Below are 135,789 nucleotides of genomic sequence, written 5' to 3'. Positions count from 1 at the left end.
ACAAAGACTTTCTCACACTGCAGTGGACAAGAGTCCAGTAGTTGTCAGTCTGTGAACCTGTGTATCTCAGCAGTTCAATTCTGAATCTGCAAATCTGGAGGATTCCTGGAGAGATGCTGCTCTCCACCCTACGTTTGAACCCTGAAGAATCTGGTTTTAATGTTGGTGAAGGAATGTAGCAGCGACTGGGTAGGTGCACTTGCCAGTGAGAATGAAAGTAAGCAGGCAAAAAGCTAAGTTTCCTTCGACTACAATTAGGAGGTGTCCATGCAAACATAGGGTACTTCTTCCTGCTTCAAATAAGCTGATCAAGAAAATTCATCATAGGAGCAACCTAGCATCTTTGACTTTTGTTCATTCTGGACATAGTCAAGTTGGCACCCAAGCTTAGCTATTCATACTATGAGGAACCACAATACCCTGCAGTATATTTGCTCACTTTTTATGTCCCAGTATTTAAATTTTCTGTATTGTAAATCTGCCCACTTCTTGATAGAATTTAAAGCTTAAGTTTCATTTTGATATAATATAGATTTACATTCAATTGTCAGAAATAATATTATGAGTTGACATCTTGTAAAATTCTTATGCAATATTCCCACCAGGATAATGAAATGGATGGTCAAGACGTAGAGCAGTCCATTGGCACAATGTCCCCCCTAAGTGTCTGTCACAGTCACCCTTTGTATTCCTAATTCTGGAAGAAAACTAATTTGTTTCTCATTTCTATGGTGCCACTATTCATGCTTGCTATGGGAGGATAATCAGACCGTTATGTGAGCACACAGCTCTCATTTCTTCACTAAGCATATTTCCTAGAGATTCATTCAAGTTGCTCCGTACATCAGTAGCTTGTTTCCTTGCATTGCTGGGCAGCATTCAGTGATTTGGGTGTATCACAAAAAGCTGAACACTTTACTCACTGCAGAACACCTTGGCTGGTTAGCTGTTACAAAAGTTCCTGTGCTGTGGCCATTAGGATGGTTCAGACAGTAAAATCCCTTACTGCCAAGCCTGACAACCCAAGTTCAATCCCTGGGAACCACCCGGTAGAAGGAATACTGTCCGCTGCAAGTTGTCCTCTGACCATCACCCCAGAATATACAAATAAAAACAATAAATTTAAAAACCATGTACACAGTTTCATGTAAGAAATTGTGCACTATTCTCTGAAATAAATGCTATGGAACACAATTATTGTATCACAGCACAGCGGAATTTTAAAACTATGCATAACGCTGTATCCTGACAATCTCCTATGTATTATCCTAAAGTTTATATAAAAATGTTTTACATTGAAGCCTGTGGTTAATTTTGAGGTGACTGTTATATAAAGTGTGAGTTTCAGTTTTTCTGTCAATAGCCAATTGCCCTAAAAGTGCTGGTTGAAAGGTTAGCCTTTCTCTATTCAATTTATTCTTCACCTTTGTCAAAGGGCAGTGAAACATATTTGCTATTTCTGAGTAATCCACTATTTCTAAACTATTGAGAAATTTTTAGAACTCATGAGTGAATTCTGGGTCTTGTGAAATACTCTGTGTATAATTAATAACATATTTTCTTTAGTCTGCTATGATAGTGAATCACATCCACAGATTTTCTAAAATACTGAACTGTATTACATACCTGAAATAATTCCAAATGAGTGTAGCATATAATTCTTAGCATCAATTTTAATATTTGTTTTGTTGAGTTTTTTTGAAAAACTTTGAATCTGGGCCTTTGAAAGTTACTGCTTTATGAATTTATTTTTAGACTTGTTTGTCTTAGGTAGCAAAATAATAATGTTATTGGGGAAGTGGTTTTCCTCTTCTATTTGCCAAGAAGAGATAATATAAAATTACTGTTTGGAAGAATTCTCCAGTGAATCAATCTGGCTCTGAATAGTTCCTTTTCAGTTCAAGGTCCCTGGCTTCAGTGATCATGTGACTCTTTCAATTATTCACTTGAGTTAAGTGACTGCTCCCTTATGGCTTTTGAGAAAATGTTCCATTTCTTTGAAGTTGTTGAATTCACGGATGTGACAGTTTTGAAGTATTTCTCTACTGCTCCTTTAATAACTATGGGTTCTGTACTATTTTCTCCTTCCTCATTGGTAATTTGTGACTTTTCTCTCTTGATTGTATTTTATTGATTAATTTGAAGAAAACACTTCATTTTATTGTTCTTATTCTTCTTGTTCTTTTTGTACTTGTTGTTGTTCTTCTTCTTCTGCTGCTGCTGCTGCTTCTTGCTCTTCTTCAGTTTTTTTGAGACAGGGCTTCTTTGTGTAGCCTTGGCTGTCCTAGACTCATTTTGTAGACAAGGCTGGCCTTGAACGCACAGAGATCCACATGCCTCTGACTCCCCAGTGCTGGAATTATAGGTGTGTGCCACCAGGCCTCGCTTTCTTTTGTTTCTTGAAGTAGAAAATTACATATTGGATTCCTAGTATTTAATGCTATAAAGCTCCTGACTGCACTGGCTTGGCTGCAGCCTGTGCATTCTGATAAGCTATATTTTCATTGTGTTTTTAAAATTTTTGCTCCAAGAGCTCCTCTTTGAACCATAATTTATTTTATAATGTTTTATGTAATTTCTACCAGTTTGATTATATTTCTGTCATCTTTTTGTTATTCACATATATTTTGATTCCACTATGGTGGGAGAAGAGTTTTTTAATATTTTCAGTTTATGAAAGTCTTTTTCTCTAGTTCAGGGTGTGGCCTATGCTGGCAGATGCTCCATCAGTGCATGAAAAGCAATGTGTGTTGCCGTGTAGGGTATTCTAAACAGGTAGATTCAGTTGTATTGCTTGAGTATTCCACAGCTGGATAAGATAGCCTTTGCTCTCAAGAATTTCTGTCAGTGATTGATAGTGGGAACATTATTGGATCAACCGTGAGAGTAGATTTTTAAGTTCTTTCTTTTTCATCAAGGATTTAAGTGTTTCACCATTCAGTAGGTTCCTATTTGGGATTGGTATTCATTTATACTTTGATAACCTTATAATGTCTTTGTGTCTCTGTTTTTTTCCTTTGCTATCTAGTCTGCTGCACATGACATTTATATGCTACTTCCTTTTCTTTTATATTAACATTTCAGTGGTTTATCTTTTTTAATTTGAAGTGATTTTCTTGTAAGAACTAGGTAGTTTAATCACTTTTATTTTACTCATTATGACAATTTGTTTAGTTGTTGTATTTAAACCATTTACCCTGAAGCTAATTTTTGGCAATTTATTATTCTAATTTCTGCTTCTTTTTCTTATGTTTCCCTCTTCTTACTTGCCTATAGGTTACTTAAACATGTTTGTTGATATTCTTCTGTGCTTGGTGTGGTGTGTGTGTGTGTGTGTGTGTTGTGGTATATGTGTATGTGTGTGTATAGTATATGTGTGTATGGTATGTGCACACATGTATTTGTGAGGTAAAGAGCCTATGCATGCACAGATGCCAGAGGAAGACACCATTTTATCACTTTGCCTATTCCTTTGGGACAATATCTCATTGAACCTGGAGCTAGGCTGTCAGCCAGGAAGTCTCAGACAAATCTCCCATTTCTTCCTTTGACTCTGTAAGTGTTACAGGTGAGTTTGTGGCCTTGCCACTTTTTAATGGGCTTGTTACAAACTGGAGCTCAGATTTTCATACTTTCACAGCAAGACCTTCTATCCACCTATCCATCTCCCTAGTTTCTTATTTCTTGTATTTTGAGTACAGAATTATAGTCTTGCTGGTAACTTGGGGTATTTCAATATGCATAGATGATTTATCAAAGATTACTGGTATCAATGTTGTGTGAATTCAAGTTAAAATATTACCATTTACCCTTTGTCTTTTCAACTTTTTAAAGGATTATTTTTATTTACTTATTTATTCTTATGTGTGTATAAACACATGAGTGTGTGTGTGTGTGTGTGTGTGTGTGTGTGTGTGTATGTGTTCCGTGTGTGTAAGGACCTATAAGGGCCTGAAAAGGATGTTGTATTCCCTGGAGCTAGAGACATAGGTAGTTATGAGCCATCTATTGTGAGTACTAGGAACCCAGCTCTGCTCTGGAAGAGCCACAAATGCTCCTAAAAGCTGAACCATCTTGTAGTGATAAGGGAAGCCATAAGAGAATGTATATTGTTGACATGAGTATGACCACGTAAAGGACATAAATGCCACAGCACAGATACAAGAAGATCAAAATAATCCTTGTATCCTATCAGACCATCATGGCCTAAAACTAGACCTCAACAACAGAAATAACAAAAAGCCTACATACACATGGAAACTAAATAACTCTCTACTCCATGACAGCTTGGTCAGGGAAGAAATGTAAAAAGAAATTAGAGACTTCCTTAAACTCAATGAAAATGAAGGCACAACTTACCAAACTTAAGGGACACAATGAAAGCAGTGTTAAGAGGAAAGTTCATAGCACTAAGTGCCTCCAGAAAGAAGTTTGAGACACATCATACAAGCAACTCAATGGCATACCTTAATGCCCTAGGGGAAAAAAAAAGGAATCAGGTACACCCAAGAAGAGTAGACAATTAGAAATAATCAAACTCGGAGCTGAAATCAATGAATTAGAAACAAAGAAAACAACTTAAAGAATCAATAATACTAAGAGCTGTTTCTTTGAGAAAATCAACAAGATAGACAAACCCTTAGCCAAACTAAAAGGCAGAGAGAAACTATTCAAACCAGCAAGATCAGAAATGAAAAGTGGGACATAACAGACACTGAGGAAATCCAAAAAATCATTAGTTCCTACGACAAAAGCCTATATGCCACAAAATTTGAAAATCTAAATGAAATGGACAATTTTCTTGATAGATTCCATTTACCAAAATTAAATCAAGACCAGGTAAATAGATTAACCTATATCCCCCAAAGGGAATAGAAGCAGTCATCAAAAGTCTCCCTTCCAAAAAATTTAAAAAAGCCCAGGGCCAGATGGTTTCAGCACAGAATTCTACCAGACCTTCAAAGAAGAGCTAACTCCAATTCTCTGCAAACTATTCCACCAAATAGAAACAGAAGGAACATTACCAAACTCATTCTATGAAGCTACAGTCACCTTGATACCTAAACCACAAAGACCCAACAAAAAAAGAGAACTTCAGACTATCTCACTTAGGAATATTGATGCAAAAATACTCAATAAAATACTTGCAAACCGAGTTCAAGAAAAAAAAGATATCATCCACCATAACAAAGTAGGCTTCATCTCAGACATGCAGGGGTGATTCAATATATGGAAATCCATCAATGTAATCCACTATATAAACAAACTGAAGGAGGATAAAACCACATGATCATCTCCTTAGATACTGAAAAAACATTTGACAAAATCCAACACCTATTCATGTTTAAAGTTTTGTAGAGATCAGGGATACAAGGCACATATCTAAACATAGTAAAGGCGATATACAGCAATCCTATAGCCAACACCAAACTCAATGGAGAGAAACTTAAATCAATCCCACTGAAATCAGAGACAAGGCAAGGCTGCCCTCTCTCTCCATAGCTCTTCAACATAGTTCTGGAAGTCCTTGCTAGAGCAATAAGACAGTTGAAGGAGATCAAGGGGATACAAATTGGAAAGAAAGAAGTCAAATTATCACTATTTGCAGATGATATAATAGTATACATGAGTGACCCCAAAAATTCAACCAGAGAACTCCTTCAGCTGATAAACACCTTCAGCAAAGTGGCTGGATACAAAATTAACTGAAAAAAAAAAATCAGAAGCCCTCCTGTATACCAAAGACAAAAGGGCTGAGAAAGAAACAACACCCTTCACAATAGCCACTAATAACATGAAGTACCTTGGGGTGGCTCTAACCAAGCAAGTGAAAGATCTGTTTGAAAAAAATTTCAAGTCTCTGAAGAAAGAAAGTGAAGAAGATATCAGAAGATGGAAAGATATCCTGTGCTCATGGATCAGTAGGATTAACATAGTGAAAATGGCCATCCTGCCAAAAGCAATCTACAGATTCAATGCAATTCCCATCAAAATACCAACACAATTCTTTACAGACCTTGAAAGAAAAATCTCAAGTTTGTATGGAAAACAACAAACCCAGAATTGCTAAAACAATTCTGAAAAACAGCAGATCATCTGGAGGCCTCTCCATCCCTGATCTCAAGCTGTACTACAGAGCAATGGCAATAAAAACTGCATGGTACTGGCATAGAAACAGAATGATGGATCAATGAAATTGAATAGAAGACCCAGAAATAAAGCCACACACCTAAGGATACTTGATTTTTGACAAAGAAGCCAAAACCATACAACGGAAAAAAGACAGCATTTTCAACAAATGGTGCTGGTCTAACTGGATGTCAACATGTAGAAAATGCAAATAGTTCCATATTTATCACCCTGCACAAAACTAAAGTCCGAGTGGCTCAAAGACCTCAACGTAAAACCAGACACACTAAATCTGTGAGAAGAAAAAGTGAGGAAGAGCCTTGAAATCATTGGCATAGGAGACAGCTTCCTAAACAGAACACCAACAGTACAGGTTCGAAGAACAATGATCAGTAAATGGGACCTCATGAAACTGAAAAGCTTCTGTAAAGCAAAGGACACTGCTGTCAGAACATAACAACAGCCTACAGACTGGGAAAGGATCTTCACCAACCCTATATCTGAGAGAGGGCTAAGTTCCAGACTATATAAAGAACTCAAGAAGTTGGAGAGCAACAAATCAAGTAATCCAATTAAAAGATGGGGTATAGAGCTAAACAGAGAATTCTCTGTAGAGGAATATCGAATGGCAGAGAAACACTTAAAGAAATGCACAACATCGTGAGTCATAAGGGAAATGCAAATCAAAAAAAGCAACTCTGAGATTTCACTTTACACCCATCAGAATGGCTAAGATCAAAAACTCAAATGATAACACATGCTGGAGAGGATGTGGAGAAAGAGGAACCCTCCTCCATTGCTGGTGGGAATGTAAACTTGTACAACCACGTTGGAAATCAATCTGGCACTTTCTCAGACAATTAGGAATAGTACTGCCTCAAGATCCAGCTCTACCTCTCCTAGGCATATATGCAAAATATTCTCGAGTATACAACAAGCACGTTTGCTCAACCATGTTCATAGCAGCTTTATTCGTAATAACCAGAATCTGGAAACAACCCAAATGTCCTTCAACTGAGGAATGGATACAGAAATTGTAGTACATTTACACTATGGAACGCTACTCAGCAATTAAAAACAAGGAAATCATGACATTTGCAGGCAAATGGTGGGAACTAGAAAAGATCATCCTGAGTGAGGTAACCCAGAAGCAGAAAGACACAGGGTATCTACTCACTTATAAGTCGATATTAGAGATATAATATAGGATACACATACTAAAATCTGTACACTTAAAGAAGCTAAGCAAGAAGGAGGACCCTGGGTAAGATGATCAATCCTTACTCAGAAAGGCAAACGGGATAGACATTAGAAGAGGGAGAAAATAGGGAATAGGACAGGAGCCTACCACAGAGACCCTCTGAAAGACTATACCCAGCAGTGTATCAAAGCAGATGCTGAGATCCATAGCCAAACTTTGGGCAGAGTGCGGGGAATCTTATGAAATATGGGGGAGATAGAAAGATCTAGAAGGACTGGAGCACCACAAGGAGAGCAATAGAACCAATAAATCTGGGCCCAGGGATCTTTTCTGAGACTGATACTCCAACCAAGCATCATGCATGGAGATAACCTAGAACTTCTTCATGGATGTAGACCATGGCAGCTTAGTGTCCAAGTGGGTTCCCTAGTAATGGGAACAGGGACTGTCTCTGACATGAGCTCAGTGGCTGGCTCTTTGATCACCTGCCTCTGATGAGGGAGCAGCCTTACCATGCTATAGAGGAAGACAATGCAGCCAGTTCTGATGAGACTTGATAAGCTAGGGTCAGATGGAAGGGGAGGAGGACTTCCCCTATCAGTGGACTTGGAGAGTGGAATGGGAGGAGATGAGGGAGGAGGAAGTGTGGGATTGGGAGGGAATGAGAAAGGGCGCTAAGCTGGGATACAAAGTGAATAAATTGTAATTAATAAAAAATAAAAATATTAAAAAATTGACAAATAAAATAAAATAAATGTCACAGCCCGTAGGATTGGAAAAGACTTCCCCAGGGGAGGCTTGGAAGGCTGGCAAAGCCTTCCTTGGGTCTGCGCATGAACATGATAGTGTGTGCTTCACATGTCTACCCTAGCTTTCTTCCACTGGATGCTTACCTACTGAAGCTGCTCCCCTACAGAGAGGGTTCCTCCTGACATTAGTCAAAGCTGCCTCCTCGACCACTTCTACATGATAACCCTGCCTCTTTATCTGCATGTTCAGCTATATACGACCCATCTCCCTGCTCAGTAGTATCTAACAAACACACTGAGGTTCCAGGAACAGCAGTTCCTCTGTCAGAAAGCCCAGACACCTGGACCCAGTCTTCATTAGCTCAGCACATGTCCATCAAGCCTTAGGGCTAAGACCTGGCATGGCACTCTCTCTCCTATCTCATCTTTTCTACTTTGAGTTACCTGAACTATGAAATGATGGTGTGATGTGTGGTGTGTGTTTGTCTGCTACGGTATGTTTTTAAAGAAAACTCAGGAGGAGGAGGAGCCTCTAGTCTGTCATACCTCTTTTTCCTTTATTTTCTTCATTGTCTGTTTTCAGACACACTTCCATTTTGCATTTGCTTCTGTTTAAAGAACCCCTTTGGCTCTCATTTTGGCAGTCTTCTGGGGCTTTTAACTAGTGTATAAAGGTGCTGGTTGGTGGGATATAAGAAGCTACTGTGCTGTCATCCTCAATGAGCCTCTAGATAATGGAATAGTTTTGGGCCTGTGGACACAGATGTGGCTTCCTGGCTCAGGCCAACTCCATGGCTCTCTTGGCACTTTTGATGTTGTGCTCAGGTCTTCTGTTGGACTCCCTTCTGCTGTATCTTGAGGACGGGATGTGCCTAGGATACGCCCCTGTGTTTGACAGGAACTGCTGAGAGGTCCTGATAGTCACATGTTAACTCTTCAGTCCTGGCATCCCAAATCAGTTTGTTTTCCTCTTACAATCCCCCGATTTCTTTCTGGGTTTCTTTATGCATTATTTTCAGGCTTCATTATTGAGTTATGAAAGGGATAAGCTAGAGAAGCTGTCTATGCCAGCTTTCTTTCTTGTTATAAGTTTTTAAGAGCTAAACTATAATCTTAATTATTCTTTGGCCACTATTGAACAAGAGATATCTCACTGGCCAAGTCTTTTTACAATACTGGTCTCTTGCCTTTACTCTTATGCCTCTATACTAGCATACCCTAGAGGCTTTCTAGAGATCCACAAATTCTCAATTATGTTGAAAACTGTTCTCTCGAGCCCTTAACCTCAGTCCTGCTCTTAAGCTTCTTTGTCTGTCTCAAAGCCATGCATGGGGTAAGTTGAACAATAGAACCTTCTGCTCTTTGGGCCAGCATAAAAGCTTGGCAGAGTCCTAGGGTAAGGATCTTTCCTTTCACAGTATCCTTTGTCCTTTGAAGACATTCCCCGTTTTAAATAGCATCTTCTATCACCCCTGTGCATTACTAATGGCGACGGAACATTTGTGCTCCACCTTTTGACCAAAGCCTATGATCTCCCTAAAGGTTGGGATTGTATCCCTAGTACCAAGCAGAGTGCCAAACACAGAGAGGGACTATAATAAATGTGTGTTAAGTGGTAAGAATAAAAGGCAAGCTGTTAGACTCTTTCTTCCACCATATGAATAGGTTCAGCATGACAATAATAGGGCTGGAGGGACTCTGAAAGGTCAATTAGTTCATCTTTTGCTTCTGCCCAAGAACACATACCAGATAACTAGGTAGCTAGTGTGATTTTAAGTGCTCTAAAAGAAAAGAAAATTACAGTTTCCTCTAGTAATCTATTCCAGTGTTTAGCGACTCTCATTGTCAGAAAGATTTTCTTTATATCTAGCCTAAATGTCCCTGATCGCATTCTTAAATTATAATGGGTAGAAATGTGCAGCCAGGATTTGAATGGTTTTTATTTCTTTAATTACTTTTGAACAAGTGAGTGAACATGTAGACGGTAGATACTTTCTTTCCGTGCACTGATTCTCAATCTATCTTCTATCAGAAAGTGTCTGCACTCACCTGTCTCTCTATCACTTGGCTCTCAAAGGCCAGTGTGCCCTAGTATTGTCTCCCACTGTGGAATGCTGATTGCATTAATGCTCTTACTTAGCACCAGCATTCTTTGGTACTGCCCTTGCACACCCACTCTTGGAATTAGCCTTGCCTTACTTTGGTTAAAGGTAGTCCGGGAATTAGATAGTCCTGAGGAAGCTCCTGACTAGTCTCCTTTTCTTATACCTCACTATGTTATCACACCTCAAAAGCTCTGTGCTGTTCTTGTCTCTTTCCTTGTGTATTGCTAGGGTACTATTCCCAGGCTCAGCTGCTGCTGGGTTAAGAGAGCCACATGGAAAAAGATTGAATCTTGCAAGGCAAGGCTACCCAAAACCAGCAATGCTCCAGGTGACTAGTCAGGTGAGGAAGCTTAACCAAAACCACCTGAGGCTGACTGAGATCTGCAGAAGCAATTGCAAAAGACTCACAGACTGTTGATAAGTAGTGAGTGGTTGAGATTGTTCGTTTCTAGTATGTTTTACCTGTGGTAAACACAGATGCTCCTTCTAAGAGGAGCCCTCATCTGTGTGGAACTTGACCTCGGCAACAGGTTTGTCTTGGAGCAGAACCACAACGTGTCTCCAGTATCTGCTCCACCTCCTGCTACCTATTTTCCTTGTTGCTTTGCTGTGAGTAGTTGATCAGCTTCCATTGCTTTGGCTACTTCCTGGGTGGCTCGGCTATCTCTTGACCAGGCTTCTGATTATTTCTACACATGTTTGGCATATGCCAGTCTTTCAATATTCTTAAGTCCTGATCTTGTCTCCTTATGTCGCCTTTGAAATATCGTTAGAAAATTGCCCATTCCAGCAATATCGATATGTTATGAGATTTATGTTCTGATTTATAACTATAAATTAGATAATTCAGGATAATTATGTTCCCTTGGGAGTTAACTAAGACAGGTTGAACATGATATTAATGACTTCAAATTTGTAGGCTTAATTTCAACATTGTCAATTAGCTTTAAACACACACACACACACACACACACACACATCACTGTTTCATTTAAACTATACTCTTAACTATGTGAAAATTGCACAGATACCTGGGCTGGTTAATTTTTTGTCAACTTCACACAAACTAAGGATATTTGAAAAGAAGCTACCTCAACTGAGAAAATGCTTCTATCAGTTTGGCAGGCCTGTGGGAGTATTTTCTTGACTACTGATTGATATGGAGGGCCTGGTCCACCGTCAGTGGTGCCACCACTGGACAGGTGGTCCTAAGAAGTATAAGAAAGGTAGCTTAATGCGAGGCATGGGAAGCAAGGGGCGCGGCCTCTGCTTCAGTTCCTGTCTCCTGTTTCTTAACCTGCTTGAGTTCCTGCCTTGACTTCTCTTCATAACAGATTAAGCTGTAAGAAACCTTTTGTCCCCAAGTTGCTTTTGGTCATTGTGTTTATCTAAGCAATAGAAACCCATATAGTACAGAGACCAAGATCCTGCTATGACAGACCGAATCATGTTGGTTTGATGAGGGCTGTGGAAATACTTGTAATTACCATCACAAAGGATACTAAAAGAAAGACAATTTGGGTTGTGAAGTAAGGCTTTGCTGGATTAGGTTGAAATCTGATATCCCGGGATAACCATTATTTGAGCTTGGTTTATGAGGACAGACTGTCTTTTATCAGCAGCGTTCTAAAAGTCTCCCCTGATCTATGTGGCCCCAGGTCTTTTAAGGAGAGTCACATAGCCTTCAGGGCATATTACAGGACAGACCCTTTTTCTGAGACAAAAAAAAAAAACAAAAAAAAAAACAAAAAAAAAAACACTCCAACACAAGCATCTGGGAATTCCTGGAAATGCCCCACCCTGATAGAGATCTTAGCCTTACACAGTGAACTTTAACTGTACTCGGAGATCTTTCTCCCCACCTGTAGGATAATTAAGTATTGTATCTTGTGATACAACCATGCTACTTCATGGAAAAAGAGCACATATAAATTAAGTATCGCTGACCATCAAACACATTCACCCTCAAAATCCCTCACACTGCCCAAAGGTTTATAAATCCCTGATTTCAAATGAATGTGCTGCTGGTGGTGCATGCTGTTGACCGGCCCTGTTGTACCCTCAGCCTCCCACCATGACCTGAACTTTGCCATTTATCTTCTGCAGGGCCCCATCGTGCTAGGCCTGCCCTCTGGCCCGCTGGGCTGGGCCTTGCCAGGCCTATGCCTTGGCTGCAAGCTGGCCAGATATGGACTTCTGCCTGTACCTCTGCCATGCTCAGCACAACAGCTTAACCAAGAACTGTGATGCTTTGGTATCTCCCTAGGCTTTGGAATGTACAAGTTTTCACTACTACCAGCAATCTCATGCTAAAAGAGATAAACTGTAGTACTCCCTGGAAAACCTTTTCCACACCTGGCTTAGCACATGAGCCTTGCCCTAAAGTGCTCTAGCTGCCCCCGAGAGAAATGGAACCCTGCTCTCCATCTGGGAGCCAGTTCCAGGTCCCTGCCAAAATCTAGGATCCCGCCGAAAAGCAGGACCCTAAGGAGGGGAGAATGGCATTGCACAGTGCTTAATATAGGCAGGATTGAGACACAATATACAAACAGACATTTCTTGGTGGCATAAAGCACAGAAACCACTTCTTATGTCCATATAATATTAGTATTATTAATAACATATTATACTAATATCATTGTGTGCAGTTACGTTAAAGGCAGGCTAAGAATTGACTGTACGCTGTACTTCAATGCTGTGTTCTTCCCTACTCCAAAATTCATGTAATGAAATTTTCATACTTAAAGTGATGGTATTAGGAGCTGGAGTCATGGGGCAGAGCCCTGATAAGTGGTGTTAATGCCCACATGAAATAGCCCCAAGAAGGCTGTTACTCTGTCCCATGTATGAGGACTCAGCAGTTGGGTCCATTTATGAGCCACAAAACAGATCCTCTCTAGACACACACTCTGCTTTGATTTTGAAAGGAAAAAGTCTGATGTCCAGTCACCCTATTGGTAGTGTCTTGTTCTGGTGGCTTTGAAGCCCTTAATATACTATAGCAAGGACCCTCGGAAAGTCCATCTGGCACAAGGAGGTGTCAAAAAAACAAAACAAAACCAGGATCATTTCTGAGAGGTATTTTGGTTAGCATTTTTGAATAAATGCTTAAAACCAGGTCATATATGCCCGTGGCAAATCCTCTTCCAATCTATCATTACCAAATGATGAAAAAACTCAGCCTATTGTTACAAATCTAGCTCCTTAGGGAGATGCACTTGTGTTAGTAAACATTTGTACCTATCATTGGCTGTGTGTGTGTGTGTGTGTGTGTGTGTTCGTTTGCGTGTGTGGTTTTGTTCTTCTGATGATGGGAAGGTAATGACTTACAAGTGAATAATGATTATAATATTGCGTATTTTTGGTGAGGCAAAGAATGGACTCATTGGCTGGAACAGCTTTTCTGGGCCTCTTTCCTGACGTGTTGGCTTCCACATTTGCTGTCCAGTTCTGGTAGAACCAAGATTCATACAGTCCAATGAATGTGAGAAACCTCTTAAAAAAGGATTCTCTTCTTAAAAACTTCAAAATTACGTTTTTATTTATAAAATTACTTAGTTTGTTCAGTGTGTGCGTGTGTGTATGCGCACATGAATGCATGTGTGTGTATATAACCGTGTGGAGGTCAGAGGACAAAATGTACTTAAAAACTGTCTCCTCCCACCGTGTGTGTCAGGCGTATCTGCCTCCAGCACGAAGCGTGACGACAACTCACGATTACTCACTGAGTCATCTCACTGGCACTAGAAAGGTTATTTGTTTGTGTGTTTGTTTTCTAAATAACATTTTCTATGGATGCACTCTAATAGATGCAACTACCAAGCTAAAGGACTCAAACAGTGAACACTGTTTTTATCAAGTGAGCTAAGATGGCTTCCGTGCTAGGTTGTGCGGAATCCACATGGACTCACGTTGGAGTCGGCAGTCTCGCGAGGCCTCTTTTTGCCAGTTCCCCAGGGACCATTCAGGGAATGTGTACTCTGCATCCTAGCTCCAGTCCTACTGGCAGTATGCTCTTGGGACTATAGCTTGTCATGACCATTTCCCGCACTGCCCTTTGCTCTCTTGCATCTAATCTGCCATTATGAAGCTCCTTTGGGTCCTGGAGAGATGGCTCCGTGTTCAGAGGGCATGCTGCTCATGCAGAGGACCTGAGTTCAGTTCCCAGCACCCACCTCAGGCAGCTCACAGCTTCTTGTATACACATCTCTAGAACATTCATGGTCCTCTTCTGGCCTCCTTGGGCACTTAAATACCATTCTGCACAAGCTCAACCATCCTTGATCTGCTTCACAAAGGGCCTGGAACCAAGGAGTTCAGTCATCTTGGACTGAACTCTCAGAACGGACGAGCCAAAATGAAAAATTGTTTCCTCAGGTTGTTTCCCTTGTCATTTTGTCAGAACCAGGAGAGAAGTAACCGATACACAGTTCAACCCAAGGCAACCTGTCTACACACCCACAGCGCATTTTCCTCAATCTTCAGGCAAGTCACAGCCACTTGGCAATTACTGAATAAAGAATGAGTCCTTTTTTTTTTTTCAACTAAATGTTCAATTTGGTATGTCACAACCAAAATAATTTTGTGGAGATGCTGCCAGGCCCACAGATGACATTTTTGTTATTTAAACAAGCGTGTGGCCCTGGTGTGCAGAGGCCCATGAGTTTTCTCTTGCTTGCAGTGGGTGAATTTGCTGTTTCCGGAATGTGCCTCCTTTCCTGGGCTCACTCATCTGCTCTGAGTGCAATGGGGGAAATGACGACCTGACTTCGTTTTGATTTTTTTTTTTTTCATGCAACACAACGGGGTATTCCAGAACGCTGTGGGAAAAGCAAGACGTTAAATGAATTTTATTCAAGTTCTGAATTTTCAGCAAGCCCGAGAACTTTTTATTTGATATTTCCACCTGACTAGGCTCCTCCGCATAATCAGCTCCTTTTCTCGGGTCCCCTGTTGTTAACTGCACAGCCTCGTAGGGTGAATGCGCCCCTGGGAGAGACTGCAATGATCACAGTGGCCCAGCATGTGTCCTGGCCCTTGGTGTGTGGGGCAAGGCTGCACCAAACTGTGGGGATCCTGGAGCTCCGCTCTGCCTTCCTCGGGGCTCCACCACACTCCATCGCTCTCCAAGGCTGAGGGATGAATCCGTCCACACAAACTTCCAGGGGAGCCTTTGTTCTTCTGAGGAGTCTCAGCGGCACTCCTCCCGTCAGTCACTGGAGCCCTGAGTCTCCACAGTGCCACTGAATGTTCTGATATTTCTTTTCTTTCTCTTTTATGTCCCCTCCCCCTATAAACATATAAAAGGATTAAGAGAAAACTTAACCTGCAGCTCATGGACTCAGGCAGTGAAGCCTCGTGGCTAGACGCTTCCACTAAGCCTGAATACCAAGGGCGCAAGCTTGTGAGAGGAGGAGAACATGAATTATAGCATGCTAATAAAATGGTGATTCTGCCCCATAATTCAATCCTGGCCATATCAATAAACTAACCATGAACTGAAGAGGACTCCGGGGCATCCTACAACCACTGTTACGGAAACCATGTGGGCCGCTTCTTCCTCAACGTGTTCCTGCTGAAAGCATGGGCCAGCATCTGCACCTCCTGAGATGCGGATTCTATAGGCTTCTGTATGACTACAAGCACAACCCAGGCCTGCTGAGCAAAGCTTGCATTCAGGACTCTAACAGAATACCTTACACTTTACATTCTGAAAAATTGAATCCATTCGGCTAAATTTCACTCATTGATCTTTCGTTCTAGTAACTTCCTGTTCTGATTTTATTTTTTCTTGAAGAATAATTTAAAAAATAATCTATAACCACAATATAGATATGGTCATGTTCAGGACTTTGTGATTGTGCTTCTCTGCTTTCCATCAGAAAGAATGTTTGTAAATGATCTGAACACAAGTGAGTGTGAAGCCATTTCTTAGCTCCTTACTGACCTGCTTTGCAGTCTAGTTCTAAACAAATGTATTCTATATGTCTCTTCTGTCCATCTGTATGTGTCTGTCATGTACACACACATGAGAGGGAGGGAGAGAGAGAGAGAGAGAGAGAGAGAGAGAGAGAGAGAGAGAGAAGCATTGGACATGTAAAAGTCCTGTTCTTTAGCCTCAAGTAGAAAACTGACTAGACGGCATTCGGGCCATCTTTAAATTGAGTCAGTGATTATAGGAATCCTGGGTTCAAAGAACAGAATGGTTTTAATACAACTCTATTGTTAGACTGTATGATTTAGAAAAGTTATTTTCCTATAGGCTGTTATTCTTCTAGTGATATCTAACTCAAAGAGAGAGAGAGAGAGAGAAAGAGACATTTGATTGATCAAATTCAAAACTACAGCTCAATACACTTAACTAGCCACAACCCCAGGATAAGGCTCAAGTTAAGCTTATTGGTGAAGAAAAGGCTAATTATTGCTGACAAGAGATTGTTTCATATATCCTTGCTGTTTTCCATCTGTACAAGGGGAACCTTAGTTCAAATTGAAGATACTAAGTAATTCCTGAGCTTGCTCATCTCCTAACACTGAACCTCTCATTTTTTCTATCAACTTGGGCTTGTATCTCTGCTTTGCCAGGACTGGACTGTGGAAGGGAACATAACAGGAAAAAAAGCGAGAAAAGGCTTCTGTTTCAGCCAACAAGTCTGTTCTTTGCCTCACCAAGAGTGTAACACCACGATCATTGTTTAGCTGTTGTCCATTTGCTTCCTACTCCATTCTTCAGAGGAAGAAAAAAATACAGAAAGACCCTGGAACCCTCTGGTGTTATAGGTCATAGGTACAGATGTACCAGTCATAGGTACAGATGCTCAGGCCTTTGTCTCTAACCCAAGTACAACTTCCTGTAAAGCTAGACTCATAACAGAGACTTCAGTTTGTTCACCTTTGATCCACTTGGTAACGGGTCTGCCAAACATTATAATAACTGAAGATGAAGAGGTCAATTTGAGAAGGAGTTGGGGGCATGGGAGAAGTTTGAAGGGGAGTGGAAGATATGTAAATACAGTACTCATGTGTGAAATTCTTTAAAAAAATGAAAACTTTTAAAACCTAAAAGGATTTGTCAGTTAGATACACCATTAAATCTTAAGCATTTACTTAATATAATACAATAGAATTCTCAGATTTGATTTTGATATCTACTATAATATACACCAGCCATTAAAAGGTGCAAATCTTGTCATATACCACATTCCAGTCCCAAAAGCACAATGCTACACGATTTCACACATGAATTACCAAATGTTATTAAAGGCAAAGAAATATAAAGCTGAAAGGGTATTGTCAAAGGCGGAGCAAGTGTCAGAACATCTAGTTTCACTTGGCAAGATAAAAACATTCGAGGAGTATGTCGCTCAGCGGTGAAAGTACACTGAATGTGGCTGGACTACACACTGAAAACACATCAGTTGGTAATTTCAGTCTTACATTCTTACCACAAGAAGAAGGTTATTCCCTGATCCCTATGACTTAGAAACCTAAAAGAAGAACTCACAACATTTTTCCATCTGGTTTTAAGGTAGGGTCTGGATAAGTTATAATTGTAGTTTCTGTGCACCAAATGTTTCACTTGCAATTAAGCAATTTTTATTGCAGTGTCCAAGCTCCTTTCTTTTTTAAAATTAATTAATTTTTTTTTATTAATTACAATTTATTCACTTTGTATCCCAGCTGTTGCCCCCTTCTTTGTCCCCTCCCAATCCTACCCTTCCTCCTCTTTTCCTCTGTGCCCCTCCCCTGATCCACTGATAGGCCAAACTCCTTTCCTTTGGTGTATTATGGATTTGTTTTGATATTGGTGGAATTTTGGTGTATAAAATGAAAAGCAAAACTTCAGCTTTTAAAGGCGTTATTACTGTAGACCGTGTAGAGATATGAGTATTTCTTCATAATCTCTAACTCTCATACTTCCTATGTCAAGTGACTCTGCAAGACTGTACTCTGGCCTTCTCTCTCTCTCTCTAATAGTAATTAATAATAATATTTAAATTTAGTAATTATTTCATGTTTCTAGTATAATACCAGTCTTAAATACTACCACCAACAGTACTAAGTACTGTATTTGCACATTATATTTCATTATAATCTAATTTTAATTCTATTATAGATTTATTAAGATAGAATTTCTGGGCTTGTAGCATCAAATTGTGGTTGAGTCTCCATCCCCCTCATAGGAAATCTTTCCCTTTCATGCTATTGGCTATTGAGGCATTTCTCAAATATTTAAAAGTGGTCCCTCCAGACAGGAGAATGAATGTGAACTCTCGCAGGAGCTAGGTGAGTACCACAAATGGCCCAGTGCAGGCACTGTCCTTCTTGGTCACTTCATGTTTCATCTGCTCTGTAGCACAGCCCTCTGTTTCAGAGAAAAGATGATGATTTTAAAGTCACTTACCAGTCAAAGCGCTTGAGTTTTCTGCATCAAATCCCTGAATAAAATCAGCACTCTGGGTGTGGGTGCTGTGTTACTCTGTGGTTTTGGAGTCCTTTTGATGCTTAAGGCTAACTGGATGGAAGAGAAATTCAGAACTGAAAGTAAACTTGCTTAGCACCTTTCCCAGCCCATCACTTTTGGTGAGAAGAAACTTTGGTACAGAAGGAGCAGAATTTGCTTTTGGTCTTCAGGATTAGACGGCTTCTCACACATCTTAGGTCCCATTCTGTGGTTTCGTGTCTGTTATGGAAGTTTTGGTTTCTTTGCATGTTATGTAAATATGCTTTTGTTTTAATCCCAAGTGTGGGATTTTAGTTGGGCTACAGTTTTCCCACACCTGTTCGTTGTCTTGTATGGAGCATGGCTTTTGCCAGCTGGTAGTAGCCTTCCACAGCACAGAGAGAACGTGAGACTCTGAGAGGATAAATATGAGAGATGAGAAAGAAAAGGTGTGGCATTCAGTGTGGCACTTGGGGCGACATTCGGCGTTGGCTTGTGGTGTGTAGCATTTTGGAGAGACCAGAGACAGTGTGGTGGTTTGGAACAGACAGATGGAGAGAAACACTTTGGGGTGCAGCAGTGTGGAGGAGACTGCTGGCTGCGTCTGCAGGTGATGGAGATTGGTTTAGAGCCCTAAAAGAACCCCATGATCCTGAACAGCTGGGAGAGGTAAAGGAGTCTGGGGCTCCTCTCCCGACTAACTTTTTCTCTCTCCTACTTAAGATTGGGGGTTGATGAAAGGGAGGTAGAGGTTAAACACCCCAAATATTCAGTCACCTCCATTTCCTTATCATAATGCCACAGAGACCAACTGAAGAATATCATGTATGCACCACTGTCCTTAGAAATATGTTGAAGTCTGTCATAGTTTGAATGAGAATAGCTCCATAGGCCTATATGTTTGAATACTTGGTCCCAAGTTGGTGGAACTGTTTGGGAAGGATTGGGAGCTTTGGCCTTGTTGAAGGAAGTATGTGTCATGGGTAGAGGAGGTTGGGGTTTGAAAAGACTCTTGTTATTCTCAGTGTGTACCTCTCTGCCTCCTACTTGTGGAGCATAATGTGAGCTCTTATCTATTCCTGCTGACATGCCTTTGCTCTGCGATCATATATGTAAGCTTCAGAGACCGTAAGTCTAATTAGATGCTTTTTTAAAAAATAAGTTGCTTTAGTTATGGTAACTTGTCATAGCAGTAGAAAAGTAACTGAGAAGTCCTTGAGTTTTCATGAATCAGTGGTGTTTAGCAAAATTCACCATGGTGACATGGGTGTTATTATCTGCTCCATGACATGTTGGAAGCCCCAGGTCTGATGTACCCACTGAGAAGATGAAATGTGGCCCATACTAAAGTGAAGGCTTCTGGTTTCTTTGAAGACTCAGTTCTGTCATGTGATGTTTTGCTGCAAGCTGGGCACATGGTTTTTTTTTTTTTTTTTTTTTGCAGGAGGCTGGCTTGTGAGAGGATGTTTTGCTATAATCTCTCTTGTGCAAGAGGCATGACTTTGGCCAGCTGAAAACATCCATGGGTGGACTTTGAGGAGAGGTTTTGCTTTCTAGATCAACATCTCTGGCTGATTTTCATGCTTCGACACTTGACTTCACAGAGAGAAACATTCCAGAGAATCTCGGGGAAATCCAACTAATTCTTGTGGTTTTTGCTAACTTGTCCTGCTGATTCGTGTTCCTGCTTGGCGTTGGCCCTTGAAGAGGACTGCTGGTATCCTGATGACTGAGTTTGGTAATCCCCTAAAGACCAATGGACCCTAATCAGCAGGAAGTAAATATAAGAGGTCTATAGCCCTTCCCCCTACTAATCTCCTTAAGGTGGAAGGGAGGTAAACGTGGTTAAGAACCCTAAATAAAGTAGGTTTGGTGAAAAGTCTAAGCCTATGCCACACAACTGAATGAATAGCTGTATTTTAACTTTTATTTGATTTTAATGAATGTGAAGTAGCACATGTAGATGCTGGTAGCTGTTCTGGACAGACTGTGACAGCATAAGAAAGAGATGCACACTTGACAAATGGGATGATCAGCTTTCAAAACACAGATGTAAAGAACAGGCAGGTAATTTTCTTTTATTTGCAGTCTTTTCAGAGTTTTAGGTTAATCATTGTTAATCATATGAAGAATATCTCAGGAGAAGCCAAAAAAAAGTCTTTTTCTAAAACACACACACACACACACACACACACACACACACACACGACAGTTTAGTGACAATCATAAAATTAACTTTTTCAAAAGAAAAAGAAAAAAAATGAACACTACTGCCATCTTGTGGATCCTGGGTGCAGGGACATGTTCAGGTTCTGCTAAATGATCTGCCTGTGAGACAGGATGGGGACGGTACTCAAGGGAGACACCTGCTATGTGTACCAATGCCTCAAATGCAAGATCCCTGGAGGCCTGGAGGGACACTCACTGGCAAAACAACTCCACAAAAATTGGCTAGTTTTCACTTCTGCATAGTTGAAAGCATGGACAGGCTCTGGATTTTATTATAATGAATACTGTCTTCTTTTTAAACAGTTGACTCCTAGTTTGGTTCATTTTGACAATAATCATTTGCTATATTTTACCCAACATCCCCCTTTACTTCTTTCAAATATCACAGAACTAGAAAGGGAGATAGGATAATAGATAGTAGAATGTTAGGACAATTGAAACAAAAGGAAACTATTTTTTCAGCTCTTTCTCTCTGCCTTTTTCTCTGTCTGTGTAGGTGTGTGTGTTTCATATGTGTGTGTTATACATATGCACATGTGTGTAGAGCCATGCACACATGCAGAGGCCAAAGGGGCATGGTGGTTGTCCTGCTCAGTCATTACTTGTCTTATTTCTTTAAGACCTTGACACAAAAATCTCATGAAAGCTGCAGCTAGGCTGGAAACCAGCAAGCCCCAGAATCCCTTTGTCTCAGATTTCCACAGCATTGGAGCTAAGGGCCTGAGTGCAACAGTGAACATAGGTGCTTGAGGTTTGAACTCAGATCCTCATGCTTACAAATCAAACACTCATCCCAAACCTATATTTCCAGCTTCTGAAATGCTTTTGATTGTCGTCATGGTTCTATTTAAACACGTATCAATACAGGCACATGCATACTCACCCCCCCCAATATCCCTGATGTGATTAATTTTCCTATCTCTCATCCCATTTTCCTCTCATGAAAAGAATTGTAGGGCCCTCTAGGGCAGGAACTCTGCCTGGTGCTCGTCAAATATTAATTGTAATTTATACTTATTAATTGATTTGTCTTCTAGATCTCCTCCTGCTCATGTGCCCACAGGTACTCTCCTGGTTCAATTTAATAATATAGAAATTGCTTTCATCGAGACAATACTTATTGATAAAAATAAAAAGAGAATTCAACACTATTTTATCCACTTAAAGGCAATGAGAAAGAGTATGTTATATATATATATATGTGTGTATATGTAACACATATAATTATGATGGAAGAAAGAAAAGACATGATTAATTATACATTTATATTTGTATTGTCCTGGCTGGCTTTACAATGGTGCTAATGGATGTTATCATAGGTGTTTTTTTTAATATAAAATAAATAAATAAATTATTTTTCATACATATGAATTTAGGATAAATCATTATGTTAGGGCATTTGGTAAGTCTTAATTTGAAGGTAAAGAAAAATGGGAAAGTGTAATTGCTAGGAAACTTAACTTCAGAATTCTGGAAGTTTAGTCTAGCAAGTAATAGGTATTCAGGTGGCATATGCAAAGGTCAGAAGTTGAAATGTGAAAAGTGGGGGCATCAGGAACTTGAGTACAAAGGACTATTTCTCTCCATAAAAGAAACAACATTGACAGGTGCTGTAAAGTGGGACAGGAGAGCACACACAGACTGGGCTATAGAAAGAACTCTCAGGGTTTGGAACATTTGGAATGTCCACAAAATGCAATCTGTGCTGTAAGAGACAAAAATACCCAATCTGAGACATCAAGGCCAGTAGAAATTGATCATCCAAAGGTGCTGAAGCTGCCGCCAAAGGACTGGCTGCGTAGGTGGAACCAGGAGGGGAAAGGATCTTCCTGGTTCACTGACTTCAAAAGAGAAGAGACACTTGCCTTCCAGAGGGTTAGGCAAGAACAGAACACACTGGTATATAAGATGATAATGGAGAAATAAGAGACAAACCAAGTATAATTCCCAGTGCATAAAGCCACAGCAATGGCAAGAATATCAAAGCTTGCAATAATGAAGATTAACACATAAAATCTAGGAACAGCTCAAATGAGAGGTGACATTTCTTCCCATGCCTACTTTCCTTTTCCAAGAATAAATTTATAGACCTAATGTAGGCCAAGTAACCAAGGCAGAGCTTGAAGTGCTGTATACCAGAAACTCCAGAGGAGCATTATTCATCTTCGTCAACATTCATGAAAGAAGACTTAAGGAAAGTGTGAATAAATTCATTCTTCTGCTGCTTGAATGTAAGTAAAACTAAAAAAAGCAATGAGGAAAATTCATCTTTATCACATTTAGAAGATAAGCAAAACAAAATTAATACTTTCATTTTTGACAGTATGGCAAACTATGTCATTTGAAATCTATCCGCATCTAGCATCTATAAATAATAAAATAAAAATGAAGCATAAAAAATTATTTGACATGTAGAGAGCTAAACGAGAAAGAAACCATGGCCTAGGGACCAAGAAGGAAAATAAAATCAAATATTTGCTGTGTGAGAGTTGTCATTATACAACCAAGTAGTATTTATCATAGAGTTGCCCAAGCAGAGATAAGAGAAATCAGGACTTTGCCAGAAAGAGAGGGAAAAATATGTTACAATTACAGCTCTACACAGCCAAGACCCTTGATGGGTTCTGTGCTCAGTGAAGGGTGTCTTTGAAGAGTTCTGTTTACCAGGTCAGAAAGATGATAAAGACAGCTTCCTTGTCTTGACTACAACTGGGAAATTGTAAGTGAAGGCAGAGCCCCACCCACATTTGTTGGGAGACTGAATTCTCTTGACTAGAAACTCCGAAATGAAAGATTAATAATATAAAATAGTCAAAGTTAGTGATGCCCTAAGTCTCCAAACGGAAATATACAAGGAACACTTTCTAAATCACACCTTAATGTTTTGGTTTTTTTTTTTTTATCTAATGGCCCATTTTTCAAATAATGACGATATAATAAAATATTTCATACTTCAAAATAAAACAGTCCATCAAAAGTTAGCATATAAGCAATCATTTACCTGCTGATAATTTTAGCTGAAAGAATGACAGTATGAAATGAAATATAAAAAGAAGAGATTCAGTGTATATTGAAATGTTAAAAGTTGAGAAAATAGTTTCCTAAAATTAAAAAAATACTCTGAAAAATCTAGTTACCAACGTAAGGAGATGAACACAGAAATTACAAATTATAAAATATATCTGAGGAATTGTTCAATGTTCAGAAATAAATAAAATTGTTGAAAATATAAAAGAAAGTTAAGAAACATGGAAAACAGAACATGTTTCAATGTTATTAATTGAATAAGAAAGAGGAAATGGTGAGAGTGGGGAAAGTGCACAATTTAATGATGCCAGACAAGAGATTTTTCAATAATTAATGAAACACAGGATATTTGGATTCAGGTAGAATGATGAACTACTGAAAGGATGAAAAAAATTTCATTTTTAGAAGCAAGTGGTGTGAAAGAAAAACATCCCCAAATGAAAACAAATTAATTTACAAGGTTGTCATATTTCTAGGTTGTAACAAAAAAAGCCAGACACAAAGATATAATATTCAAAAAGCATTGAGAAATAACCTTCCATTGGATTTTTTATACCCAGCTAACCTATGGTTTGTCTGACCATTCAAGACATTTTCATAAAAAAAAAAAAAAGAAGTATTAAAACAAGCAGTACTAGAGAATTTGCAAGCTCAGAAAGTTTTTGATAAGTCAGCAACATATTTGGGAAGTAAATATGGTAATGATGGTGCTAGTTGTGAAGTGACAATAGCAATGAATTTGTTGGGTTGTAAACATGAGATTCAACTGATATTCAGGGAAATGTTAATGTAAGAAAAATAAAATAGAATTAAAGTCAAAGTTCCCTCCAGTCTTGCATTGTCCATAAGGAATATGAGAATATGATTAACCTTATTTTCTTATGTGTTAATAAATACAGAATTTATTCACGTATACATAATGTACACATAAACACAAAATAAGAACTTTATTATGCTTATTTATCTAACACATTATTGTGCATATTTAAATTTGTGGGTGATATTGTGCTAGTGATATCTTTGTTGCTGTAATAAAACATTTTGACCAAAAGCAACTTATGGAAGGAAAGGGCTTACTTCAGATTACAGGTTACAGTCAATCACTGAGGAAATTCAGGGTATAAACTTAAGCAGAAACTTGAAGTAGCAATAATGCAGGAAGACTGCTTGTTGGCTTACTCATGCTCAGCTACCTTTCATATATAGCCCAGGATCACCCTCCTGGGGAATGATGCCACCCTTGGTGGACTAAATCTTCCTAAGTCAACTAACAATCAAAACCATCGTTCACAGACATACTCAGATGCCAATTTGATCTAGAAAATTCCTCAGTTAACACTTTGCTGTCCAATGACTATAGGCTGTGGGTAGCTAACTAGAGACAAGCAATAAGAGAAAGAAACTAGATTGTGTGTGTTTATATGTTTGCATAAAAATATCTTTCTCCCCAAGGAACTGAGAACTGTTTCTATAACAGAAAAAACATACTGTAGAAAAATATATTATTGACATGACACATTTTTATATAGATGTAATTCATTTTAAGTTTTATTTTATTTTTCTGCTTTATTTGGTTCCTTGACACAGAAAACACTTTTTTCTGCACATAATGATGACAATATTGCATACAGTAACAAATACCTTATATCTCTCAATGCTTGTTATTCATTGAAACATTCTTAGTAGTTATTTAAAAAATACTGTTTTTAGGCTACTGAAATGGCTCAGTGAGTAGTGATACCTGGGAACAGCTTGATGTCCTGAGTTCACTCTCTAGGAGAGATCATAAAAACTGAGTCCTGCAAGTGGCCATCTGACTTCCACACACAGTCACGGCGTATGTGTAATCCCCACCTCTTCACACACATACAAACACAAATAAATGTGTGCAATGAAAATTAAGAAAAAAATCTTCTAGGTGGAATTCAGTTGTATGAATCAGGCCCCTGCCTCATGGTTGCATGGTGTCAGTCTGTTACTTTGGGCTGAAACAAGGCAGAACGTTATGGCTGTGGAAGCATGCCCGAGGAACTTCTTCACCGAGTGGTGGATAAGAAGTGAGAGTAAGGAAGGGGTGGGGGACAGGTAGAACCTTCAAAGCCATGACCCTTGGAACATTCTCCCTCCAGTTAGGGACTACATTTTAAAATACTCATCACCTCTCAAAGCATCTCCCTCACTGCGGCCACATATTAGTCATGTGAATCCATGGGAAACAATTTCTACTAAAACCATATCAATGTATCAGTCTTCTATGAGATATAGTTCATTTTTCTCTAGTCTCTTTCAGTTTAGAATTAATTGTTCCTTTCTCCATGGCACTGGCTTCTTCAAGAATACTTTGCAAATTTCTTTATTGCAGCCTTCTGGGTACAAATGATCTTATTCTTTTTTCCATGTACATTTACTATGAGCTATATGCAAGATAAAGATTTCATGAATTCAAGATAATCCTTTTTCTTGCCAAGATTATATCTTTGATGATGGCATGCATTTTGTTTTTATCATATCAGAAAACATGTACATTTATTCCAGTACATGGAGGTTTGGCACATCTCAACAAGGACTTTTGATGATGAAGGGTAATAGGCATACTTTCTTGCAGCTCAGTGGTATTTTTTGTGTCTATAATCTGTTTCATTAGCCATTTACTCAGTCATTCTTTATTGTGTGTCTCAAGTGGCTTTCTACTGAAGACAGTAGGATACTTTATCAACTGAAACTACTTAGTTAAAGTTCTTTCTAGAAAGGCAAAATAAATATTTCAGATCATCTCTTTATTTAATACAATTCCAAAGCTAGGCTGCAAGTAATAACAAAGACATTTCAACTTTTTTTCTAATTTAAAAATGTTTTTTGCCTCTATAAACACATAGGTGTTCATAGGTGCCAAGTGCTTCAGTTGATGGCAATACTGCAATCTTTTTTCTTTTTCAAGGTCCAAATGGACAGGGACCTGGCTACTAAGGAACTCTTCCAAGTTGACTCTTAGGTCCTTTCAAGAGACCCCATTAATCATGAAACCATTCTGCAAGCACACGGTTTCCTGCTCACACTCTACCTCCTTTACACAGATCTCACTCTGTGATTTCCCTCTAGGACTCCTTGTTCCTTTCCGTCTTGAGTTATATTAAGATCAGGAATTGAGCCAGGAGAAGGCTCTGTTTATGACATCTCCCATGGGCCTTTTGTATGCTCAAATGAACCATCATCAGACCTGACTTGTCTTTACTTTCTCTCCTTTTCCCTGACTTTTCTTCTTGTTGGGCTACTTCCCATCATCATATAAAACTTATATTCTCTAGCTGCTTGTATCACTTACCATGTTACAGTAAATGTAAAGAGACAAAACTCACCATTTAGAACACAGAGATTCTTTATAAAAGTCGCCTATGTATTATCTCCAAGAACTTTCTAGAACGTAATATTAAGGCCCAAGAGTAAAGACATGTCAAGCATGCAAGGGGAATGTCTACCAAGAAGAACACAGAGAAGGTTGATCAGGATCAGAACAAACTACACTGCAAGGCAAGGACTTCTGAGAGCTACTGTCTCTTAGTGCTATGAGGAACCATTACTGAGGAAGACAGAATAGTTTTGCATGTGTATTTATGAAATAAACCTGACCTAATCTTAAGGGGATATTTGCAAATCTGCATATTGAAATACTTTAGCCTTTACCTAAGATGTGTTCATATGTAAGACATAAACAAAATAAAACCATTGAGCTGGAACAAAACTGTGTGTAACCTTTTAAAATAATTCTGTCTGGATACATGGCAGGCTGCAGAACAAGGAATAGATGCAATGAGACACTACATTGGATTCTCAAATATCAGAGAATCAGTATCATGTGGCCTGTGTTATCTGACTAGCAGCATTAGAAATCAAACAGTGCAACATGATCTTCTGAATGACCCATACAACTGAAAAAATTATGAAACTGTTACATACCAAAACTTGGATAACGCAAGACAAGCTTTTCTTAAAAAGAAATGACTAACAACACCCCAATGTCCACAGAAGAGAAAGTCACCTGTCAAAGAGACTCGAAAAGGGAGCAGAAGGGAGAAAATAACTGGGTTACATTTTTCTCTCTTTAATGAATGAAATAGAAAATAAACCTCATGAAACCACGTGGGCAAAGGTTAAGAACTATTCCTTTTTTCAAGACTAACAAAATGGAAAAACTCTGGGCAAGGATGATTAGGGGAAAATAAAGACAAAAATCACAAATAGATCCAGGACCAGAGCCTTCAGAATGACAAAGTACCCATGTGAATGGCAGAGGTTGGGCTGTAGCCCATGGCTATGTTCATGCTGTGCTTTCTCATCCTCCTCCACCAATGACTAAAGTTAAGGTGATCAGAAATTTCTAAGGAAGTAAGTGATAGTTTCAGGGAGACTTAAGACAGATGTAAGTAGCAATGCAGAGAAATAGGCCCCAGTCTAATAGAATTAAGCTGTGTAGTTGACTCATAAAAATGACTTTTATTTATAAGAATCTCTTACTCCAAATGGGATGTTTGTAGAAACTTGAAGTTATTGTAGAGGTTAATTGTGCTTTTAAGGTACTGGCTCTATAGTATTCCTTCTAATAAAAAACTGTAGAGTTTCTATTTTTCTTTTAATAATAATAATTACTATTGTTATTGTATTGTGAGGGGGCTCACATGTGCCACGGAGCACATGAGGAGGTTAGAGAACATGTTTTTGGAGCCACTTCCCTCCTTCCACGTAAGATCTGGGAAGTGAACTCATATCATCAGGTTTTTGTGGCATGCACTATTAGATACTGAGCCATCTCACCAGCCACACAATTTTCACAGTCAACTACATTTACAACAAACAGACATGTAAATAACATTGTCATGCCCAAACTGACACACATTTCTCTGGAAATAGGGGCTTGAGGACTCTGTCTCTGCAAAGCCTGAAGGAGCCAGAGCTGTGTCACTGAATGCACTTTCAAAAAATAGTATTGAAGAATATTCCCTGAAGATAATTTTTTTTCTCTAATTGTTTGAAGCTCTGCCAAGTTCCCAGTGAACTAACACAAAGGAGAAATCCTGAGTAGCACACAGGTCCATATGTGTACTCTTTCCATTTATACACCTGTGCTAGACTCTGCCATATTAACACTCACTGTTTCTTTTTGATGTTTATTGCTGGGAATAAATATGATATTAAATGAATATTGATTCGAATATGGTTTACTATCCATTGTGAATTTCCTATTAGAAAGGCAAATGATCTTTGATTGTTCTCTGAGGAAACTGATCTCTACACCATGCTTGATTGAAACAAACCTGGTTACATGGCATTTGCCAAGTCGCCCTGCAAGGAGACCCTTGTCTGGAAAATTCCTTGATATATGTCTTAGGCCCAGGGGATGATTGGATTGGGCATTCCCATCACACATAGAAAAAAAGCAAGAAGACTCCACCATTAGACACATTTCTTCTCTTTGTGGTCTGGCATTAGCTGTCAAGCGTTTAGCTCCTGATGTTCTAGGCATAAGAACTGAGAAAAGCAAATCAAAAGTTATTGTTACATTCAACTCTCTAACAAGATGAATCTGAAAGTGGAAGTTTGCAGTGGGAGGGCCACGAGCGAAGTCCAACAATTAAAATCTCACAGACTTTCTTTCAGTTAAGTAAAATTTGCATCTTGTGCAAATTAATTGGAATTTTATAACAGATGGAGCTGCCGGATCTAGGGTCAGCAGAAAGAGAGTTTTCAGTTGATTGATGAGATGATGAAAATTTCCTCCTTCCTTGATGTAATAAAAGAACTTCGCAGAGATAATTTGGGGACATCGGTGCGGCCCGTATCTTAGCACCAGGCATGTGCACCGGAGTGGAAATATATTAGGGCCATTTCAGAGTGTGTTCTGAATCAGCACACTGACACTTCTCTCTTTGGAAGGTGTTTTTCTTCTTCTCGACTGTGTTGGCCAAGTGACAGCACAATGGCCAGGATTTTCTCAGTGTCCCAGTAAGCAAGGCTGAGCTGCTGTGTGATTTAAGGCGATTTCTTCAGCTCTGGAAGTCAGACTCAGAGTGGCATCTGCGAATAGACTTTCTCGATTTGTATTAGAGTACTCTGCGCCCACCAACAACCACATGAGGTGGTGTAAAGAGCTCATCTTTGTCAGGTAAATGACTGCAAATTGTATACAGTTTTGCTTCGAAACAGCCCAGGCACTCCAGAAAAAGAAATGTCTGGAGTTGTTTCTTTTGTAAGACTCAGATGCAAACAACTTTCCTTGCTTCCCCAAGACTGAAAAGATTGGGGGTAGAGACAATTGCAGATACCCACGGAGATACTTTTTCTAAACATTTTTTCTGACATTCCTCCTCGGTTTGCTGTCCTTTAGTGACCTGTATTGTGCACTGCTGCTCACAGCAGTGGTTGAATATACATTTGTCATTGAAGGGACTAAAAATCCCCAAAGTGTTACTGGCCTGGGTGTAATAAAACAGACAGCTGAACTCGAACTGATTGAAATGCAGTCTAGCCTACAGCTTCGGGCACAGTTAAAGATGCAGGCATGGCGGTGCTTATAAATTGACTTAGCTTTTAACACTGGCTCCACTGAGTAGCTGCCACCCGTGTATGTATGTGGCTTGCTGAACTTGATAATATGCTGAGCATGACATTCACTAGGAAGTGTTTAACAACCAAAAAGATCTTCTCCACATTGCCAACATAAACTACACGTGGATATGTAACCTGACTATGTATGTATGTGCTTGTCTATACATGCCTATACACGAAGACATATGTAATGGCTCAGGAAAGCGGAGGTTCAAGAGCAAGGCTGAGTAATTATAGTAGCTTTATTTTTGCGTGTGTTTGTGTGGGTATACATGTATGTGTACAAATGTAGAGGTCACAAGCTGGTGACAGTTGTCTTTCACAGTCTTTCTCAATCTTATGTTTTGAGATAGGATCTTAACCTTTAGCTTGCCAATTTGGCTAGACTGGCTGGCCAGAGAGCTACAAGGAATAATTTCTGTTTCCCTATTACTGGGATTACAGGCATATGCTGCCATGCCAGTCCTCCTCCTCCTTCTCTTCATCATCATCATTCTTACCACTATTATTCTTTTAGGTAGTTTCTGGGGCTTGAATTTGGATCCGCACTGTTGCAGAGTAAACATGTTATTAACAGGACCACCTCTCTCAACCCAGTAATAGCTTGAAAACAGAGAGAGAGAGAGAGAGAGAGAGAGAGAGAGAGAGAGAGGCTCGTTCAACTCATTTCATCAAGGTCCAACATGTGCAAAATTCATGTTATATGGAACAAGGGTGAAAATTGTGAAATTGGAAGTTGGGTTTTCTCAAGAACACACTGGTGATCTTCAGTTATGATCTTCAAAAAAATGCACCAGATACAGTGTTCTCTCCCAACACCATCTCTATCAGTAGCCTCAAAGCAGAGTATCACCTTGGAAACCTAAACAGGCAGTTGATGTCTTTACCGGAGATTTCTCAGGTCCGTAATCTGAACAGGCTTCTCTGGTTTCATTCTCGACGTACTCATGGAATAAAGTGCCTAATTAACAATTTGATTTCAGGAAGGTCTTCATTTTTTTCATAGGTCTTCCTGTAGCATCCTGAGGCCAGTTCTCCATCATTCCATGTTCTTTGCATTTATATCCATATAAAATAGGCACTAATGATGAAATAAGGAATGCATATATATCTAGAAGCTCAGGCAGGATTCTGTTTTTTCCTGCCCTGGCTTGGAATAGGAGGAAAGGTCAACTGAAATCAGATAGACCAGGAAAGTAAATTAATGTTTAAGAGCCTGGTGTGCTCAGCTGGCTTCTTTAATAGGCTCTTCATGGTACTTTATTGGCTAGCTTGCAAGTTGTCTTGTCCCTGTCCATAAGAATCTCAGAGGATGGAGACCATGACTGAAGTCTGAAGGGATTCATAGATGCAACAGCTTGGAAAGTGGGAAGGAGACTGCTTCCCTTTTACAAGATGAAGTGTATATGCTCATGGGATTTGGCTTGTTGAAAGAGTGTATGTTTCAAATTTAAAAAACAATTTCTTGCATATTATACACAGCCAAGGGCACGTAATTAGGAAGCCATAACTCCTCCATAGTTCTGTACTAAAACAAATCTTCTGACCCTCTGAAAAGGTTTCCTTTTTTGCTATTTGTTTTCTTGAGTTAGAGTCTAGGCTAGCCATACATTCTCTGCATAACCAAAGATGACCTTGAACTCCTGACTCTCCTGCTTCCACATCCCAGATGTAGCCATAGACATGTCTTTGCACCTTGTGACACTTTTATGAATTAGAAGAAGAAAGGAGTGGGGATTTTTCTGAACAGCATTAAGCATTGTTTACTTCCATAGTTATCCTTTTAATTAAGCATTAGCATGGTTTACATGCAAATAAAGCTATACAGGTTTGTGTGTGAATTTGCTTGCACTTGTCCCTGTAAGTGATTGCAGCTAATTTTGGTAAATAATTTATATTGCACTTGAAGGCAGAAAATAAATTTACAAATGAAAAAAAAATTAAAACAATTGCTTTGTACCCTCTGACATTTCTTCAAATCTTGAGTTTGAAGGTTTTTATCTCCCTGGTTGGCCTTAATTATCTTTGTACCGTTATGATTCCTTTAGAAAGGTTTACCGTTGGTTTTTATAATCAAATTGATGGCACTGCAAATGCTCTGACCAGTATATTTTCATATACTGCTCCACTGTCTTTGGAGATACTGACTAGCCCCCTGCTCTTTTCAATTACACCATGTGGAATGTAACAGTCTTTTGTGTATATTCATGAAAGCCTTTCTTGATTTCTTACATAGAAATCCAAACACAGCCATCATGTGTGACAACTGATTGATTGGCTCACTCATGCAATAGAGAACAGCTCACACCTCTGAGGAAACAATCATTTAATCAGATCATTTAATCTGAACCAAATATTAGTGACTATGGCCATAGAACATGGATTCACTTTGGCCTGGGTATCATGTTCCAATGTGGAAACCAGTTACATGAATTTTAGAGTCACATCCCATGAGAACATCATAAATTAGGGCAGTGTCCAAATACATTGATGGGATCATGAGTTTACAATACAGTAGGAAGCACTCTGCTATAGAACTTATCTGCTTGCTGATGACATCCTCAGCTTTTGTACTAATCTGCTAAGAATATATTCTGATAATTTTATTGGATAGGACTTTAGGTAAGAAAGAAATGAGCAGTGGTTGTTGCTTTGGGTAGATGGAATAGCTCTTTGGTTTACAGTCATTCATTTTTCATCAAAGACTGAGAGCATGCCTATCATGTATGGAGAACAAACAAGTTTTGGAAATAAACTCACGGATAGAAGCTCAACTTTTGTGGATTTCAAACTCTGGAAGTAAAGCAACATACATATATAATACATGAAGGGAAAACTGTTAAAGTAGATGTCATTGTAAGGGTTCGCACCAAAAGAAGGGAACAAAAAGTCCATAGTTAGGCATAAAAGCTGAGAGTCAGCCTGGAGCCCACTTGGCAGGATTTGAGTCCTATCCTGTGTCACTTACTAGCCCTCTAACATAGCTCCTCCCCATAAATGGTGCCCAGAAAACAACAGATTGCTTGGGAAGTCATTCTGTAAGGGAAACATGAAATGATATTTGAAAAGCACAGAGAATTAAAAGAGCAAGTGAAACACTGGCATAGAGTTTCTATCTTTAAAGTGTCTATTGACTTCCTTCTGTAAGAGAGTAGGGGTAAGTCAGGAAATTGTCACAGATGTGATGTGTTAATTGACATCTGAAGGGTGGGTGGGATTTGTCATTGTCGATAAGGGGTTGGTCCGATGGACAGCTTCAGGGGTGCCATGCCTTACAGAGTGCTGAAACATCACTAGAAAATGAAAAGATGGTGAAGTGATGTTTGTTAGAACTCCTCCCAGGGAGAGCACTGAGTATAGTTTCTAGAAATACCATGACAAGTGGATTGGGGTATGGGAAGGGGACCCCTAAGGGCTGTGCCCCTGTGACCACAGATGGCCACTAAGTGGCTTCCTGGGAGCTGGGCCTGCTTAACTCACATGGTTGTTTTGTGAGCACTTACCCCAAAACCTTGCCATCTTTTATCCAGCTTAGTATTAATTTGACAGAGTGCTGATTGCTAGATCACCTTGAAGCAAGGTTATATGGTTATTCTAGGCCGAGGGGAACTTGTGGATAGAGAAGAATTCAGGAACATCCAAGATGGAATAAATTCAATGAGGAGTTTAGAAGGTTCCGGAAGGGTAGAGGAACTGCTGGTGGGAGGATAGATAGAGTCCTGGAATGAAAGACTTAGACACAAGTTAAGGGTCCAGGCTCAGGCCTTTAGGTAATGTCCATCCACTTGGAATGTAAGTGGAGGTGGCAGACATAAGAAACTTTGTAGTACGTAAGGTGGTGTAGGATTAAGGAGTGGAGTGAGAAAGGAGGCAGGGTCACACTGTAGGGGCCTTTGGAACAGGCATGTGTCTGGAGACGAAGGGGTTGAAGTTAGTCAGTGGTTGTACCCAGGAAGAGAGAGTGAATGAAAGGATAGGACAGGTATCTATGTGAATTTAAGTGACCAAGTAGATGCAGAAATTGGTTTTCTTTACTGTCACTATTAATACCGATTTATGTTATATTTATGTTATCAAAGTATAGTAAGACAAATTTCAATATGTGAGTTGGAGCCAGGAGAGATGTGAGTCACATTCCAGTGGCCTTGGCAGTTGGTGTTCCAAGCGATGAAGTTTACATGAAAGAATATAAATCAACTATAGACTGCTAACCTTTCGTAAAGGTAAGGTAATATTAATAAGGTCACAAACCACAATATGATTTTATTAGAGGGAGTCTGCTTATATTTAAAGAATATTCGGGGGTATGCTCTTTGTCATAGCGATAAAGGGATTGAGGAGATGGCTCAGTCAGTAACGTGCTTGCTTTCTAGACATGAGGACCTGAGTCTGGTTCTGAGAACCCACACAAACATGCTGGGGGTGGCTGCGGAGGTGGCTCAGTGGCTCAGGGCGTGCAAAGTAAGTTCAGGTTTTGGTTCAGATGTCCACGACCCACAGAAAGTCCTGGTGTGTCAGGCCGCTCAGACCTATAATCCCTGGGCTGGGAAGACAGAAGCAAGCGGAAGCCTGGGGCTCACTGGCCCAAATGCTCATGCACAGTGAGCACCCTCCATCCATCCATCCTCACACGATGACAGGAAACACTCTAAACTGCTGGGAGTAGGTGGAGGCGACTGCCTGAAACCCAGTAGTGGGGAGGCAGAGTCAGCAGGATCTCTGTGGCTCACCGGCCAGGCAATCTAGACTAACTGGTTGGTCACAGGCTAACCAGAGACCCTATTGCTATGGTGGACAGCGCTCCTGAGGATGACAAATGGGGTTATCCTGTGGCCTCCACACCTGTGTGAACATATGTGCTTATGCACATACACATGGTCCCCCCCCCACACAAACACACACACATAGACACACAGAGAGATACATACAGAGAGAACGAGGCAAAAACCTATTATTCTTTTTGAGTTTTAATTATGTTAAGGCTTCATTCAAAATTTTATCCACCTCTCTCTCTCTCTCTCTCACTGTCTCTCTCTCTCTCTCTTTTGTCTTCTTCTCTGAGAAGAATTTGACAGAAGCCTACATATCCTTTGAACTCTAAAGCCCTCGGCTTTCCAGGAACTTAATTAAGGATTCCTTAGCTTTACCCACATTATCTCTATCTTTGTTCTATCCTAATTGGGCTCTGAGCAGTTCTTGACTAGCATTTCTGACAGAATTTCCATGGCACTTCTCTGTAACTCCTCCCAGCCTTCTCTCCCCCTAAAAGGAGCCTGATTCTGCCATAAATAGATTCTTCCAGGCAAAGAGGGGACTTCATTCTCACTTATGTGAGTTGCACAACCTCATATGTCACAGAAATGAGAGTAAACTTAAAACTATTAAGGTCAGCACACACATTACTGTAGTTGGCACCCTGAAGTACGGCCCAGCTAACACCCTTGTGTGAAGAGGTGCCAGGTGTTTTTGCTGGTCCAGCCCCAGCCCCCAACCCCAGCCGAGGTGTGATTCTTTTCAGTTACTGCTCCCCAAAAAGGATTTCACGGGGCAAACTTGGAAAGGCAGAAAAAAGTGTCTCAAGCAAATTTTGCGTTTCTGTAGATCCCAGAAAAGATAGCCTATTTTAGCTCGAGAACAATGAATTGATTTAAAGAGCTGAGACAGAAGGGGGGAGGGGTTGTGCACAGAACGTTTGTAGCACTCTCAAGGGTAGCACTCTGCCGGGAGTAGGTGTGCTAGGGCACATCGTTCTTGCGGGGAACCCGAGAGAGCTGTGAGTCTCCCATTTTGTCCTTTAAAATACCAGCCGGGCGAGCATGCTAATTGAAGTGAAGAGCTTTTGACATGATGTATAAGCCATATTCCTACTTAGTCACACTGTCCTGTTAATTTGCTTTCCCTCACACAACACACACACACACACACACACACACACACACACACACACACACACAGGGTCTCAGGTTGTAGCCCTGTCTGGCCTCCAGCCTGGCCTTCCTTTTGAAATTTTTCTATTTAAATCTGATTTTAAAAATGGTTCTATGCACATATGCCCATGTAATATAATACCTTCTATTTCTCAAATCCATTTATAAGTCAGTTATTTGAATGTTAAAAAAATTTTAGAAACAAAAAATATGATACAAAAAAAAAAAAAAAAGAGTCAAAGGGAAACTTGGTAATTCCTGAGTGATCTCTCCTTTAGGTCCCTGAAATTCAACTATGAGCTGGGAGAGAGCAATGCCCATGGGAGGAGAAGAAAGGATTTGCTTGATAGTTTGCTTGCTTCTCCTCTTCCTTTTCTTCTTCTTTTGTTTTTGTTTTCTAAGACAGGGTTTCTCAGTGTAGCCTTGGGTGTCATGGACTTGCCTTGTAGATCAAGCTGCCGTCGAACTCACAGAGTACTGTGATTACAGGCATGTGCCACCGCTCCTGGCTTGGGATTTGTTTCTTGAATTTGAATTTATCTTTGCAGAAGCTGTAGCCTTTAACGATGCTGGCGTTGTTATCTTCTCAGATCCTGTCTTTCAGCATTGCCCATTGCCTCAAAGTCTTATCTAAAAAGCCCCTTGTATCTATCTAGGTCCAACCAGGATATAGAAACACACAGTGATATAAAGAGTAGAAATGACATGAAATTATGAATTATGCTAACAACAACATAGAAGAAGGGAACCCCATTGAAGGTAAACTTGGAAAAGTATGTCCCTTTCCAGGGCACTTGGAACTGAATGCAAAAGGTCTTCTTGCAGCTACTGGATGGTGCAGATGCCCTCTGCATTTCCCAGGCTTAAAGCTGGTCCAGTGGTAGGAAATAAGGAGCAAGCTTCTAGGGCATAGACAAGTTAATAGGGCACGATCTGGGAGGGTTGGCAAGCCAAGGCTGTGGGCAAATGAACTGAGGAGTCACCTGAAGAGTCATCAGGCCAGGGCTATGAGCTCAGCTAAGGTCCGTGCCCCAGGGCAGAGCAGAGCTGATGGACTGATTGTTCTTATGAGGTAGCCATGTGAGAGCGACAACAACCAGCGCCAACCAAAAGGCCTGCTGCACAGCACTAGCTTGAGGGACCTCTTCCTCTCCCAGGGGGCATTGCTTCTCTCAGGGCCTTCTACTGACAGATCTTCCATCTGGATCTCCGTGAAGGAGAAATACTTACAGTTGACCCTTCATGACAGCACAGGTGCTTAGGGGGACTCAGAGCTAAGAGGCAATAATTGATAATTAGCCCACTTCTAATCAGGGACAGTTAGACCTAACTAAGCATATTCCCCAACCACCTGCTTTCCTCCTTGTCCACACAGTAATCTTCTTCTGCAGTGAAAAGAATTCTAAGAAAGCCGCACATGCAGTGGTTTTATTGAAATTATGAATGGCTGATTACATAGAGTCATTCCAGGTTGGGTCTGGGTTTTTAATTGACACTTATTAGCATATCACCTGGCTTGTGGCCGGCTTACCAATAACATTCATATAAATGTGTACTAAGCAATAATAATCATCTGTAAGTAGTTACAACTTTAAAATGTGCGAGGGAATGGGATGAGAAAGGGTCAAGACGTAAGCACACAGGTGAGAAGCGTGATGGGATAAGTGAGTAGAAGGATCAGCTCACTGAGGAGTCTGTGTCAGTATTTGGATCATTTCCCCCATGTAGCCTCAGCATTCATAGCTTCTTCCCTTCTGTTTTGAAATTACAGACCCACTAGTTGTCTTCCAAGGTGTGTCACTGAATGTTTCCAAACACAGAGACTCTTGGGGAGTGCTCTGTGGAGGTTAACAAGCAGGAGGAGGAGGAGGAGGAATGGTGGGCACATTGTTGATGGGGACTAGTTTTGTTTGGCTATTCATCTTCATTAAGTGCAGTAAATATGCTCCTTACTGAGGATGTCAGAAAAGATGACTAATATCTATATGTTTATTTTCTTTAGTAACTATGTATGATTTATATTTTCTTATTGCTGGAGGAATCAGCCAACTTCAATTTTATTATCTATTTATTAATTTATTCATGATATTTTACCTTTTTCAAAACATGATTTAAAACAAAATATTTAAAGCACATAAAAGATTAACATACAGGCCAATAAGAGTGATGAGAACATAAAAGTAGGCTCTATCGCAGAAACTGGAGTGGCATGCCAACATGGAGAATGGGGATTATTTGGGGCCATCTATTGCTGCTTAGAATATTGGTTTACTTATAGAAAGGATTGCTTTCTGTACATCTAGGACAAAACTTTTATCCCACTACATACCTACTGGATAACCTTGCTAAGAATTTTCTAGAATTGACTCACTCTCCTGTAAGAGACAGGTGATATTAGTATGTCCTGAGAATTAAAAAACTAACTTAAAAATATGTTCTTTGTTAGTTTCACATACAAATACAAAAATATTTAGAGACTGTCCAATCCCCTTCACCCTCCCCAACTCCTCCTGGGCAGCTGCATTCCTCTCCCAACATCATAATTTCTTTTTGTTGTTTGTGTTTCTCCTCCTCCTCCTCCTCCTCCTCCTCCTCCTCCTTCTTGTTTGTTATCATCATTGTCTTCTCCTCCTTCTCTTCCTCCTTTTCCTCATCCTCTTCTTTCTGTTCTTGTTCTTCTTCCTCTTCTCACTCCCCCTTCCTCTTCTTATTCTTTTTCTCCTCCTTTTCTTCTTTCTTCTCTTTTTCCTCTTCCTTACTTGTCTTCTTAATCTTCCACTTCTTCTACTATAGCCCACTGATTCCAGTTAATGCTTCCTATGTTCTATGTGGTCCCCAATGGAGTGTGGGCAAGCTACCATGGGCCACAACACTGAAGAAAATCAAACCTCCCTCCTACAGCAGCCGTAAACTGCAATCGTTCCTCAGATCAGGAGTAGGGTTTCCTGAGCCCCTTTTCTCTAGATGTTGAAATTATGAATGCCTTGATCTTGTGGAGATCTTGCGCTAGAAACTATTGCAGTGAATTCTTAGGTGTGGCAGCCCTATTATGCCTGCAAGTCATTATACCACAGCAATCTTCTGCGACCTCTGCCTCTGTCCCCTCTTCAGTGATGTTTCTGTCCCCTCTTCAGTGATGTTTCCTGATGTTTTCTTGGGGAGGTAAGGTGATACAGATGTCCCAATAGGGCTGAGCATTCTTAGTCACTTATTCTCTGTATTTTTAACAGTGTAAATCTCTATATTAACTGTTTGCTACTGAATCAAGAATATTCTCTGATCAGGATGAGTTAGTCAAGGTTCTCTAGGAAAAAAAAAACAACTTCTTATAGAATGAATCTCTCTCTCTCTCTATATATATATATGTGTGTGTGTGTGTGTGTGTGTGTGTGTGTGTATACATATATATATTAGATTTATTAGAATGACTTACAGGCTACAGTCTAGTTAATCCAAAAATGGCTCACAATGAACAGAAAGTTCAAGAATCCAGTAGTTGCTCAGTTCAAGGCTGGATATCTCAGCTAGTTTTCAGTGTGTGCTGGAATACCAAAGGAATAGGTTCTAATTCCAGTGAGTAAATGATCTTGTAGCAAGGAAAGAGCAAGCAGGCAAGAAACAAAAATCTTCTCCTTCCATGTCTTAATACAGGCTTTCAGCAGAAGGCATGGCCCAGATGAGATATGGGTTAAGGATCTGGATTACAGCTATGTCTTCCCACCTTAGGAATACACATTAAAAACAGATCTTTCCACTTAAAATTAAGTAAAAATCCTTCCCAAGTATGCCTTCTATTTTGGGGTTTTAGTTAATTCTAGATATAGTCAAGTTGACAGCCGAGAATATCCATCACAAGGGGTAGAAGTGCGCTAGTCTGTGAGTATAAGGATAAATATTTAGAAGTCAGTTTTATGTTGTGTCCCTTAAGCAAAACAATAGTAGTAGCAAGGTCTATGATCTCTCACTCCATGGTTTCTTTGCCAAGTATCCAGTGGCAGGCCAGAATCTCCCTTGAGAAGGGAACCTTAGGTTTGCATTGGTTACTTTCCTGTTGTGATAAAATGCCTTTGACAAAGGCAACTTAAGATTATCTTACCTTACTGTTGTAGAGAAATAGGACTCTATGAGGATGGAGTGGAGGCAAGGCAGCAAGTGACAGGCATGATTGCTCTCCAGCCAGCCAAGAGCCCTAATCTCAAACTGCAAACACAAAGCAGATAGAGGGAACTAAAAGTGGGACAAGGCCTTAAGCTCCCCAAACTGGCCTCCAGTCATCTACTTCCTTAAGCAAGGTCACACTCCCTATTTCTCCAAACAGTGTCACCAACCAGGACCAAGTGTTCAAATGCCCTAGACAATGGGAGACATTTCTCATCCAAACTACCACAAAGTCCAGTTAGAAAGCTACTGATTACCCCTGTAACATTCATGCCACTATTGTACCAATGAGTATAGCTTACCAGGCTAGTGATTATTGTAGCTTGCATAGTTCACAGTTGGGTAAGCGTATTCAAAGTCTTTTTCCCTTGGTAGCCAGCAAATTACCTTCTGGAAATTTTTTTCCTTTTTAGACATGTGTGATTGAGACTCTCAAGTGTAGCACCACAGGACAGAGAAGAGTTAAAGCACCCTAGAAATTTTTACTGTCAAATGTAACCAATTGATTCTGACAATGATGAAACAACCCTATAGAAGGTTAGTTACAAAATGTATCTTACAGCATGTTGCAAATGTATACCTACAACACAGGTATCTTGTTATTTAGACTACCCCTAAGAAGAACATATTGTCAGATACTTTCCCGAGTGGAATTATTCTGGAATGGGATCTCACGAAGTACCCCCATTCTCCTGCTGTAGCCTCCTGAGTCCTAGGATTACGGGCATTTGCCACTACATCTGGTTAGAACTTTTGATTTGAGATTGTGTGACTAACATATAGTTTCAGAGACATCCAATCCTGAGAGTACCACTCTGGAGGTGGATTTTTAGGGAGGGGAGTTTCTGAGCATGTTCTTAGGACCTGGTATGGTGTCTGGACCAAAAGTGAGCATGGACTGAACGCGAGGAACCCTGGCTCCATTTTCTCAGAACTGCGTGGAAGCCATGTGGTGATTTTAATGAAAAGTCTCCTCCATAAGGTCAGTTATTTAAACACTTGGTCCCCAGTTGGTGCTTCTGCTCCGAAGGTTATGGAAGATTTGGGGGTGGACTGTGTTGAAGCGGGCGTAACCACAGGGGGTTGGGAACATGTAGCCTCTTCACATTTGCGGTTTGCTGTCTGTGCTTTCTTCATGTGGTTAAAGAGGCGACCCCTCAGCTTCTTTCTTGGGCTACCTCCTGCCATGCTTCCCCTAGTTGATGGCCTTTCCCTCTGGAATCATAGTGTTTTCTTCCATCAGTTGCTTTGAGTCATCATGTTTTATCACAGCAACTAGCAACGAATCGAGAAGCCATCGGGGTGATGGACACCTGTGTAGTGTCCCCTGTCAGAAGTGCTTACTCTTTCCATTCATTTGTCCAGAGCACACATGACATTGGTAAAGACAAGCGGCCTGTGGAATTTTGTCTGAGTTCTTTTTCACGCTGGCTTTCTCTCCATGATTATAGTTTCTGTGTATGCACATGCATATGATATGTACGCTTGGGGAGGCAAGCATGCCGTGACGCACAAGTGGAAGTCAGAGAAAGGCTTTGAAGAGTCAGGTCTCTCCTACCTTCATGTTAGTTTTAGAGATAAAACCCAGGGCGGGCTTGCATGGCAAGCACCTTTACCCACTGAGCTGACATGCTGGCCCACCAGCCATATCCCTTCTTTTTCTTTCGTTTCTCTTTTCCCCTTTCTTCTCCCAAGTCCTCCTATGTAGTCCTCCTACTCTCCTTCAAATGCATGACCCTTTTTTCCATTAATTGTTATTGTATGCATATGTATGTTGCATATTCTTAAATATAACATGTGCAGTCTGTATAATGTTACTTGTATGTATGTTCTGAGGCCTGAGCATTTGGCCCAACTGGATATCCAGGTGGTATTCTGTTTCCTGGGGAAGACTACCTCTCCTGTTTCCAGCTTTCTTCAGTTGCCTATGGTTTGTTTTTTTTTTTTTTTTTTTTTGCAAGGCTGATGTCTCATGGGTTTTTCTCTGTTTACTTTTGCATGTCTGCTGGTGTCATCCTTGTTCAGTATAATCTTAATGCTCAAAATTCTGAATCTCTTCATGGAACCTCAGACCCACAACACCAACTGCTCATCATAATCCACCCAAGACAATCTCTTTCACACATGCCCTTAGCACCTCAAATTCCACATCTCTCAGACTCATCTTATTTCTCAAACTTCCTTCCAACAAAACTTAAATCTAGAAAAGTAGGGTTCCCTTTCCTCATTATCACTGTGGTCAACTTGTTCTCTCTTTTGAGAATCCCTCAGCTGAAGGCCCTTTGTTCTTACTACTGTTACCACAGTTCAAGATGCCTTTGCTCTTTTCCTTAACTGTACCTAATAAGTCACTCCGCTGTCAATCCTGCTCTCATTTCTGCTCACTGCTCACCCTGCAGAATATTCTGCAACCTACACCTGATTATGTCATTTCTCTGAAAAGAACTGTGTTGTGTCCACCTTTCAGTCTTAGCATAGTTGTCACCAACAAGAAGACTTGTCTGCTTTTTCTGTGGGTTAGATTTGAAAAAAAAAAAAAAGGTATATTATATAGAGAATTGCTTTTTAAAGAATCATGGAAATGTAAGTTGTTTGTGAGAGGAATACAAGGCAAAAGTTTATTGAATAAGAAAACCAGAATTGGTCTCAGAGTTAGTAAGTGTAATTGAACATCTTATAAAATAAATGTCCTTGAAAGTACTAGCAATCATGACATTTTTCTAGTATTGCCTTCTAAGTCCATCTGCTTTCCACTTAGAGCCATCAAATCGTCTGCCGCCATCATCGCAGCACAATCTCTTGACCACTGGTAAATTGCTACTAGATTATTCTATCTTCCCCCTTGCTTGCTTTCAGAGTCTGGTTTTTCAAGTTATTTTACACAGTGCGATAAATCTCTATTTCAGGCCTGCTGCCTTGATTATATCCCTCTGTTTCCCCCAACTCTCTCAAAGAGTCCCACTGTCTGCAACATCAAATACAATCTACTAATAATAGCCTTTGAAGTTTTCCATCAGACTGGCTCTTCCCTTGGCCCACTTTCAAGGGTTGTAAATCAGTGGTAGTGCCCACGCCATAGCTCTCCTGTTCCCACAATAAGTTCTCAACAGTCACAGTAACAATGGCGTACCATCCACAACCCCCTGCCCAGGGACAGCTTCAGTCCTACCTACTCCAAGAAGAAGCATTTTTTTTTTAATTACAACCTATAACACCCCCTAAATCCTTTCAGAACATTTTAGTGTCCATGTATATATTTGTTATAATATTTATGTTAATCATGTTTTTCATCTTTAAATCCTTCTATATATTGTTTAATCTATTCTATATGTCATGTCATCTGAAAGAGTTAGAAATGGCACTTTTACCTTTGTGGGTCATTAGCAAATTTATTTGTTGATTTAATGACTAATCAGTGGATTCCAGGTGCTCCATATGAGGGAAGTAGAACTACAGATTCGTTGCAATGTGCTAATCAATATTTAGGAACAGAGCACAAATACTAGGAAAGATTTTTGAGTATACCTAAATCTATGGAAAGTTTTTATTTAATAAACGCTAATGGAGAGGAAATGCATAGAAGAGCTACAGCCACTGTGAGCTTTGCCTACACATGTTTGTCTGAGCTCTTGAAGAAGTTCCTTATGCATTAGACATGAAACAAAACACCAGCTCCATCACTTGGCCATGCTGATTTCTGATATAGCCAGGAACTTGAAAATAGGACAGTTTCATGAGGAAAAATAGGAAAGTTTCATAGGCTTTGGAAATCATCACGATTTGGGGCCATTTCTGGTTATGTTTCATGAACCAATCATTCTGAATTACTTTTAATATTTGGTAGCAATGTAATGGTTTCTAAAGTTCTAATTTTTAGAACCCCTAGTCACTCCCTAAAGACTGTTCTATGACCAGTAGAATTCTAAAGGACACCCCAAGACTCGCAAGATTCCTGTTCCTTGGCAAACTTTGCAGATAAAAATCAAGGTTGCGAATTAATTGATTTTAAAGTAGAGTAAGTTGGATTCTGCAATGGGCCCAGTGTAATCAATCATATGGGGCTTTAAAACAGAAGAGAGAAGCAGAAGAGAGCTTGAGCCAGGCAAGTATGGTGGAGAAGAAAACTAGAGCTTCCAGACAGACAGGTCTAGAGACAATTGCTGCCTCTGGGAAACAGAAGGGTGTGCAAGGCTGGAGAGAGGTGGCTGGAAACAAGATTATCAGCCCACAGGGACCTAGGAAATGGGACAGACCTTCAGGTCCAAGAAACTGAACCGAGTCACTGGGGCAGCAGATGCTTCCTGGAGTCTTCCATAAGAGCGTGGCCAGCTGCCATTTTGGGTTAGACTATGTAAGCTGTGGCAGAGCAGCCAGTCAGATGACCTGGCTGTTGAGCCATCAAGCTTGAAAACCATAAGTGGGTATAGTTCTAAGCCACTGAATGTGTAATGATGTGCTCTTGCAGTGGTAGGATATGAATACACATATCAAAGGCACACAAAGGCTCTTTGACCCTGTCCTTTTTGTTGGAGAGATTTTAACTCAGTGCAGAGTGGAGATGGTACCACTCAGCAACTTATGATTGGGGTAGGATAGAAAGGCAGGGGAAATCATAGCAACATGAGAAAGGGCATGAGCCATTTGCTCCAGGATCAGCCTGCCGAGCTTCTTAGTGAGTCAAATCTAGCACAGTTAGCATCTGCTTAAGGCAGCTCTAGAGCCTTCCCAGGCAAGCGTGCATATTTTAAAGAATCTCACAAGAAAATCCCTATGCAATCCTTGTTTGATTTGATTGTGCCAGATTATAGTCCCTTCCACAGCACCCCAGAGCTACCCTGTAATTTCACTTAGCAAAACAAAAGGGGAAAGGAAAGGGGTGTTTGAACAATGTTTTGAGCTGTAACTTGAGAGGTAACAAAATATATCCGGCTGATGCCCAGACCCTTACTTAAAACTCCCCCTGGGGAAGCCCAAATTCATGCCTGGGTATATCCTGTTCTTTCCCTTTCCTTATGCCTGCATTTGCAACCTCTATCCAGTGAGCTAAGACTCTTTCCCCAAAAGCCCCCACCCATACTCTTGCAGTATGTTTTTCTTTTTGTTTTTTGTTTGTTTTCTGAGACAAGGTTTCTTTGTGTAGCCTTAGCTGTTCTAGAGTCACTTTGTAGACCATGCTGGTCTTGAACTCACAGAGATTTGTCTGTCTCTGCTTCCCTGAGTGCTGGGATGACAGGTGTGTGACACAGTGCCAGGTTGTGTTATTTTCTTAAGCACCTTTATTTTTAATAAAGACTGAACTCGGCTACGTATTGGCTAGTTCCAAGATCCCTTCTTCCACCAAAGCTATGAAGCCTGGATGCCTAGTTTGAGGCCCCTAAAAAAAACTAAGGGAACACCTTAGGGTGATGAGGTGACAGTGTGGAGCTTCGTCTCTGCCCCTCACTATTGGATATGACAAACTACAAATAACAAATATACTATTACCTTTATTATTGTTTTTTTAGGAAACAAAATTAAGCTTCTAATCCCTGTGAAGTTTCATATTTTTCTAAACCTTTCATAGCCAATATATTTCATCTGTGCTTACATTTGGTATTTGGTTGACTTAGTTGGAAGTATTTTGGGAATAACATTTTTTTCCCTCACAATTTGATAGCTATTTTTCTTGTCCTCTAGTTCCCACCTTGTTAGAATTTATCTCATCATTTGCATTCCTGCTCTTTTACAAATACTCTTCAACTCTTCTTTCAAAGTGGTTAGCATATTTTTCATGCCATGTGTCTTCATATCTCATGATGATTTATCTTAATCAGTTCTCCTCTAATTGCATTTTTGTGACCATGTTCTGGGACATTCTGATCTATAAACCTATGACTATATGTTCTGTGAAGTTTCCTTAAATTATTTCTTTGATAAATTCTTTCCAGTTTTTCTTTTCTTTGTGAAAAACTTAATATTCAAATATCGAAACACCTTGCTAGATCCTTTCAAGTTCATCATTTTGTTTTCAAACTCTATCTTCAAATATTATTTTATGGAGATTTGTTACATTAATTCCTGAAATTTTGTTTTGAAATTATATTCCATGCTTTTTAATTTCTGGTAGAATTTTGGTTGTGTGTATATATGTATGTATGTGTATGTGAATTTTCTGTCATCTCTCTCTCATCTCCCTATCAATCATCTATCTCTATCTCCCTTATCCCTATCTCCTATTATGTTACAGATTTTTTTTAAAGTTTCTTCTCTTGCCTTCTTTGCTTCTGTTACCCACATTTGTGTGTGTGTGTGTGTATGTGTGTGTGTGTGTGTGTGTGTGAGTGAGTTTGTTTTGGGCTCTGTTTATGTGAGAGGTATGCCTCAAAAACATGTCAATTTTCAACACCATCTAGAGAAAGTTCAGTAAAGTCAGAAGAATAGAATCTCAGCTGTGGAAGTACCAGCTATAGAAATGGGCTGCTCTTTGCAGTGAGCTCTTCTTGGTAAGGAGCTTTGAATCCAAACCTGGTAGCCAGTACTGCATATAGGACTTAGTCCTGATTATGAAAGTGAATGAAAATTATTTTTTAATTAAAAATAAGTAAATGTATTCAAGCTGAGGAGTAAATGGGTGAGCCCTCCAGATGCTGGTGCAAGGCTGTTTGCTGCCAGTTCCAACCTTGTGGTATCCTGATGAGCCATGGGTTCTCAGACAAGGAGACACTGTGAGCTTTTTCTGGAGCCAGGCATTTCCTTCCTGCCTGTCATTTTACAGCATGTACTCTCAGCCTCCCTGTCAATTCTGTGAGCTCTTAATATTCTTTTAATAATTCCGTTTTGCTCAAGTTACCCAGATGTGATGGAGTCTGTCACTCTTTTCTGCTATATTACACCATCTCCATGCTTCTTCTAATGATTTTGGAGGCAATTTAGCCTTATAAGGAACACTAGCCTGGAAGTGAGGGGATCAGATGCAGACCTGGCATCACCATTTAATTATAGTCAAGGCATTTTCTGGAGGAGAACCCCCAAAAGAACAGAAATGCTAAAAACCCTGGCTAAATAGACCTTTGTAGTTTCCTTCAGGCTGGGATAATCGGGCTGCTGGGAACACTAAACACGAGGAAAGAAATTCTGCTAAATTAAACCCAACAAACATTTATTTAAGGATAATTTAAAAAACATTTAGAGAGGAGATAGGATGGGGGGAGACGGGAAGAAAACTAGCTGTGCTGATTGATAAAAGGGCTCCAGGCACTTCCTAACCCAGGTCTGACCTGTACATGGAGGATGCTGGATGCCACATGATCAATGGACCTGCTTTCCTGGTGGCTCTTCACGTTACAGTTTGGGAGAGAGATCTGAATTCAGGCCATCAGGTTTGTATAGCACATGCTTTACTGACAACCATCTCCCCGACCCAATTTTCTCTATGTTATGGCACTTTGGGGAGATCAAAACCAAAATATCACCCATGACACATTTCTCATTCAATTTTAGGTTCTCAGTCCGACTCTTATTTTTTTTTTTCCTTGTGTTTTAAATTACCTCTTGTGATCCTTTTTCTCCCTCAATATTTTTCTGTGGGACGTACATAGACTCTTCTGTTAAAACTTCGTTTATTTTTGCTTGTTTATTTTAAATGCTTTTTATATGTTGTGTGTGTGTAAAGGTGTTCAAGTGTGTCTATAGGTGCATGAGGGTGTACATGGAAGCTAGAGATGGACGTAAGAGGTCTTTTTCAGTTACTTATAATCATAATCAGCATCATCATTATCCACAAGATCTGTTACTGAATCTCAGATTGGCTGATCAGCAAGCCTTCAGGATCCTTTTGTCTCTAGTTTCCGGTTGGGTCTTGTTGGACTACCATTCTGCCTGGCAATTTGATGAGTCCTCAGGGATTGAACTCAGGTCCCCATGATTGTTCAGCAAGCACTTTACTTACTAAGCCAACTCTCCAGATCCATAAATGTTCGTCAGACAGTCTTTCCCACTGAGCACTGTCTTGTCCATATCCTTTAGGGCTTTTATTTGTTTGTGTTTGAGACAATCTACCGATATTGCTTGGCCAGCCTTACACTTGGCTGTGTAGACTTGTTCATGCACTGCCATGATTCTTCTGTTTGTTCCAGCTAAGTGCTGGGGTTACAGGTGCACATAACCATCATGTTTTCCTTTGATCTGAATAACTAGTGTTCTTGTTTGATGACTTTTGTTCAGTGCTGCTTGGTATTTTTTTTAAGGTGTGTTTCACCATGATCAGTGAATTGCTTATATAATGGCAACATTTTGTTATTGTTATTGTTTTGTTTCTTAATTTCTTTCATGGCCTAATATATGACCAGTTTTTGTGAATATTTTGTAAGGGTTTAGAGATATGTGTTTTCCCTGTGCATTGGATGCAAAGATTTTTTTTATGGGCCTTAGTAAGAAACAACTGATTAATTGTATAACTTTAAACTATTTTAAAATTTCATCTCTTTCTGTAAGAAGTATGATAAAATAACCCAATATATCTGTGTCTGTGTTTTTTTTATCAACTTCTTTTTCATAGTTTTGTCAATTTTGCTTTGATCCTTTTATAGACTATTAAAGAATTAGTAGAATTTTGGGCCATCACATTTCCTAAGCAAAGGATTCTTTTCATCAATATAAAAATATAAAGCATCCTTCATTTCATGAGCTATTTTGTGCTTCCTTTTTTGCATGTATAAGTATGTGTGTTATGCTTGCATGTATGTAGGCATGCTTTCATGTATATATGTGTGTGCAGGCACATGTTCATTGTGTACAGGTGCGTGTGGGTTCCTGTAGTTGACACTGGGTGTCTCTTTCACATCTTCTCCCATTGATATGCTGAGATGGCATCTGTCACCCAATCTGGCACTTTTCTGTTACGCAGTTGGGCAGTTAGCTCTGGATATTTCCACCCTCAGCTTCCATCTCCCTGATGTGACAGAGGACTGACCATTTTGGGACATATTAAATCATGAGGACTAGGCACACAACAGATTTTATACGAAAGAGCTTTACTAGATGGGGATGAGAGAGAGAGAAGGGAGAGAAGCATATGATTGGGGGAGGGAGGGAGACACCCGACAGAGAAAGGAAAGAGGGCCAAGAGGGCAAGAGGGGCCAAGAGAGGGCAAGAGAGCAAGAGACAAGAGAGGGACCATGTGGCGTGTTGCTCCCTTTAAGGAGCAAGGTAACCACACCTTCCAGGTGTGGCCACCTGGCTGGCAACACATGATGACATCATAGGTTGCTAGGCAACCCAGAAGCAGGTGCCTAAATGCTAACAGACCACATCCACCCTGTTCTTACCTGGATTCTTGACCTATGAACTCTTGTTCTCAAGCCTGCACTGCAAGCTCTGTGCTTGCTGAGCCATCTTCCAAGGCTTGCACTTATTTTGATCCTTAATTTACTCTTACCTCACCTGTTTTCTATTTTTCCATTCATTCACTTCTTGTATTTTAAAAAATCATTTGCCTGATACTATTTTCTAATCCCAGTCTCTGTCTTTGAATAACAAATCTTAACCCATTTACAGTTACAGTATTTTTTACAAGTTTGTACAGCTTCTTATTATCTCATGTTTCCTCATTCTTTCTAAGGTTCACCATTGTTCTTATTGCATTAATGTCCTTCTCTGTTTTCTTTACCAGTTTGAAGGTCTCTATCTTATCACATTTTTTCTCATTGCTATCATTAAAAACTTAATATTCATATCACATTTCTTTCTCCTGTGTCAAGTTTTTTATATAGTGTTTCTATACCTCCTCCATATCATTATAGTGTCTGCCCCGGGATAGTTTTATCCATAATATATTGCTAAAGTATTATTTCAGAACCCACATGCATACTGATGAGCCTTTCTGCATCATTAAAAGCTAATCTTAGTGTAAACCAGAAAGTTCTAAGTTACTCTTCTTAGAAGCTTCGAAGTTATTGTTCCATTGTTTGCTCACAGTGATGATGATAAGCACTGTCAAACTGGCGTCTCTTTTCACTTTTTGTCTTTCTTATAACATTCAGAAGTTTACATTAATTCACAATAGTGTGAAACTCAATGATAATGCCATGTGTGTGTACACAGGCTTCAATTACCTCTATGCAAAGCTTGAAGAACCATTTTAAATACATTTTCCCTTAATAATGTGAAGAATTTTCTTTGTTATTTCTTAGAATGGTGTTATTGTTCATTCTTTTTGATATGTCCCTTTTAGAAGCCCTGTGGCTTCTATGTTTATATCTCTTGCCTCTTTTATAATTCTAATCTCTTAAGCAGTTGATTTGACATTCTGAAATTGTTGGTTCAGTCTTTAAACTCAACATTTTTCTCTTCAATCATTTAACTATTGAGTCAAATTTTTATCTTTTCATGTTCAAAATACAAATTTATTCCTGAGAAATACGGTGTCGTGAGAATGAGGATCTTCATATAGTTATTCTAATAACTTGTTCTATTTGCCTTATCAATTTTATTTGCTTTCTTTTGTGGTTGTTTTGTTGAAACTTACATCACCTTGTAGTGAATTTAGTTTTTATAGATTGCCAGTTCTTGTTTTTTGTTCATCTTTCAGCTAGAGAGATCCACTTATACCAATGCTTTATCTGTTTTCTCTCATTATGCGGTAAGCAGTGGCTTTCTAATTGGCAGAGGCACACTGAAACATCTTTAAAAAGAGTAAAAAGGGAGAGAGACTCCTGCCAGGCACAGGAGGGCTCTGGTTCTCCCATGCATTATCTGGATTGAGGACCTTGTCTTTACTCTCCTACTTTTGTTCTCAAATTACTGTTCCTGAATGAGAGGCAAAGGACAGACATCAGTACAAGCTTCCAAATCTTTCCTGTCAGTCTCCTTCCCCTCCACGTCACAAGGAGCACATGTCTGAGTGGCCTAGGTAGATGTTGAATATACATACACAGAGGTTTGCATCAATGCAGAGAAACCTTGACCTAAGATGATATATCTATTATTTCTCTTTGGAACACCTGCACACACACACACACACACAGATTTTATGGTACCCTCATCCTTGTAAAGATAGTGTTAGAACAAAATAAGATATGCCAAAAGCATGAAAAACCTGTGAAGAGCTGCCTCCAAATACCATCTTATTAATAAGATTGAGTCTTCCCTAGTTTCTGAATACATGGTCCTCAATACAAATAATGATACTTTCTAGTCTCCAGTTTTCCTGCATGTATAATTATCTTCCCCTGTATTGTTGAACTAGCTGACACGGCTAAAAGAATGTTAAGCAATAATATTGCAGATGTGCTCTACTCTGATTTCTGATTCCACAACACCATACTTCTCTTAATGTATTTGCTGTTAGTTTCTGGAAAATGTTCTTCATATGAATAGAAATTATTATTTGATTTTTATTCATTTATTACTAATAAGGCACTACTATATTTTGCCTAACACATTTTCTTCATATGGCTATAATCATATTACTTTTTCTTTCACATTTTAAATATAATAAAGAACATTTCAAATACTGGATTGAATCATCTTAGAATAAACTCTATTTAGCTATAGTACATTATTGCTATATAATTCTATATTTAATTTGCTCAAATTTTATTTCAGAAATCTATATTTATAACTGAAATTTTCTGTAATTTGCTTTCGGGGATTTTTGCTAACAGCATGAATTAGAAAGCTTACTGTCTTTTTTTTATTTAGCTCCTTCTCATGTTACAAAGGAATTACATCCCTATAAACTTACTGCAAATTGAAAGCATATCTGAATACCTAGCCAATGGTCAGCAGCAGAGTGGGCATCCAGTAGCTAGGTTCTTAGTTTTCATCATGGCTGAGAGTCACAGCTCCCTACTGCCACTGCCCTGCACTGGGTCTTGTGTTGTATCTTGGTAGGCCAGAAAACCAAAACCTTAACAGAGTGCATTTGTAGGAATGCGCACAAAATTGTAGAGTCAAAACATTGAAAAATCCTAAAGGGAACCACCCACTTAGCCTTGCAGCCAAACAAGAGCTCTCCAGGGCCTTTTTTTCAATGGGACACTGAATCCCATTCTTGAGGGTTCTGCCTCAAGACCCAGCCATTTCCCTAGGGCCCCACCTAAATACCATTCATTACACAGAGGATTAGGTTTCAAAACACAAGCTTAAGGAGGAAGGACACTATTAGATCCTATATTCCTCAGCCTTTTGTTCTGGAGTTGACGCCGTCAGAATTTTATTTCTTCAGTGGATTGAATTTCAGGATTTTTTTTTCCTACTTCTAGAACCTGTGGGGGAGACGTGTGTGTGTGTGTGTGTGTGTGTGTGTGTGTGTGTGTGTGTATGTGTGTGCGTGCTTGAGAGTGCCGACTCATGAGGAAGCCAGCACCGTAGGCCAGGTCCTCTGCAGACCTTCACTGAATTGCCCCTGTTTCACTGGCAAGCAGCGCCAGGTCTTCCCAACCCTGAATTTTCCACCTTTCTGTGGGGAGGATTCTCACAACTGTCCCTGGTGTTCCACCCTACGGGATATGACTTCCTCCAACTCCCTAAATTGCGTTTCATCTTCTGAATGATAGTTTTATTTATGTATCTCTTCTACTCTTGGTCTCTTGGCTCTTGTATTTTTATGGCTTTTTATTCCTCTAATGATCATTTTATTGAGTTTCTGAAATGGAAACACTATGAAGGCATGTGGTCCAGACATATTTCAAAATAGGCATGTTTTAGTTTTCTCTCTCCGTGGGCCTGTGATTGCTAAAGTCCCCACCTGCCATATCCTGCCCTCTACCTAGGGGCGAGGCTTCTCTCCCCTGTAATCCCGGTTTCCCCTTGCCCTGCCCTTTCCGCACTTTCCCTCTTCCCCCAGCAAGCACTTCCCTTCTCCCTCCCCCTCCCTGGCTGCTCCCAATAAACCAAACCTGCATCTATATAATGTAGCTTCGTCTCGCTATTAGCTCATTTTGTTTTAGTAATCAGTCACCTGGTGCCCGTGACTCTTTAAACCCTAGAGAAGAGTACCCGGCCTGGTGACTCAGCAACACTTCCCACCTCCCTCTCCGCCTGAGGCAATTTTGGATTCAGTAAGTGCCCTGTTCCCCGGGGTACCTCTTCTAGGGTTCACTCTTGTGTGAAGATGTGAAGAGGAGCCCTTCCGGAACAAGGCCACGCCTTTGTTCCGAGGTAATCTCACGTTTCTGGACATCTGTTCTTAGATTAACCTCGCCAGAGCTGCTGATTCTAGATTCTAGATTCGGAACACCACTTCAGTATTTTGGGATTCCGGCAAAGGCTGGGAAAATGGGTGTTTCCGGGTCTAAAACTGATCCCCAGACAGCTGTTGGGTGTCTGTGGAAAATTTCCAAACTCTCTGTCCAGCTTCTTTGGAAAGTGTGCGTTCACCCCCACCCCTCTTCACTTCCTGAGGCTGTGTCTGCGCACAGGATCCTCCACACCGTCCTGACTCTACCCCACACCCACGCAGGTCTGGGCACATGGAGACGTGGCAGGCATTGGCTGGGCCGGGTGGTTTGGGGAGAAAGGGGGTGGAGCGATAGCTTTGTTGCCACCTTTTAGTGATGATCTCATCAATTTTCTGTTTATAATTTGTAAATTATATTTTACAGTTAAAAATGTTTTGGTGGTACTTACATGTGGGCAAAACTATATTCAGCCTAAGTAAATGGATTGAGAGAATCCAGCTAAGGAAACTGATTTACATACATTTACTAAATAAAACTCATATCAAACTGAAACAAGCAACTAGAAACTGCTTTTGCTGAAAACATCTTCTCTTCCCTGTGTTGGTCTGGCAAGGTAAGGAAAGGGGAGAGCCTGCCTGGCCCCTTTGCCTTCATTTTGTCAGTACTAGTGCAGAAAGCACGGGGCAAGCTACTGCCTTTTGCAGGAAACTTGATCACAGACACTGAACCTCAAGACTGAGTTGTTTACAGGAGAAACCTGTTTCTACTTGTGGCTTAGCTCTAGCACACACCTTTAATCCGACAGTTTTCTACTTGAGTATTGTAAACAAGATTAAATAAGTCAAACATAGATCAAGAGGAGGAGCAAACAGTTGGCAAGAAGTTAACATAGGAAAAAGCCAGAGTACGAGGAATTAGGAGGAAGGATAGGAAGACACATAGGAAGTAGAAGGGAGGGACATTCAGTTTGAAGGTTGTTTTTTTTTTTTTTTTTTTTTTTTTTTTTTTTGGGGGGGGGAGGGGTGCACATCTGCTGAGGAGGAAAATCAGCTGGGTGCTTTTTCTGCCTTTCTGAGCATCAGGCTGGCTCAGGTGTCTTCATTGGTAAAGATCAAACAATTGAGATTCTTTTTAAAAAACAACAGTCTTTACCTTGAATTACAGTCTCCCTGATGGATACTATTGTCCGTGAAAGGAAGGCTGAACCCTGACTAGCAGATTGGTAATTTATCAGACCACCCTACAGGACAAATCTGAGCTAAGACAATGATGATCAGTGAATGGGAGGGGACCACATCTTGACCAGGCTGCTTAATGGTGTATAACACTTGTCATCCATTTAAACATAAACCTTACTTTATACACTGAAAAAGGAATTGGGGTCATTGGGTTCTTTTACTTACTTTTCTTCCTAACGTGGTCACTTTGAATTAATCACTTAAAGTTCTTTAATAGGCCTATTGGAAACAAGTGTCTGAGAATAGCTTGTTATGGCCGCTGTAGCCCAGGTTAGCTTAAAATGTCTGGTGATGAAACTGGTACTGTTGCCTTTTGATAGATTTATACCTATGTCGCATCTACTATTTCTACTAAAATGGAACTCTTAGTTTAGATTTTTTTTTTAAAAAAAAAGCAGTATACTAAGCCTCATAATTGAGAGCTCTACTATTTAAACTCTGGGTTCTATACTGGAATCAAATGAACAAAGTTATCTTTGCTTTGCAGCAAGGAAGGGTCTGTGTTTGCACGTGGAACCCTTATGTTTCATTAACACAAATAGTTCAGGACCCACATATTTAAAAGCTATCAGCTCTCACAGTAAATATGTCACTGTGGGGCTTAGTTTATTATAATCAATTGGTAATTAGAGAAAATCTCCGCAGAATACAATAGGTTTGACATTCATTAAAGCAGTTCACATTAACACGTCTTCTAAAGATTTCACACAATGACTGAAGTTCTTTTTATTTTTTAAATTTCTTCAGTAGGCTTAAAGTGCAAGAGATTTATAAAGGACCTTCTGAAAATATGATTCTAAATGAATTATGAACCAACTATCTAAATGGACTTTGGTAGATCAACATCAAATTGTATCAGAATTTTTGATGTCTAAAAGGGCCAGGGAGTATTTCATAAACACAAATATAAAAGTTTACCTCTAAGCTCAGAAGTATTTTTTAAATAATATTTTATTGTTATTTTCATACAATGTATTTTGATAATATCTACCTTCCTCTTGGGTTTTCCCCAACTTCCCCACTCACACAGCTTCATTTTTTTCTCTCTCTCTCCTTAAACAAGAACACAACAGCAAACAACACTGAATTCAATTTGTGTTGCTCAAATCAGTCTTGAGTGTGGGGCCTTGGATAGACTTTTTTTCCTCATCTTATTTGCTCTGTATTTACTCAACTAATGAGAGTGTTAGATGTTTGTAAACACAACCAGGTTATTTTGTTTAAAATAGCTTTTTTATAAACCATGAAAAAATGTTGATCCCTTTATAAAACAGTTTTGAAGCTTTAGGTTTACTTGTTATCCATTGGACTTACAGGGCTCTAAAATGAAGCTGTGAAGAGTTTTGCCATCAGACGGCTTTGCACATGCATAGAGCTGGCTTACTCTCAAGCTCAGTCTTGGCTTCTCATCCGAAATGCTGGGGAATCTGAGGTTGGAACGCTGTAAGCAGGTTGTTTAGTTCAATATTTAGAAAACAGTGATGTTATTATTTCTCTAATTATTAGAATTTTACAAGAACTAATTTAGTTTAGAAATATATGTTGCTAATAGAATGTGAACAACATTCTACCCCTATTAAAGAAAATGGGAAGATGTCCTTAGAGGTATAGAAAAATTTAATCAAAATACTTAGGGAATTGTGGTGTAATTTTAGGAATAAAATGGGTTAGGACAAATTTCACACCCTATACAGCTTTCCTTTTTATTAGCCAGCAAAGGACAGAGCATTAAAAAGTTGCCAATGTAAAATGATTTTTAATGTCATTCATTATTTACTTTTCAGGGGCATTAAAAACATACATAATAAGTATCTCGCAGTTTTATTAGCTAATAGATATTTAAATAGATTAACAAATTATGTTCTGGGAGATAACATGGTAGGATTGCTTGAAAAATTATGTTATGCATCATAAAATTTTCAGTCAGGAATATATTAAACCAGTTTATTTCCATCAGTTTTCATACATTTCTTTTATCAGGCTGCTAGCAAGTAACCCCTGCTTTAGTTCTCTTATCTTGGGCTGTAAGTAACAGAAGACCTGGATGTTTAAAAAGATAATTAGAAAGAGATTATTTTCTCACATATGAATAGCGACTATGGCAACATTCCAGGATTGGCCTGTTAAACATTTCTCTGTGGAGTGTGTGTGTGTGTGTGTGTGTGTGTGTGTATGTGTGTGTGTGTGTGCATGGGTGCGGGTGTGTGTATTCAAATGTGTGGGTAGATTATTAATGCCTTTATGAATGTGGATGTACTTATGATTTTGCAGTCATCCTTATATAGTTCCCCTTCTTTTTATTTTTGTATTTTTGTGTGGATTTGTATGTATGTGCATGTTCACATGTGGAGTTTGTATGCACGCTTTCACGTGTCATTACTCTGGAGCAGTCTATGTCATTTTCTGAGACTAGGTCTTTCTCTAGGACTTGATTCTTGATGGCTAAGCTGTGTTGACTGATGAGTGAGCCCACGGACCCTCTGTCCTTGCCTTCCCAGTGAGGCGACAGGCACAAGCTCTTCACTTGGGCTCTAAAGAGGAAATGTGGGTCTCCATACCTACACAGCAAGCGTTCTACCATTTGAGCTACCTCCCAGCCCACCTGTTAAATACTCCTTCAAGGACTTTGACCCCCTCTTCAGAGTCATGGTTCTAGCACCTAGTGATGCTTAAACACAACAGGAAAAAATTACAATGATTAGATTAAATTAATCAATAGTTCCTACGTTGGTGTTGGAAAGGATTCATGGCTGGGAAGGCCACCTATGTGTCGATAAAGTGCCTTTCGTGTGAGGAGGAGAGAACACGTTGGAGTCTTATGAACTCACAAACATACCTATCAATCAGCCTCTGACACTGGCATTTTCACAGCTGTCTAAGTCCGGAACCAAAGGTTCTCCCATGTTTCTTGCAGGGCCGATCTTCCTTTCCATGATATTATTAAATCCTCCTTCCTCTCCTTCCTTACCCCACCCTTTCTTCTCTCTCCTACTATGGTAACCCCCAAGGCAAAAGTTCCTAATCTCTTTGCTTCAAGTTAAAAATCTTTACCTGTCATGATTTGTGATCTCAGTGTATTTCTCTTTTATCTGTCTTCATAAATGTCTCTAGATAGTCTCCCAAATTAAAAAAAAAAAAACCTTCCTACAAATCTACTTAGAGTAAACTAGTACTCAATTCACTTTTCTCATTCTTTACGTAGTGAATTAACATGAAAACAATATGAGAAATTGCCCTAGAGAATTTCATTAAAGGTCTGATAACTGAATTTGTCAAGCTTCTCCAGAGGAACAAATCCAATAGGGCACACAGGCACAAGCACAAACACAAGCACAGCACCCCTACCCATCCCTAAGCACTCCTATGCACCACATACATCCCTATATCCCTATACCCCTATGTACCACTATGTACCCCTATGCACAAAACCACACACATGCCATACAGCCTTGAATTACTTATTCTAAGGGGTTGTCGCACATGATCACAGACACCATTAATCCCTAAGGTGTGTGAGCTGGCAAAATAGAGAACTAGGAAAGCTAATATGCAATTGCATTTGAGTCTTGGGGGCTCTGAGGACTAAGAGAGCTGATAGTCTGCTCCAAGCTGAGGGCAACCAGTCTTGAGAAAAAAATGGCAACATTTCACTTTGAGCCTGAATGTAGTAAAAAGTCATTGTCCTGCTTCAAAGGCAGCAGACAGGAGGAATCTTTTTTTTTAACTTGGAGAAAGGCGTCACCTTTTTGTTCTGTTTGGACCTTCAACTCATTCATTGAAGACACCATGTGAGGGAAGGCTGTCTGTTTGTTTTATCTGGTGTGCCAAGCTCATTTCATCCAAAATCACTGTTACAGAGAGAAACATCTGGGATACAGTACTGAAGGCAGCTGCCCTACCACTGGCTTTCTTGCCCTGAGTTTAGTGAGCTGCCACTGCTCAGACACTGTGTTTGCTGGGTGAAGGCCACTTGAAGAACCAGGGAGTCCAGAGGTTTGGTTGGTCTCACTAGGGAGACAGGTCGAGTTTTGGAGCAGCCTTTGGTTCTGATCCCATGGCTCCAGGTGTCCATAGGTCTGAGGTTGGAGCTCTGTGCCCCAGTACCCAGAAGGTAATCAGTGGCCAGTGAGCACAGCACACAGGTGTGTGGCTAGAGGCTAGCATCCCCAGCCTGCGGAAACCCAGGAAAATTTCCAGGGATTAGCTGGGTGCCCTGAGGTCAGACATGCTGTTTCCCCAACTGTGGGGCTTCCTCACGACTGGCAGACCCAGTCTGTGGTGTTTTGGGGCCCACAGTTTGGTCTGGGATGGTGACAGTGCACAGGCTTGTGGCTCTGCACTGTTGACCGAGCGCCTGCTGGAACGTCTGAACTTTCCTGGGGCTTCCCTGAATGACCTGAGGTCAGACCTGATTGCTTCCCTCACCGAGGGGTTTCCTCTCACCCGGGGAACCACAATCGCTGGTGTTTCAGGGCCCACGGTTTGGCCTGTTGGTTGCTGTGCAGTTACTGCTGCCCTTCTGATCACACACAGTGTGCGCTCTGCGCCACCATCTTGGATTTCTGGGAATACTGATTTTATTGCCCATGAATATCAAAGAGTAACATGCCGTGAATTTGAAAGCACAGATACATTTGCCTGTTTTCTGCTCCATGTTACAATTCTAAACTATATTGTTCCTGAATAAATATACTTGAAATTAAATAGATATACTTGAAATTAAAACAAAAAGAAAAGAGCATGTCTGTAGACAAAAAAAAAAAAGAAAGAAAAAAAGAAAAAGAAAAGAAAAGAAAGATGAGATCCTGATTTATTCTTGTCAGCCTAGCATAATATAGAGTCACCTGGGAAGAGGCAACCTCGGTTAAAAATTGTCTCAGTCAAATTGGCCTATGTATTTCTATAAGAAATTTTTTTAATTGACAGTCAATATACCTGGGTCCAGCTCACTGTTAGTCAATGACCCTGGGATGCATAAGAAAGCTAGCTGAGCATGAGCCAGAGAGCTAGAGAGAGAGTGTGTGTGTGAGAGAGAGAGCTTGAAAAAGAACTAAGGAGAGAGATAACGAGAGAGAAGAGACAGAGAGATACAGAGATAGGAAGAGCTTGAGAGAGGGAGAGAGGGAGAGAGAGGAAGAAGAGGGAGAGGAAGAATAGGAGAAAAGGAAAGAGGTACTCCCCTCTGGTTCCTGCTTCAGTTCCCACCCGACTTTTCTGAATGATGGACTGTGACCTGTGAACATAATCCAGATAAACTTTTTCCTCCTCTGTGTTGCTTTTGGACATGTTGTTTATCACAGCAACAGAAAGCAAACTAGAGCAGAAGACAATATGGAGACACTAAAAATAGCTCTCATAAAAAGCAGTTATATAATGCTGGTAGTCTTTTTCTGTTTGCAGTCTTTGTTTTATCCTCCTAATCATATGAACCCTTCCCTAAGTCATAACAAATCAAGTTATATCGTTTATGCTTGTAAAATGTTTTCTTCCTTCCCTGGAATTAATGACCTTAAAATAATTTCATTTATAACATTCTTTAGCTTCAAGTTAAATCTACATTTAGAAAGTGTCCTCTATTTATTGGCTAACTAGTTCATTCTTTAAACTCTAGGACCTGAACACATGCTGTGGAAAGTATGGTGCAATGAGCTGAGCCACTGACTGTGAGCAGGAGTAGTGAGACTTTTGTAATTTTGGTTATGTTTTCATTTTAACCCCAAACGTGGGGATGTGGGGCTGCTTCACAGCAGATGACTCTGGTTTTCCTCATGCTCTAGCAGGGGCGTGATTTTGCCAGCTGCAGATAGTTTCTGCAATTCTGTGATGTTTAAAATTCTGGGGACTTTTCTGAGGATATATAAATGCTAGAGCCCTGATAGGTGGGTTGATGGTTGGTTGGTTGTTAGTTAGTTGCTTTTGGTTGTAGTTTGTTAAGTAGTCATGCACAAAGAAGAAACAAGGAGAAGAAGAAATTAAATATCCTGATGGTGAAGATCAAACTTGTTCCAAGGAACTCAAGTGCCCAAATAAGCAGGAAGTAGTATAAAGATAATATCACCCTCTTTCCCTTCTATCCTTCCCCCCCCCCCTCTCTAGTTTTAGGAGGGATAGACAAGGGTAGAAGAAAAAAGGAACCCACAAAGTAGCAAATGCTACAGGGAGGCCCTGAATAGAGTTCTTTCTCTGATTCTTCTCATTCCACATGATCCACCCATTTGCTGTTACTCAGGGACATTCCTGTATCATCTTGCTCTCTCATCGTTCTTCACCCAATTTAAAGAGATGTCCATGGTTAGCAACCAGATATCTGATCAAGAGAGATGCTCATCAGCTCTTCTTACCTTAGCACAGGAAGAGTTAATGTTAAGAAATCTGCAGATGAGGCTCCCCTCTTCGCACAGGAAGAGTTAATGCTAAGAAATCTGCAGATGAGGCTCCCCTCTTCTGTGCCTTTATTTCCTAGCGATTCTAACATATAGAGTACTCTGGGACCCCTGAACTCTTCTACAACCAACCAGGAGGTTGAATCCACCTCCCCCATTTCACTTCAGTGTTTTTCTTATTGTAAATAAAACCCTTTGTGTCTTTCTTTCTGAACCACTGGTTCAAATCCTTTTCTAAATTTTAAAGCAAAACTCTTCCTTGGGGGATTCAGTGGACGGCCTTTGAAGTAGTTTGGTAATTCTCTGTTTCATGGAAGTGAAGTTTATTCAAATAAAAATGGTTTGCTATTCTTTTATAGTGCTTCTGGAAAGTTATTAGACTTCAAATGTGATGGATCCACACAAGAGCCTGCCCAAGGCTTGAATCTCCTTTGCCTGGCGCTCGCTAAACTGAATTACAGGCCAAAGTTGTTTTTTTATGAATCTTCTATACTTTGCAGGTGAGTAAAGCAGTCTCACAGAGCTGTGGAGGCTTTCACTCTGTATTAGGGAAAAGTAAAAATGAGGCTTTCAAGAGATTATTTAATAGTTCAGATAGGCACATTTAAACAAGGAACTGTCCTACAATATGACCAGATTATTGAAGAGGAAAAATTGCTCCAAAGTTACTGATGGGAGCAATGAGAAACAACTGAAAAACATGTAGTCCTCCTCTCCAGAAATTCTTTTGTTGTCTCCAGCCAGTGTGTACTGAGTGGGACACATGGCCATCCAAGACCATTAGACACTGTGGTCTCTTTGATTCTGATCCATGATGTTGGTCTTATTTTATACATTTAAACACTTTCTCCTTAATATTGACACAAAGTGTCTTTGTCATGACCGTACACATTTGCTATTATTTTAATATTATATAATATTACATAAATAATAAATGATACATGTTATTTATATAATATTACATAAAATAATAAACTAATCTTTTTTTTAGAAACTTATCTCTCTAGGCATGGTAGTGCATGTCTGTAATCCTAGCAATCAGGAGGCATAGGCAGGAGGATCACTGCAAGGTCAAGGCTAGCATGAGCTGCATACATAGCAAGTCCCAGGTCAAACCAACCATGTTTATATAGCAAGATCCTGTTTCAAATAAGTGTTATACAAACTCAGATTTTCATCTAACAACCCATGGATAATTTTTGTTCAAATTCATTTTTTGAAGGTTGCATTTTTAAATTAGCATACTGAGTTACTCCATCAGGCTTTATCATACATCTTTGGCTCTTTTGTGTGTTGTTTTCTTTTGTTTTTTTTGAGACAAGCTTTATCTGTGTAGCCCTGGCTGTGCCGAAACTCACTTGGTAGACCAGGCTGGCCTCAAACTCAGAGATCTACTTGCCTCTGTCTTCTGAGTGCTGAGATTAAAGGTTTTTCCTAACCTACCCACTACTCTCTCCTTCCCCACATTTCCTCATCCCCATTTCCGCCCATTCTGTATCCCCCTCTTCTTTCACTTGTGTGCTTCCTGCTATTGTGACACATTTTTGTTTGTTTGTTGTTATTGTTTTCAGCTGAGTTGAGAGCTAATAGGCTTACATATGGCTTTTCCCATCTCATTTTTTGGGGGTTATTCCTTCCCTTCTCAAGCTGATTTCTTCCATATTCCTGTACCTTTCTCTGCTTAGGCCCTTCTGCTCTCAGGCATTAACCTTGCTACTTTTCTTTCATCCATACTTTGCACTCCCCCTAAAACTTGTTTCTATTTTCCCAGCTTTACCGGTAATCCTGGTTAAAGATACAAAACAAAATATTTGAAACTAGGATCAGCATATGAGAACAAACCTAAGGTGCTTGACTTTCTGCCCCTGAGTTACTCCATATAATTTTTTTTCAGTTCCATTCATTTTCCCCCCAAATTTCATAATTTTGTTGTTTATTGACAGTTGAGTAATATTCTATTATGTATATGTACTACATCTTCATTCTCCATTCATTTGTTGATGGACATCTAGGTCAATTCCATCTCCTGGCTGCTATGAATAGACCAGCAATGAACATGGATAGACGGGCATTTGTGTAGAATGTAGAGCTCTTTGGATGTATTCCCGGGAGTGGTAAACCTGGATTATGTGGCAGTTCTATTTCTAGCTTTTGAGAACTCTCAGAACTGATTTCCAGAGCAGGTTCACTACCTTGTACTCTCACCGACTGGAGTTCTCCCTTCACTGGGTCCACACAAGCACATTTGACTTTTGTGTCCCTGATGATGCCCATTCTGACCAGAGTGAGGTAGAAGCTTAAAGTAGCTTGAACTTAGATTCTCCTGATGGTTAATGAGGTTGCAGACTTTAGAAAGTGTGCCCTAGCCACTTGCATGTGGTCTTCCGAGAATGTCCTTCCGCCTGGGCAAAGGTTTCAGACGTGCAGGCACGCTCATAATTTTCCTTCACATTTGTGCCTCCACTTAAGGTTGGGATTTTCTAGTCCACTCTCACAACACGGCACACCGTAGCTTTGCACGGATTCTCACCATTCCTACAATGCAGCATTGAACCAAACCAGAAGGATTCAATAGGCCATAAGCCACCTCTGGGAGGTCTAGGTGTGTTGCTGATTATTGCGTAGTAAGGTGATCTTAGGAACGCAGCCAGCAGCTCCACATCTGGAGGGACTAGTCATGAACACTGGTACAGTTATTTCCATGAATTATTTCATGTTTAGTCTTTAAGCTATTTTTGTCCTCTTCTTTAACAGGATTGACATGTTCTGCCAGGGATGGGTACTATATACTGAAGACATAATTAGCATATCAATAAAAGTCATTTGTTTATCACATCAGTGTGCTGAATTCTAACACAGAGTTCATGTAAATCTTTGTTGTGCCTTTTTTCAGAAAAATACAAATTTAAATGATTTCAGGCTATTTGGTTCCTGGCCACTGTTTTCTTGGGAGTCTCAATGTCTTAGTCATACAGGCTAGCATTGTATGCAAATATCTTTTGTTTACTCTAACAAGTCAATGAAAAACAGTGACAAAATTAAAACACTTTATGTATATCTTTGTGGCATTCCTATGCATATACGCATTTTCTCCTGTGTCACTGTCCTAGTGTGTACTTGTCTATGGAGGCAAGAGATGGATGTCAAGTGTTTTACATAACATATTTGAGACGGGGGCTCTCCTCTGAACTCCATGATCTCTGGTTCAAGCAGCCGAGCCAGGCAGTTTGCCCTGGGAATCCTCTGGCTTTGCCTTTTGAGGCTGAGATTACAGGCAGGCTGCCACACCCTCTCAGCAGCAACCCATGGGTGCTGGGGGACTGAATTCTGTTCCTTTCACTTCACCCACTAAGCCTTCTTCACAGCCCTAAAACATGTTCTAGCTCCTCACAGGGCAGCAGGAATTACCACTGCCATTGTTATTTTTGTTTTGTTGCAGATTTTTGATACATTTACTTGATTGATTGCAAACATGAAATAGGTCGTTTATTAGCTGAAGTATTGCCCAGAAAATGTGAAGAGGGAGGAGAGGGAAGAGAGGCCTTTCAGTTCAATAAAGTTAACATCTGTACAGTCAGCAGATGAGCTGAGAGTTTCGACAGTGACTTTTCCCCGCTGCAGGGAAATGATGCCGTGCCTTCCAGCTTAGCTACATTTCCACCAGTGATTCTAACTGGAGAGCCAGTCATGACCAGAGTGTTCCTGTTGGAAACCTAAAGCGAATGGCCCTTCTCAGGGAAAGCCGAGCCACAGAGGAAAGGACTGGCCTGGCCCGTTTCCTCAATATGGCTTCACTGTGTTTACCTAGCTGGCAGAAGCCGGAAAGTCTCCCACCTCCCAGGATTTGTTTTGGCTATTTTGTCAGACCCAATGAATTTATTTTTCTGTTCTTGGTTGGCCTAAATTACATTTTTTTGGGCAGAGCTAGAACATTTACAGGCCTTTTACAACTTTATCGAAAGATAGTTTTCTAGACCAAATCGCCATATACATCCACCCATCGGTTACCATTCCCAGTCATAGGATAAAATCATTCCCATTTCCCAAAGCCTTCCTTACCATCCTTTCTGGAATCCCATTCCTGGGAAATAACTGACTCGTATGCACGTGTTTATAAGTGGGATCGTAAATGTACCTTTTTACTTACTGTCTCTCAGTTCCCCGGTGTAATGATTTGAGGGTCATCATTTGTTGTACTTGTTAATATTTTATTCCTTTTAGATCCGAGTAGTATTACATGGTACACACACATATGCTTTCTCCACACTTCTGTAGACATTCAGGTTTTCTTTTATTTTTGTAAAAGGTTTATTTATTTATTATGTATACAATGTTGTGTCTGCATGTACACCTGCACGCCAGAAGAGGGCACCAGATCTCGTTATAGATGGCTGTGGTTGCTGGGAATGAAACTCAGGACCTCTGAAAGAGCAGCGGGTACTCTTAACCTCTGAGCCATCTCTCCAGGCCCGACATTCAGATTTTCTAGTTTAGGATTATTACGAATGAAGCTGAATAAGTATTGTTGTGCAAGACTTTTTGTGCGGCCGTATATTTTCATTTCCTGATTTCAGGGATGGTGTGGCTGGGCCGCGCGTCAGTACGCTTAGCTTTTGAAGAGAGTGATGGGCTGTTGTGCTTTGTCTTCCCACCTGCAGGGTTTGCAGCCTTCATCTCTCTGCGGGACTGCCCCGTGCGCTGCCAGTCGCTCGCTTTCAGCTCTGCCAGGGACGAACAGGTTTGTGTATCATTTCCCATGTTTCTTTGAGTGATCTCTATGTGCTTCTAGACTTTTTAAAATTTGATTTTGTCCTTCCTTATCACAAGCCCAGGTAAAGCAGCCAGTCAGTCTGGACTGAGAACTCTAAAACTGAGACAAAACCGCCCACGCTTGGTTATAAGCTGACTGTCTTGGATATTGTGTTACAGGGATGGAAAGCTTGCACAGTCCATGATCCGTCTTGATCGTTAAGCCTTGCAACAATAAAGTTTAATGTTAATTTTTATGGTAACTGGAAAACCATTTGTTCTAGTTACATTTAATAAAAGTTTCTTCTTTCGTTCAGTTGTCTTATTAGCTGTGTATTTCTGGGCATATTTACGCGCCAATTTTGTTATCTCTTTAACTGTTCACTAACTCAAGCTGTCTTGATGACTGTACCTTTATAGAACCTTGGTTTTAAATAGAATCTATTTTTAGAACAGTTTTGGGCTCACAAAAAGTTGAGCAGAAGGTACAGGCTTCCCACATATCTCCTGTACATGCATATGCCTGGCCTCCCTACAAGAAACTGAACGTTTATGTCCTCACCACACTCCTGTGCTGAAAGCGAACGATGGTACACGGAAGTGAGGTCTAGGAGAGGTGACGATGCCAAGTGACAGGGCTCTCAGGAATGATAGCGGTGCACTGGTGAAAGACGCCAGGGTGGGCTTTGTTCTGTTTTCCTGGGTTTTAATTTGCATCGCAATGATGGCACGTGATGCAGAAGCGCTCCTCACACACTCTCTGTACAGGTTGTGTTCACCGGTGTTTTGAAAGGGCTCCTCGCATGTCTGTATAAGGGATGCTGTCTGTGGACTTCAAGCTTGACCAGCCAGTGGGCTCGTCAGCACCGTACCCCTTTACTGCTAAAATGTTAATGAAAGAGTGACTCCCCCCCCCCCCCCGCTCCCTGAAATTTTAATAGGATTGACTGGCAAAACCATCTGTGACTGATTCTTATATTGCTGTTGACATTTTTTTCTTAATAAAATTTCATTTTCTGTAATCACTGTGAGGATAATCATAGTTTTGTCAGATTTACTGATTCCCATCCACCCCCGGAACACTAGTATCCTCCTAAATTCCGGAACGTTAGTTATCTTTTTACAGACTCTTGCTCCTTTCACTTGTTTGCTCCTGTATCCTGCTCAGTGTAGGAGCTCAGGAATTTTACCAGTTTTTTCAGGAAATCATTTTTCTTCTTTGTTCATTTTCTCTGTGTCCTCTTTTTTATTGTATTGATTCCTAATCAGTGTTCCATTCTTTCTGCTTATTTTGGCTTTCATTCTTGCTGTTCTAAAGTTTTCATTAGAACTTTAAATAATCAATTGAGATGTTTTTCTTTTTCCCATATAAATGTCTAAAACAGTTCAGCTCTGAGTTTTGCTTTGTGAGTCTCACACTTAATACATGGCATTTGTTATCCGACACACACATCGTAGACTTCAGTTATGGCTTATCCTGCATTCCATCCATAACTACTTAGGGGTATGAATTTTGTTTTCTAATATTTGAAGTTTTTCAAGATAGCGTGTTGCTAGTGATATATAATTTTATTCCACACTTTCTGAAATAATCCTCTAGAATCCTGCTGTAACGTATCAGTCTCTTACCATTTTTAGATTTTTTTTTTTAAATGCCAACCACATGGTAAATATGCCATGTGTACGTAGAAAGAGCATCCTCCCTGCTCCCATTGGGTATAATGCTCTATACTTATCAATTAAGTCAAGGTGTCTAACAGGATAGCTTAAATATTTTATGTTTTATTCTGATTCTTCTTCAATCTTATTGGTTAATGATAATTTTAATATCTTCTAGTCTGATGATGGCAGTGCTTGGCTTATTTGGTTTTTTTTATTTTTGCAAGTTTTTTTTTAGTGCCTAAATATTGATTCCTTTTTGTTTTGTGTATACATAATCATGCTGCTATGTCATCCTGATGAATTATTCTCATTTATCATTAGGCAGTGTGTTTTTATCTGGGCATACTCTCTGTCATAAGGTCTCTTCATCTCATGTGAATACTGTCTCTCTAGTCTTCATTTTCTGACTTCTTGCATCATGCTCCATCTATTTTCTTTAGACTAATCTCTGTCTTCACATTAAACGCATGTCTTCTAAATGGTTTCTTATGGCAGTAGTACTTTTCTTATTTACTTTGTTCAGTTCTGACTTTTAATTAGGTTTTTGTGTCAGTAACATTTAATGTAACTATATGCTTACGCTATCATCATATATTTGTTAATTAATTTTCTTTTTATACTCCCTTTTTCTTTCTGCCTTCTTGGGTTACTAGAATAGTTTTTACATCATTTTTTAATTTATGTGTTGTTTAGCTTGACTAGCATTCTGGTTATATGCCATCACATGACTAAAACATGATTTTTATTGTTTTTTAAAATGTATATATTTATTTACATGCGTGCATGTATGTTTGCATGTGGGGGCTCACACGTGCTGTGTCACATGTGTGTGGGTGTGAGGACAGTTTGCAGTAGTTCTCTCCTCCCACTAAGTGGGTCTGAAGGCCAAACCCAGGCTTGCTGCCAAGGACACTTGCCTGCTGCACCGTCCCATCAGCCCCAGATAGGATGCCTGCAGGGACAGCGATAGAAACCCCAAAGCCTACCAAGTTACTTGTAGGGAATATTGTACCATCTTGGGTCAAATTAGAAACATTATGATTACACAGTTTTTTAATAATGCAACTACACGTATAATCATAGATATTTCACGTATATCGTCAGTGTATAAGGTCATAGCTGTCTACCTTGATAATTACACGAGTAGATGCTGGGAATTTCACTCTAAGCAATGCATCGTATTTTATAAAAGTTCAGAAAAGCATCTTTCCAGACACTGAGCAGTTTCAATGCTTTTCGTCTGATTCAATATATATATATATATATATTTTTTTTTTTTTTTTCTGTGAATATATTTCTGTTCAGCCTGGAGAAATGTATTGAGAATTTCTTAGAGTGACATATTTTGCTGGTTTTATGTCTCAAAGAATGTTATTTTAGTTTGATTTCCAAAGATATGTCTCACTTGATGTAGAATCTGCATCTAATTTAATTCCAGTGTCTTAAGGACAGAGATAGATGTCTGTGGCCTTCATGGTTTCTAATGAGAAATTTGTTTTTATCTGTGCTGTGCAGTTTCTGTACTGGGGTGCTTTTTCCTTTTTTTTTTTTCTGACATATTTCAAGTTTTCCTTCATACCTTTCAGGGTTGCAGTTTGGGCTGTGATATGTTTACAGAGAATTGTCTTTGAATGTGTCTTTTATTGGGGTGTTGTGTGGGGGTCATGGACATCTTCAGCCTTTACATTTTATCCTGGGACGCTTTTGGCCATTCTAAATTTAAACCTATTTTCACTCCTTCATCTTCCTTTCTCTTTTCTCCTTCTGAGATTCTGATGATATACTTACTAGATTTTCCGATACTTCACATTACTCCTTCAGGCTCTATTCTTTTTTTAATCTTTTAATCATATTAGATAATTTCTCCTAAAATACATAGAGGATTTCATCACTCCACTTTCCTCTAATGTTCAGCTCTTGAAAGATGTTTTCTTTTCAGGCTTGTAAACAATGTAATGTGATCATATTTGCCTCCATCACCCTCTCTTACTACCTTCCCAACCCTTCCTCCAAACTAGTCTCCCTCCTACTCTTATGACCCACTGAGTTTAACAATGGTTCTTTGTATGAGCATAGACAGGAGGTTATGTCCTGGAACATGAGCCACTTAGCCGGAGCTACACCAGTGAAGAAAATGACAACTCCTCACCTGGAAACAACGAACTTCTTATAGTGCCTCAGACATGGGTGGCGTCTCAGGAACCTCTGTTCTATGCATGAGGGGATGATGAAGGCCCAGACCTATGCAAGTCATGTGTTGCTAATCCCAGCTGCTGTGTGTTCATTATTGCAATGACCCTATCAGAAAGATAGCGTTCAGTAGCACTCCTCAGCATGCTCTGACTCTTGTACTGCTCTACCTCTTCTTCTGATGTTCTCTGGGCCCTGTGAGGTATGACATGGATGCGCAGTTCAACATGAGCACTCACCAGTTTCCTGTTGTCAGTACTTGGAACAGTTATGAGCTTGCTGCCAAAGGTTTCTGTTTCTCTGCCGAGATCTCATGTCTTCTCATTCATTTTGAGAACACGCTTTTAACCTTATGGGACAAAGTTAAAACAATTGCTAAATCAGGTCATGGGATGATTCCAGCATTTGATAAGCTGTGGGTTGGTATCTGTTTATTGTCTTTTTCTTGAGAGTAGGCTATATTTTCCAATTTCTTTGATGTTTATCTTGCACTGTGTGCTGCAGGCAGTAAATGTTGTGTTCTATGGATTCTGAATTCTGTTATGCAACAAGTCCATGCTTTGTTTCATTGGGTCACCCATCCAAAGAGACTCAACAACTACTTTCCTTTCTTGGGTGACTGTTGAAGTCGTATATCAGTTTTCAAATGTTTTACAGCATGACTTTGAGCCTGTTGCACAGATGTGAGGTTGAAGGACGATCAGTCTTTTGTGGGTTAACATTCACAATATGGAAGTCTATACCCTTGGGCCACTGATTTTCCATTAATTGCCTTGGATCCTTTCTGTGATCTATTTATCCAGAGTCTTACTAGAGTTTTAGCCCCATGCACCTTACTGCTTTATTATCTAACTTTAGTGTACCATGAAAAATAAATTAAATAAAAAGGAAAAAGGGATCTCTTGTGTCCATGACATCAAGTTTTGACTCCCCTCTATTTCCAGTGTACTTTGTCCAGAATGTGTGGAGGTTTTCAGCTAGAAATACTGGCTTATACAGAGATTATTTGAGCAGACTAGAGGGTGTGTTTTCAGTTGAAGGATGTATTAGTCAGCATTCTTTAGAGCAGCAGAACTTATAGAATGAACATTATTTATATTATATGCAAATATTTACATAATATAACATTCTATATAATGTTATATGTATATTTCATATACACAGACACACACACACACACACACACATAAAAAAAAAACCACACACACACACAGAATTTACCAAAACAGCTTAAGGGTGTGGTCCAGCTATTGCAACAATGGCTGTCTACCAGTAGAAGATGTTGTATGGTTTTTCCTCCCAGCCCTGAGCTCCCAGAATAACAACTCAGACTGAAAATATATTTACCAATACCTAGGCCATACAGCTAGGTTTGTTCCCTGATTACCTCATAACTTAATAACCCATTTATTCTAATCTAAGTTCTGCCATGTTGCTGATTACCTCTGCTCAGGTACTATTCATCTCTCCTCTTTTATGGCTTCCCAGGCAAATTCCATGCACCTAGATTTTTTCTTCTAACAGATGTCCCACCTTCTAGTATACCCTTTCCTATAGGCCACAGTTGTTTTTTTAATTGACAGATGATACATCCATACAATACACATGGTATTCTTTCTGCAGGAAGGCCCAAGAATCCAGTAGTTGTTTAGTCCATGAGGCTGGATGTCTCAGCTAGTCTTCAGTATACACTGGAATACCAAGGAAGTAGGCTCTAATGCCAGTGAAAGAATAAATTTGCCAGTGAGAGTGAGGGCAAGCAGGCAAAGAGCAAGAGCTTCTCTCTTCCATGTCCTTTATGTAGGCTGCCACTAGATGATGTGGCCCAGATTAAAGGTGGGTCTTCCTATTTCAAATGATTTGCTAAAGAAAACCTCCCTCACCTGTGTACCCAGCCAATTGAGTTTTAGTTAATTCCAGATACCGTCAAGTTGACAAGAATAGCCACCACAAAGCGATTTCTTAAAGCAAACTTTTGGTTCTGACAACAAATTTTGAGAACTGAATTCTGAATTGAGATACAGATTCCCATACTCAGGACTCTGTGACAGTGGGTAAGTGGGAGGATCTTTGTAAGTCATCGAGGCTTTAATTCATAAGTTACTGATCCCATCGCTATCATGTTCACAAGGTTTGAGGCTAGAACCAAAGCCTGGGCATGAAAAAAATTTGTTCATTGGTTTCAAACTCTCATTATAGATTGTCAACACCCCTATAGACTCACAGCTTCCAAACCAGCTCATTCCAGCTTTGGACTTTTCTTTCTGAAAAACTTTTGTAAATTTGTAGCCTTCCCAAAAAAAAAAAAAAAAAAAAAATTTGTAGCCTTCCATATCTCAGATGTACCTTTGAGTTTCCATTCTTATGATTTAATCTCAGTTGAACCATACACTCTCTGTATATTTCTTTTGCATGATTCTGAACATGGTTTATTAATTTTGAATAGAGTTCCATAATGATATCATCTCTATCCAGCTGCCGTGTCTTTTCTAGGCTTGGCTCAAACCATACATGCTTACTTCATAACATTTATACATTAACATTTATTATGCAGTTACATTATATTACATTACTTATATACATTCATAGCATTATCAATTCCTTGTCTTGTCTTCCTCCTCCTCTCTCCCTTTTCTTCTCTTCTGGATTAACTTCATTCCTGCATTATAATTCGTTTTAATTAATTAAAAATCCTACATCCTTGATGACTCCCTATCCTCCTCTGGTGACACCTAATTATCATCTTGTATCACTGATCACCATTCCCCAAATTCAAAGAGTCACACACTTGGCATTTCAACTCTTGTTTTATTCTCTCTCTAGCCTTCTCTAGTGGTGCTCAGCTCCACACAAAAACTAAAACTTGCTTTTGTCCTGCTTATTGCTGACCCCTAGGCCAGTAATTCTAATGGTTGTTTTTCAGCAATCATTTTACCCAACCCACTAAGATCTGCCAGAGGGTCTCGAGTCACTGTTCTTTGGAAAGCTGCTCCCATTTGCTTCTGACCTGGGCCCTCTTTGCTTTCGTCTCCTACTTCAGTATTTATTTCTCAGACTTCCCTTTTCGCCTCCCTAACTTCTGAGGGTTGTTCTTTCTGTACTCTATCTCTAAATACACACACTTGTTTGAAGCTCTCATCAAATCTTCTGGCATCAAATACCAAGTCCTGAATTGTCCTCTCATAGTTTCAGAAGCAAACATTCTGTGGGCTACTGAGATGACTTCCTGAGTGTCATCTCAAATCAAACATGACAAAAGATAAGTTCCTTTTACTGTTAAGTTGTTTCCTGTCTTAAAGATGATAATTTAATTCTTCTAATGCTAGTATAACTTCAGGTTCAAATATCTCCTTGATTTTTATTTCTCTACACCTTATATATGAAAATCCTATTTGCCTTGCCTTGCAATACACCAAAATTTCTGACTTTGCCTCAACTGTAGCGTGGCCTGGGCCATCACTTGCTGTTACTTGGATGGACTCAGGCTTCCCCTCACCAATCTCCTTGATCTACTTTTGAGCACTTATATTATATTCTGAAATGAGCTAAAATGAATGTTAAATTTAAATCTTTAAGTCAAATCATGGTATTCTTATGCCCAGATCCATCCAGTGTTTACCACCCCCTCTTACCTTGTTGTGTGTAGTCACCTATGCTGTTTGGTTGCTACTCTCCCAGGCAGGCGCTCTCCCATTGGCCTGCCTTCTCTGCTCTTTCCCTCTAGCCACACTGTGCGTGCTGCTCCTCCTCAGACTTACCAGATAAACTATAGCTTGATGGTTTTTGGGCATGATAGAAAGATTCGATGGGATAGTTGCCATGTAATGCAATACTTTAATTTTCATGAGACTGATATAATTACTGACACAAATGCAAGGGTGTACAAATTATATACTTTATTACTATGGTCATTATCATCACTATCAATGTTAAATTGTGAGCCAAGTTCTTACAGCTAAAATAACAAATATTAGAAATATTTTATTTGTTTATGTCTTGACTAGTCAGTCTACCAGAGTTCTGTAAGTAGTTGATATTAGCCTTATAAAACATATAGCTGATTGAACACACAATTGTGAAAATTAGAAATATTGCTAGGTAGAGATACCCCTTTTGCTGAGCTGCCCCCACTATTGATAGTAGCCATAATAGATCACTAAAGCCAATTTCTTCCACATGATTTAGCAGGAGTGAGCTTCTGTCTCATTGAGCATGGGGAAGGCAGCTTCATTAGAGGTTGTTTCTTCAGTCTCTTTTAAATAATTTTTGACATTTTCCAAGAATGCGTTCCAAAGATAGAGGGAAATCGGACCTTTTAATAAAATGTAGAACAACAAATTCCAACTAAGAAGTAAATAAAAAGAAAGACTGTTGCTGCTATATTATAAGCACTAGTAATGTTGACCTTGGACAGGAAATGACTCTTAACAGAAATACAATGATAGCAGCTGCCCAAGAAGATAGATGGAAGTTCAGCTCTGAGGCTGCTCTGAAAATGACATCTTAGGGATGTGCTAGGAGAATTTTCCCATGGTAAGTGCTTTTCCTTCCTGGGTCAGCACATGAGAGAAGGTGATAGATACATTTTTCTTGCTAAGAGTTGAAAAGTATTTCCTGTGGGTCTAGATCAGTTTCTCTGTAGTCTGGTAGGGGGCATGACTGTTGATGTCTCAAGGTCTCTTTCAGCACTTCATTGTATTACTCAATAATTAATTAGTGAATAAGAAGATCATCTAATTAAAGTCACAATTAAATCTGCCTGAAGTCAGCTTATAGGTGTGGTTTCCTTGAGAAGATCCCTTTAAGCAGTTGTTAGAGGTCAACCTGCTAAGTTATCCTAGAGTCATGCACCTTAGAGCCATTCTATTTATCATAGAACAGGCTTGATGGGAAATTAGTAACCACACAATTGCATGGCAAGAGATCAACTGTTTTGCTTCTGGCAGGCAAAAGCTAATGATATTTTTTTGTAAGAATAATATAATACATGATTTTTACTTACTATTTTTTTCTCTCTCTCATACAAAAATTGCATTCATTTCTGCAAGAATGAGCCTTGGTATTGAAAAAATTTGAGAATCATCTAAAACAATAGCTTAGCATAAATAAAAAGATTGTATAATAACACAGCACAACAAAAAATAATTCTAGACTTGCCTCATTGCCCTGAATATCTGCAGAGCATGAAACCTCCAGCAGGAAGCAAAACAATGTAAATAATAAATGGGTACTATACATTAAAACTGGAGCAATTACAAGGAGCATCCCCCAAATAATTCTATATTCAGTGGGTTCCAGATATATTGAAGGCTCTCTTCTTTGTTTTGTAAAATGAATCTCTCTGCTAAATTAAGAAGATTCTTTTATGTGCATAAGTATAATGGACCATTGAATTAAAACTGTGTCTTTTTTTTTTTTTTTTTTGCAAAACAGTGAACCCTCTGAATATTCCTAATATGATACACTCTAGTACAACAAAGCTGAATTCCTCCTATTATACAAACTACCTTTTACCACATTCAAATGATTCCCAGTGATGTACTTAAAGCCAAGCTCATTATAACATTTATATATTCCTATTAGTGCAGTTAGAAAGTATCATTGTGTTTCATGGGTGAGAGGCAGGGAACAGCCACTGTTAAAAAAGAACCTAAGGGGCTGGAGGAATGACTCAGTGGGTAAGCACACTGGGGTTACTTTTTCAGAGAATCTGGGTCTCGTTCCCAGCATCCACGAGGTGTCTTACAACTGTCTAAAACTCCAGTTCTAGGGGGTCTGACACCCTCTCCTAACCTTCATGGGCACCGGGTACCTAAGTGGTGCACAGATATACATGCAAGCAAAACACTCATACACATACAATAAAAATAAATAAATTTAAAAAATAAACCAAGAGAGTGTAAAACAACAGTTTTAGTTATCCCAAAGCAAAGACTGGTCTATGTAGTCTGAGTACATGGGGATGACTTGGCCATTAATTTTAACCTGTTTACTTACTCCTGTTTCCACAGGTGACTAGTGTGGCATATGGTCCTCCAATGATGCAAATATATCTATTCTGAGCTTTCCTGTTAAATTATTCATACACAAGGCAGTTTACTTACAGAATGGTAGAATATCTCCCTTAGGAGACAGAGCCCAACATCACTCTTAAAAGATAATAAATAACCCCATTAGCAGCTTTTGCTTACTAATTTCTCTGTTTTTCTCTCTGGACCCCCTCTCTGTCTTCTTTCTCTGTCTGTCTGTCTGTCTCTGTTTCTTTCTGTGTGTGTCTTTCTGCCTCTCCATCTCTCTGTGTCTGTCTGTCTGTCTATCTCCACCCCCACATGCTCACGTGTATATGTGTATTTGTTAGGGGCAGAGAATGCCACCAGGACTCTGCTTTTATTTATTGAGGAATCTCTGGCTGGCTTAGGAGGTCACTGATTCAGCTAAACTTAGCCAGTCAGTTTGCTCTTGGTGCTCCTGTTTCTTACCCCTGAGTGCTGAAATTGCAGGTGGGATGTCCTGTCTACCCAGCTTTTATGTGGGTGCCTGGCTCCCAAACTCTTCTTGTCAGGCTTGGGCAGCAAGAGGTCTAACCTCATAGCCACCTCCCCAGTCCTTGCTTACAGATTTCTGCCTTTCAATCTGGGTGTCATAATTGACTCTAACAGGAAAAAAAATCCTATTCCCATCTACTAACATGACAATAATTTGGGGTTCATGGTGACTTATTGAGGGATGGCACCAATATTTCATGTATAGTTGATACTGAATCTAATGTTTGTCTCATTTGGGTCATAGTGTAAGTGGCTTCCAAGGCAGAAAAATCTGTGCTACTTACCTGGATGCTCTGTCCTGTTCATATTTTCAAAATCATTAGTCATCAGATGCTGGCTTCCTCATCTGCCATCTTGCCCCCAGACGGAAACCAGCCAGGTGCAGTGGCTTCTGCTGGTAATCATAGTACTTGGTAGGCTGAGGCAGGAGAATGACTATGAGTGCAAAGCTAACATCTGGCAACCCAGGCCATTGAGAACTTTGTCTTGTAGAGGAACAGGGGAACCAGGAAGGTTACAAAGGATAGGTGTATGAGTAGGGTAGCCGTGTTCTCCTTGTTCTTGATCTCAGTCCCATTTGAGATTATCTGGACACGAGTCCTTCAGAGACCTGTGTGCTAATGGCGTAATTCCTAGCACAACACTTTTGAAAGGTGGTAGACAGTTTGAGAGGTGGGACCGAGGGGAAGGAAATTAGATCGTGCACAGTCATGTACATCTCAGCTACTTGGGAAGTTGAGTGGGGGAATCAAGGTCAATCTGAACAAGCCAGTGAGACACATCCCACAAAACCAACCAACCAACCAACCAACCAACCAACCAACCAACCAACCAACCAACCAACAAAAAAGGGTCTGCTACATTTCTGCACTTCAGAAGATAAAGTAGGCTTTTCAAAAGATTTTAGGGGCTATATTACATTGAGCATCACCAAAAGGAAGTTAGGGGGCATAAGCACTTCCTTTGGCATTAGATAACCATGACTTGATTTGATAAGGATATGCTCTATGCAGAAGACAGGCAGGTCTCTATTTAATGAGAATTCTGGAATTTTTTTCTTCTTCAAAAAACACGAAAATATTATAAGAATATGTTTATCAGGAGGGGACAGGAGCTCCACAAGGAGAGCAACAGAACCAAAAAATCTGGACCCAGGGGTCTTTTCTGAGTCTGATACTCCAACCAAGGACCATGCATGGAGATAACCTAGAACCTCTGCACCCATGTAGCCCATGGCCGCATAGTGTCCAAGTGGGTTCCCTAGTAAGGGAAACAGGGACTGTCTCTGACATGAACTTAGTGGCTGGCTCTTTGATCACCTCCTTCTGAGGGGAGAGTAGCCTTACCAGCCACAGAGGAAGACAGTGCAGCCAGTCCTGATCTGATAGGCTAGGGTCAGATGGAATGGGAGGAGGACCTCCCCTATCAGTGGACTGGGAGAGGGGCATGGGAGGAAAAAAGGGAGAAAGAGTAGGCTTGGGAGGGGAAGGGGGGCTATAGCTGGGATACAAAATGAATAACTTGTAATTAATAAAAAAATCAATTAATTTTTAAAAGGAATATGTTTCTGCTTTAATCTCAGGTATGGGGATAAGGGGCTGATTCGCAGCAGCTGACTGTGATTAGCCTCGTGCTCTAGCAGAGACATGGTTTTGCCAGTTGCAGATAGTTTCTGCAATTGTGTGACCTTTGAAATTCTGGGAACCTTTCAAAAGGTATTTAAATGCTAGAGCCCCATAGGTAGGACTGGTGGTCATTCAGGGGGCTGGTTGAAGTTTGTGAGTAGTTGTGCTCAATGAAGAAACAAGAAGAAAGAAATTAGATTCAAGACTCTTTCTTTCTCTCTCTCCCTTTCTCTCTCCTCTGTTCTTTTTTCTCTCTTCTCTAGCGATAGGGGGTGAAACCGGGGGCATAAAGGATGGGGAAAAGAACCCACAAAGTAGCGAAGAACAGCTACTTCTCTATATAATCAGCTGGGACTTAGACACTTCATCTCCTCTACATTTTCATGAAAGGCAAAATTAGTTCACTTTTCTCTCTAAAATCACACCCAAGGAACTGAGCGGAGATTTTCATGAACCATGTTTGCTCTTTGGGTCACTTATTTGTTTTGTCCACACAAACCTCTACTTAGCACTAATATTTGTTCACTCAAGAAATCTTCCTGTGAATTACTACACAGACATGGTGTGCCAGGAGCCAGGCCAGATGCCAGGGATACAGGAGCAATTATAGTCAACATGACTTCTGTGCTTTTGTCTTCGTGGGGTTTTGCTGCCAGGGGTCCTCAACCTTGGCTCTTTGTGGGTCTGGCTAATTCTCTGTTGTGGGATATTTAACAGCAACACAGGATCTACCGACTACATATCATTAGCAACTCTCTCTAGTTGTGAAAATTGAAATGTCTCCAGACATTGCCAAATGTTCCTTTGGAAACAAAATAGCCCTGGTGGAGACCATGTGTGATAACTCCTATGTTTCACACACACATACACACACACACACACAAAGAGGAAACATTTGAATCAGTACAACCGTACTGGTTTATCTCTGCTTTCCAGATACAGGAGGCTCATAGGGGGATTGGTGTGGCGTTTCCTGGATAGACAGGAGCAATGTCTGCGGACCCAGGTAGGGCACTGATGACAGACCATGGAAACAATTCCTTCCAAGTCTGGCTTACCAATGTGCTTATTGGAATTACTTGTGAGAGCATGACTGCTGGGAAACTTCAGAAGCATGGGTGACTCAGGAAGCTTCGTCAGCAAAAAGTATGGCTGAAGACATGAGATGGGTCACAAAAGCAACTCCCACTAGAGTTTACTGCATGCCAAGTTCTCCACAGAAGAGTTCCTCCTCCCTCTGCCATTGTTTACTGCTTGTGTAACACTGGGCAGGCAGGGGCTTCATTAATCAGGGTTCCTAGGTCCTGGGAAGTTTCCTCTGGGTGTTGAGAGCCATATGGATTTCTTTTCTCTCTCTAAGAAGGGATGTTTCAGTCCTCAGAATTGACAGCTGCATGAGAGTGATAATTATTTAGGTAAAACTCACAGTAAGCATCTGAAATAGAATCGTGGCTGCCATCTTCTCAGTTTGGTAGGTTATTCTTATATTGGACCAATGGGAAAAGAGGATAAGTTATCTAGACATGTCATAAGCTTTGAGGAAAATTGTTATTGGTCAGAAAGAAGAACAATGGTCACCGCTTTTAGGAAAGTAGTTTTGATTATTTATTCAAATATTGTGATATTATTTTATAGATGAAGGTCACTTAAAAGAAAATAAGACATTGGTTTCCTATAATTTTCAATAATATGATTCCAAAGGAGCCTGATTAAAAATGAATGTTTGCTGATTTTCTGAAAAGTCTCCTGTGACTTTGTGATTGCTAAGTGACTACCTAACTTGCTTTTACTGGAAAAGGACATGTGTAAGACATAGGTACTGATGGATAGGAAAACTTGTAAAGTGATGTCTGGAGGGTGGTGCTTGGAGTAAGCTGAACTTACTGGCAAAAGATGCCAGTGAGGAGGATTGAGACCTAGTCTTTCCGGTAGGTAAAGAGTGAGTTTTAGAATGAACTTGGGAATTATGCTGGTCTAGAAAAATTGGCAGTAGTAACTTCTATTCTAAGATTCATGATCTCACTAGTCCCAGGTAGTTCAATGGTTTCTAATACCAGGTGTGATTTTAGACAAAGAACTACAAGAAACTAGTGACTGCTAAGAGATGAAGAATTAGCATTTTCCAGGGATGAGCCCCATAATTGCCTAAGCAATAGAAAGTGACCATCCCTGAAAGCATATACAGACAATAACAAAAATGGACTTAGCAGGTTATAGTTGTATAATTGTGTAAAAACAATAATAATCAAAGAAAAAGAGATTAGCAATTTGTGAAAAATGACAACAAAAAGATCTTTTAATGTTGTATTGGAACAAAGAAACAGAGTCCTTGTTGGGGTGGATGCCATCCAGCTGGGAGATGACAGGGAGAGCATAGATATTGGGCTTAAATTCTGCTAAGCCAACTTAATCAAGGAAAATTTTATTTATGGGAAAGAAATATTAGAGCAAATTTAAAAAACCTCAAGAAAATTCAAGAAGTCACAATATATTTGATGACTTCTTCATTTATTCCAGTATTAGCTTAATGTCTATAACATGCCATCTATGAGCAAAGCACACAGTTCCTGGGTTCTTCTAGTAGAGAAGCGGTACCTGAAATGCTGGGATGCCTAAATTTCCATTTATAGTATAGTTTACATGTAGGAGCAAATGGTGAGCTAACCTGTTATAAAGAAAGGAATAGCTAAGGTCATAGATTGTCTGAATTTGGTTAATGAGTAGGAGTCACCAGGATGGGAAGTAAAGGGTAGAAGTAGAGAGATGCTGCCCAAAGGTGAAAACTTGCTGATCGGTCATGGGGTGGGTCTGCCTATGACCACAGACGTTATGAGCCACTTCTAAAAACCCGAGGTCCATATGTGAGATTCCAGGGGATCAGACATTTCATTTCCTTCAAAAGGAAGATTTATTACTTATTTACTTGTGTGTGTGTGTGTGTGTGTGTGTGTGTGTGTGTGTGTGTATGTGTGCAGGTACGTGAGGAGGCCAGAAGAGGGCTTTAAATCCTCTGGAGCTGTAGTTACAGGAAGCTATGAGCTGATGGGACTAGATTCTGGGAACTGAACTCCAGCCTTCTGCAGCAACAATAAAAGCTTCTAACAACTGAGCCATCTTTCCAACCCATAGAAACTGGATTTCTTAAAATGGGTCAGGCAGAACTGATGTATTTCCCCCAATTTTAACTGTTTCCATTATATATAGGATTTTGGTTTAATGCCCATCATACTGGACACTTACAAAATAGACGAGAGATCTAACATGTGCATGCTGTCAATGAAGAAGGAATGGATCTTCCCTCTGTGCCCCCTGCCCCCCCCACACATGAGACTCTACCTACAGTATCTTTAGACTGTGAGTTATTTTTATCCACTGTTACATTTTCTCCTAGAGCATATTAATTCCAACTTGGAGGATTTTGAGCAGGGTGATTAAGGGTACTACCGGAAGCCATGCAAAGTGAGACCTACTCCTGGGGGTGCTAATCCAGAGGGACCAGGTCCTTGCAGATCATTAGGTGTAAGAATAGCTATCTGGCAGAATAACTTAGATCAATTTAGAGCATGCTACCATTTCTGAGTTGTAGCCTGCTATTAAAGTAATGTGCAGGTCAGTTATTTCTCTCCCCTACAATACTGTATTGGCCCTGAAATACAATGAGCCTAATTAGAGATGATAAATAACAGTAAAAGACAGCATGTTGGATGAAAGAGTTAAAATTAGAGAAAGTAGCTGCCACTTCATATGAAAAAGAAAATGCAAAGAATGTGAAGTTTATTCCAGTTGAAGTATAAGGCTCTGGATTCTGTCTGAAAAAAATCTATTTTATGAATACTGGTCGGAGGAAACAATGATTTATGTAAAAGAAGTCTTGTAAAGCTTAATTAATCAGGAGCTCAGTATAAACCAGTGGTTTGACGTTGTGATGTGGCTGCCGAGAACACAAAGTTAATCTTTCTTTTCTCTTGAAATTTTTCTTGCTTGATGTTTTTCAAACCACAGAACCAAAGCTGCTGCTTCTTCTTCTTTTTTTTTTTAAGAACCAAATTAAAATTTAAAAGGATATGAAAAGAGTTCTTTTCCTTTGTAGTTCTTGGCTCCCTTTCACCCAACAAAAAATCCTACACCTATAATCTCAGCAATGATGAGGTTAAGAAGCCTCATGTTATAGTTACACACTCAACATGCTAGTTTGCATACATGCATGCCTTGAAAATGCTCTGCATTTCATGCTGAAATTCCTCCCCCTTTGCAACATGAGAATACTAATAGCACCCACATTGCAGGACTGTTAGGACAATGACATAAAATCAAACAAGATGCATCTATGCCAGTATGAAGGAAATCCTCAAGGCCCTCTATCAAGAGCATTTATACAAACTCCAAGGAATGGAGGTAGGAGAGGTGTGGTCCATCCTGGGGTGGAAAGAGATTCACAGGGCTTATGCAAGGAGGGGCCAGCCAAAGTAGAGCAAGATGGAGGACCAGTAGATCAACATCGTCAGGGATGGGGGAGGAAAGTAATCTGCAGATAGGCAATTCTGGTGAGTGTGTGTGTGTGTGTGTTGGACTGTGAGAAGAAAAGTGCCCAGTAGTGCTTGTGACTGATGATCTCTTTCCTTCAAGACAGATATATGCCTCCCTTTGGGACCACACAGGAAAAATAGGCAGAGGTTCTCTTGGCTCATGGAACCCCACAACTTAGAGATTTCATTAAATCTCAACAAGGAGGCATAGGCTTTTTCAGCACACTGTTGGGCTTTTGTGGAAATAAAGGCAAAGGTGGTTTAAGAGTATTGGCTGTGTCATTTGGGTTCCAGCAGGCACAAAGGCAGGGGTCGGGGTGGGGTGGAAGAAGGATAGCTTCCTGGTATGTTCTGATTGGAAGCCATAGGAACAAGGGGAGGGGTATCCTGAGGAATTGCTATAGGTTCTTACTAGGCCTTTTCTAGTTGTTATTTTTATTTGGAAATGGTATCGAAAATTAGGGAAATTGTCAGTTATTAACTGAACACTTGGACTTTGGGGCTGATTGGGCTGATTGCTGCGTGAGCTCTTGTTTGGCTCTTAGGTTAGTCCTCCAGTTTAGCAACTTGGCTGCCTTGGTTGGGATTATGCTAAAGAGCTGTCTTCAAGGGAAGGTTGTTGTAGGCTGCTCGCCTTGGTGAGGTTCCGCTGAAGCCTGTGTGTCGAGCATTGTTTATTCAGGTAACTCTCTTGAGATTTCCTCTCATTATTTCTTCTTTTGGAGATTTCTGGTTATTTCATCTGATCTGGGTCACAAAAGCAAATTAAAACAGGTCCCCCAACTTTAATTGACCATACACTTGTTCAAGCTCATTATTATTTTTAATATGATGTATGAAACTAATGATCTGATAGTCAGAAACACTGGATTTTTCCTCTTCCGTGGGAGGAAAAGTCATGCCTGGTACTGTAAACCTGGGGAGTTCATAGGCCCAAGTAGGGGATACTCCTACTGTTGTCAAGATGCTGTCTAAATATTTATAGTCATACCCATAGATTAGTGCGGCCTCAACCATGGTCAGAGAAGCTTCTCTTTACAATGGGCAGCAGTCAATACAGAGACTAATAGGTGGTCAAAGTGTGGAGAGTAAGAGACAGAGGAGGTCTTAGTCCTAAGTGGGACAACTATATCAGCTCTCTCAAGACTCCAGGAGCATCACTGAAGAGTGGGAGGACAGAATGGAAGAGCCAGGCATGGGTAAGAATGCTACAAAATGTTCTCTTTGGACTTAATGTGGCTATTGCACTCATGAACTTACAGTAGCTATGGATACCTGCTTAAGACCTGCAGCAGAGCCAATCAGGAATTCTGTATAGATGAAAGAAGAGCTCATGAGGCTTCAGCTGGAGCTGAAGAGCTATTAGCAGTTGGTAGCTGGTGGGGAATAGAGAACAATTTTTCTTTAGGGGTGTGTCCACTGGCTGTAGGTTACCCAGGTTCTGGTAGAGGGTCTAAAAATACAGGTTCTTGAAATTTGCCATTAAATTTTAACAGGTGAGACTGTCTCACCTTTGTCTTTGTTTTCTCCTGGTTCCTGTGACAGTAACGAAGAGTAAGAAAGGGTGATCAGGATAAGAATATTTTAAAAAGTCAGAATTCCATAGCACATAGTATGTAAAGACTAAATAAAGTAGCCTTACATGGCAGGGAGGTTGCTCTCCCTGAAACTTCACACAACTCTAGAATTTCATTGAAGATACTGAAGCTGTTTGAAGGAGACATTGAAAGTAAGTGTAGAATAAGCTTAAGAGAATTTGAGTCAGAATGTAGCAGGAAGCCAAGCAATGGCCAGGGCAAGCAGAGGCACAACATTCATTTTTAAATACCAGACATAAACTGTTGAATTAAGTGGTACTAAACTTAGCTTTGATTTTTTTTTCAGGGACAGATGTTCGCAACACATTCCCAGTTGTCCAATAGATGTGATTTTTGTTACAGACCTTTAAATGCATTGTTCTCCATGTTCCGTAGCTGAGAAACAGATCAAGTGAATCTGCCTGAATGATAGACCTTTTCATGACTTTTTGCTTAGGATGAAGCGACTTTCCTCTACATACAGTTTTTGCTCGTGTCTTCTCTTCAGCACCCACTGGTTTTGTAGGAAAGTGTCTGAGCATGGTTGTGTCACGCCTCCATGATTGGCTGCTTAAGATGCTTGATAAAATGCCAACGTTCCAGTTTGTTGAAACTTTAGTCATCTTTATTCCATTTGACTTGGAATTGAACACTTTTTTTAATTTTCTTTCCCAGTACTGGGAATCTAGCTCAGGGCTTTGTCCAGGCTAGATAACAGCTCTACCACTAAGTTACACCCCAGCCCTGGGACGGTTCTTAAATATTTACAAACTAACTTTGGGATGATGTAAATTCAAGTGTTTCAAAAGAAAGTTATTAACATCATAGAATTACCTGATAAAAACTAACTGCGGGGAGCAGTATCTAAAACATCTCTATCAAGTCTGCCCCAAGGAAATGTTCTTGCAATAAATACTTTTTTTTCTTTTTTTTGCTTATGACATTTAAAACAGTTGATTAAGGGAAAGGAATGATGGAAGTCAGCAGAAGTGAGAATGCGATTCTTATCTTTTACTCTGTGTGATTGCATTAGCGAGCTACCACAGGAAGAGGGTTCTTAAGGCCGCAGTTGCTGTAACCTGCTGGGGAGCTCACAGTTAAAGATTGCTGAGTTTGGTTTTCATAGTCCTAATGCCCTTTACTTGCAAAGTTTGGAATAGATGAGTGGTGTTTTTATAGGTTTATATAATGTATTTGCTTGTTGAAGAGTTACAATTTGACTAAACAGGATGTCTGTGAAAAAGACATGGTCAGGTATGTCCTGCCACACTGAATACTAATGCGCCTTTGGAAGGGGCACATTATGCCTTTATTTCTGACTGTACATTGAATTATTTACACCTTCAAGGCAGCTGATTGAACTGCAGCATCAGTCAATTAGCAAATCAAAAATTTATATGATTCCAATTTAGCATGGAGCCCCTCTCTCTCTTTCTCACTCTTTTTTTTTTCCTTTAGATTTTCACCCTGACAGTGACAAATTACTCCTCTGCTGGCTGAGATTGGAAATTAAAAGCATTTAGAGTTGCTCATGCATTTATGCTAATGAGAACTTCTGATATGATTTGCATGCAAAAGAGGACAATTTGAAAGCTCATCGGTTTTTCATGCTTCTGCATTTTGATGGAGCAGAATTTTTTTCTGTTTTTCCAATGAAGCAAAAAAATTTTTTTTCTTCAGGAAACAATACAGAATTCATATTCACAAAAAAAAGAGTTCTTTTAAGTCAAAAAGTCCTTCTTTTTTTTTACCCTCTAGATTCTTGTCAAATCCTGTTCTTGCTTTTTCAGAGATACAGCCCACATTCATTAGCATTTTAGATGTTTATCAAAGGCAGGATCCAGTATCTGCCAAGAAAGATTATAGCCCAGCTTCATTTTCAATTCAGCAAGAAAAAAAAATAATAAAGGACCTGGGGACAGATGAGAAGAGGGACATGTACACTGACAATCTTCCTTATACTTAAACCTGAATTAATCCCATTTAGAACAAATTTGATTAATCACCAAAGATGGAAATCTTAGTTTACATGGATGGTATGGGGACATTACAGTCAGGGTCTTAGTTTAAGAGTCCCTCACTGGTGTTTGTCTGAAAAAGAGCAATATTAAAAATTAATACAGAAAACTTGAGGGAAAAGGCAAGGAGGAAGAAATATGATAGCCAGAAAATTTGAAAGGTATTTAATTATTTCTCTAAGTGTTCAATTATTGAAGCATTGACATAGAGCAAAGGGATGAAAAACACATACTCACCTCTTTGTGCGTGCTTAGAAATTAGTTCCTCTGTCATACTATCAAAATATGGCTCATGCTGTGGGGAGTCTGTTTTGCCCAAATAAATGTGGTTTGTCAGTAGTGTCAGTTGTTATCTTAATTTATTTTCACTAACTATTCTCACTAACTATGAGAACAATGTATCCCACAGAAGAAGGTCCTGTTTCGGCAGAGAGTTCGAGATGATTCGTCAGCTTTAAGGACACATGCTGTTTTTTACATGGATGTTTTGAGCGGTATTCCATGGGACTCTCTTTTATGCTAGAGTTTACTTCAACAATGAAAACACCACCAATTGATTAGCCTGCTTGCACCTGATATTTTAAGCAGCTCCTTCATAAAAAAGAGTTCATGCAATTGTAGCCCTGAAGGCATTGTCTAGAATTTTGGGAATCTCTTCAAGTTCCATTTCACTTTACCTGTTAGGACTGTCCTGACACAGCCTTCTCTGGCTCCCATGTCTCTTGCAGGAGTCTCCACCTCTGTTCCTCATTATAATTTGACTGAAACTTTCTAGTGTCCCTGGATTTCCCCAAGTATGAAGGATGTTCTAACACAGGAATTCTAATTTAGATAGCATCTACTAATGATAGGCATTTTATCTTTGGGTGAGAGACTCCTAGCTCTGGATCCTCCTTATTTTTTATTTTTATTTTTTTTCCTTTCAGCTAAGCTAGGGCAGCTCACAGGAGATAACTTAAATACAAGAAAAGGGCATCAGGCTCCTGATCACCTCCCCCTGAAGGGTGCAGCCTTACCAGGCCACAGAGGAAGGCGATGTAGCCAGCCCTGATGAAACCTGATAGGCTAGGGTCAGATAGAAGGGGAGGAGGACCTCTGCTATCAGTGGACTAGGAAATTAGTATAGGGAAAGAAGAGGGGAGGGTGGATGGGACTAGGAGGAGATAAAGGAGGAGGCTGCAGTAGGGATACAAAATGAATAAATTATAATAAATAAATAAATAAAAAGAGAAAAGGGCATCAGACACAATGTAGTTTTTTGTTGTTGTTTGCTTGTTTGCTTACTTAGGGTTAGGGAGTTTTGTCAAGTAAATTATGTTCCTGCCAAGTTCCTCCCATAAACCTCTAACTTTCAATGTAACTGTTTTTGGAAACACAACAAAAGAGGTAATTAAGGTTAGATGAAGTAGTCAGAATGGAGCCTTTATCTAGCAGTGTGTGTGCTCTGTAACATTTGGGTTAATAATGGATCACATATATAGCTGGATTATAATGGAGCTGAAAACTTCCTATGGCCCAGTGAGCTCCCGAAATCGGGTAGTGTATTAGGAATCCGTGCTGATGCTGTCGTGAAACCTACCTCATCGTCAGCCATGCAGACACAGAACTCACACATAGGGCTGGGGAGATGGCTCAGTTGGTAAAAATGCTTGCCATGCAAGCATGAGGACATGATACTGATACTCAACACCCATGGAAAAGACAGCCATGGTGGTGTGTGCTTGTTATCCGCTCCTGGGTAGGTGGAGACAGGCAGATTCCTGGGGCTTGCTGGTCTAGCCTAAGGAACAAGTCCCCAAGCCTAAGTGAGAAGCTCTGTCTAAAAACCAAGGCGAATAGCTCCTGAGGAACCACACCTAAAGCTGGTTTCTGACGTTCATATAAATGGGCACGAATGTCACATGCATCTGCACATGTGTGTGTGTCTGCACATATGTGACCACACACATGTCCCTGCTCACAGTATAGCTCATACAGTTATGTCCAGTCTATTACAGTTGATAGTAAAATGACTACATTTACGTATTATATTGTTTTATTTACGTGTTATATTGTTTTATTTTATCAAAACTGTATTTTCTTTCTGGAGAGATAGCTCAGCAGTTTAGAGCAGTGACTGCTATTTCAGAGGACCCAGGTTCAATTCCCCACACACCACAACTGTCTGTAACTCCAGTTCTAAGAGATCAGCACCCTCACAGAGACGTACATGCAGGCAAAACACCAATGTACATAAACAAGTAATAAATAAATTACAAAAAAGAATTCTTCTAAAAACTGTACTTCTAATTGTAGAAAGGTTTACCGTAAGACAGGCTGTATTGCAAGAGCCTCACCAGTATTTGTTTACCGTGTTCCATGATTGCTTTAAGAGGCCGCATCAAATAGCTGACCTATAACCTCTGGGTTTGTGTGAGCATGCTGCAGGCCGTTTGCACAATGAAATCACCTAATGACGCATTTCTCAGAGCATGTCCTTGTTGCTGAGTGATTCATGGCTATACTTAGCAGAACTGACAGTGGAGAGCTCGTTCTTGCTGCCCTTTGAACACACAGGAAGGGGTAGGGATCTGCAGCTGGGGAAAGGGTGCTCACCAGAAACCAAATTGACTGATTCCTTTGCCTTTAATTAACAGTGTCCAGAACTGTGTGGGAATAAAAAAATCAGTTGTCTCCCTGTGTGTGGTAATTTGTCATGGCAGTTTCATCAGATTACTATAGCAGGGTGGATATACCTGTCCTGATGTCCATAGGTTTTCTATCTGTCAACTTAACAACCTCAGACAGAAAATGTATTTTAAATTGGTGTGTGTACTGAATACATACAAACTTTGCTCATTACTCCCCATACAATGTGCTGTCATAACAATGATGAAACATTTGTGGTGTTTTAGGTTTTACAGGTAATCTACACAGGAGTTCATAGGTATGGGTGGATATGCACAGGTGTGTGCAGATATGATGCCACTTTGTACCAGGAGTCTGAGCCTAGAAAGGTTTCAGTTGTCGCAGGAGTCCTGAAGCCAATCTTCCATGGGTTTTAAGGGACAACTATATATTATTTCTTGGCTTAGATCCTAATATCATTGTGATCAATGATATGCTTCATCCAATGGCTGAAAGAAAAGAACAAACCAGAAGCAAACAAGAGCTATTACTACACGCAGTCTGGAGACCCCAAGGCTTGAATTTTGGAGACACATCCTTGAGAATTCCCCACAGTTATAGACTGGCAGTGATAGTTTGAAAAAGACAATTATGTGGGAATTTATTCGAAAGAACTTGTCCATATATGTTCAAAGACAAAAAATACCATGTTCTTAGTTGTGAAAAGATTGTTTTCTTTTTAAAAGTATCTAAGAAAGTACAGTGAAATCTGATATAATTACTTTGATCCTGGTGACTGATTTATCTTTTGTCATTTAACGAAATAGTAAAGTCAATGTCCTATGAAACTGCAGTAGCTGTTTGATGGGGGTAGGAACAGCCAGGAAGAGACAGTGACAGAGACAGTGAGGCCATGCTATTTGTGCAATTGATGTAGCAATGGGGTGATGTGTCACTGACAGAAACTTTCTTTCAGTTCCATTTCTGCTATTACTATTTCTTTCTGTGCCTTGTGATATTTGGGATTGCTATTGTCAATTTGTTTTTCCTCACATATGACTTCAAACACTTCCCACACGCTGTCAATCCACCCAACTATTACTCTGTTTCCAACGTAGTACAAATGGTTCATTGCTCAGGACTGAGGTGTCTTCCAGTCTCAGGAGCACAGAGAATGTCACACATGAGGAAACTGCTTACAGAAGTCTCACCCAAGGCTCGCAGTGTCTGTACACAGCAGACCACCGCCATGGCACTTGCCTGCCACCCACAGAGCTGGTATCAGAAGGCTGATCTCTGGGACACCCTTGGAGGTAATGTTCTGAGGTATTCTCTGTGTTTTAGATTCTGGAGAGGCCTTAGCAACCTACCTCTTTGGACCAAAGTCAACATTCTGGATCTGTCCGCTGTGTGGAAATGCACAGAGCAGCGCTTGCAGAACATACTGTGTTGCCTTTTTGGGTTGCTCCTTTGAGGTGGTTGTTATAAAGAAAAGGTTCAAATTAATGATGCAAAGCAGGTTCTTTGACCCTTGCTTTATCAGCACAGATTTCCATACCGAATTAAGACAAGCTCTGGCGCCTGCACCGATGCTACTTGGAGAAGGCGTCTCCTGCATAGCAAAAGCCCCATCCATTTTCCATCCTAATAATGGATCCCCCTGCACCAGAGCAGCAGAAGCTCATGTTTACCCCACACCGTTATCTGGGTCCAGATGATCCTTTATTCGCTGAAGGCTTTTGAATGTGCATACAGTTCTATTTCTTTAGAACACATACTTTTGGGGCACACTTCTTGCTTTGACAAATTACAATGATGGTTTTGCCAGATGGAGTATAGACTCCCCAAGGAACTGTGGGGATTGCCGAGGACTCTGCCAAGACAGCAAAACTTGCTTGGCTTGGAACCAGAGGTGGCAGTCAGGAGTCAAATAGAGGCTGTACCGACAGCCCCTACATTATAAAAACCCTCTTACAAAAGAATCCCAAGGCACAGTACATTTAGACTTTCTAAAATGTCAGTGGTTAAGGACAACAGAGAACAGGAGCAAACATGACCTTTAGTGTAGCCCTGAATACCGACAAGAGGAAGAGGGTGGATGCTTTTTATAGCGAGTGCATTACCCTCGCTACATTGTCTTGAACCTGCCATTGTTCCAAATGTGAAACCTGTCCTATGCCGAAGGAGCTTTATATTGCTGTATGGTAGCAGGACCTGATCCGAATTCAGCTACCATGTCTAAGCGCTTTGCTACATGAAATAAAATTGCTAAAAAGCAGCTTGTCTCTGTAGAGGTTGAAAATTATGGCTGATCACTTTGTTCTTTTAGAACAAGACACAGCATAAAAGTTCCTTAATCATACTGTATTCCTCTGAAAATTCAGTGTGCTTTTCTACTTTTCCCCCCTGGAAAATGTTAATTTAAGATGATTGCTTTCTTCCTTCCAATCAATGGCATTGGTTATTAGTAATGTACATGTGAGAATCAGTTAGCTCCTCTCTTTCTGGAGCTGATGTGTCTAAATTTTGCACAGGGCTGGGAGATGGCTCGGTGGATAAAGTGCAAATATGAGGACCTGAGCTTGAACTTGTAGGATCCTCCTCAGTGTGGGTCAGGTGTGGCAGCCAGCCTATAACCTCAGTTTTTGAGGAGCAGAGACAGGGAATGCCATGGACATGCTGGCTAGCTAGATCAGCTAAATCAGTGAACTCTAGATCCAAGTGACAGATTCTTCTTCAACATGTAAGTGTGATAAAGGAAGATTCCTAATGTTGACTTCTGGCCTCTGCACACATGTGCACATGTGTACCTCCCATGTGCCCACACACTTGTGAAGATGCATACATGCATGTATGCAAAAACATTCCCCTGTCTCTTATAGACACTGGAGTATAGGACATTACAGTGTTGTTACAATTCTTCGATTTACACATGCCAAAATTTCAGAGTCATGATCTGCTTTAAGGGTTTAAAATGGTTCTAATACCTGGCCTTCCCGCCAAATGTGACCCATAAATGTGGCCATGTATTGAGCAAAATCTATGATTTCTCATTTTGGTGGCTTGAATAAGATTTCTCCTGTAAGTTTCTGGCATTTTAATACTTGTGCACAGTTTGCAGCCCTTCACAGAGAAGTAGTAGTTGTGGCCTTGCTGTGGGAAGTATATCACGTGAGGCAGGAAGGGAGGTTTCAAAGAGCTCCTGCCATTTGGAGCTAGTTCTTTCTGCTTCCTATTTGGGTTTCAGATATGAGTTCTCTGATGCCCCCAGAGAAACTCATTGTAAGTTGCCTTGGTCATGGTTTTTTATCGCAGCAACAGAAAAGTAACTAACACACACATTTTTGTCTTTGTTTGGTTAATTCTACAGAATCATACAGAATATGGATGTTTTCCTTGTGTAGCTTTGTAACAGTGCGAAGAGTAAGGGAAGAATTGATAAATGGCATGCAGGTCAGCAGACAGCTCTGAGTAAGTTATTCATTGCTTCATAAGATCAATCTTCACAAATCTGAACATCCCCCTATTTGGGGGATTGTGATGGATGAAGGAACTCAGCGATGCTTTCTGGGTGATTTCATCCTTAGCTTCCACATTTTATTTTCACAGTTTTTCTTTGATTCATGTTTATGATTCATTATTTGATCTCCAGAATTATGAAAGTAGATTCATTTTATTTCTAAATATAAATCAGAACTAATAGACAGCACTTTCCAAATTGCTCCAAATCCATCATCATCTGACTTCTGAAGCATGAACATTCTTTTAATAGGTTATAGATATTCAAACCCTACCACAGAACACACAGAATGTAGCAATGGGAGAGATAAGCTGAATTATCCAAACCAGGTCTTGATACTTCCTCCAGTTGGTTGGGAGACCACAGACCTTCCTCATGGTAGAGCAGTGGGCTTCCGGTGTGTTCATTCATGAAACCTAAGCAGAATAGACCCTAATTAAGGTGTATGTGTGCTAATGGGTGTAGCAGCAGCCCAGGAGAGAAAGCCCAAACATGTGTAGGTGTCAGTCTGTTTCTGTTACTTATTGTGTTTTAATTCATCAAAGCAAGTCAAATGGCTGAACTCCAAATCATGGGGATAGGAAAATAGTACTACCTTCCTCAGACCATGACCAAGGCTTGATTGTATGCTATCACTTACTTGCTCAGGTTTTTTGTTTTGTTTTGTTTGGTTGTTTGTTTTCCAGTTTGACACAAGCCGCAATCATCCGGGAATAGGAGCCTCAGTTGAGAGGATTTTTCCATTAGATCACCTGTGGGAACATTTTCTTGATGGGTGATTGATGTGGGCAGGCCCATCTCACTGTGGGCAATGACACCTCTAGGCAGGTATTCCTGGACTGTATGCAAAAGCAGGCTGAATATGCAAGCCATGGGGAGCGAGCCAATAAGCAGCATCCTGCCATAGTCTCTGCTTCAGTTCCTGCCTCTAGGTTCCTGCCTCGGCTTCCTGCCTTGAGTTCCCTCTTCAGTGGACTACAGGCTGTAAGGTAAAACAAATCCTGTGTTTCCCCAGTTTCTTGTGCTTATAATGTTTATCACAGCAAATACACCAGTGCAAGAGAGATGTGGTTGTGACAAATGAATCTATTACTGCTTGTACTAGCACTAAGGAATTATGTAACTAAATTCATGTCTGCTACAAACTTTAATGAGGATGTTGTATTATCACTTTGCAAAGAAACGAACCACAGAGGGTGTAGTCGCTTGCTGAAGATCTCACAGCTAGTGAATGGCAGAGCTTGGATATGAAGGAAGTAGCTGGCTCACAGGCAGAGGCAGGAGAATTCCTGATCAGGGGCCATCCATCCTGTTTGCACAGTGGTGAACAAATAACGTGGGAGGTGGGGACTGTTAGACATTGTCATTTGAGCTCTGTATGCATGAAAAGTGCACACTTGTGCTCACACACATGGACACACACATACACACACAGTACAGAAAAGAAGAAGGAAGAAACAGCAGCATTTACTTCAGGGAATACTCACTGGGAAATTCTTGCATGGATGGCAGGATTCATAGAGGAGGTGGGAGTGCTGGCACATGTCTAACTCCAACTGCCTTAAGCCTGAAGTGGGAGGATGTCTATCTCAAACCACCCTAACAAAACTAATAACAATCAGCAAACCAACTAGACACAACCCATGTGAGAAATACAACAACCCAGAGAACAGACAGGTAGTGAGAAAATAGCTGAAATATTTTGGTATGAATTATAAAATACTACTACTACTAATAATAATAGTTATGATGATGATAAAACAGTAGCAGGCTGGTCACGGGGCTGGGGTATAGAGCACTTAACTAACATGCAGGGCTCTGAGTTCCATTTCCAGCACCCTAAACTGAAGCAAACAAACAAACCAACCCAAATGAAATCATAGGGAGGAAACACACATGGCTTTGGAGGAGGTAGGAGCCGAAAAACAGCACCAAGAGCATGATCAGAGAAAGACAGCAACTTGAAAAGGCATTTGAACTGATGGGAGGAAACATTTAAACACAGACTAAGACAGAGGGGAACAACACTGTCTTAGCTTTACTGCTGTGGAGAGACCCCATGCCCATGGCAGCTCTTATAAAGGAAAACATTTAACTGGGCCTATCTTACAGTTCAGAGGTTTATAGTCCATTATTGTCATGGCAGGAAGCATGGTGGCATGCAGGTAGACAGTGCTGGAGAGAAAGCTGAGAGTTCTACATCTAGATTGGCGGGCAGCAGGAAGAGAGAGAGATGAGAGGTCCCCCTGTCCTCCCCCCCCCCGTGAAACAGGTCCATCCAACCAGGCCACACCTCCTAATGGTACTCCCTAAACATTTGAATATGAGTTGGCAGGGCCATTCTTGTTCAAAACACTGCAGACACTCTCCGAAAAAGACACAAGAAAAATAAAGTAGGAAAATACTTGAAAGTATAATCCAATCATTTTTCAAAAGCAAGAGAATGTATGTATATTTTTAATTCATTAATTATTTAAAAGACATTCCTCTGTGTGTGTGTGTGTGTGTGATTATTTAAAATGCGCTGTCTAGACAAAAGAGATAACACTTGACTGTTCAACACTGAGCTAAAGCTTAAGAGTCCCAGATTTTTAAGGCATTAAAGAGGAACTCTGACACACAGGCTCTCAGTGGAAGGATCACCCACTTCAGATTTTTCCACAATGTCATTCACCCAAGGCTGGCATTGCAATACAGAATCATAAAAACAATTACAAGGTCCCAATAGTTAAATAATGTGAATGAGAATAGATTCGATTGCAGAGTCTAGAAATGGGTGCTGTAGAACAGAATGTAGACTTGAACAAATATCTAGTCACTCAGACTGCACCAAGAACAGACCAAAGAAACAGTCTCACTGGCTTGAGCGTGTGAAACCCCAAAGCCTAGGGATGTAGCATAATGAAGAAATGAGTGCATTGGGGCTACTCACAACAGCATGGGTGAGTGGATGAGAGATTACTAACTTACCACCCAGATCATGGGTGACTCCGAGGCAGCTGCATCTCAATAAAATAAAATTTAAATAAATGAATAAATAAATAAATAAATAAAGGCGTACCCAAGCATGGACGAGTAATCATGAAAGCTGGAATCCTGGATCTATCTCTCTGCAGGCTTTTGTTACAGAAACTTCACATTTGTTAAGCCTGGTGAGTCTCATTAACTGCTTGGGTCTTAGGACCTTCCTCTTCCCTCTGGAAGGAAATGTTTCAATCTGGAAGAAGTAGCTACCCCACAAGGAACGTTGTGGTCTCCATCTCTGGAACGTAGGGTCGCCTGGCACCTGACCGACAGCTGCTTCGATTCCGTTGCTCATATACTCCTACCCGGACCTCTTGTCTTTCAAAACTCTTCTGTTGTTCTGATTATATTTGCCAGAGTTGGCTTAATGCTTTGTTCTTTTAAGTTTTAAAACAAAGCTTGCAACTTTATTAGAAAAGTTCATTGCCATTATTTCTCCTCTTCTATAATTGTTTTTTTTTTTTGCTTTTACTATTATTTTATCCCTTTGAATTTGTTATTTTTCATTTTCCGTTATCTTGAGTTGAAATTTTATTTTGTTTATAACTAGTCAATTTAATTTTAAGACAATTTAGTATGCATTAAGGGTTCACTTTTCTCAAATAATACTTTGTCAATATTCCATGGATTTTGAAAAGTTAGATTTTTCATTGTCATTTAATTCCAAGTTATTAAGAATAATAAACAAAATAACCTTATTTTGCTTTCTTTTTATAGAAATTCAAATTTTTTGAGATGTTTATTCATATAGAAAAATGCAGAAAAATGAAAACTTACCTGCCACAGCAAAGCTTAATTTTTAATTTAGAATTAAGCACAATTTTTTTGCCCTTTTAAAGAAATGAAACAATAGCTAAAGCTAAAAATCACCCATGCCACGCTCGCTCCCTGTTCTTTGACACATGTATGCCCCCATGCTGCCATTCATCTGTGAATCCCCAGAGCATACTGTTTACTCTATGTTTTGTATTTTGGGCATTGTCACAAAGCACACCTTTAGCACAATTTTGCTCACTACTAATATTTTGAGATTTGTTGCATATTTTGATATATGTTTTTTTTTTCATTTAACCTCCATTTACAGTTATATTATTAAAACTGAAATCTTAGATTTTAAGTTAGGTCATGTCCAAATTAGCTATAACCCACTGCATGACAATGAACGTTCTTTAATGCTTTCAGATGATATGCAGCCGTCTTCTAATAGATATGTGTTCTGAAATAAACTCTCCTATAACAAACTATTTCTAATTAAACTGTATTGAATATTGACTCTTTTTTGTTTGTTTGGTACAAGTTCTCATACAGCCCAAGCCAGTCTTGAACGTACTATGTAGCTAATGCTGGCTGTGAGTTCCTGAGACATTCTGTGTGTCCATTTTCAGAAAACTGGGATTACCATGCCTGCTTCTTTGTGTGCGTTTGCGCCTAGTACGCACTGTGCATGGGGCCCTGGACCATATGGATTAGTCAGGTGTGGCTGGGCAGTGAGCCCCATGGATCAGCCTGTCTCCACCTTTCCAGCCCTCGGGTTAAAAAGGTTCAGTAACTACCACATTTTGCTTTCATGTGGGTACTAGGATTTGAACTCAGGCCCTCAGGCTTGTATGCCAGTCAGTTTGCCAACTAAAGTATTTCTCTAGTGACACTCTACCTTTTTTTTTAAATTTACCTACCTATTTATTTCCTTTGAAACAGGATCCTGTGTCTCTAAGACTGACCTCAGATTCAATATGTAGCCGAGAATGACTTACCTTCCTGCCTCTCCTCGGGTGCAACAAGGTTACAGGCACGCACTGCCACGTCTGGATCTTTCCTTAATTTTCTTCAAAAAATATTTACTAGTTTGCATTCCCACCAGCAATTCCCATTGTCTCTCACCAGCATTTGGTACTGTCAGTCTAAATTCTGCTAACATATGTTTAAATTTTTACCCTGGTCCCTTGTTCTATGAGTTGCTTATTAATACATTTTGCTAATTTTCTTGTGGAATCTACATTTTCTTATGGAATTTCAGTGTTGTTTGTATCTTCTGTATTCAGATACAATGTTAGTCGTATTGGCTTCAAGTGTCTTTTGCATAGGTGATTTATTTTTTTCTAGTGAGATTCCACAAATTCTAAATTTTCATTTTATTGACCTCCTACTTGTTGTAATTTTATTCCTTAGAAAAGTTTTTAAAGTTAGGAATTCAGAAAAAAAACCCTCATCTTATTTAAGAAAATATTTCATAATTCTGTAAGTTATAAGCGTTTTACATTCTTACTTTTCATTCATAACATTTATTATTAAGATGTAGATTTCTTAAGTGCACATATGCATACATATATACACATATATGTATTAACACACTTACGTCTTAACCTTTCTAGGTTAATTTCAATGTATGGTATGAGGTAGAAGTCAAATTTTGTCTTTGTATGTATGAAGGCTGTTGGGAATTTTTTACAGAAGTGATGTTACAGCATCAAGTTAGCCATATACAAAGAGCTCATTTGTACAGGGACCTGACTTTGTGCAGTTTTCTGTAGTCACAGAGAGCTAGCACATCTTTATTCTTCCTCTCTCGTTCCATTACTGTAGATACACGGAGAGGCTTCTCCTCCATTTCTTCTTGCACATTTTTCTGGAATGAACTTAAACTTTTCTTCCCTCCTATGAATTTTAGAATCAGTTTTGCAGTGCTCATGAAGAACTTTCCAAGAGGTTGATTTTAATGTGTAACCTAGTGAGCTAAGGTTTCACACTACACTGGGAAGAAGCCTTCCATTTCACACTGAATATCCTACAAAGACCAATCAACTGATTCGAACTTCTATGATGTGGAGATGGACTGTCAACTGTCCAGAGCCCAGTTTCAGTTTATCTCTAAGTCTTTGGCTGTGTGAACACACCCCTAGCTTATGAGAACTGTGAATTTCTTTTTCTTTCTTTCTTTCTTTCTTTCTTTCTTTCTTTCTTTCTTTCTTTCTTTCTTTCTTTCTTTCTAATTTTTACATCAACACAGACATGTCTTTGGGCTTCAAATATCAAGAAGCTAAGCTTTCTATGAACTTCTATAGAAAATCACATGACTAAGTGGGTGAATCTGAAAAAGATGGGGCAGAACTTGGATGCTTTATGACTGACATACTTCATTGCCTCTCAGAGGCAGAGGAAGTTCAAAGGAATCTACAAGATTGCTTTCATGTCCCTTTCTTCTCAATTTAAAGCAAAGTCTCTCTATTTTTATACTGTTGACTAAGGCTTTTTGGTATTCTCTTTGATGCCATGGTATTTCGCTAGAGCATCTCTGCAAAGTGATGAACTATGTCTAAGTAAGTGCAGCATGAGTGTCTATGAGATGATGGGAATGTAATATCTAACAATCAGAGCTGATCTCCATATACACACTCTCCACCTCTGCCCTAGGCCCATGCATTTGTACCAGAGGTTTAAATATTCCATCATAAATATTAGTGAAAATTTAATATATTTGCCAGCTTATTGAGTATTTCCCTTTAGATTATAACTTCCAGGAAGGCACCAGGAAGGTCTTTAATGTGATATATAAGCCCAAATTATATCTATTTATGTTATGCCACTTGATGTTCAAAGTTTGTTGTTAGCAGAGGACTTAGTGTTTTGTAAAATTTCATGTATCTGTGCTTTCATATCTCATTCTAACCCTACAGCAAGCAACAGAAAAAAATAGAGGACTGGAGTGAGTTTGTTGCTGATCTTGTAAGATGCAATGAAATGTTAAAAAGCAAATTTTCAAAAAACTGATATTTCTCCAAATATATGTTTATTCAATTGTGTATTCTGATTGCTATCAAATGTCACTGTAGTGTTTGTGTTAAAAGGCTCCTTTATTTTCTTCTCTAATGTAATTTTTGTGTAACTTCTCAATAAGGTATAGACAAGACCAAGTAGAAAGAGAGGATGAATCTTAAAGATACTTTAAGAAAACCCACAATGCATGGTAGAAATGTGGTGTGAAGTGGTCAAGGAAGAAAGTGTAGGTGGGAGCCAAGCCATCACCCTGTAGGGTCTGAGTCAGTTTCTCTGATGAGAGGAACTCAGTGTCAAAGCTTAAAAAACATAAACAACCCCCCAAAAAAACAAACTGCCCCAAACAAACAAACAAAAAAACCCCAAACCTATCACCACCAACAAAAGACCCAACAGCAACAAAAACAAACAAACAAACAAACAAACAAAAACAGGATATGTGTAGTGCTTGAAAATCAGCTGACAATTTCTCCTCAACTATCAAAATGGTTCTTCTACTTTTAAATTGAGTTTACTTTTAAATTTACTTAAAGTGAAATTCACTCTGTATCTTGTGCCTCTCCTAGATTTCAATATTTGCCAATGGGTTTCTATAGTCACCTGTCTAAAAAAAGTCAGTGTGAATGAACACACACACACACACACACACACACACACACACACACACACACTAACCTCCACAAAATGTGTCCTGGGATTTCCTAGCTTCCACACACAAAGACCAGAAAATCTATTGAAAAGAGTACAGTTGTGACCTTGTTTGCACTCCAGAGATCTCCAAGGGCACAGTGAGACTGTTGCACCTCAGAGACCTTCCCTATTGTTCCAGTGACAGAAATTTATATGCCTGCAGCGCAGCCCTGTGCCCCAGCCTCATTTAAATTATTGTTTTGATGACTCGCTCTTTAAGTCGCGGTGGAATACCTTGTCGCAAAGATTTGTGCCACAGAGATAAATATTAGTGAGTTAAAAATCTCTACCTTTTTGGCTAACTCCCTTATAAAAGATAATATGTGACAACCTACAGAAGGGCTATCTCCAAATGCTATCAAAGAGCTTTGAAATGATATCAGACAAAAAGTTTGCATTGTTACCCTACTTTTTATGTAAACCTGCACAGTCACAACCAAAAACATCATGAGGCCTTCCTTGGTATAATGTTCTATGGAATGTATACAATTTACCCTTGTTCATTCAAATGCTGATTTCTCAACCCTGCTATCTGATTTCAATCATTGCATTGTGATGTTTGTTCTAAGCATCACCTGTCTCAAGTTTGTGTAAACATGTCACCATTTGTTCTCTGTATTTTCAATTAAACAACCAGCCGATGCTGAGCAATGGAGAGAATAGGGTGGGACATCCTGGTCCGGAGGGGAGGAGAAGGAAGTAAGTGGGAGGAAGAGAGGTTGTAGGTAGTAAGTAGGAGAAGAGAGGTTGGCAGGAGAGGACTTGGAACCATGAAGAGAGATGAATTGGACCTCAGACATGACTAAAAGCAAGTATAATGTAGGAAATCTGAATGGGGGAAAACTATGCAGGCTTGGAGGTTTAGGATGGAGTAACCATTGCCCAGCATTGTGCTCTAGGTTAACTAAATACCCTAGTCTATGTGTGGTGATTTGGGTATACAGCTGGTTTAGGGAAAAACCACTGTTTAACTAAAAGATAAATTAATAATAAACTCTAAGAACCAAGAATAGGCCTTCACCACAAATTCCACAGTTTAACTATTTTCAAATAAATAATATGGAGGGCTTCTTATACTAATTAATACAAACCTGACATTTAGCAATGACAAGCCAGTTGCTAGTTCAATATCTATTAAATAATTTTAACATTCCTACTGGACTTTTGAATATGGTATTATTTTACTGAGTACTGTTGTAGACATCTAGGGGGAAATAAATGCACAATTTGTATTTATTGCCCAAATAACTCACTGTTTAATGTGGCTTATTCATGCCTGGGGTGGGAATCCCTACCCTACACCACTCACATGTATAAACTTGGAAGGGTCCTTTGCAGGGAGGTCCTTTCTCCCAGGCCATCCATATGCTCTAGATATAGGAGATCTTATGGCCAACCTTTGGGCCGAGTGCAGGGAATTTCATGAAAGAAATAGGAAATAATAAGACCTGGAGGGGACAGGAGCTTTACAAGAAGAGCAACAGAACCAAAAAATCTGGGCACAGGGGTCTTTTCTGAGACTCATACTCCAACCAAGGAACAGTGATGGAGATAAACTAGAACCCCTGCACAGATGTTGCCCATGGCTGTTCAGTGTCCAAGTGGGTTCCCTAGTAATGGGAACAGGGACTGTCTCTGATGTGAACTGATTGGCCTGCTTTTTGATTCCCCCCCCCCAGGGGAGAGCAGCCTTACCAGGCCACAGAGGAAGACAATGCAGCCACTCCTGATGAGACCTGATAGACTAGGATCAGAAGGAAGGAGAGGAAGACCTCTTCTATCAGTGGACTTGGGGAGGGGCATGCATGGATAAGTGGGGGACGGTGGGATTGGGAAGGGAAGAGGGAAGAGGCCACGGGGAGATTCAAAGTGAATAAAGTGTAATTAATAAAAATTAAAAAATGAAAAAAAAAAAAAAGAAATAGGAGATCTCAGTCATAGCTGTATCTCCCGGAGGCTTTGGCACAGTGAAATTCCTTTGATTTATTTATTTATTTATTTATTTTTTCTAGGAAAAGACATTGTCTATATCCCCCTTGTAGCACAATTTCCGTGTATGTGGCAAGAAGCTTCCCTTTTCTGTATTGAGAGAAGGAGGCTCAAGCTGTCTGGACTCACCAGCCATTAAGCACGTAGACTGAAGTCAGACCTGCATGAAGATGTGTATGCAAGCCAACATTCTTTTCCATCCAGCTCTAATGAGCTCCCCTTATATTGGTAGGCTTTGACCTCCAGAGCTCTCGGGTTTGTCTTGGTGCTCTGTTTGTTCAAGACAGGGAGTCGGCTCAATTCAGGTCAGCTCTCCTATAAACACAAGTGGGCTGGAGGGCCAGCCCCCACTACTTCTGGCAAAGAGACAGGGGAGAACAGCACTTCTAAGTGCTGTTGTGTGTCAGGTGTTATCTCAGAGATGACTTCTGGGAACACACTTAATCAATCTTTTATCACCTCTTATGTGAATGGGGTTGGGGCTATGTGTTTGAATGAGATTTTAATTGTAAGAACTCTTGAGGGGCAATATGGTTATATTATACTTTTTATGCAGCAATAAGTGGTAAATGTTATACAAAATAATGGGACACATGATTAATAGCTCGTAAATGTCCACTTGGCACAGGAAGGTTCTTTGCAGGGAAGTGTCTATTTTCCACTGAGAATTGAATTTGTGTTAAGCATCACTGAACATAGCCAGGAGACTATATTTTTCAAAAAGAAAGACAAAAGCATAATGTGGTCATGAGCCATTGAGGTAGGTCCAACTAAAAGCCCATGATGAATTTCTTCTGCTTTGTTAGAAATTTTATCTTTTCCCACATAACAATGTCTGTCAGTGTCTAAGGGTGGTGGGGGTGCACATTTGAACTTCAGAGCTTCCTGAGTCTCAAAGGAATTGTGTCAATAGGACCTGATAAATGGTTAGAAGCACAGGTCAGCTTCTATAAAGCTCACATAGACTGAGTCAGCAAGTGCTAAAATTTCTCATACATGTTCTCAGATGTCAAACTAAGGCCCTCTTTCCTGGTGGAGGGACATTTTATAAAGTAAGTGAGACAGTTCTTGTCCATTGAAAAATAAATAACACCAGGCAACAGCCAGGTCACTGCAGACTTGGTTGGTGTGTCCATGGCTTTTCTTGTTGCTGTGTTAAAAATATCTGACAAAAACCAATGTAAGCAAGGGTTTATATTGTTTTCTGGTTTGGGAATGCAGTCTGTTGTTGCAGAAAAGGTGTGTCTGTGGGAATGTGAAATAGCTTGTCACATGGTGAGGAGAGAGAGAGGGTGGGGCTGATCCCTATTAGCTTGTCACACGGTAAGGAGAGAGAGAGGGTGGGGCTGATCCCTATTGCTCTCTCTTCTCTCATCTGGGATCCTAGCCCACAGGATGCTGGTGTCCTCATTCAGAGTAGATTTTTCTTAGTTAATCTTCCATGACACACTCAGTGACGTCTCCTAAGCAATTGTAAACCTGTAAGTAGACAGTTGGCCTGGCCTTGGTTTAGATTTGGAAATAGATGACTAGGGTTAGGGCTTGGACTTGGCATATAGTCATGAGAGATCGTAATCCCATGCAAGAAAACAACCCCCACTTCTATTTCCTTTTAAATGACTGTGTATTGAATCAATTAAAGCATTTCAAAATGTAGCCTTGATACATAAACCATGCTCGAGAGTTTAGGCTTCACAGGGATGAGGCAACTTAACCACAGCAGTAAATACGTTGGGACACCAAGCTACCTTTGACGTATATAATACAGGAAGTTGGAAAAGAAAGCAATTTACTTTCAAGAGGGGTGGCTACTGACATGCCATCAGAGGCCAGAGAAAGCCTTTTCTCTCTCAGAAGTCCTCACTGAGTACTGGTGTAAAGCTTGAAGATGCTTCTGAATTTGTCTTCTTCATTCAATTCAATTAGATGCTTAACTAGCAACTCCACCATCTAAAGATGTGGAAATTAGTTCACTTTTATGATTTAAACCCAAAGAGAATGTTATTGAAGAGCAGAAGAAGCTGTCCTTCAGTAGGCTGCCTTCTTAGGCAAATAGTATAGGGCCTAAGAAAAAATGTTAAAGGTATGATGTACTTTTGCTATAAAAAAGTAGCCTTTGGGGGCATAGATGGCAAAGTCTCTGATTAGAAGATTCCATGCTCAAATCAAAAGCTGAAGGGACTGAGACAGCAAGATGGCAAGCCACAGCAAGACCATTGTGAGTCCAAGGCCAAGACCTTGGTGGAAGAACAGCAAATACGGCTAGAGATAACAGATCAACAAAGAGCAGCATATGTGTTCCAGCCCAAGAGTCAGAGACCCAGTTATATGCACTGAAGGAGACAACTACTTTGAATTGATTTCAGAGTGTGCCTTTGTCTTAAGTGCTCAGAGAAAAGTAAAGGTATTTAAACATTTTTAAATGGAAAAATAGTTGATCACATTGAAAAATGAAGGCTTATTGGTTATGTAAGTTTGTGCATGAGAGAAACAGAACCAGTATTTATATCTATAAGCATATATAATGTTGTCTTGTATAAATTTATGTAATGTACATTTACAAATGCACAAAGGCCTTTTTTCTGTGAGTGGCTTCATTGGTTCCTTGAATTTAGGGAAAAGCAGACTCTTAGACCAGATAGAAAAAAAATGTCTGTCCCCTCTATAGAGTCACAGCTCTATATACTATACTCCACACTGTATAACACCTCAGTGAGCCCATTAGATTATAATAAGGCAAAATAATTCTTCTTATCTAGTGACATCATAGTCACAGTCAGTCTGAAGCACGATGCATTCCTCACATGGTGAGAACCCTGGTATAAATAAACCTATGGGTATACTGGTTGCACCTAAAAATATGCACAGTACATAGATTTGATAATGAAAGTTAATGGTTTTGTTCCTAGATTATGTATTTACCATACTATATTTTTATCACTACTTGAATTTGCTTTTTTGCTTATTAAAAAAATTTACTGTATGAACTTTGTTTTATAAACATGTGGCAGGCCATGTTACTTCTGAAACAATCTCACACTTTCTGTGTTTATATCACATCACTATTATGTTGAGGCCACATGAAGATTGACCTCTGGTCAACAGGAAGGATGTCATCACATTAGATATTAGATCTTCCAATGGAGCAGATGATAGTGTGCTGTTTCCTGTATTTGCTGTAGTCTTTGCCTTCTATGTCTGAGGCAATGACTTAGCAATGAGGGTTCCAGAAGCTGAATATTCATTTATGAGTAACTTCTCTAAATGAGAGAGTATGACAAGATTGAGGTGTTTAATGGCCTGGCTTATTCAATGATGTAGGCATGTACTAGCTGCATAGATTTTTCTACTTGACTTGATGGGTACAAACTCCAGTTCCCTCATATTAATAACTAAATTCAAGGCTGCAGCTATGATTAAATAAGAAAGAGTCTCTCTAAGCTGCTATTCAGTGTTTGACATTTAAATATTCAGGTGTCAATTATTACCATAACTAACTAGCTTTGTAATTGAAAATTAAAAATAGTGTAAGTGAAATTCTTTACACTTCTGTAATTCTTGCCATTTGGGATCAAAAATTCTCATTAAACTTAACTAATAATGTATGTGTTAAAACATATGAAATAGAAATATATAATATGAAATGCAGACAATATATTTTTAAATGTATTATAAAATATATCTAGTTATACTAAGGGTTTCTCCTGGTTGGATTGTGTTATAATATCTCCTGTTTCAATATGCAGATATTTTCAAAGGCTTAAAAGTTGCATATTCCTTTGTTGTGCTTAGATGATTGTACATAAAGAATCATAAGAAGTAAAATTTACTAAGGGGAGAGAGAAAAAGAAAACGTTGTCTGAGAGATCAGCATCTTTACTCGAGCTGGATCCTGTGATCTTGGTTTTAGCCAAAAGATACAGTAGTTATTGTGACCACACGCTCTTTCTAATCTTTCTCTTTTGGTGGGATGGGATGGATTGGGGCTTGGTGTGGCAGTAGGGGTTGTCACAGAAGCATTCCATGTCTCTCCTTCTCAGATATGTACCTGCAATTATCACTGCAAAGGTAGCTTCCTTTCTCTTTACAGTCTACAGGAGCTCGGGTCTGTGTGCCTCTACATGGTTTCTGGTAGTCCAGTCCAATAACTTGTCTTAGGGATCTGGCTTTCTGAATCACTTCTGCTTAGGCATTTTAGCACTAGTGTGGTTTTCAGAGAAGACCTGGAAAAAGCAAGAGAGTGAGAAAAGTATACAGTCAGGAAGAAGAGGTCATGGGCTGAAGGAAGAGCCAAGAAGAGCCTTGAGTGTGACAGAACTCAGCAGGCTTGAGACAGTATGGAAGGTCCCAGGGCAGAGCAGAGGCAGCCAAGACCGCTAGAGGCAGAGGATGTAGGAGGAGAGTTGAAGATGTGGATTTTGTAGCTTTGGGTCTTTCTGATCATGTTCTCCTTACCCAGAATTCCCTCCTTTTCCAGTTAGCTTTTGCTAGGATTTGAATGTAAAATAACCTCCCAGGCTCTGCATTTGAACAGTTGGTCCTCAGCAGCAGCTACAGAGTCGAGAAACTGTGGACTTTGGAGGCGGTGAAGACTCGCCTTAGGAAGTACATCACTAGTGGTGGCCATGAGGTATATAGCTCCTCTCAGCCTCCTGTCCAGTCTGTGCTTCCTGACCTGCACAGGTGTGAGCAAGCAGCTTCAGGCTCCTTCTAGCCATTTCTTCCCCATTTTCCCTGTTGTAGTGGACTGTACCTTTGAACCATGGGCTTAAATAAAACAGCCCTGTTGCTTGTTAGGTATTTGATCACAGTTATGAGAAGAACCACAGATGCTCTTTTCAAAACGTCCCATATTCTTTAGGAAGGCACCAGAATCTGAGCTCTCCTGTGCCTCCTTGGGTTCTCAGAGCATACAGTGATGGAAATGTGACCTTTGGCTCTCACAGATTATGGGAGTGGAAATGTGATTCCCATTTCCTCTTATGTCAAGGTTACAACTACATCACTTGTTATCTAGATGCTTATAAACCTTTGAGGGTTAAAACCTACCTGTAAGTGTCCAGTGGTCTTAATGTGAAGAGGAGTAGGTAGAAGCTAATTTTCTGCTCAAGGTAGGGTTATCTCTTGTAACTTGCAGCCTTTGGGGCCTTTTTCTCTCTTTACTATTGATGGTAATCACACTGCAAATAAAGACCTTGCCAGACATGCCAGACCTCTACTGAAATCCTTGGGCCAGTGCCCTTTCACCTGTATGGTGGGCTGTGAATCCCCCTCTTCTGGAGTTACTGTAGTAGCTTTGCCTCAAAGAGAGAAGACAGGAGGGCCAGGTAGTTCAAGTCTGCTAGAGTTGGTCCTTAGCTTGTGATGAACTAGCAGATACCCTTTGTGTCAAGACTTTATGTGCCAGAGTTCTGAAGGGATGAGGCTGGATCTTCCCACTCTGACACTTTACCTGAAGTAAACACTGTCCACTCCGTTGTCCTGGTTGTGGGTTCGCTCACTGTATCCCTGCCCTTACCTGGGATCATTTCCATAATAGACCATTTGCACTGGAGTTTTCCTCTCAGAAAACTTCCCTGCTGTCCCAACCCCCATGGTCTAGCACAACATTGTACAATTCAGTAGATCAATAGGTGTTCATTGAATGAAAATTGACCGCGGACCAACCTTCCAGCAGAGAGTCCACAAACGGGGACATGTATGTTGTTATTTGTTCCTGCAGCAACCATAACTATTGGGTTGCCTTCCATTTGCTGATTATTCCACCCAGTTTGTAAAGACAAGCATAGCCCCCTTCATCAGGCACAAGAGGCTGATTCTATTTCTAACCTAAGGGTATGTCACCTTGGAGTTGTTTTTGTCTCCTATACAAGTTGTGAAAATATGTTCAGTTTCTCAGTCACCAAAAAGTTGTTAGCACATGTAATTAATACATATTTTTGTAGTAAATATACAAAAAAGATGCATGTCTATTCCTGCTGAAGTGGAGTGTGTGTTGATTTTCAGTGGGGGGGGCACTTCAGAGCAAACCATTAACTTTAAACTATCTAGACAAATGAAATGACACCTATTAACAATGAAAAGGAAACAGGTATAATTATTTTTCCTGGAAATTTAATTCTGCATGAGTAAAACATTCATGCACGCACACATACACACACAGAGCATGTAAGCACACAACATAGAACATGTTAAAACATACAACTTTCCAGGCTTAAAAGTTGCATGTCTGAGGACGCTAAAATGGTGAAGAATCTGAGACTAGATAGGTCCTAGGCCCTAGGAAAAATACACCAGTATTATTCTGCTAAATAGTAAGATGGCGCCCAGTGACCTCCTGCTACAACCATAAAGCAGAGCATTGCTCAGCTCTCATCAGAGAAGCTTCTAGCAGTGGATGGGAATTAATACAGAGACCTGCCACTGGACAATGTCTAGAGAGTGAGAGACTATGGAGTGAATAGTCTTCATCCCTTCAAGGCTCAGTGATTGATGTAGAAGAGGAGGCAAAAGATGTTAAGAACCAGAGGTGCTGGATGATTCCTGGATAACATGTCTTCCTGATACAACAGGACCGATGTACATAAGAACTTTCAGAGACTATGACAGCACAAACAAAACCTACACAGGTTCAAATCAGACAACATCCCAGCCACAAGAAGAGGAAATGGACACAAAGTTCCACTCTTAACCAAAAAGCTGTTTGCAGTTGAACCTGCTGGGGAAGGGGAAGTCTCCCCCCCCTTCTAATGGAATGACACTGGATTTGTCAGCCATACTCTAGGGTGGCCCCACATTTGGTGTGCTCTTTATTTGGGGGAGGATTGGTTTGTTTTGCCTTATTAGTTTCTGTTTGTTTTCATTTATTTTTTTTTTTTGTCAGAGAGAGAGAGAGAACATGAAGTTGAGTTGGTAGGGGGGTGAGAAAGATCTGGAAGAAAAGTGGCAAGGGAAAAGAATAAGATCAAAACATATTGTCTGAGAAAAAAAACTTTAAATAAAAACAAATTAATTTTAAAAAGGATGAATGCTGAAATGTCTCTAGTGCTGGCCTACCCACCGCTTTCTCAGCTTCCCAAACTGGAGGAGAGCTGTCTTTTCCCTACATTTCCAACTACCTTCCCTGGTATTGCAGGGTTATGTGGGAGTTTCATGTACTCTGATTTAGTCTCATTCCTTCCGTGCTGTGGAGCTCTTGAGACAGTTGGGCGCATGTGTGTATTCCTCTCCCCAGTTTAGAAAGCTCTTTGGGAGGCTGGAGAGATGGCTCAGCTGTTAAATCTTGCAGAGGATCTGAATGCAGTTCCTAACACCCACCCTGGGCAGCGTCCAACAATGAGCTGCAGGGAACCGTACCCCTGACCTCTTTGAGCACTGCACTCATGTGCACACACACACACATACACACACACATAATTGAAAACAAACTAAATATTTAAAAAAGCTCTTTTCATACTAGAATTACTCATAACCTTTAAGGTCCCCTAAAACTTAATTTTTCTAAAACTATGTGTTTATGTATATCTATATCGATATAGATATCGATATCGATATAGATATAGATATAGTCCATGTTTTTGCAATGAAAGGGAAATTATGGAGACAACCAGTAGATTTTAACAGGATTATATAAGACCTAATTGTCCAGAGTTTAAATATTATTAATATTTTAGATAAGCCCTCTCACTATTTTTCTGCGTCCTTTTAATATATATACACAGAGGCAATTAATTCCTGGAAAGATCTTTTTATATTTTATTTTTGTGTGCATATATATGGAAGTGAGAGGTAAACCTCAGGTATGATCTTCAGGATGTTGTTCACTTCCTTTTTTTGAGGCAAGGTCTCTCACTGTCCTAGAATGCTCTAGGCTAGGCTGCCTGGCCAGCGAGCCCCATGGATCTAACTGTCTCCATTTCCTAGTGTAACGATTACAAGGCCATGCCCCAGCATCTGACTATTTTCTTTGGTTCTGGGGATCAAACTCAAGGCTTCATGCTTACAGAGGAAGTACAGTATCATCAGACCATCTCCATACTCCTGGAGGGTTATTTTTTTAACGACCTTATTATAAAAATAGTTTGGTATTTGACTTTTAAAATATGTCATTAGACTTTTTCATTGCTTTATTCTACAAAGCCATGACTTTTACATTTTATTCAATATTCCATCACATTGCTAGAAGATAATTTATTTAATCCTTTCCACATTATTGGACTTTAAAAATTGTATTCAATATTCTGCACTTTAAATGTTGTAAGAACATTATATATCATAAATAATGCTGCAATAAACATCCCTGCTCATGTGAAACAAATGAATACAACCATGGAAATATATTGTCTTTGCAGAGTATGTAGCTTATTTTCTTGTGAATAGTAGAAGATACTGTACATTGTTTTCGCCAGTCATAAGCGGCATGTTAAAACTCAAACTTTATTTTATATCTGAAAATGCTAACTTATGGCTTGTTTGAATTTCACAGTTTAGGAAAGTAGTAAGAACTAAATTTTCTCACCTTCCTCTACCAAGATGTAGAATTATTGTTAATGAATTCTGTGGTTTAGTGTGATGAAGATACCAGCAATCTACCATTTGTATTTCAAATATTTTTATTTTTTACTATGGATGTTATACTTTAAACAACAGACCTTTTACATACATGTATATACATAGATATGCATTCATAGATATGTGAAATTTAAACAAAGACAATATAACCTATTCACATAATTCTAAAACAACCTTTTCAAGTTCTTTGTGTCTTTTAAAAAAATCACTTTTCACCTCTCCACACTTGTAATCACCAACTTAGAATTTGAATTAATTGGGGCTTTGCCTTTTAATTTTTATATATTTGTTTTTCTTATATGCGTATGGGTTTTTTTCTCTTTTGCCTACACATGTATAAATGGGTTTTGTGCATGCAGTGCCTGCAGTGATCAGAAGAGATGCCAGATCCTCTGGAACTGGAATTATAGATGGTTGTGAGCTATCATGTGGGTGCTGGGACCCTAACCCAGATTCTCTACAGTAGCAATAAGGGCTCTTAAATGCTGAGGCATCTCTGCAGCCCCAACCTTTGCTTTTGTGATACCTAAAGATATTTGCACAGGAATCATTACATTTAATTTTTCCTGCTTTGCACTTTGTAAACACAAGATTACATTGCACATATTACAGTTAATTAATTTATGTATTTTAACCAGTCCTTTTTTTCTTTTAAGTATCCATCCATGTCTGCCCTGAAGCCTCAGGGTATTTACATCCAAGGCTTCTTATTTTGAACATTGGAACATTTACATTGTTCTGTTCCCATAAACAGTGCTTCCCGTGCGCTCTCTGGGTGCTTTTCATCTGGAGTGATGTGCTCTGTGTTTCCTTCAGTGATTTTTTAAGGAACCCGTTAAGCATGGAGTTGGAGTGGCCTCCTTCCATCCTCACGTGCAGCTCTACCCAGCGTTTCCAGAACTTCCGTTCAAGCTCATTGTAGATACCCTCACCTTGCGCTGCATTTCAGTCATTCCATGTCTTTGCTAGAAAATGGGTTGAGTTGCTCTTGCATTAGGGTCTCAATTTGTGCATGCTGTGGATGGAGGGAAGAAATACAATCTTTTTCAGTGAAGTCCTTTAGCAGGGGTCAGATTACCTACCAGGAGGAAGCTGAAGCAAGTCTGTGAGTGCAGGCTGTGCCTGTGGAAAAACAGGGGCAGGTGCTCAGTGTCCTGCTGCCCTGCCATCTTCAGCCAAGAGCAACACATTATAGAGAAGTGACAGGACAAAGGGAAAACTGGCCGTGGCTTTCAAAGGTGAGGGAGCAGTAGCGTCAGCTTGCTTTCCCCCTGGAGCCTTGAGCAGATGTGGGATTGAAGGAGAGTTTCCCGTTGTCCTCTGGAGGTGCAGCTGTCAATCCCTGTAGGCTTCCAGAGAGCAGGGTAGGCATGCAGGGGCTCCACACACCTTACCTGACTTTAGCTTCAGAATACGCACTCTTCTAGTTCTGTCACCACCAGTCATCTCTCCTCTTCTGCCATCTTGTCTTATGAACACTTCTCTATGGTTCATGTCAGATCTTCATATATACTAAATAGAAGATAAATTGTTATACCTTGAATCACAGGTTCTTGACTTCGTTGAAAGTATGAAGTATGGGTTCCATTTTATGACACAGGTCTTACATAAACTTTTTAAAAAGTGGTTGGTTAGCCCTTCCCCCCTTAATTTTATGCCACGATTGCACCAGTAGGCATATCTTTGTCAGGCAGGACATTATGGCATGTTTTAAAATTTTCTGTGTTTGTCTTTTGTTGGATTCATTTATCTTCTCTGAAAAATTATTATTAACAAATTAAAGGAAGACATGACAACTCCAAGTTATCATTGAGGAGAAGGATTTATTTTATTTTTTTAAAGATAGGAGGGAGAGTATAGCCAGATGCATCTGGAAGAATGTAGACTTAACAGAGCCATGAGAAGAGAGCAGGGAGAGAGAGTGTGAGAGAAGAGGAGAACAGAGAGGTAAGAGGAGAGAGGGCAAGCTGACCAAGAGAGGAGCCCAGGACCAAGAGAAGAGAAGAACCAAGAGAGTCAAGGCAAGAGATGGCAAAAAGAGAAAGACAACCAAGAGAGTGCACAAAGGATGTGGCAGGGTTTTATAGGAATCAGTAGCTGTTAGAAAGTAAGCAAAGTCCTGGGCTGGAAGGTTTAGGGTAAAGGGCAGGGGAAAGAAGAGCAGAGAGGAGCCATAGGTAGTTAGTGATCCTGGAGGCCAGCATGAGCTTTGGTCTGCTAACAGGCCCCTCACCATTTGTCCTTGCTTTCTTTGGGACCTAACAATATTTTGTCTTAATACTCAGTACTTCTATTTTTGCTTTATTTTTTGGTGCTGGTTGTGTCTGGTTTGAGAAATTTTTCTCTATTTGAAGGTATATTATTCTACATCATGTTTACAGTTTGGGTCATCATGTGCTAGTCTTTAATATAGATAGTTGTGGAAGGATTTGATTAAAGACTTCCATATGTGTGTGCAGGTGCTCCAGAACACATATGGACCCCCTGTTTTCTCCACTGGGCCATGACTTAACCTGTGCATAGTTTGGACTTTGGCTGAGGTGATGTGTTTTGATCTGCTTGCCTGTCTGTCCACATCCAGCTTTTCTAACATAGCAAAGTCCAACTGGCCTCTTGCTCATTAACTGCTGGGACAAATAACATACAAAAATTTTTATTATATTTAGTTAGAGATGTGTGTGTGTGTGTGTGTAGCTGTGTATGTAGAAGTCAGAGGACAACTTATGGGAGCCAGGGTCCCTTTTTCTATCACATCGGTCCCAGAAATTGAATGAAGATCATCAGGTGGCAGGATCCTCTACCCACACTAAGATGTACCCACAAGATGGACTCTATTGACCTGATATTTTTGTCATTTTATAGCAATTTATTAATCAAATTATAAGCTTTCACCAATGTCTCTAAAACTTGAAGGAAAAAAAACCCTTTATCTATGTCTTTTAAAGACTCACTTTGCAATTGTTCCTATATCATGATTCTTTAAGATCTTACTTGTAACAAGTGTCCTAATTTTTACATAAATATCTGGTAATCACCTTGACTCATTCTCAGTAGGATTGCAGTAATTTCCTGCTGTTGTGGTGATCCCCGATGAGAAGGCCTCTGCCTGCTGCTCACCCTTACTGCTCTTAAATACAGAAAATTAAAAATTTCCCGTTAATTCTCTTATATAGACTCTGCTAGAGTTTTTTTTCATGGTTAATTATACTATCTGTAAATGATATTTTCAGTTTCCCAGAATTGCTTTGGAATTCTTTTTTTTTTTTTTATAATTGTTTGAAATGTAAATATAGGTCTAAGGTTAAATCACCAATTAGGGAGTACACACAGAAGTTCTATGTACATCCCTGCTTGTTTTGTGTTCCTCTTTGTTTATGAGCTGATGGCTCTTGGGACCTCATGTAGAAAACTGAACCTAAAGAGAGCCATGCAGAAGCTGTGTGTGCTTGCATTGTTGGATGCTTAGAAACCTTCTTAAGATAAAATTTTGATTTGGAATTTTAAGGAAATCTAAGCTTATTCTCAGGCATTCTCAGAGGACGTGTGGTTTTCCTTATTCCTTTACCCTGAGCCAAAGATGGAATTGACAAGCCTTCTCTTAATGCGTTTTTTTCTTTCCAATCCACCATTTAAGATATTATTCATAGGGTACTAGATTACTGTAGTATCTTAAAAATTCCCAGGGCTTCCCTAAATCATGCTGCTTCCTATGAAATTATCCTGACCCTCCATTTTCATTGTCCTCCTTCATCTTTAACATAACCTTACTGCCAAAAAACAACTTCTAAAGTTCACTAACTCATCTTTACATCGAAGACACCTATGTAAGCAGAAGACACACAAGTCTACGTCATGATGTATTTTGAGAAAATACAGTCTTGTCAAGTTCAGAGCGCTTCTCCCTGCTTCCTTCCTGTTAGCTGGGGTAGAGTAGAGAAATGGGCCTGTGTTGTCCTCATGGACCTTAAATTTTGAGTAACTGATTGTTGAGTTAATGGGTTAATTGAGCTATTGAGTTAATAGAGAATGTGCACCACATCATTCCGTGCAGACCAGTGGTTCTCAACCTTCCTAACGCTGTCACCCTTCAGTACGGTTCCTTCAGGCTGTGTTGACCCATAACCGTAAAATTGTTTTCATTGTTACTTTATAACTGCAATTGTGCCAATGTTATGAATAGTAATGGAAAGGTCTGACACACAGGTTGTCTAACATGCGAGCCCTGTAAAAGGGCCATTCAGCCCCGAAGATGTTGTGACTCACAGGTTGTCTAACATGCGAGCCCTGTAAAAGGGCCATTCAGCCCCGAAGATGTTGTGACTCACAGGTTGGGAACTGCTGATGCAGACCAGGCTCACAAGGACACACATACACGAGCAAACACACACAGTTACCTCTTCTGCTTTGGTGGCTCTGATGCTCTAAATTTGGAGCTCAATCTGCACACATGGTTAGCTATGTCACCAAGTAAACGTCTACTCATGGAGTTTGAGAAAAGTGTTTTCATTTTTACCAAGCAAGAAGACTAGTGATTTTCACCTTTATGTGTTTTCTATCCCATTCCCATTTGAATGAGACAGAAGAGCTGTGACTGTCCATGTTTTCTAGGCTTATTGGGAGTAACCCTTCTGAGGCTTATCTCAGCATAGGCATGCTCTGTGACTTTCAGGCAACTGACTCTATTTTGTACGGATTATATTATCTTCTCCGTCTTTCTCTCTGTCCTGGCCCTGGGAATGTATCGCCTAGTCTTGTCCTATTTTGATTACTGTTACCATGTTACTATGTACTTTGTAGTGAGTGTAAAAGCAACTTCCACCCTACTCTGCCATTTTATTAAAAAGAAAAAAAAACTCTTCAGCTATTCCCAACATTCATTCATTTCTGGCGGACATTAAAACTGCACCCTACCCTAGCATTCCAGTAGGCCATTAGCCAGAAGTACATGCACCCTACCCTAGCATTCCAGTAGGCCATTAGCCAGAAGTACATGCACCCTACCCTAGCATTCCAGTAGGCCATTAGCCAGAAGTACATGCTTCTATAAACATGCCTGGACAGATTTAGAACAGTCAGCTCTCAGAGACAGGAGGCTATACCACCTCTCCATTCATCCAAATATCCTTTAATGCCTGTCAGCATCATGGACACTCTTCATTACAGTGCATATTCCATGCATTTATGATTATGAATGGGCTCTAACTTTACATTATATTTTCTAACAGGCAGTTGCTTGCATGCAAGACGAGTACCGATTTTTTTTTTTTACAAAATAGATATGTTTCATTTTCAGCAGTCAAATAGAATTCTTTTTTTTTTTTTTTTTTACAGCCACTTGCCTCTTTATTAGTAATTCCACAATCTTTTTTTTTTTCAAATAGAATTCTTTTTAGCTTTATTCTAATAGTTTTCATTTGATTCTATGGTATTTCCTAAGTAAACAGAAAATACTGCACAAACTAATGAAAACCCTCCCCCACTTCTCTTCTTTGATGATGTGTTGCCCGTGTCTTATATTCAACTGTGCTGGCTAGACGGATGAACGCCCGTCATATGGTAGTAGATGTCTTTCTTCTCTTTTTAATGAGAATATAAATAGTGTTGCTATAATTTCCTAGACATAAATCTATATTTAACTGGTTATCAACTTCTTTCCGGCAGTCTTTATATATAACAGCTTTCCCACATTTGTATGTTGAATTGTGGCCAGATGGAAAACAATTTTAATTTCTTTTTTTAGAGGTACAAATGATTGACACTTTTTATGAGCCATATATACCCGAAATGTATTTCTATTGTTTTCCCATATAACTATATAAATGTGCAATCTTGACTGAGTGTAATGTTTTTCAGTCTTCTCATTTCCCTTTTAAAATTCTATTATTTGTCCATTTTCCTAAAATGGGATAATGCAGACATAATTGAAGCATGCCTGATTTTAGATGATTTGTGCATTATCGTTTTGATTTTTATCTAATCTCTGTATGGGGATGTTATTCCATGATTTCTGTGTCTATGTTGCATAACTTTTTTGGGAAGGTGGGAATACACACCTCTTTGCCCCATACAGGGCACCAAAGGTAAACAAAGGATATGGTTCATTACATCTTGCTTGATGAACATATATGTACTGAGGTGACTTACAGACCCTTGGTTGACTCAGAGGAAGTTGCGTCATGGGAAAAGTCCATGCCAGCATACATGAGGAGTCCATGAAAGCTGCATCCTGGAGCTTTCTCTTCCCAGCAATAATTTATCACTTTTATAATCTTGGGTAGAAGTTTCATGTGCCTTGTGATTTTCTCAGCTTCCTGAATGTTAAGTACAGTGAGATTTCTGAGTTCATGTTTCCTTCTCCATCTTATGAGCCTCCATCTTGGTTTCAATGCTGAAGAAACAGGTAGTTGCAAAGAGGACCTTCCAAATCCCAGGTAAAGTTGAATGGCCCCTCTGAGAGAATAGGGAGGTAGTTAGTCATGGGTGCTCCACCTTCAGGGGGTTGTCATTGCTGTTAGTTGCTGTCACAGAAGAGGCTTTGCTAAAAAAGAGTGTCTTAGACATCCGTGTCCTCATGGTTCTGCCCTCTGTCTCATGAATGCATCCTCCCTGGTGTCACCCTTCCCTATGTGAGGATGCAGCCTGAGGCCTAGACAGAAGGAGTCCTTGTACCTTGGATTTACCAATATCCAGAACTATAAGAAGCAAACGTCTTTTCTGGGGCTGGAGAGATGGTCCAGTGGTTATGGATGCCTAGGGTTGGTTCCAAGCTCAACAGCTACCTTCCCCCGACCAGCAGGAGGCTCCAAATCTTCCTGCCTCTGAGGTCATCTGAGGATTTACATGCACATACCCCCCACTAATACCACACACACACCTAAAAATAATAAAAACAAATCTTTCTTTAATCTCCAATTTTCTTCATCTTAGCAAGCTCTAAATATGTAATCTTCTGTTTCAGCAACAGAAAATGCACCAAAAGATATTTTTTTCACATTCCACTAATTAGTTTCTTTATATTATACTCCTGAAATTGAGATTATTGATTTTTATCAGGGGTGTGGTAAATTCTTTTAACCTGTGTGGCAATGTATTTATTTGATAAAAACTGTTTCAAATCTTATCTCTCCTGTCTGCTCCAATATCTGTTCCAATTGTTCATATTGCTCAAAACAGCTAGAATTCTAAGAAATCATTTTAATTCAATACAATTTCATCTTTTTTTTCTATTACCTTTTCTCTCTGCTTGTATTATCATCTTTCTGTATTCCAAATATGAGGAGGCTTTGAAATTCCTTATCAACTCAGATTCAGGATTCAGTCTCATGTTGATTTTTTTTTTTTTCTGGATACAGCTCATTATGGAGCTCTGGCTGCTAGTCTTTGAATTACAATACCTTCCTTCCTCTCCCTCTCTCTGGAGTTCTGGGATTACAGCACCCACTCCAGCATGCTGGTATTTCTGTTTATTGACTTCAGTTTGAATGGGAATGGTGTGAGCCATTAACAGTTTTGCTGTGATAATGCTAATTCTCATATTGCAACGGACTGTCTTCTGAACAGCAGAATTCCCAAGCACAGTTGTATCTTCTTGGGAGGACAGAGCACAGCTGGGAGGCCAAGGGCAACCTGAAAATGGCAGGCTTCTCGGGGAAGACTAACAGAGCAGAGAGGCTAGCAAGTCTCAGGATTGTCTGACTTCAAGCTGCTAAAACAAGAATCACACACCCAGGAGACCCATGGAATTGTAGTTTTTATTCAACAAAATCCCAGTTGCCCACGGGACCCATAACTGGCTCTCAACATTGGAGCAAAGTGGAAAAGCATCTCCATGAAGCCATGCCACTGTCACCAGCTGGTGGAAGCATCCTGTGTGATACTTTTGTAATAACAGATCTCTGTGTTTCATTTGATCAAATGTTGGGGTTTTGCTGTACCAGTACTCAGTATTAACATAATTGAAAGCTTTTGTTTGTTCATGTTTTTCATGTCTGTCTAGATCTTCAGTTCTCAGCCTGTGGGTCGTGACCTCTTTGGCAAACCTCTGTCTCCAAAAATATTTACATTACAGTTCGGAACAGTAGCAAGAGTACAGTTATGAAGTAGCAACACAAATAACTTTATGGTTGGGGGTCACAACTACATGAGGCCGCAGCGTTAGGAAAGTTGGGAGCCACTGCTGTAGATCTTTCTGCATCTCAATCCACCTCCTCCTTTATCCCAGTATTTCTCTGATATCCATTTTGTTTTTACCTGTAAAAACTTTTAACCAGGCTAAAACCTACTTGGGCCTGCATATGCTTCTCAGTGGCTCTTCTCCCATGTTCTCTTCCGACTTAACAAGCCACATTCTTAGGAGTCCATAGACTCATCAACCGTTTTCCAAAACCCCATCAGTCATATGGTTTCTGAGACTAGAATATGGCTATGCTGAAGGTGACCTCATAAAGTTTCAGACAGAACTGCACAGGTAACTTCCTTTCAGTTCCTGTTTTAATCACTTGGGGAATCCTATAAGTTCTCTGAAGAAAAACACATAAATATTCTCCATTTTAATTTCTGGTTATAGTTATCTACAATAGTATATTTTAAAAAGTGCTCCTTTGCATATATGACCTCAACATGAGCCAAGTATATACATATATATATATATATCCATATATATATATGTATGTATATGTATATTGCCACTAGACAGAAACTGTCCTATTTCCCACTTTGTATTTCTCTGAAATGCTAGCAAGTGCCCTGTTCCCTGTATGATGGCCAGTTTCTCTTTCACCAAGCTCGGGATGAGTACAACCATTCTTTGCTCTGAAGTTTACAAGTTGGTTTCCATCCTAGATCCTAGGCCAGTGTGCGTATTTTGATCTCCACTGCTAACGTCAAACAGCTACTTCAAAAAAGAAGCCAAAGGGTCACAACCACCTTTTACCAAACTCGTACTTTAGTCCCAGCATATGCTAAGCATTCACTATTTCATTAGCTTACCACAGACAAGGTAAGAACAGTCTAATGGTAATCCCTCTGGCCCTTTAGAACACAGAGGCTTAGTGAAGATACGCCACCCCTCCACGGTCACACACTTTGTAAATGACACAACCAAGCCTCCATCCTTGGTCTGCAGAGTAAGTTGTTCCTATCCTGAGCCGTCCGCCATGGTGTCCAGACCTGATGTAGAGCATGGTTACTTGCTGGGACACACGTGGATATAATATTTGGATTCTTTTCTTTTTAGTTGTGGCACTGGAATAACATTCTAAAACAGTGTCTGCGATTTCATTGATTGTGATACAGTAAAATATGAACTTTTATGTTCAAAGGACACAAAGCGCCTTTACTTATGACTGTTTCACATCTGCCTGTATGTATAATAAAGGAGATATTTGTTTCACAGCCATAGTATCTTCCCCGTTCTCCAGTCCCTAATAACCTGATGTGTTTTTGAAGTTGGAGAAACTGTAGGAGAGGGGAACATGGAATGTACAGCATTGCTGCTGTGTTTTAACATCTGTCCCCTTCCTTAACCCATGTGCTAATCTCCTAGCCCTCAGGGCAGAGGCCCTATGAGCTGAGAGTTCTGGGACGTAATCAGGTCATGGGGAGGATTCCCTCTTGGATGGAGTTAGTGCCTTTCTAAAGGAGTCATAAAAAAGGTATCTTGTACTCCCTTATATTCAAGGAGACAAGGAGTTACCACCTATGCCCCAAATTTGCCTTGATCTTCCAACTTCCAGATTCCAAAAGTAGAAGAAATATTTTTCTGTTGTTTTAAGCATCAGCTCATATGTTGTTATAGTTAGTCCCTGAAATGGACCAAGGCAGTTAATAAGCTGTCATACTATTTTGTTAAGTGGTGCATAGTGTGTGTGTGTGTGTGTGTGTGTGTGTGTGTGTGTGTGTGTGTAGCCTCTGACTCCAAGGCTTATAATAAATGATTCTATCCTCCTAAGATAACTGGGTCAGTTCAACCATTTGTCCTCTCTCTAAAATACTGTTTTGCTGATAATTCTCTTACCTTCATTTTGTTTTGTTTCTTTTCTTTTCTTTTCTTTTCCTTTTCTTTCTTTCTTTTTTTTTTTTTATTGTTGCTCTACAGATTTCAACTCCTGAAATTTTACACCTGCAGCCTGGCCATGAAATATTCAAAAGCTGCTTGGCTTCATCCTGCCGAGTAAGCACTTAGTTTACTGTCTCTTGGTGAGGATGCTACATGGCAGTGTTTTTAGAAAAGGGACTCATGTGGGATGATTAAAACTTCCGTTTTTATAATGTGTCTGTGATATACTGCCTAGTTGGCCCCTTGTATTTGTACAAAACTATGAAATTGCATGCTTTAAGGAAAGATGACTCCCAATTCTCTTTTCTCAGATGCAGGCCACTTCCTCGTCCTCTTTCACAGTGACTCTTTGCTTGCCTGTTCTTGTATCTTCTTCCTTTCCAAAGAGGACAAATACCTCCCTCTTCGGGGGCAGCTGCTGTCCTAGAATCATGCTTTTGGTGCCTGCTGGCATTCTCTCTGACCTCATACATCCCCTTGAGCCCTTACTATCTTTCTTAGACATTTATTTTTTATTATTTCTTTTTGTTGATGTTAAAATATAGTTACATATTCCCCCTTCCCTTTCCTTCTTCCAGACTCGTATACCTCCTTACTCTCTTCTAAATTCATGACCTCCATTTTATATTAATTGTTGTTATCTATATATATGTATATACATTTATACTTCTAAATACATAAGTACAACCTGTTCAGAATGTATAATGTTTCTTGAACATACATTTTCAGGGCTGACCCGTTGGTATTGGATAGCCAATTTGCTTTGCTCTTCTTTGCTTACTCATTTCTCTTCCCTGTATTTTCAACTTCTTTTCACTTTTTTTCTTTCCCTTTAAATATATACTGCCCTCCATATAGGAACAAGAGTGCTATTTGCTTGACTCTTTTGCTTACTCTAGCTGATCCAAATAAGCTCTCTTAATTGTTTTCTTTCTTTAGAATCATTAGACTCTGGCCCAATCTGTGTAAGTCAGTCTAACCCACAATATTGAATCTGCACTTAAGCTCAGTAGTAATTGCTCCATCTGATCTTCTCATTTGTCTTTGTTTCTCACCATTTGCAGTTATTCTTCTGAAACTCTCCATATTTTAATTTCACTCTACATTGATTTTCTTCCCAGTTCTTCCTTGTCTTCTTTTCTTTTCTTTTCTTTTCTTTTCCTTTTCTGCCACTGCCCTCCTTTATGTAACCCTCAGTAGCATTTATTTCTTAGTACTAATTCTTGATCTTTTTCTTTCAATAGATCTTAGGTTCTCTCCTCCAGGTATTTCATTCATTTCTAAAGTTTCACTTTTTTAGAGTCCTCCAATTAGAAATTCTAGATATGGGGGAAGAGCCTTGAACTCATTGGCACAGGAGACAACTTCCTGAACCAAACACCAACAACACAGACTCTAAGATCAACTATCAATAAATAGGATCTCATGAAACTTAAAAGCATCTTGTAAAGCAAAGGACACTATCATTAGAACCAAACCACAGCCTACAGACTGGGAAAGGATCTTCACCAACCCTATAGCTGACAGAGGGCTAATATTCGGAATATATAAAGAACTCAAGAAGTTAAAAAACAACAAATCAAGTAATATAATTAAAAAAAATGGGGTACAGAGCTAAACAGAGAATTCTCAACAGAGGAATACCAAATGGCAGAGAAATACTTAAAAAAATATTCCATGTCCTTAGTCATCAGGGAAATGCTAATCAAAATGACCCTGAGATTAGGAATAGTGCTTCCTCAAGATCCAGCTATACCACTCCTAGGAATATACCCAAAAGATGCTCAAATATACAACAAGGACATTTGCTCACCCATGTTTGTAGCAGCTTTATTCCTAATAGCCAGAATCTGGAAACAACCCAAATGTCCCTCAGCTGAGGAATGGATACAGAAATTGTGGTACATTTACACTATGGAACGCTACTCAGCAATTAAAAACAAGGAAATCATAAAATTTGCAGGCAAATGGTGGGAACTAGTGAAGATCATCCTGAGTGAGTTATCCCAGAAGCAGAAAGACACACAGGGTATATACTCACTTATAAGTGAATATTAAACATATAATATAGTATAAACATACTAAAATCTGTATGCCTAAAGAAGCTAAGTAAGAAGGAAGACACTGGGTAAGATGATCAATCCTTACTCAGGCAAAGGGACAGACATTGGAAGAGGGAGAAAACGGAACAGGACATGAGCCTACCACAGAGGACCTCTGAAAGACTATATCCTGCAGGGTATCAAAACAGATGCTGAGACTTATAACCAAACTTTGGGCAGAGTGCAGGGAGTCTTATGAAAGAAGGGGATGATAGAAAGACCTGGAAGGGGTCAGGAGCTGCACAGGGAGAGCAACAGAACCAAAAAATCTGGGCCCAGGGGTCTTTTCTGAGACTGAAACTCCAACCAAGGACCATGCATGGAGATAACCTATAACCCCTGCACAGTTGTAGCCCATGGCAGCTCAGTCTCCAACTGGTTTCCCTAGTAATAGGAACAAGGACTGCCTCTGATGTGAACTCTGTGGCTGGTTATTTTTTTTTGATCACCTCTGCCTGAGGAGGGGAGCAGCCTTACCAGGCCACAAAGGAAGACAATGCAACCAGGTCTGCTGAGACCTGATAGGCTAGGGTCAGAGGGGAAGGGGAGGAGGACCTCTCCTATCAGTGGACTGGTGGAGGAGAATGGGAGAGGGAGAGGTGGGATTGGGAGGGAAAGAGAGAGGAGACTATAGCTGGGATACAAAGTGAACAAACTTTAATCAATAAAAATAAATTAAGAAAAGAAATTCTAGGTATGAATTAGTTTATAAACATATGCATGTATCCAGTATCTACTTCCTTCAATACAATTTTACTTCTTTTTGGCACAGCCATTTTTAACTGATGGGCTAGCTTTTATCCTAAATAGTGAAAAAATCCACACACTACTTCACATCAAACAAAGCGAGAAAAAACAAGAAAATAAAAATCCAAGGCAGAGTAAAACAAAAGCAGTGACAGCTCCCCTAAACCACTCCATGGAACACACTGCTTTTCTTCCAAAATGCATTCTCCACTGCATAGCTTGTTTGTGATATTGCTACCAATGCAACCACCAGCACTATAGCTCAGTGGTTCTCACAGGGGTTGCACATCAGATATCTGCATATATATTTATTTACTATAAATATTCACATTGTGATTCCTAACAATAGTAGAATTACAGTTTTGAAGTAGCAATGAAATGACTTCATGTTTGGGGTCATCACAACATGAGGAACTCTATGAAGGGATCACAGCACTAGGAAGGCTGAAAGCCACTGCTAATGTGGCAATTAGCTTTTGGTCTTCCCTCTCTTCCTCCTGGGACCTCCAGAGCAACAGACTTGGAGGCCTAATGGGAAGGGAGAATACGCAATGAGATAATGGGGTAGAGTTATAATAATCAAGGCTGTGTGTGTATCAGTGACTCAAGTACTGACTGGGAATTAATGAGTTACTATTGGTTGTGGCAGTCTATAAAAAATGAAAAATGCAGGGTTGTAATGGAAGTTTTGATTTCTTTGTATGTAATGTAAATATGCTTTTGGTTAAATTCCGAGTGTGGGATTTCACTTGGGCTATAGTTTCTCTATACCTCTTAATTGTCTTGTCGAGAGTGTGGCTTTTGCTGTCTGGTAACGGCCTTCCATGTGTAGCACAGAAAGGGGAATGGTCTAGTACTCTGAGAGTATAAGTATGAGGCTGAGGAAGAGATCAGCTGTTGTTCTGTATGGCATTTGGTGTTGGTGTGTGGCGTGTAGCAGTTTGGAGAGACCAGAGACCAGAGACCAGAGATGGTGTGGCAGTTTGGAGCAGACAGACTGAGAGAAACGCTTCAGGTGCAGCAGCGTGGAGGAGACTGCTATCTGCAGTTGACAGAGATTGGTATAGAGCCCTAAAAGAACCCCTTGACACTTAATAGCCAGGAGAAGTAAAGGGGTCTGGGCCCCTTTTATTCACTTACCTATTTTCTCTCTTACTTAAGGTTAGGGGGTTGGTGGAAGAGAGGTAGAGGCCTAAACACCCCAAATAAAGTAGAGTTTTTAAAGACTGCCCAGGGATCTTTTCTGAGACTGATACTCCAACCAAGGACCATGCATGGAGATAGCCTACATCTCCTGCACAGATGTAGCCTATGGCAGCTCAGTGTCCAGTGGGTTCCCCAATAAGGGGAACTGGGGCTGTCTCTGACATGAACTTAGTGGCAGGCTCTTTGATCATCTCTCCCTGAGGGGGGAGCAGCCTAACCAGGCATAGAGGAAGACAATGCAGCCAGTCCTGATGAGATCTGATAGACTAGGGTCAGATGGAAGGGGAGGAGGATCTTCCCTATCAGAGCCTGGTGGAGGGGCATGGGAGGAGAAGAGGGTGGGAAGGCAGGATTGGGAGGGGACAAGGGAGAAGGCTACATCTGGGATACAAAGTGAATAAATTGTAATTACACCCCCCCCCAAAAAAAATAAAAAAGGCTGTTACAGGAGCTTTCTACTATACAGGGTCTTTGTTCCAAAAAAAAAAAAAAAAGTAAACAATTTTAGGATGGGGACAGCAGAAGATAAGACTGAATGCTGATACATTCAACCCTGCATAATTTTCCAAGTCAACTGTCTGTGTTAGTTTGATGAAAGATACCTGTTTTTGTTTGGATGTGAGGTGTTTCGAGCTGGTGGCGCTGTGAGAAGTGGTTGTACCATGAAGGTGGGGCTTCCACCTGCACATTAACCCACATGGACTCTAAGGAGGTGGCACTGTGGGGGCAGCTCTGAGGTCTTCTATGCTCAGGCTATGGCTTGTGGCAGTCTTCTGCTGCCCGTGGATCAAGATGTCGAACCCTTGGCTCCTCCAGCACCATGTCTGTCTGCATGCTGCCATGCTTTCCGCCGTGATAATAATGGACTAAATCTCTGAACTGTGAGCCATCCCAAATTAAATGGTTCCCTTATAAGGGTTGCCTTGGTCATGGTGTCTCTTCACAGTGAAGCCCTAAGACAGTGGCATACCCTTGAAGGGTACATTACCCTTGTCTTCTTCCTGTAGCTTTCTTTCTGCTTTCTGATCCTCACAATGTGAGTGATTTTGCCCCAGCACATGCTCTCTACCATGATGTTCAATCTTGCCTCAAGCACACCGTGATCCAGCTAACCATGAAAAGCTCTGAAACCAGGAGCTGAGATAAAGCTTTTACCCCTTCGTCAAGAGGTTTGTGTTAACTATTTTGTCATAGTGAAAAGAGCTTGCAAACATGATACCTATACAAAATGCCACATATGGGTGGGTGTCACCATCAGACATATGTTTTATTCTAATTGTGGAGACCGGAAGTCCTGATGAAGGTATGGGCAGAGCTTTTTGCTGTGGAGGGCTCTCTCTCTCCCTGGCTTGACCATGACCATCCTCTTTCTATGTTACCTATGGGCCTTTCTCTGCGCAGGTAACCACCTAGCATCCTTCCTCCAAGCCTACTGGAACTGGAACACGCTCTTATGACTCATTCAGCCTTAGCTGTCCCTTTCAATCTTCATCTCCACAATTTCCTTAGAACTAGAATGTGCAGTAGGGGGATGGCCATGATTGATTCTATATCATTAATTCTTCTGTACTTGATGGTAAGCGTGCTAAGAAATCTCTGTGTGAACCCAGCATGCTACAGGCATTAATGTGGTTAGAAAGTAAGTGCTCCCCTCCTCTTTGACTAACCCTTCCTTATTTAGGTCTTACCTGTTCCTCACTGTGCCCTTGCTTCAGGCTTTAATAGGACTTGCTGTTTAAACTCAGCCTCTTCATATATGAGGGTGACTTCTCCCCTCGTCCTCTAGCTTTCCAAATCTCCTCTGGTGTATGCTTCTGCAGGCAGACTTGTTTCTATAGATAGCTGCATCATCTCATCTTCAATTGTGAGCTGTGGCCTTGATTCTCAAATATTTGTCCTCAGCACCCAGGTAGACCACATGGGGACTCCACTCATACTTTTGCTGTCTTGTCTTGTTACATCATCATGACACCATGCTCTTCTTGAAGAAAAATACATGGATTAGACCACTGCTTTTCAAGTGTACTTGGCATGTGCATCTCTGGGGAGCCTGTTAATGCAGACCGCCGTGCCAGAGCTCTGCATAGGAGGAGGCAGGAACTGGGGTTATGCATTTTAACGAACTCTGAGCTACTGCTTCTACCACCAATCCTTTAAATAGAAAGATGCAGAATTTCTTTGTTGAAAGTGTTCCCTTTCTTCCACACATTCCCCCCTCACAAACAAGAGGTATGACGCCATTTTGTATTGTGCTATCCTTTCTTGATTAACCTTCTTTTAATTTTATGTACAAATTCAGCCTAGACCCAAGACACAGGGAAGGTCAGCAAACGCTGTGTCCCTGGGAGCAAAAGACAGGAAAAAAGTATCATTTACACAGATATTTATGTGGCTCTGTGTTCTTTGTTAGGGGACCACAAGGTGACATGCACAATAAAGCAGTGCTTCCAATCAATTAAAGGTCAATTTTCCTCTACAACATGAAACTGGGAAGGACCCTCTTTCATGAGGAGGCTAAGCGCACCACCACTGTGGTTGGATGGGGTGAGAAAGGAAGTTGTCAACTGTTTTTTTTTTTTTTCCCTCTGAACACACAGTACATTCACTTCATGTGAAATTATCTCTTGGAATTTACTTTATTCTAGAAGAAAAATAGAAATGTCTTCAGGGGATTTTGTTTTGTGAGGCTTGTTCGTTTACTCTTGTCCTTCCCGCTTTACACACAAGATAACTTTTGATGCATTAAATTCTAATGAACAAGAACAACGCGCAGAAGCACCTTCTTTGTGTTTTATTCAGTGGCTGAGTTCAGTTCCCTACAAAATGCTTTCTAAATTCAGTTTCTTATCGTGGGCTCCATCCAGAATAAAACATACAGTGCCCCTGGAGCACACCAGCTGTTTGTGTACCCTGGCCAATATATCTCAGGGAGAGGTCTGCATGAAACATGGGTGATCATTTAAAAAATACAAACCCAACTAAAACATCAAGTATTTAGATCTGCTCAGTGGGAAGGAGAGGAGGAAAGGGGGGGAGGAGAAAGCAGCTTATTAACCAGCTCCTTTTACTTTGAACTGTGCGTTTCAAGGCTGCTCTATTTTTACCTATAATATTTCAGAGCGTATTCTTGCATGTTTTAAAGTCAAATGAAAGAAAGAGGGTCTGAAAGATGGAGTGATTTTCCTTTAATTAAATTCTTTTATCACATTTTCTTTTCAGCGAGGGATTTCAGGGGGTGAAGAAGAATGTGTCTCTCAGTCACCACCCTTTTCAAACAATGAAAAGGGGGTACAGAGGTGTAGGGTGCAGCCCACAGAATGTTTGCTCAGGACGGGACCTCTTTCTAGCGTCTCTGCTCAGGGAATTCTCCTGTGCGATGTCCTCAGCCTTCCTTTGGCAGAACGCCGATACTGTAGCAGATGTTACTGTGTAGCTGCTCCAAGGCTTGCTCTCAACCATCTTGACTTCCATCCAATCAAACAGACAATAAGAACCTCACCCCAGATCTGCTAGATGTTACATGACCAAGGGCAAAGATGTGGAACCCTATCTGTAGATTCTTGTCAAGTGGCTTAAAGATACTGGCAGCAAAGCCAAACATAATATGCCCAGCAAATCACTACCTCACCCTTCCAATGGAGACAGAAACTTCACCTCCCAAATGGGACTCTTTCTTAGGCTTTGAGTTTTTAGTTTTCCTCAGTGACAATACTGAAGGACACAGAGTTTGTGTGCCCTGTTTCGACAGGGAAACCAACTCTGCTCATTCCTGACAGGAGTGGAGTTCAGTGACAGCTTTTCCTTTCTTATTGCCAACCCTGACAGTTGGCTCCATGTACATATATCCCTTGGGGCACAATGCTATGTGATGATAGAAGCCTTCTCCAGCTTCCTACTATCATTCTACTGGCTTCATGTGTCTCGAGGGCTCAGTTCTCATGTGCATGTATCTGTTTAAAAGTCTGAAGATTGATTGATTCATTAATTCATTCCATTATTGTGTTATCAGAGTTGTCAATGCAGTGACAAATACTCAAGAGAAATGATGAAAGGAGGGGAGATTCATCTTGTCTGAGGGTTTCAGGGGTTTTAGTTTGTGGTCAGTTGGTGCTTTCGCTTTGGGTCTTCGGCGAGGCAGAGTATCATGGTGGTAGGAGCTGGTAGAAGAGAAGGTTCACCTCATGGATCCCAGGAAGTAGAATAAGGCATTGAAGATTCTGGTACAAGATAAGACATTCAAAGGCCAATCCACATAGATCCACATCTTTCAACTAGGCCCTATAGTCTGAGTCTCCACCAACTGCCAATAATGCTACACCATATCTCCATTAATAGATTAATGTGTTGATGAAGTCAGAACCCTCATGGCAGTTATATTCCTAAAGCCTCATCTGTTGGCAGCCACATTTTTAACATGAGCCTTCAAGGGCATTTCAGATTCAGTCTGGAGCATCTATTCATGCAAGGTTTGGTGAGCTCATTATTCAGTAGACCATGCTTGGGACTTTCACTTCCTGTGGAGGCTGACAGTAAAAAGAGGAAGACAGACAGTAAGGTGATCAGTGTGGCAATAAACATTCTAAACACAGAGGTGGACAGTTTCAAGGAGGCATTCATGCATCCGGATGCTGTTGTAGATATAAACATCTTTTTGTTTTAATCCCAGGTGTGGGATGCGGGACTGATTCACATTGCTCACAGCACCAAACTGTTTGCCTCATACGGGCTCTGAGAAGTGCTCTTTGTCAGCTGCTGGTAGTTTAAATCTGAGGACTCTGGAGACAGAATAAATGCCAGAGCCCAGAGAGTACTGGGAGCTCTGAGAGAGAACAAGGCTGGCTACTGGTTGCTGTTGCTGCAGTGAGACAAGAACATGGAGATCCCCTGAAAGAAGAACTGCTCTGACTCCAAGGAACCTGACAACCCTAACCAGCAGGAAGCAGCTAAGAGTATTTGTTCTCCCTCTTCCCCCAATACTTTCTTTCTCCTGGTGCCGGGGTATTAGAAGGGGCTGGGATGGCGTAGGGAGAAAGAAATATAAGAAATGTAGATAAAAGAGTTCTTTTAAAAAGTAAGCCAACAGGGTGCCTAATGGATAGTGAGCCAGCCAATCCACCTCCAGGGCACCAGTCACACTCTAGGATAGGAAAATGGCCTTTTCTAAAGTCACGTAGTACACAAATCTACTATGCTTGCAAAAACATGAAGTAGGCAGAGTAATTTTTTAAGAGAAATTGTTACTGGACATACTCTGAAGGCCTTCAACATGCTGCCAAGAAGGTTGTGTCTGTGGGCTATAGATGGAGGATGGAGGTATATGTCAAGGAATAAAGCTAAAGAAATTCCTTACCAACAAGTGGTATTTAGGGATCAGATCCATGCGATCATTTCTGTCTAGCCAAGGAACATACATATTATAACCATAATAAAACTGAAGGATTTTTGTTAGGTAAAATCCACAGAAACAGAATGTCAAGGCATTATGTTCTTACTCAAAACAACAACAATTAAAACAACACACAAAACAAAACATAACAAAACAACCATTCAAATTTGTGCTGCTTATTCCTGGTTCCACATCATAAAAGAGCAGACTCATGTGAATCCAGACACATTTCTGGCTTTATTGGTGCCTGACCCACGCTGGTGACCTGGATTGTTTTGCCAAGTCTATCATAATGGAATTTTCTTGAAGGCATCCAAAGGAGTTATCTTATCAGCTATCAGATGTCTAACTGTGACTGTGAGCAGAGCCTGGTAACATGCTGGCCCAAGCCTCTAAACAGCACAGAGCTTTACTGAATTTCTGAATTTACTGGGAAGCTAACGTCCCTCAATGGTACAAGAAGCCAAACCACCATTCATGTTCTTTCAACTCCCAGTCAGATCACCTGCATTAAAATCCCCACAGTTATATTTTTGAATACATGTATGCATGTGCAGCTGTGCGTGTGTGTGTAGGTGCAGGAGTGTATACATGTGGTGCCATCAGGAGAAAACCTTGGGTGTCGACCTCAGGCATCATCCAGCTCTTTTTGGAGACAGCAGTAGTTTAGGCTGCCTGAGGGGTGTCCTTCTCTTCCTGCCTCCTCAGCACTGGGATTTCAAGCATGTTCCACCATGCACAGCTGTTTTCTATGTGGGGCTGGGGCTCACAGTCAGGTCCTTGGCTTGTATAGCAAGCACTTTACCAACTGAGCTTCTTAGTCTCGGGTTCCCTTATACAATAGAGATTCATAGATGTTCCTAAGGAGCAGAATTTTTCTTGGGAAGTCTAGAGGACCATATTCTAACAGGTATGCTGTTGTGTGGGTTTTATTATTTATAGAAATTTGAGAGCTAATTGCATATCATCCCTACTGATTTTGAAATGTGTGTGGTCCCGAGTAATAAACATGCTCTACAACAACATTCTGGTCAGTGACGGACCAGATAGATGTCCATGTAAGATCATGTTGTCTACTAGATGTCATAGCAATCTTAGTTCATGCAAATACATCCGGGCATCCATGTATTACAACAAATTTGCCAGCATGTTTCATCTCAGAGTGCATTTCCCTTATGAAACAGTACATCACTAATTTATGTTAGTATATTTTATGCAGATCTGATCACTAGGATTTTGCTGAGTCATTTTATTAAAGTATCCTATCAAAAAATACTCTAATAAAATTAGTACCTTTGCTTCATTTTGTTTTTGTTTGAGAGACTGTCTTCTTATTAGAACCCTGGCCTGGAATTCACTATGAACAACAGGCTGGTCTCAAACTCACAGAGACCTATCTGCCTCTGCCTCCAAAGTACTGGGATGAAAGCCATGCACCGCAATGCCTAGCTTTCACATACTTTAAAACAATTATTCCATCATTGAAAGCCATTTCTCTTCCTGGAAACCTTTATGTGTGTTTTTGCTGACAGATTCATTGTTAATACACGGATTATATACTTGTTTCAGACTTTTTAACCATCCATCAAAAAGAGGGTCAGAAAGCTTTGCCCCATCCAAAGTTATGTCTTAGGGTGGTTCGCTTAAGATGTATTTATATTTTTACAAGAATTTTTACATCCTAGACAACAAGACGAACATTTGCCAATATCTCCACATCTCACAGAAATCCACCCGCCCTGAGGATCTTCAGCTTCTTTCTCTTTTCTTCGGTTTCTCCTGCATTCTCCATCATAACACTGAACCACCAAGATCAGATATAAGGGAGAAAAGTAGGATGAGTTTCGTCTTAGCTGTGCGTGAAGAAGAGGCTGTGACAAAATTATTTTCTTTCCCCCTGGTAATGAAAGGGTGGTGTTTATAGGCTGATTACATGAATATGAGTTTCATGATTTTTTTTTAAATTCTAGCACCAGCAGCAGGGTTCCTTCAGCAGAAAGCCTTGATTGAGATGCTAAAGGCAATGAGAAATAAGTGCAGCTGCTAATTAGACACTTTGACTGAGCAGAGTAGGAAAAGCAGGCCTTATGGAACAGCAGGGATGGCCTATGTGCCCAATATCTGACAATCCAAATTTTTAGACTGCAGAGGTAATAGATGTACTGTAATTCTCTCTGGGCAGTTTTGATCTGGGGGAGTCTTGTCTGGCCAATAAAACATTGATAAATCAGGTATAAAATGAATCACTAATGTTATCCCATTTCTTAGTGAATTGAAAGTATTGACAAAGTATCTAAATGTTGAAGCTAATACATCTAGTATACCTTTAATTAGATGGCCCAAACTCCACATAAATAACGATGCCGGCGTTTTAATAAACTGTTTTCTTCTGCCTTTACGCTTTTTCTTTGTCACTGAAAAGGAAGCTGGCTATTAGCAGCCTAAGAGCACGAAGAAATCTTCCCATGCCGTGTAATTCAATCACTCAGGACACAGCCATGTCACTGATCTGGATGTCTTTGCTCTGTTTCACCCGGCCACAAATTCAGCCAACCTGGGCTTTTATCTCTGTTTGTCCCATTAGCGGTCAAGGCACTAGAAAACTAAATGACCACCCAACAGACACAGCACATTTGAAAAAAAATTTTTTTGAATATCAGATAAGGTATTCTGTATTTTCACCTTTACTTTTTCAGATATGCTGCTGAGCCCTTGGCTGTTTCTGTTTTTCCTTTTAGTTTATGGCCTGGTTACATTGTCAAAAGATTTGGACCATATTTGGACCATGACCAGAAAATATTTGGTCATGATTGACTGTCATTGTTTATACTATGCTCTTAAGAATATTTATTTTTATTATTTTTAATTATGTGTACGTGTGTTGGGGATTAATTATGTGTATGTGTGCATGGGTGTCAGGACCATAAAAGAAGGCATTGGTTCCCCTGGAACTGTAATTGAGGGTGGTGGTTATGAGCTGCCCTATGAGTGTTGTATTATTATCCTAATAATAATAAAATTGTAAATTTTCCCCTGAAAATTGTACTATTTTATTGCTACAGTGAGACAAGAAGATGGAGATCCCCTGAAAGAAGAACTGCTCTGACTCCAAGGAACCTGACAACCCTAACCAGCAGGAAGCAGCTAAGAGTATTTGTTCTCCCTCTTCCCCCAATACTTTCTTTCTCCTGGTGCCGGGGTATTAGAAGGGGCTGGGATGGTAAAATTGTACTAATGATTCCTTTTTTTTATTCATTGTGCATATTAAAAATAACAACTCAAACTCAGCCTTCTCTTGCTTGATAGAATGTATCTCTGATTTGGAAGATTTTACTCTAAGGTCAGTTTATATAATCATGGTAGGAAGCTCTCTAAATCATCTTTTCTTCTTCTTCTTCTTTAGTATTGATTGGCAAGTTTGCTCCAAATAATTTGTTTATTTACTTAGGGATGCAACTCATTTTGATGCAGTTCCATTGCAGTCCACACTTGACCTAGATTTTCTGTTAGTCCAGACATATTTTCTGAAAGAAAGAGAGAAAGGGAAAAAAAAAGGAACCTTGAAATATCCGGTTAGTTGTAAAGTTTCCCATATCTTGGTTGTGAAGACAACGAATTTCACTTTGAAAAATTTTGGTTCCATTTTTAGTCTAGTGAAACAAGGTTCCATTTAGGTCCAAGAGGGTCCTGCTTGTGGTGAGACCAACTGGAAAATGTAAGGAAAATTCATTCTATATATCTTTGATTCAAGAGAAACAATGAAGGCTTTGCCTCATTCTCTTCGGTCTCAGCTGTCCAGTTTAGAGTTTGCTTGGTGGCCAACCATTTGCAACAGAAAGGGAGCCTTTTCAAGAGCCACGTAGCCTCAAGAAGACCCTCCTTCTGGAAGTTTCTCGCCTTGTAACCTCTCTGTATACAACAGGCTTGGTATACAAAGGCTTGCACCATCCCACATGATTCTTCCAGTGGGCCCTCCTGTTCAGAAGTCCTGAGAATCACATGTGTAGGGGTGACGTTGATAAACGCGACTCTGGAAATCAGAACATGCTGACCCAGTCAGTTAGCTGGTAGTTGCTCTTAGGCCTTTCACACACCTGCTGCATGAAATGAGACGTTAGTGAAATGAGCTTTCTGGTCTTGTTATTGGTTCCATTCAGGAGACAGTTCTTTCCTGTTAAAAGGTGATCCGGGAACACAGCAAAATTCTCTTTAGTTCTGTTCTTCAAGATGAAGAAGGTGAAAATGTCTTCCAAGCAATGCCACATCAGTCCTAAAGAAAACAGAACTTATATACACCTAACCCAAAGTTATCATTCCTAAATGCATTCTTCAGTGTGTTGTGTGGGACATAAAGTAGGACACTTTCCAGAATAAGAACTCGTCGTCCCAAATTTAATTCATTTTTTCTAAGATGGATTCCAATCTTCACAGCATGTTGCTATCTATTTAATAAAAACCAGGGCATGCATATTCCCTTCATTAAACTCTTCGAGTTAAAATGAGTTTTCAGTGTTTTATTTATTATATTTAAAAGTTTCCTGCATTAATATTGCATTGTACACTTTCTAATTTTAGTCATGGATTTATTAAATAATAAGCAAATAAAAGTAAATTATTCAATTTTCATATGCATCAATTATTTTGTGTGAGCAAGGCTTGTGATTTTTATGAACGGAGAATCACAACCTTTTAACAACTGATAATTTTTTTGAAAACACTAAAATTTAGACTGTGAGGTTTTTGAGCTTCATAAAATATGTATCATTTGGGGGTTCTTATTGTTTGTTTGTTTGTTTTCCAGACAGTGTTTTCCTGAGTAGCCCTGGCTGTCCTGGACTCCCTTTGTAGACCAGGCTGGCCTTAAACTCACAGAGATCCAGCTGCCTCTGCCTCCTGAGGGCTGGGATTAAAGGTGTGCACCACTACAATGGGCTAAAGCATGACTTCTTAAAGTTCTGACAGAGTTTACATGGAACCCTCAGCAACTTGGTTGCAGCACAAGACATAAAACACTCTGGAGGAAAACACAAATACGATGCATTGATAGAGATAAAAGAAAATTAAACCACTCTCCTCACCTCAGATTTGTCAAAACAACATAGCTTCAAAAAATGCTTCATGCGAAAGGTCTGGGGTCTGAATCATGGGAGTAACCAATTTTATGTTTTCATTTATTCTTTAAAAATGTTATCTAACATATTTGATCATAAATACTCCCAGCTTTCTTCCTCACTCTTTCCCTCCTTCTTCCTGCCTCCCTTCTCCCTCCCCCCCTTCCCATGGAGTACAGTTTGTGTTGGCTGATTAATGTCAATAGCTCCTCAGTGAAGGTGAGACTTCATGCATACCTCCCCTCCTCTACACTGGGTTTTTGTTCACTTTCAAATTGGGTAGGTCTTGTGTGTGTCACAATTTGCTATGAGTTCATATGCGCATCTGTCCAGTTGTGTCTGGAAACACTGCTTCCCTAAAGTCATCTATCTCCACTGGTGCTTACAATCTTTCTGTTCCTTCTCCAGGTCCCTAAGCTTTGAGAGAAGGGCTGTGATATAGGCACATTGAAGGTGAAATACTCTAGTCTCTTATTCTCAGCACACCGACCTGTTGTGGGCCTCTGTGTAAATTGACATCTATTGTAAGAGGAAGCTTCTCTGAGGGTTTATCCAATGGCATAGCAATAAATCATTAGGAATAGCTATTGTTATTAAGAATAACATTTGATAAAATGTCCAGTTAGCAGATTAGTACTACGTTTTTGGCTAGGGGCCATGACTTAGCCACATGTTCTTGACTTCATCGACAATGTTAGGTGTGGTTTCTATCTCATGTAACACGCCTAAAATCCAATTTTAAAAAGTGGTTGGTTACCCCATA

The 135,789-nt window shown here is 40.0% G+C and overlaps 1 long non-coding RNA gene across 1 annotated transcript; it reads left to right on the top strand.

Annotated features, from left to right (window-relative positions):
• The first annotated feature begins 17,599 nt into the window (after positions 1 to 17,599).
• LOC132649476 (uncharacterized) lies at positions 17,600 to 129,501 on the top strand. Its single transcript, XR_009587923.1, has 4 exons — positions 17,600 to 17,712; positions 61,710 to 61,850; positions 66,009 to 66,088; positions 129,391 to 129,501. It is a non-coding gene; the product is annotated as an uncharacterized LOC132649476 (long non-coding RNA).
• The last annotated feature ends 6,288 nt before the right edge of the window (positions 129,502 to 135,789 follow it).

This window comes from Meriones unguiculatus, chromosome 20, assembly GCF_030254825.1.
Source record: "Meriones unguiculatus strain TT.TT164.6M chromosome 20, Bangor_MerUng_6.1, whole genome shotgun sequence".
NCBI lineage: Eukaryota > Metazoa > Chordata > Mammalia > Rodentia > Muridae > Meriones > Meriones unguiculatus.
Note: the sequence above shows the minus strand (reverse complement) of the source record. Positions and strands in the feature narration are given on the sequence as shown.